Below are 144179 nucleotides of genomic sequence, written 5' to 3'. Positions count from 1 at the left end.
TCCCCCAGAGTTAAAATCAGCTGCGGTAAGCAGCAGCGCTTTCGAGGCCAGACGCGACCGGACACCGTGTGGTCAATATATTTCCTACCTGCACGCGCAAGGACGGCACCGAACGGTGCACGCGTGCATGCCAGTAGCCCCCGCGAGAGCCGACAACCCCCCACTCCGCGAATCCGCGATAACTACAAGCTAAGTACTTTAATCAGTGGCTACTACTTTGCATAACAGGTTTCTAGTGGTGAATGTGTGAGCGTCCTCATCCACTGTATAAAGCAGGACAGAGCACTGAGTGGTGAGCAGCGCATCCCCCCTATTCATAAGGATATAGCCTACTTTAACACCAAGGTTTCCAGTGGTGACTGCATGTGCATGTGTCGATGTGTGTGTGTCCTCATACATGGCTCCATTAGACTACTGTTTGAGATTCGTTCAAGGCAAACTTTGTTTCTCTACTGCTGTATTTTCGAAATGAATTAAATGAAACTAGAAAATAAAATCTGGCAGTTCAGTCAAATAAATATGATAACAGGTGTATTCCCAGTTTGTCACACAACAGAGTAATGTATTATTAACCAACAGACACAATTTGAATGATGAAATAAAATCTTAAGTAACAATGCAACTAGAAAACATCGTTATTGTTTTCCCACCATTAGATCTGCTGACATCAGTTCTTTCTAAATAGCCTCTAGAGGCGCGTGCATGTGACGTCAATAAATGACCGTCCGCCCTGAAAAGAAAATCCCAAAGCACCACTTGCGGTAAGTAACTACTTTACTGGACAGACTGACGGCATAGTCCTGACATATCACCACCAAACTGCCACATCACTAACTAACTAACTACTGACCCATATTGACCCATAAATCATATGGGTCCTGACCTGCTGTTTGGGAAACAGTGAACTGCAGGACTCGTACTGAGAGACACACTCATGGGTATGCCAAGGTATGGCAGCTGCCATACCTTGGCTACAGAGGAAAAACATAAAATGTACTTCTTAACTCATTTTGTGCCCGCGATTTTCGGTCGCAATGATGTCCAGAGTGCCTCACGCAGGCTCCATCCGCTTGCACTCTCTTATTTTGAAAGCCAGAAGTGCCACAGCGTGATCACTTCCGGTCTGACGTCATCGGGTCGTGCGCCGGAACCGATCATTGTTTACGTGGTGCCATGCTGGATTGCAATGGAGCGTTTATACATGTGTTATATAAGCGAGCATCTGCCTCCATCTTCGCTTCTAAAGTGTTGTTTTGAGATAATGGACATTAAAGATGAGATCGGCCGTCCACCTCAATGTTATGGGATGACTATTGTGTGCTCGTGGAGCCGTGATGATGACAAATCAGCGCGGATTTTCGTCTCCGGACATCCGGCCATTCTACTCGGTAATGTACTCAACGTTACAGTAATTTATTACTTTTTGCGCGACATCACGCATTTGGCACTGTAAGTACTCTAGTACTTATTGCGTGACATCACGCAAACGGCACTAGATGAGTTAAAATAAATGTATCATGCCTGTTGCTAAGGTAAGGCGTGCAAGACGCAGCCATGTTGCCATATACTGTAGCTTTTGCTGAACTGACACCACTGCACACAGCAACACAAAACACCATGCAAGACTGGAGCCTTGTTTTCACCTTGAATATCACACTTTAATTTAACCTCTTAATCTGCTCTGTAAGTGATACATATTCGTATGTGCATTTCATACATTCAACAATACCATACAATACTCAAACATGTTGTCCTTCTGAAGGATGGTGAATTAGCACATTCACCAGAGCCGGTTATACCCCGCCACTCCGACATGTCTCCATTCCAACACTAACCCTATCTCTAACCCTTACCCTAAACTTAACCTCTATGGAAGTGTCGCCACTCCGACAATAAGAAGTCAATGTCGGAGTGGCATGAACGTCGGAATGGAGAGCAGTCACCACCAGACTCTTAGGGGAATTCACCAGAGCCTTAAAGGAATAGTTCACCAACAAAATTATTTTTTTTCAAATGCATTTGTTTCTAATCTAATTAGTGTCTTGCCTAAACCTAACGAAAACATATGATTGTCTCTGACTATGGGGTGAGTAATCAATATAAATGTTTTCATTTTAGAGGTGAACTATTCCTTTAATTCAAATTGTCATTTTACCTTCATCGGCAGAGAAGACGTTGAAAGAAAAGCTGCTGTTTCTTCACATCCAAATGTGGAGTGTCTGAGTTGATCTGAGGGAGTTGTCTCTTCCTCAAACTCTACCAGAACAGCATCTGTGACCTCAATGTGGTCCAACATGAAACTACGAGTCAGGAGGAAATGTTGCAAACATTTGGTTGTTGAGACCTCATCTTTACGTGGTTCTGTTGTTGTCATACGTACTGTATATACACAGCAGTAGTAATGCATATTCCACATGTATAAAATTATACAATTGGTATGTGCATGTCAGTCAAAGCACCGTCCATTAATTGCAGTCTGGCCTGCAGTGGGTCTGCAATGTTCAAGGTTGTATTAATTGTAATTAATTGTATCTTGTGCACATGTATGTAAGAGCAGAGTGGCTTTTACTGCAGGCATCATAGAGTGATTAAAACCCAACATGTCATATGATTGAACATCATTAACTGCTACTGATTCTGACCCCCAGCCTGAGAATAATGTGTTGCTGAATGCCTCAATAAATAAGCAAAGAGTGTGAAGAGACATTAAAACACTGATTATTTCACATGCATAGTAGGCCTACATACAGTATGAGTCGATGATCATTTTCAGTACGTTCAAAATATGAAAAGAGATTCTACATGGGCAACAGGCGGCCGGGGGACCAATGTCACCCGCATTGGCAGCAGGTCCCCACCTTCACTTAATGCGACATGTGGGTCAATATATATATATATATATATATATATATATATATATATATATATATATATATATATAATTGATTTCAGCTGTTCCAATTCCAAACATGCAAGTTTACAAATGACCTGTTTTCATTTTCTAAATACTAATGACAGTGGGGGAAATCACGCTCTTTGAGCGTCATTTCGACAAAGGAGCGTCGGGAGGGTTAGCGACTCACCCTAAGGAGGTTAGGGTAAGGGTTAGAGTTGGGTGTCGAAAAGATGACATGTAGTAACAGCGAGTCCTCTGGGCACCAATCCGGACTGGCTGCGACTGGAACTCCCCTCTTATAATCATCCAATCAGGCTCCACACTCTCATATGCACTCTTACCACGCACGCACACGCAGTCCCACCAGTCACAGAGGAAGGAAACCTATCCGCGAGCATAACTCATAATCACCACCTTCAATATCATAACAATGATACACACAGTCACTGAGTCACATCTGCCAGAATCTTTCTCAGGAGTTGCTAAATCAGTAAATCAGTTTTGAGACCCGCCCCCATTGGGCCCTGGTAACTCAGTCCACCTCTGGTCTTCCCCTCTCCTCTCCATTCCTTGGTCTGACACAACATTCTGCACATTCACAGCATAATTGTTGCAGTCATTTATTGCTGTCCATCTGCCCTCCATGGCCTGTTTGACCTTCTATGCTGTGACCTGGACCCCTGTTCCCCTGAAACCTGTTGATAATCATTATAGTCCTGGTTCAAACTAACTAGTGCAGTGTTATGTTAGCATCCTTTAAAAGCTGTTGATAATCATTACAGTCCTGGTTCACTAACTAGTGCAGTGTTAAACATCATTGTTTTTTTCTGTCTCTTCTGAAAAAATAAAAAATAAAAGTCAAATCATGCTATAGAGAAGGAAAGAGGAAGTGTTATCATTTGAGCTGCGTGCAGCACTGAGCGCTAGAGGTGGGGGCGGGGCTGCTACATGTGGGCAAGAGTTTGTGTGTGTGTGTGGGTGTGGGTGTGGGTGTGTGTGCGTGCATGCGTGCGTGTGTGTGTGTGTGTCTGTGTTTGACTTTAGAAATGCAGATATTCTGTATACACTCATACTGTATGTTTGTTTGGTCTGTTGCGTAAGAAAACAATGTTGCACATTAAGATAATCATCTGGGGAATCCCAGTTTCTTTGAAAACCACTGCTCTACAGTTTAAACAGTGTTCAGACCCAGTAGAATCCCAAGATCCTTTAGAACCTCCCCCCCCCCCCCCCAGCAACAACAGTACAGCACCATGAGAACGTTGAGAATGAACAATCGATCACAGAAAATCCCGAACATCACAACACAGACAAAACAAGTCAAATGCTGCACAATGGAACTGGGGATCATAAAGCATAACAGAACACTCATCAGTGAGACATAACAGCGACACCGAGTGCCGCACTGTGAGCTTGTACGTAGATCTACAATTTTTGAGAATAAAAAATCTTATTTTGAGATGGGGTTCTGCAGCCAAATCCTCATGTAGCTGGGGTGGGGACCCTCCTTGGTGTCCCCTCAAGGACCCCCACTTTGAGAACCACTGACACAGAGAGAAAGAAGCAAGTGACGATTACATCTCGCCATTACCCAAGTTCATACTGAGGCTCCCGGCGTGTGGTCAGTGAACTGTACATTTAGAGCTAAAGGACAACATTTGTAGAGAAGTTGTTTTCCCTCAGACTGTGTTTTTTCTCTTACCTTTAATTATTTCATTTTAGTATTTTCACGTTCTGGGATAAAGACAGAATTGCTATTATCAGCTGCATCAGAGGCAACTCGTTTAAGCATTGAGATGTCAGCTGGCTTTCTGCAACTCAGAACCTGTGAAAGGCCTGGTTTCCATTTGCTGTTCAATGTTCATATCCTGTCTAGAGCCCGCCTACTGAATCTGCTAGTTTCCACACACACATACATTCACTCACACCGACCGTTTCCCTATCCACTCTAGACCAGAAGTGCAAACTGCAAAGTGAATCTACTCATCCCAGTGCAGGGCAGGCTAAACCATTTTGGCCTTTTGTAAGGGGTGAGAGGAGCCACAAAGAGCCTCCATTATATTTTATATTCATTTTTGATACAAAGTTCAGTCTCTTCACAGATTTTATTCATCTAATCTTAATTCAGTTATGACTATTTGAAGGAGAAAGATCCAACAAGAAACTTTTCAATCCAGGCTTTTTGAGTCCCGCCCCCATTGGGCTCTGGTAACTCAGTCCACACCTCTGGTCTCTCCCTCTCCTCTCCATTCCTTGGTCTGACACAACATTCTGCTCCTGTTGTTTTTATTCGTCCCACAACTCTCTCTAATTCCTGTTAACAGGGGGTTCATTTGGGGTTCCAGGACATGGCAGTTGTCACCCCCTGGCCCCTAGGGTTAACATTTAACCTTAAAATGTATATTTGTGTGCATTTCATACAAAATGAATGTTTGTTGTTGTTGTTGTTGTTGTATTATATCAGATTTTAATTTGACACTTTACAGTACATAGACACTTGGTTTCTTTCTGCAATCATATATTCATTAAACACTTTACAAATGTTCTCCCTATATTGAACATGTCATTACAGGTGTAAAAAATATATTGTTTTCTGAGCTTGTAGATCGGCTATTTTTGCTATTTTTACAGTGGGGCTGAAATTGTTTTGCCAGCCTCTGTGTTTTTATGAAACGGTGCCTCTTCCTGTTGAGATGTTTCTAAACTCGGTTAGGTTACAGTTTATGAAACATCATAAAGGGTACATTGGTTAAACTTCACAAATACAAGGTAAGTTGAATAGGAGATGGAGCGACGTGCAACCACAGTGCAGGAAACATATCTGGGCCACGGCTGCTAAGTAAAGGATGGCAGCAGCCAGGAAGTGAGATGCTTGCATTCTGCACATACAGTATGCACTCATGCAAGCTTTTCACCCAACAATCAAATTACACTTTGGTGAACTTCAGGTAACCAAGTACAGCACATGACGTAGACATTTGGTAAAGTCTAGAAAAAACAAGTGGCAACAGTCTTTCTGAGAAACATAAGAAAAACATATGGAAACTTATTGAGAAACACCGCCTGAACCATGCCACACCAGACAGTAGATGTCTCAGACAGCGGCCACAGAGATCGCAGGAGGTCGCTAGCCTGGGTGCCAGCCTGTTCGCTCCATTCCACGATTTGTTTTGTCTCTCCGCATCACAGTCTGGAAAGCCTTGTATCTCCAAGGAGAGGTGGGACATAGAAGCGGGATTCACACAGCCGTGGCTTCCGATTGGTCTTTGGTGATGTCTGTCAAACACACCAGTGTGTATTGGCTGGCTGATGACGCAGCTCAGATTCGTTGGAAAACACCACGTGGCTTTCCAGCCACCGTGGCTTCCGATTGGTCTGTGGTGCGGGGCGGGACAAATACACCAGTCTGTATTGGCTGGCTGATGACGTAGCTACCCTAACTTTACTCTGATTTGTTGAAACAACACCAATCAGCAACATCCTCGCTACTTCACAACGGACATTCAGAAAAGCAAGTCAACTGAATCCCTCCCAGACTGTGATGCGGAGAGACAAAACAAATCGTGGAATGGAGTGAACAGGCTGGCACCCAGGCTAGGAGATTACAGGAATAAAGCAAGGGTTAGACTGAACTGTCTAAGTGAGATTGCATTGTGTCTGATCACAACACTGTGTCAGTGTATTGATGGCTATTTCTGCTCTAATGCCCTTATTTTAGCATGTAAAGATAATCTTAATCTTATCTCCAGGCTTATTACTTGCACCAGCAGAGTGTGCAAGTACTGCGTTCAGTCTGTTTCTGGTCGACATTACAAAGGCAGGGCCTTTAGCCAATGAGGGAGCATGGTGTGTTCACGCACCTAGACACTGCAGTTTTCATTTGTCTTTCTACTCTCAGGTCTATGATGATGTGTCACTATAGGTCTATCATCTATTCATCTCACAGGGACTCTGGTCTATGATGTGTCACCATAGGTCTATCATCTATTAATCTCACAGGGACAGGGTCAGTTGAACTCAGGTCTATAATGATGGGTCTACTGTAGCTGCATGACATCTATGTGTTATTATTATACTTTAATAATAATTATAAAAAAAGAATATCCCACAATTTTGTAACCCATGTTTCACCCATTGCCAATTAATCATCTAATGTAATCCTGGGCGTTTGTGTTGCCTGTATAGGTGTTGAATGATTACATGGACCAAAATGCATTATTAGGGCCCGAGCACTGCACAGTAGTGCGAAGCCCTGTAACTCTGCTTCCATTCAAAGGTCAGGGGAGTGGAAAAATAGCTGATCTACAAGTTGTGGTGTGTTAATGCCCTTCTCCATCAATCTACAGTGTCACACAAAAACAAAAAAATTAAACAATCTACAAGCTCAAAGCTGTGCCTGTGGCACATTATAGTTATTTTTTAAACCTGCACTTGGACCCAGTTTGAGCTGGATGTACATGTAGACGCCACTATGTCTCAGTACCACTGTACACTGACCACTAAATGTGCTCATCCCCTAAAATGTGCTCATTTTAGTCAGTCACAGGCAGTGTTGTCTAGGCTCTGGCCAAAAAGATGTGGGAAAATAGTCAAAAGTAGACGATCTACAAGCTTCTTCTCCACTCCACGGCCCCTGGTGTATACATGTGACTTGACGGTCGTGATTAGGGAGTCTTACTGGTTTTATCTACAGTGATAACCTTACCCGGGGGCTCCCGGGAAGTGGTGTGTATAGAATTCGGACAGGAGGTCCCTGACCACAGAAAACAGTTTGTGCCTTAACCCTCACAGTGTACACTTTTATGTCACAGGCAAGACCATTAAGGCCCTCAAAAGATTCTTATGAGACGACCTGTCATACTCTGTCCAGAGAAATGTACTGATGCTCACCACTAAACACTAAAAATGTGAAGTGTGAGTTTTTATCAGTAATGTCACAGCCGTGTGGAATTCAAATACTCACAAAGGGCATTGCTTCTTCTCCGTCTGTTTATCTTTATAGCACTAATTCAGAAAATGAGGCTTCTTGGAAGTTTAAAAGCTTCCTTTTATTTGCTCAGCTCATAGCGGGATTACAAAATGTATATTTAACAATACAAATGCACATACAAAAAGAATGGAAATAAAATCTATCAAGATTTACCATTGCCTTAAATTAGGCTTGTTCTGAAAGAATTCCAAATTTAGATTTAAAAGGAGGAGGTTGATACTTTAGTACCCTGACCGAGGTTCTGTTAGATTTAGCCTTAGTTACAGGCCAGTAAATTTGATAGTTACAAAAATGTATAATATTTAACACCAAATAGAAATTCCCCAGACATGAGTTTGTGTACGTGTGTGCACATAGCTGTGCGTGCACAGTACAAAAATATCTGAACATGGCATCTTACTGATCAGAAATGGAAATAGACAGATGTCATGTACGCAGTGTGTGCAGCTCAAATACAGGAAAAGCATAACCACAAAGAAGCTTCAAAGGCTTGCAAACTTTCCATACACCTCAGCCATGGAGACAGCCATATCGCCATGGAGACTTGAGTTCAATAATATTTTTGTTTTTTTGTCGCATTCCAAAGCCAATAATTTGATTACAATGAATTCACCTCCATTAAATTCCGGATGGGGACCCAAACGCATTTGGGTCCCCATCCGGAATCAATGGGGGTAAATTTACTATAATATTTTTTTGTTTTTTTGTCTAATGAATGTGATGTGACAAATACAAAAAATATTATTGAACTCAAGTCTCCATGGCGTGAGTAATCAATAGAAAAAAAGTCATTTTGCGGGTGAACTACTCCTTTAAGACTGTGAGTTGTTAAATTACGTTCTTTTACATTTCACTATGTTCAACAACAGTATGACAAATATACAATATTGACTCATTTCAAAGTTGTTCTTTCATCAGCAGGCATGAAACCCATCACAACCCTGTCACACCAACAGGCCCCTGGACACGCGCGCACACACACACACACACACACACACACACACACACACACACACACACACACACACACACACACACACACACACACACACACACAGTAAACTAGGATCACATGATCACAGGTAAACCAAGAACCTCATTGGTCTAAATAGTGATGTGATGGTGGGGTGTGATTTGGGCTCTACTGTAGTGTTGGTCCTTGGCCACAGAGTGCAACTAAAAACATCTGAAGTTCTGAACTGAAATCCATGTGGCAGGCAATGTTCCCAGCACAGCCTGGGTGACTTTAATTTGCACTTAGGACAAGGTTACTCAACTTAAGATGGTTCAGGGGCCACACAGAAAACTACCAAAAGTCCAAGTGTTGCGAGCTAAAATAAATGACGGTCCTATTTTGGACGCTTAGAAAATGATTTTGTAACACACTATGAATGCATGAATGAATTAATGAATATTTTATTTATGTGTCTGGGCAATGTCTTGACATTCCAAGAAAAGATAACGCACATCCTCCGTTCTTCGGTGCCGAGGTAAAACTGCCAACGCAGTAATACTAGGAACAAAGAAAGTAGCTCGCACTCACTTTTTTGGTCGCTCCAAATTTGTATTGTCAAGCAGCAAAAAATAAACGTTTTGACCGGTTAAGGTCTTCTTCAGTATCAAATACTGAAGTATCAAATACTGAGTATACTCAGTATCAAATACTGAAGAAGACCTTAACGTTTATTTTTTGCTGCTTGACAATAAAAATTTGGAGCGACCAAAAAAGTGAGTGCGAGCTACTTTCTTTGTTCCTGGGCAATGTCTTGACCCATCCCATATGGGACTCTTCCGGTGGTGCGGCACGGCACGGCTGCAACATGGGAGTACAGCGTTTGTTCGTTTAAGTGTTGTTTGTGGTGGTTTTAAGATTGTAATGTTACGTCAAGTTTTATCAATGTGCACTGAAGTTTGTTGGGGTGCTGGCAAGCCACAATAATACAATGGGGAAGAAGACGGTTGGTGTGCTGATGCTGTTAATGCTAATGACTGCGAGCATCTGCACTGGCATACAACACAGCGCCAGCACCGTGCTTCCAGAGGGGAAGCAAGCAGGTCACTTCAGAAGAGAGAGAGAGGAGCACTCGTCAAACACAGTTCCATCAAATACTTGTCTTGGGTGCACGGCTCAGGGAACGAATGAACTTTTTAGAAAGGAGATGCCAGCACTCACTTTAGAATGAAATATTTATCTCTTTATTTCATGATGCCCCAGCAGCACAGCAGCAAACAACGGACGGGTCGAAACGTCCGTTGTTTGCTGCTGTGCTGCTGGAGCATCATGAAATAAAGAGACAAAGATTTCATTCTAAAGTGAGTGCTGGCATCTCCTTTCTAGGAAGCAAGCAGGTGCCGCAGGTCTACGGCAGAGAATGGCTGCTGTCCTTGCGGAGGAAGGCCACACCAGAACCGGGCCTGCTGGATCACATTCCGGAGGAGCTGCTGCAACAGCGGGGAGAGAGACAGCCACGCAAGTGAGGGAAGGGGGGAGGCATTCAACACCGTCTCCGACGGAGGTGCAACAAACCACCGCTACCATCGATAATCTTCAGTAATGCTTGCTCCCTACAGATCAAGAAGTTTACACAGAGTCCAGGCTCCCGGAGGAGTTCCCAGACTCGTTGGTACAGGTACCAGGATTCACAAGGAATGATAACTCTGGGAAAGGCAAAGGGAAAGCGGGAGGGATATGCATTTATATCAATGATGGGTTAGATTTTCATATGTGCGGTCTAGGCTACTGTACATCCCTGCCCAGTGGGAACGCGTCTAGGGCTGCATCACGCATAGCAGACTGTTTCCACCAGCAGTTAAAAAACAAGCCAGATGCACCGCTGTTTACACTTGAAGACTTCAACCACTGTAAACTGGAATACTCCCTCCCAGCTGCATTAACAACATTAACATTAATCATGCATGTGAAGCTAGAATCAGAACCCCTCTCAAAAACTCGGACCACAATATGAGTTGCTGCTGTCTGGTGGTACAGGTCATCAAAATGTAAGCGCAACAGATTTAAATGCTCCTTTGTTCCACTGTCAATCAAAGCACTCAATCAGGGCCAGATTAACCCTGTGTGATGCCCCAGGGTGACCAAGTTCAAGTGCCCCCCACGCTCCCACTTTACATGTAAAAATGACAGCGTAAATGGCTATAAACACTGTAGGTTTACATTATATCATCGAATAGAAACTCACCAAATATGACACCATAGCAGCATGGGTCTAATGTAATGCTCAAATGAAGGCAACTATGCAGGGACTATGCAAAACCATTACAGACAGTCAGATTATACCTAAAACAATTGTTGCAAGGTGAGGTGAGGCTATAAGCACATCAATATTGAATTTTCCTAAGCCAGGATTGAACCCAAGTACAATACATTAAATTAATGCAAACAGAATATGATTAGATTTTTTTATTTAGAAATCCACAAACAAAAGTGCAGGTACAAAAATAAACAGTATTCTCTCTCTCCTCCTCCCTCTCCCTCTCCCTCTCTCTCTCTCTCTCTCTCTCTCTCTCTCTCCCCCTCCCTCCCTCCCTCCCTCCCTCTCTCTCTCTCTCTCTCTGGCCTGCCATGCCCATGCCTGTTGAATTAACACTGTTGATTTTGTATCAAATAGGCCTATAGCTAAACAGCAAAACACTGCAACCAGCTCTACACATAACCAGATAAATGAATGGCATGCAAATATCCACAATCCACACCAACAGTGCAGTATATGCTACTATTACTGAAATAAACAGCTCCAGTCCTGTTCACCCTCTAAAATATATGTTTCTTTCAATATCCACAAACAAAAGTGCAATATTACTTAAATCAACACCCCCCTCCCCCCTTTCTGACAGCAACCTGCTGCCCAAAGTGTCCATGATGCTGTGGCTGGTGGTGTTGTTACAATATAATAAATGCTAATCAGCAAAACACAGCAACAAGGGTCAGGCAATATATTAAACTAAAAGGAATGCAAACAGAATGTTGCCAAATTACAAAGTGCAGTAGCCTACTATTCCTGAATTAAAATAACAATAAAATAAAAAACAAAACAGCTCTTCTCTCTTCTCTCTGTCAGTCTCTCAGTCTCTCTCCTTGGCGTGTCACGGTGACTGACAGTCAAGTTCAATGGCATGGTACGCTGTCCACATGCTGTCGGTGCTGAACCGGATAACACACACACACACACACACACACACACACACACACACACACACACACACACACACACACACACACACAACATACAACCAGTTAAAAGAGAGAACGACAGAACGTTCTACTTCTATGCAAAATGCCAGACTAACAAACACACACACACACACACACACACACACACACACACACACACACACACACACACACACACACACACACACACACACACACACGCACAATAGTATTTAAATTATAACACTTACCATTAGAAGAATGACTTCTTTCTTGACTTCTGGGCTGAAAAGTCATGAAGTAGTTCCTCAAAGTCAATCGTCCTGACTAGCTCGGACTCTATTGCCAACAGAGAGAGTGCAGACAGTCGCTGCTGGCCCATAGTAGCACGTAGTTCATTCTTCACTCTTTTAAGAGCAGAGAATGATCTCTCACCCTCGCAGTTGGTGACGGGCAGGGTTAAGAAGAGCCTCAGTCCAACAAACACACTTGGGAACGACGTCTTCAATCCTTGAGTTTTTACAAATATTTGTAGCAAATCCTCGGGTGAATGTGATTTCTCATCCCGCACGAAATCCTTGAATTGAATAACTTCATGGCCAAAGTTTTTGGCCAGATCATCTGGATAGGTGGAGGAGAGCGCAGCAGCACGTTTACACACGCTGTCAGCGTCAGTGTCAGAATCAAACAGAACACCAAATAGTGCATTTAGGTTCCTGTATGCATCAGTGCGTTTTGCAAGACAGGACAACAGCAGGTCAATGATCTCATTGTAGGTTTCCACCTGGAATCGTTTGCTTCCCTTTAGCACGATTTCATTCTCAGTGGATTCATCTGCAAATATTGTTCTTCTTTTCTCCCGCTGTGTCTCGTCTTGGTACAATTGATTCACTCCCTGTATATCACGAGCTAACTTTTCAAAGTGCGAAAATTGATCTCTAAGTGAGGCCACAAATGTATGCAGGGATTCCAGCAGTCGTATGTATAATTTGTTGTGTGATTTTATTTGTCATTTTTATTCTTAAATAATTAATCACCCATTTAAAGTCACTCTTTAAAGTTAAATGGGGATTTTTACTTGTATTTCTCACTAGTAGGCTATTTATTTTGTTATAAACAAAACAAACTATTAAGAAGAAATTAAATAAAAGTGCTAGTAAAGACAAAATCGTTTTTGAAAAATGGCATTGACATTGATATTTCAAAGACAAGATGATCCTTAATGGTCAAAACAATACCAGAAATGAATTATACATGTCAGAATTAGTTGGTTTAGACCTACAGCACCTGTTTTTACTCCTAACAATGGCCAAGTTGTGGCCATGGTCTTCGGAATTACAAAATGACCTTGACCATGACCTTTCAAGGTCCAAATCACCCAAAATGGTTAAAACAATATCAGAAATGAATCCCCCACACCCAAATTAGTCCAAATGGAGGTATTACATGTGCATATACACCCAGAAACAGAAAAGTTGGATTTTTATCATAGCCGATGGTGGCCATATTTGATGTGGCCATTGCGCCATTCGTGGCACTATGGCGGACGAGCACCTTGGTGATTTTTCATGTCTAGGGACCCACTGACTCAGTTCAGGTGAGAAACTCCCCTCACACCAAATTGCGAACAGGAGCATAGGCCAGATACTGGAGTAGTAGAACCCCAAGATCCTTTAGAACCCCCCCCCCCCCCAGCAACAGCAGTACAGCACCATGAGAACGTTGAGAATGAACAATCGATCCCAGAAAATCCCAGAACATCACAACAAAGACAAAACAAGTCAAATGCTGCACAATGGAACTGAGGATCATAAAGCATAACAGAACACTCAGTGAGACATAACAGTGACACCGAGTGCCGCACTGTGAGCTTGTAGATCTACAATTTTTGAGAATAAAAAATCTTATTTTGAGATGGGGGTCTGCAGCCAAATCCTCATGTAGCTGGGGAGTGGGGACCCTCCTTGGTGTCCCCTCAAGGACCCCCACTTTGAGAACCACTGACACAGAGAGAAAGAAGCAAGTGAAGTGACGATTACATCTCGCCGTTACCCAAGTTCATACTGAGGCTCCCGGTGTGTGGTCAGTGAACTGTACATTTAGAGCTAAAGGACAACATTTGTAGAGAAGTTGTTTTCCTTCAGACTTTTTTTTTTCCTCTTACCTTTAAAGTTATACTATGTAACTTTTTTTATAAAACAAATCTTAAAATTGTCCTAACTGTTAAATCGCTAAAGTTTTAGAACACCCACTCCGTTATTTTCAGCTTCTAAAGCCTTCTCTTTATATGTTTTCTATGATCCTTGCCGGGGTCCGGATTTCGCGGAAAAATGACGTCATTTGCATCATCCGTATACGTTGTGTATACGTTGGCCAATCACATTGCGGATCATACACACATGATACACTACCGGCCAATTACAGTGCATCTTGCGTCTCTTCAGGAAATAGCTTGCTTCAACAGCTTTGTTTACACTGGCCTATAAGTCTAGCATGTAACTCCCCAACCGCTGCTCGTAGAGGGACACGAGAGACCTCTATGGATGCGTCTCGGCGAGGCGAGGCGGACACGGTGGTCTGAAGGCCCGGTCCACGACGAAAAACGGCCGAAAAAAGCAGACGCGACCGTGGTTTGCTATACTGCTACAGACCACTAGTTGAGCAACTTACACAGTATAGCTTTAATTCTTTTATTTTAGTATTTTCCCGTTCTTGGATAAAGAAAGAATTGCTATTATCAGCTGCATCAGAGGCAAATCGTTTAAGCATTGAGATGTCAGCTGGCTTAAATTTCTGCAACTCAGAACCTGTGAAAGGCCTGGTTTCCATTTGCTGTTCAATGTTCATATCCTGTCTAGAGCCCGCCTACTGAATCTGCTAGTTTCCACACACACATACATGCACTCCCACCGACCGTTTCCCTATCCACTCTAGACCAGAAGTGCAAACTGCAAAGTGAATCTACTCATCCCAGTGCAGGGCAGGGCAGTTGTCACCCCCTAGGGTTTAACCTTAAAATGTATATTTTTATGAATGTTTGTTGTTGTTGTTGTATTATATCAGATTTTAATTTGACACTTTACAGTATAGACACTTGGTTTCTTTCTGCAACTATATATTCATTAAACACTTTACAACTGTTCTCCCTATATTGAACATGTCATTACAGGTGTAAAAAATATATTGTTTTCTGAGCTTGTAGATCGGCTATTTTTGCTATTTTTACAGTGGGGCTGAAATGGTCAGAGTTTTGCCAGCCTCTGTGTTTTTATGAAACGGTGCCTCTTCCTGTTGAGATGTTTCTTAACTCGGTTAGGTTACAGTTTATGAAACATCATAAAGGGTACATTGGTTAAACTTTCTGCATAAATGCTCGCTGTGGTTCACAAATACAAGGTAAGTTGAATAGGAGATGGAGCGACGTGCAACCACAGTGCAGGAAACATATCTGGGCCACGGCTGCTAAGTAAAGGATGGCAGGAAGTGAGATGCTTGCATTCTGCACATACAGTATGCACTCATGCAAGCCTTTCACCCAACAATCACAAGGCAGATGTTTATTACAATCAAATTACACTTTGGTGAACTTCATGTAACCAAGTACAGCAGATCACGTAGACATTTGGTAAACTGCAGATGTCTAGAAAAAACAAGTGGCAACAGTCTTTCTGAGAAACATAAGAAAAACATATGGAAACTTATTGAGAAACACCGCCTGAACCATGCCACACCAGACAGTAGATGTCTCAGACGGCGGCCACAGAGATCGCAGGAGGACACTAGCCTGGGTGCCAGCCTGTTCGCTCCATTCCGCGATTTGTTTTGTCTCTCCGTATCACAGTCTGGAAAGCCTCCTATCTCCAAGGGGAGGTGGGACATAGAAGCGGGATTCACACAGCCGTGGCTTCCGATTGGTCTTTGGTGATGTCTGTCAAACACACAAGTGTGTATTGGCTGGCTGATGACGCAGCTCAGATTCGTTGGAACAACACCACGTGGCTTTCCAGCCACCGCGGCTTCCGATTGGTCTGTGGTGCGGGGCGGGACAAATACACCAGTCTGTATTGGCTGGCTGATGACGTAGCTAGCCTAACCCTACTCTGATTTGTTGGAACAACACCCAATCAGCAACGTCCTCGCTACGTCACAACGGACGTTCAGAAATGCAAGTCAACTGAATCCCTCCCAGAATGTGATGCGGAGAGACAAAACAAATCACGGAATGGAGCAAACAGGCTGGCACCCAGGCTAGGAGGTCACAGGAATAAAGCAAGGGTTAGACTGAACTGTCTAAGTGAGATTGCATTGTGTCTGATCACAACACTGTGTCAGTGAATTGATGGCTATTTCTGCTCTAATGCCCATATTTTAGCATTTAAAGATAATCTTAATCTTATCTCCAGGCTTATACTTGCACCAGCAGAGTGCGCAAGTACTGCGTTCGGTCTGTTTCTGGCCGACACACAAAGGGCCTTTAGCCAATGAGGGAGCAGCGTTCTTGGTGACGTCACCACCAACAAGTGTGTTTACGCACCGAGACACAGTTTCCATATGTCTGTCTACTGTCTCAGGTCTATAATGATGTACATGGCTTTACTGTACTGTAGCTGCAGGACATCTATTCATCTCACAGGCACAGGTTCAGTTGAACTCAGGTTTAGAATCATGTTATTGTGTCGGTGAATGATCAGAGCATCACATACTTGTCTAATCAACTTTACCCAACATTTGCAAAGAGCAGAGCAGCAGCAACACCAACAGTACAGCAGCATGAGAACGTTGAGAATGAACAATCGATCCCAGAAAATCCCTGCACATCACAACACAGGCAAAACAAGTCAAATGTTGCACAATGGAACTGAGGATCATAAAGCATAACAGAACACTCGCCAGTGAGACATAACAGCGACACCGAGTGCCGCACTGTGAGCTTGTAGATCTACAATTTTTGAATCTTCGAACATTTGTAACTCAAATATTTGCTTCTGGGGGGGCCTGGAACAACATATTTTGAGATGGGGGTCCGCAGCCAAATCCTCATGTAGCTGGGGAGTGGGGACCCCCCCTGGTGTCCCCTCAAGGACCTCCACTTTGAGAACCACTGACACAGAGAGAAAGAAGCAAGTGACGATTACATCTCGCCGTTAGCCAGGTTCAAACTGAGGCGTGTGGTCAGTGAACTGTACATTTAGAGCAATAGGACAACATTTGTAGAGAAGTTGTTTTCCCTCAGACTGTTTTCTTTCTTTCTCTTACCTTTAATTGTATTTATTGTGGGCTCGCCTGAAAGGCGAGCACACTTTAGATATTGTCATTATTGTTGGCTCGCCTGTAAGGCGAGCACACTTTAGATATTGTCATTATTTATCTAGTAGGTCATGCAGTCATATCAGACAGTTCTCCTCAATACTTTGGCACCTATCTACTCCTACATACTTAGTGAGAAAATGAAAATAAAAACATCAATGTGTTCAGCTTACTGTGGCGACGTGTGCTATTATTTTTTACAGCAATCGGCCAAATGGTGGCGCTGTAGGAAGCCTTCGAAAGTGCAAACTTTGAACAGGTATACATGAAACCTGTATACACGTATGCGTCTCCTCATGCCGAACAACTTTTACGCTCTGACTTTTGACCTCTAACCTTTAGGTCTCCCACCATTGAATTATATGAAAAACAGTAAAAATCTATCTCCTCCTGGGATTTTTGCGTTACGCACACAAAACATTTTTCACATGAACTTTGGACCAATACGGTCAAACTGTCTGGTCGGATTTCTTTTAAAGTGAAATATTATTTTTTAATAATTCAATGGATATTGCGGCTTTATGCAAATTATTCTTCTGCCTCTAAATCATACATGCAAAGTTACACGTTCATGGCATTTGGCAAAGATGTAGAGGGTTAGTCAAAGTATCACTGAAACCAATTTTATTCCAATCGGCCAAAGGGGGGCGCTATACAAAGCGTTTGAAAATTCAAACTTCAAACGGGCTTAAGTCATGACTCGTTTCGTTTGAAGACATGCAACTTGCTTACACGCGTGCTTTGACTCAAGCGGAAGACATCTGTGTCTTTGTTAAGTATGCTCCGCCCTTAGATTTTCCGCCATTTTGAGTAGTTTGTAAAATGCTTAAACCCGCTTTTATTCTGGAATTTTCGCGTCACGTGCACAAAACATTTTTGACATGAACTTGTGACCAATATCTAAAGATCTGTCAGATCGAATTTTTTTTTTATTGAAACATGCTTTTTTAATAATTCAATGTATATTGCAGTTTTATACAAATTATTCTTCTGCCTCTAAATCATACATGCAAAGTAACATGTTCATGGCATTTGGCAAAGATGTAGAGTGTTAGTCCAAATATCACTAAAACCAATCTTACTCCAATTGGCAAAAGGGGGGCGCTATATCATTTTGAGCAGTTTGTGAAACGCTTAAACCCGTTAGGATTTTTTTTAGCAATTTGCATGAAACATTCTACACACAGTCTAAGGACCTTTATCTAATATGCCTATGAAGGCCACACACAAAAAAATAAAATAATAATAATAAATATAGCTGCAAGCAGCGATAAAGTGGCCAAAGCCAAAAACACCTCAAATCATGAACACAGCCTGAAATGTGCGTGAAATCTTGCAAGCACATTCCCAATAGGTCAAGGAACAGATAGGTCAACTTCTCACATTCGCCTGTTATAGCGCCACCAGCGGGTCAACTTTTGCATAACACATTTTTGGAACAAAATGGACCAATCTTTGACGTCAGTAACGTCAAAATGAGCACTGCCTGCGATCTTGACATTTTGTACTTTTATAGCCATTGTTTTCTGGCTTGAAGCGAGCCCACAATTGTTTCGAAGGAACAATATTTTCTAGTTTGAGTCTTTTCCCGTTCTTGAGTAAAGACAGAAGTGCTACAGCATCAGCTGTCACTGCACTCTATCATCAGCTGCATCAGAGGCAACTCGTTTAAGCATTGAGATGTCAGCTGGCTTCCTGCAACTTAGAGCCTTGAAAAGCCTGGTTTCCATTTGCTGTTCAGTGTTCATATCCTGTCTAGAGCCCGCCTACTGCATCTGCTAGTTTCCACACACACATACATGCACTCACACCGACCGTTTCCCTATCCACTCTAGACCAGAAGTGCAAACTGCAAAGTGAATCTAACTCATCCCAAGTGCAGAGCAGGCTAAACCATTTTTGCCTTTTGGAAAGGGTCAGAGGAGCCTCAAAGAACCTCCATTATATTATATATTTATTGTTGATACGAATTTCAGTCTCTTCATCGAATGTATGTAGGTTTAAGATTTTACCTTAAAATTCATTTTTTTATTAATGTTTGTTGTTCTTGTATTATTATATCAGATTTTAGATTGACACTTTAAAGTTATACTATGTAACTTATTTTATAAAACAAATCTTAAAATTGTCCTAACTGTTAAATCGTTTAGTTTTAGAACACCCACTCCGTTATTTTCAGCTTCTAAAGCCTTCTCTTTATATGTTTTCTATGAGCCATGAGGGGGGGGCGAATTTCGCGGCAAAATTACATCATCTGCATCATCTGTATACATTGTGTATACGTTGGCCAATCACATTGCGGATCATACACACATGATACACTACCGGCCAATCACAGCGTGTCTGCCGTCTCTTCAGCCTCCCTCAGCAACAAGTGTTTATGATGGTGAAGGATTCTTAACCTCTTACTCCCCAAATCCTGGTCAGAAAATTGCGTTCTACCCCTCTACGGATTCGTATCGGTCGCGGTGGTTTGCGGCCCCGCTCCGGTGGTCTGCGGCGACTCCGGGCGAAAAACGGCCGAAAAAAGCAATACCGCTACTGACCACTAGTTTAGCAACTTACACAGTATACACTGTTAAAAAATACAATTGGTTCAATTGATTATTCTTAAGCAACAGGTTGCAATTCGTTTTATGAGTTGACTCAATTTTGAAGTTCAAAACGTTGACAGAATGAAAAACTCTTCGTTGACGTATTCGTTGACAGAACGAAAAACTCTTCGCTGGCTTAAAGTTCCGCCAATTGCAATTTCAATTTTTACGTTGAATGAACGACATACTCTGTTGACTTATTATTCAGCCAATTGAAACAAATTAGTTATCGTCACTTGCAGGCCTAGAATTTCGTCATTTTAGGGGCAAGGCCACTTGGCCTTTAGTGTTGTCAAATTTTTGAGGGCACAAAGGCCAAGTGCCAGGGCAGGAAGGCCATCAATTATAACAATGATTTTAAGTCCACGCCAGTCATAATTAATTTAGCTTAAACATTAAGGAAGATTACATTTTTAATTAGGCTAATGTAATACCTTTCAATTAAATAAATATAAAAAAAGCTGTTTATTTCTGTTTTTCCATGTGCAGCGGTGTAAAGTAACTAAGTACATTTACTTAGGTATTGTACTTAATTTGTTATTGTAATTTTTAATATTTCCAATACTTTTACTTCTACTCCACTACATCTCGGATCCAAATATTGTACTTTTACTCTACTACAATTATTTGAAACCTTTAAGTTACCAGTAACTTTATATACATTATAATATTATGATATACATGAACCACTTTAGCCCTATTTAGGCTGTTTGGAAATAGCCAAGCTTGTAGAAAAAATAGCAGATCTATAAGCTCAAAATGCATCACATAGCGACGCTTTGTGAGCTTGTAGATCTGCTATTTTCAAACATATTACTTTTGGTACTTTAAGTATATTTTGATACCAATACTTTTGTACTTTTACTCAAGTATATTTTGAATTTGAGGACTTTTACTTGCAACGGGAGATTGAAGTATTGATACTTTTTTTTTTACTTAAGTAAAACATTTGAGTACTTTTTCAACCACAGGTCTTGTGCACGCACGCACACACGCACCGAGCTCCTCCCTCCCGTTCGCGGAATGATCCTTTCTCAACTTGGAATACAATGGAATAATGTACTTTATGACAGCTCTTGGGGAAAGGATAGCTTTTGGTTCACTTAGCGCTGCATTTGTTGTCCTGAGCTCAGCAGAGCTCCGTTTGAAGGCATTCGTTCGCACATCCGGATTTATTCAACAGGCTGCGTTAGATTTATCTCCCGTTTAGCCCGGTGATGCCCGGTTGTGTTGTATAAACACCGTGTCGCGGGACTCCGCGGCTGCTACTATGGGCTGCTACGAGCGTAAATCGAATCTACTACTGATCATGTGAGCAGCTCAACCAATCAGGCACTGCTGTCACCGTAATGACTGGAAAATCGCGCAGATGGAAAACGGTGAAATGAAGTTAACGGACTGCTGTGGGCGCCAGGGCACCACGGCCACTGTGGCCGTTTGGGCATGTCATTTTTCGAGGGGCACACGGCCAAAGAGAGGGGCAACGAAGGCCATGGCCGTCGTGGCCGCCGTGAATTTCCTGCCCTGGTCACTTGTGTCATATGTTCATTCAACTAGGACTGGTTATTTAGGCATTAAAACGATTTATTTTACATTAAGAAATAATTGAAACAATTTATATAAAATTAGGCCTACATTTATTTATATGAAATTATAATGAAACATTTGTTTTTACATGTGCCAAAACAATGATCAATATCTTCACAATAATTCAACTAACCATAAATTCAGTGCAAGTGTTTCTCAACTCTGTGGTTCTCAAACATTTTCATTTGAGGATCCCAAATTAATATTAAGCCATTACAAACTTACTTGTACAAAAATATAATCAACAAAGGCAGCAATAAATTGCACTGGAATCAACCTCAAAACAACATGAATTTGTAGAACAAATAATAAGTAGAGTAGACCTATGATTGAGACAGTTTGGTTCCATGGCCTTACCCCTTATGAAGAAACGACATTTTAAAACTTTAAAATGTCACACACACAGTGACTGTTGTGTGTGTGTGTGTGTGTGTGTGTGTGTGTGTGTCTGTGTGTGTGTGTGTGTGTGTGCGTGCGTGCGTGCGTGCGTGCGTGCGTGCGTGCGTGTGTGTGCGTGCGCGTGTGTGTGTGGTCGTGACAGAAAATAGCCGTGCTGCAAGCTCACAACGTGCTTTGAGCTTGTAAATCAGCTATTTTGTCTGCTGTCCCGTACGACGGACAAAGTATACTATTCACTCGCTCCGTTTTCAGAGCGTTTTTAGAAAGACCATGTGACATAGAGGTTGGCAACGCCAGACAACTTTGTTGGCCCTGTGGTCCAAACGGACTCACCAGCAGCTCCACAGTGACTCCTACAGGTCATCACGTGCAACTGCACTTCAGACTGCAGCAGCTTGAGGTGAGTGTTCTTCTGGTAATTTGTTTGTAGCCTACAAACTACAAACTACAAACTCTGTGGCAAGAAGACTTGGCCTCGTCCACAATCTTTAGATTCTGTAGGCTATTCATTATAATATTATGATTTTGATCATAAGACCCAATTAGTGAATGTCAGTATCCAGGTTTTCTTCCGAATATGAATGACAGTGATTTAGCCTATTATTGATTATGACTGGTTATGGAACATTGATTAGGAGTCCACTAGGAGGACAGTAGTTCTATTATTGATTATGACTCTATGGAACATTGATTAGGGGACCACTAGGAGGGCCGGAGTTCTCAAACATTGTATTTTCAAGGACCACCATAAGGACCACCATAACTCTGAGAGTTACAGCTCTTTATTGTGTCCACTAATTGTGTCCATGGAAAAAATATGATTTTACAAACAATGTCCAGCACAAGCCAGCATGGCTATGTCCCCTGTACTGGAGTATTTCCAATGTGCAATACTATTACTTCTACTCCACTACATCTAAGAACTATATTAAACTTGTGTTACTAGCCTACTGTAGTTGCTTTGTAGATTATGTGATTATTACAAAACATACATTAACAACTTAAGCCTTATACTTGAGCTACAATTTCTAAATATGTGTAATTTTCTTGTGAAATGAGACATTCTGGACATTCTGGGGCATGCATGCAAGTGGCTAAATATGTATTTTTTAGACAAAATAAGTCCATTCCCAAGATGCACCACAATCTTTCATGGGCAGATGTGACTTATGGGGGCTGGTGTAAATAGTAACAAAGGAATTGCTGGCTTATAGTGTCTAAAAAGACATATTTAGCCACTTGTACGCATGCCCCCACCCACTGAAATCAAAATACTAAAATCGCTAAAACAATAGAAAGCAGTAAATGAAAACATTTGAATCTTTTCTTTTCTCTAATTACAATCTAAGGTGTCCTTTAAGTATATTTTGATACCGATACTTTTTCACTTTCTCTCAAGTACATTTCACTTCACTAGACTGTGGTACTGATACTTTTACTTAAAGAATGTGAGTACTTCTTCCACCACTGGCTGCAACTTCAACTCGGGCTGCATGTGATGATGATGATGATAATGATGATGATGCATTAATGTCAAGTTTTACTTAAACTAGCCCTTACCCGTTCAAAGATATGAGCTCTGAAATTATGTGCAGTGTGTGGGTTATGGGGTGTGCATGTGCACACAGTATATGAGGGATGGAAAGTAACTTTAACTGGTGCTTACATGATAATATGTAGGAGCATCAATGTAAGAAATACCCGTTTCGTTTAATGGCTATGGAGATACTCTGTATCGATCTGTGTGATTTTTGGACAACATCTGTAACCCCCCCCCCCCCCCCCCACACACACACACACACACACACACACACACACACACACACACACACACACACACACACACACACACACACACACACAGCTGGTTAAACATGTTGCCTCATGCTAGATGCAGAATAGATAAGCCCCACACACACACAGCTGGTTAAACATGTTGCCTCATGCTAGATGCAGAATAGATAAGCCTTATGCTAGATGCAGAATAGATAGTAGATACACCATAAAAATGCTAATATACAGCATACGATTTGTGAAAGTGACAAACGGGCTTCACAGTTATGTTAGGTGTTCATATGCTAATGGTGATGCGATTTCAGATCAATTGCTCCAGCCACTGAGGAGAAACGCTGTTTCAGACACTCAGACAGACAGACAGACAGACAGACAGACAGACAGACAGACAGACAGACAGACACACTTTTGGAAAATTATATGTTTGATGTTCATCAGTGTCAATCAATGTCAGTGCCAATTTCGACTATATCCACAAGATGGCAGTAGTGCTTCATCACTATTTCATAATCTGTTCTTGTTGTGCCTGTATCAAGTGAGTGAAACTATAGGAGCAAATACCCCTTTATTCTAGCTGATATACAAGCGTGGCCCGAAGTGACTCGCTGCAAACTTGTATATCTGCTATTCACTGCCATGCATTTAATCCAACTTCCTGTGCGAGTTTTGCCACCCATGAGCATCACTGTGCTTCCCCCGGCTCCCAGCTCGTCCTTTCCTTTCAAAAGGTTCCTTGGACCAGCGCTGTCTGAACGGCTGAATACCCACCAGGCTTTGTTCAGACCAGGGGCGTCACAAGGGGGGGAAAGTGGGACTGAGTTACCAGGGCTCAAGGTGGAGGGGCCTTAATTATTTTATACTTTTGAAAAATAGCAGATATACAAACTCACAGTGCGGCACTGAGTGCCGCGTTGCGAGCTTGTCGATCTGCGAGCTTGTAGATTCCGTTCCAGGGGGTCCCTGGAACTGAATATTTTGAGATGGGGGTCCTTCACATGAAGTTCTGAGAACCACTGACATAGAAACATAGGTTTAATATATATATATATATATATAGAATCTTGTCAAAAATATTCAAAGACTTGCACAAATTTTTAAGATTTTTCAAAAATAGCAGATCTACAAGCTTGCAACAGGAGAAACTGTAGGCTATGTATACTGTATACACGAACATGTATGCTTGATGTTTATCTTTTATGCCTAGGCCAGACGAATCTGGATATTTCATACATCCCAGATTTTCAGATATCCACATAGAAAAATATCTAGGTCCACACGACAAAGATATCTAGGTCTAAAATAATCTGAGTCCCCAGACCTCCATTGGGGGCCAAGCACACACAGTAAAGTCTTAAGAGATATCCGTGTTCCATGCCTACACGGATGCAGTGAATCGGATGTGTTTCAATGTCTTCACTTATATATCTGGTTTCGAAAATATCCAGTTTCGCGGCCGAAATATCCAGCTTTGTGTGGCTGCAAGCCCCAACCACACAAAGAAATGTCTAGCTTCAGAAATATCCAGCTCTGTGTAGCCGGCACCTTAATGACCCTGTCATTTTCCACCCACTCAACCATTTGAGTGTGTAAACATATACAACAGATTAAAATGTATGTTATTTTAATTCTTTGACGTGTCTTTTGCTGTCAAAGGAACACAGGGGATTCAGAAGAAAGAGAAAAAGAGAAATACAATTTTATATCCGTGCAAAAAACAACAAAAAAGGGAATAAACAATATCCTGGTTGCCTTGAAATAAAGGAACTGAATTAACACATCACTTATTTGAAAGTGCAAGAGGACATCTGGAGGTTATCACAACAATAGCTACTGTACTACTAATGTATGAAGAACAGAGGAGGAAATATTACAAACATTCTGGTAAAACACACACCGGCAAAACAAACAACTTGGTCTAATACTCTATGCCAAGTTGAGTTTCACAATTCAATCATATTTACAAGTTGCATAATCGATTAAATCACAGTTAAGAAAAGCCGTAATAAAGTTAAGATATTTTTAAAAATAATAATAATCATCATAGATGTTAAATCAAACAGTCAAAAGTGTGTGTCTGTTCCCAATAACACACAAATATGCACAGCAGCCATGATGTGCATATTTGGGCCTTTCCCTTGCTTCCTTCAGGTGTTAACAAGGGGCATCATAAGGGGGGCGGGGGGGGGGGGGGGGGGGAGTGGGACTGAGTTAAGGGCCAAAGGTGGATGGGCCTTAATTATTTAGCTATTGAAAAATAGGAGATATACATACAGTGCCGGCTCCTTTAAATGGGCTAGTGGGGCTAAGCCCTCCCTACTTTATGGAAGAAAAAATATAAATTATTATTATTAAAATGTTTTAGAAGAGATAATTTTATATGCTGGTGGAACCTAAAGCAACAACAGCATCAAAAAGTTACAAAAAAACACCAAATATGTCCAAATGGGCTGAGTTCTTTTAGCCCAAGCCAGCTTCCATTGACTATCATTGAGGAATGATTGACAGCTTACATGCCACGCCTGCTTCATATTCTTACCATTGTGGGGCCCAAAGAACACGCCCAGGCCTGTGACATCACTGTATGGCTATCATTGAGCTGTGTGATTGACAGCTGGCATGGCACGCCTGCACTCTATACTTGCCATTAGGGCTAATTTGTTTTAGCCCGAGGGCAAACCCACTGCAGGCAAGCAACGTCACTGGGCATTTGACCAATACCTGTCTACGCTTTCATTGTTGTTCTGTGTGCTGGGGTGAAGAGAAACAATGGCGGATGCTCCAGGCGCAAGTATTCAAATGAATGAAGTGGATTATCTACTTTTTTTTTTTTTTTTTCCCCGATTTTTTTTGGGCTTTTTATGCCTTTATTTGATAGGATAGTAGACTGACAGGAAATGGGGAGAGAGATGGGGAATGACATGTGGCAAAGGTCGTCCGGATCGGGAATCGAACCGGCGACGCCAGCAGGCATCATAGCCTAGTATGTGGTATGCGCCTTGACCACTAGGCCAGCGGGCACCCCGCCATGGATTATCTACTTAAAAATATCTTTTCTCTCATGTCCACGGGAGAAAAAATAGAAGTAAAAAGACTGGGGCCACATCGCCCAAAGGACATAAAAATAACGCAAAAAGAGAAGCGTCAAAATTGTACATTTTGTGTGAGCTGGTTTAAAACAAAAAGACTGGTTGACAGCAAGTGTTTAAAAAAGCACTGTTTTGTTTTCCATGCTTGCTATTTGAGGGAGACGCGGCATGGACCGGTATTGTGGATTTGCATCACTTAACAGAAAAAGTTAGGAAACATGATAACTGCTCAAATTACATTGGAAACTGCCTCAAGTTGTCAATGTTGGGAAAAGTCAACATCGCAAGTCAACTTGATGAGGGGCACCGAATTGGAACACAGAGACACAATGAGCACGTGAAGAAAAACAGGCATGCATTATCACGTATCGTGGACGCTGTAGATTTTTGTGCGACACATGAGCTTGCTCTACAGGGATCAGATGAAACTGCGGATTCACTCCATAAAGGAGTTTTTCTGGACTCCTGTTTAGACAGCCAGTTAGCTGAACACCTGTCAAGCACAGATGTTGCAAAGTACACGTCTAAGACCAGCCAAAATGAGTTGCTTGATTGTATGCTAACAGTTTATGAACAAAAACTGGCTGATGATATTTTCCATGTACCATTTGTGGCCGTACAAGCTGACGAGACTACAGATGTGGCTTGTAAATGTCAGTGCGTTATTGTGCTCCACTTCATCAGTGAAGGCTCCGTTGTGGAGCGATTTTGGGTTTTTTCCCGTTAGTGGACAGAACTGCGGCGGGACTTGAACAACTCATAAAAGAGAAGCTTTAGCCATATAAATTGGAAAATAAACTGATCGCACAGACGTACGATGGGGCAGCTGTAATGAGCGGCGCAACATAAGGCTTACAGGCCAGGCTGAAAGAAACCTTCCCTCACGCGCACTTTGTGCACTGCTATGTGCACCAGTTAAACCTCATAATGCAGCAGGCTTGCTCAAGTTTCACTCCCGTCAGGGTATTCTTTGCGAACATAACTGCTTTTACAAAAAAAAAAAAAAATCCAAGTCCACCAAGAGAAAGGAGGTCCTGGATGAAGTGTGTGGAAGGAGGATCCCAGCAGCAGGGCAAACATGGTGGAATAAAAGCCGCCCAGTCCATACTGTGTTTGAAAATAAAGACACGTTGAAAAAGTGTTTTGATAAAATATGGAATGATCCGTCTTGGGACCAGTGTTGATTTCGTTGACTAAAACTATGACGAAAAAGTTTTGTCGACTGCGTTTTTTTCACAGACGAAAACGAAATAAAAACGAAATAAAAACTAAGCTGTGACGACTAAAACTAAGACTAAATATATTGACAATTTCGTCAACAAAATAAAAACTAGACTAAAACGTTAGGGGGGAAATAGTAGAGAAGAGAGTCAGTTTGGTTGCTCTCCACTGAAAATAGCCGATCTACAAGCTCACAACGAATCGCAGCACGACGCGTTGTGAGCTTGTAGATCTGCTATTTTCAGCACAGAACCAAGTGTAAAATCAGTCATTACGATGCCATCAAGGCCTGCCAAAATACATTTCAGTTTGACTAAATCCACTGTAGATTTAGTCGTCTAAAATCTTATGATATTTAGTCGACTAAAATTAGGCTAAAACTAAAACGTTTCAGGTGACTAAATTATGACAAAAACTAAATGAACCTTTTATTGAAAAGACTATGATTAAAACTAAATCAAAATTTGTTGTCAAAAACAACACTGCTTGGGACGATAATTCAATGCATTAAGGCAGCAAGCCCACAGATTGTCTGCAATGCTAGAGGATGCTGACTTTCTTTTATTTTTATCATTCTTCCACGATGCGCTCTATCATGTTGACATACTGTACAGCAGGGGTTCCCAAACTTTTTTGTCTCAGGGCACCCCATGAATATTGTTTTAATCCGAGGCACCCCTACATTATAATTTTCACTCCCAGCACCTTATATTTAGAGCATATTGTCGTTGTCGGGTGGAAACCTTGTATGTCCAAAACCGTTCGTTTTGTATTTGTCAATGCCTCGCGATGCGAGGCGTTGTGTGCCTGTAGATCGGCTGTTTTCACTAGTTTTGTGCGACAGTATGATGAAGCAGGGCTTTGCTTTACCAAAATACGTACACATTTGAAACTTGGAGATACAACTTTGAGAAAGCACAGCATTTAGTGGCGTTTGAATTAATTGACACAGGAAAGTTTGTGCAGTATAAAGCTGGTTGCACACTGCACTGCGTGTTTTCGTTGCGTTTTGGAAATCCGAAATCCTCGAAAGCATTTTTCAGGCCAAGGAGAGAGAGAGAAGAGAGAGAGAGCAAAGGACCCAGTGGCGACAGTTGCGAAAATCGGAAAAAAATCCACCCTGGTCCGAAAATATATACGAAACGGGCGGCAGTGTGTAAACGTGATTGACATAACATGAGGTTGTTTTTTTTTCTTCACGCGCTCCGAAATTCACTCCGATATTCGGCCCGAAAAACGCAGCAGTGTGCAAAGACCTTAACAAGCAGCATTAAACTGGCCACAGTGTCTTTTTTTATGTTTTATTTATTCATAAATTAAAGCCCTATTTTATACTGACAGCACATATGTCATATTGTGAGCTTGTAGATCTGTTATGGTTATGCAGATAGTTTTTTTAATGTTTGACAATCTTCTACAATGACATGCATGCTCAAAATAGGATACTGTAGTGTACTGTAGAGAACATGAGGTATAGAGCAGTGTTTCTCAGCCACTGTGTCTGGGGACCTTTGGTGTGCCCCTGAGAAGGGTCAAGTGTGCCCCTTGAAACTGCTTGAAAGCCAGTATTGTATCTATCATTTTAAAAAATGATTTAAACTAGTGAAAACAGACGATCTACAAGCCTCGTGAGACGTTGTGTACTTGAAGATCTGCTGTTTTCACTACTGTTGTGCGACAGCCTTGTATGATGAGGCAGGGCTTTACTTTGCGAAGACACGTACACATTTCAAACTTGGAGATACTGTACAAGGTTTCTTCCCGACAGTGACGACATTTACACCCCCGTATTATGTTGGTGTGCCCACGGATTCTTGGGACATGAAAAGTGTGCCCATGCAGAAAAAAGGTTGAGAAACACTGGTATAGACCACTGGTGGTCAACTACATGTGGTTAAAATTCGTTATGCTGCTTTCACGTACTGGGAGACTGGACTAGCCTGTTGACACTGAAGACTGGAACTGTGCATATCTCAACTCCAATGGAACATGGTATAAGTACATGTTGAAAGTTGTTATACATCCACCTGTGGGTTTTATAAATATTTAACCAATGAAAAGTATTAAAAGGATCCCTGGCCTATAGGCCTATAGGCCTTTATATGCCTTAATACATTATAATTGCCCTATATATAAACTAAATGTTAACATTTAAAACACCTTACCTACTGTAGGTATTGTGAAAATAAATAGCAGATCTACATGCTCACAACGCCTTGCAACGCGAGGCGTTGTGAGCATGTAGATCGGCTATTTTCACAATTGCTGCCTCTAATATTTGACAATTTGGCCAATGTTTAATTTATCATTTTAGAGGTATTAAAAAGTCCTTAAATTGTTACTTAGAAATGTGCAGATACCCTCTATAAACCTAAACGTTATGTTGGTTTGTTTACTGTTGAGTGAGAAAATACTGTAATGTTGCACATTAAGTTAATCATCTGGGGACCCCCCAAAATAATTTGGGGATCCCCCCTGGGGGTCCCGACCCACAGGTTGGAACCACTGGATTAGCGCGAATAGTTGTTGCATCCCTAGTGTACAGGAGGTACAGGCGGAGCTGTGGTCTTGCATGCTGGGGATTCTTCTCACAAGGTGTTTCATTATGACTGTATGCTACAAGAGCAAGACATGATGGCTTAATTGAAATCCTCACCCACAGACATTTCAATAGCGTTGGTAGGCTAGTATGTGTAGAAGTTCAATTTAATCAGAAGCCAGCTTCTTAGATGATAAATGTAAAAAAAAAATATGAATTCTTATCAGAAGCGTGTGTGTGCGTGTGTGCGTGTGTGTGTGTGTGTGTGTGTGTGTGTGTTTGTGTGTGTGTGTGTGTGTGTGTGTTTATATATATTTATTAGGGCTGGGATGCGATTACAAATTTTAATCTAATTAATAACAGGCTCTGTGATTAACTCATATGCTGCCAATCCCGAAAATCCCGGAAAAATCCTGTTCTACCACCCGCCATGCCCGTAGATCCCGGGAAAAAAAACACCTTGAGGCATTTGTGTCAGAATGTAGGCCAGATGTAGGCCAGATGTAGAACAGATGTAGATCAGATGTAGGCCCGATGTAGGCCAGATGTTGGCCACGAGCCCAGACAGATCCCGGAATTTTTTTTACACCTAGTGTGAAGTGAGGGGTGATATTTATATGAGTTAATTTCATCAAGTCTCACATTCTTCTGTCTGCATCAAATAAAGAAAACACTACCTTAAGAAGTTACAGGACCTATAGGCCGACACCTACTGGGTGCCCACAGACGTACGGACGGACGTACCGACGGACGTACGGACGGACGGACGGACGGACGGACGGACGGACGGACGGACGGACGGACGGACGGACGGACGGACGGACAGAGGGACAGAGAGGGAGGGAGGGAGGGAGGGAGTAGGGAGCTGTCTAACCTCTAGTTTGTTAAATAACTCAATGTACATAGTACATCTATTTTTTTGTTACAGGGTAGTTGTTAATATGTGGTACATGGTTATTTAATAGTATACACACAGACTGTTGGCTTTGCAGGGGACACAGGGTTACGTGAGGACTAGAATGACATCAAGTTCAGTTAAGGTGAACAGATAAAGGGTTGGAACGTTAGTGTGATTGATAGCATGCGTACAGTAGGTGTGGTGTGTTGTAATGTAAGTTATGTCAAGGAAACGATAGAAGAGAAAAAGCAGGGCCACAACAGACACATGATGATCAGATAATGACAGGGTTTAAAGGAACACAGTGTCACATGCATCCTGGTGTGTCAAGCAGTTTCATTCTACATTATTCTGCTTTCACCACAGGGTTCAGTGTTCTGTGAATTGCTCATATTTATTCATTTCCTTGTAACTTATTAAAGCAGCCTTGTTCTAAACATATTTCAGTTATGCGTACCGTTGTAACCATGGTAACCCAATGGACGTCTGCAGCATGTTTGGGTCATGTGACCTGACTCCTCAGTGCACGCACACGCACGCACGCACACGCACGCACGCACGCACAAACTGTCGATTCACATTGACAGGAAACAAATACTGCATTTTCCTTTTTTTATGATTCAGGATTTAATAAACATTGATTATTGACAAGGAGATGTTAATAATACTGTATATACATTACACCCTTATTGCTCTTGCCCCCACACAAGGCTACTTTGCCTGTTCATTAAATGTGTCTTTGTCTGGGGCCTTTTTGCCTAATACATAAGTACAATCTGTAGATGGATATCCATCCTAGAATAATAGTTACACGAGTTACAGGCTGTTTGCATTGGGAAGGCTTTGCAGGAAAAGGTTACTTGAGGTTAAGAGTGAGATCAAGTTGTGTAGGTTTGTGTTTGGCACGGTAGCATCAACGTGTCAATGATAAGGTCTCTGAACTGTGGTGTCATTCCATGCGTAGGTGTGTTGTACGGAATGTCATCAGAACAATAGCAAAGAAAACACCAGAGCCAAACAGATACCTGATGAGTGATCACATAATGAAGGACACGGCAGCATTTGAAGGAATGCAGTGGCACTACATGCTGTTGTGTCAGTTTCATTCTACAAGGAACAGTAATTAAATCCATCCATAAACATTCTTGTATGACAAGCAGAGGAATTAAAAGGGTGGAGCGGTTTGTCTCTATTTTAGTTGTCATTTCAAGGACGCAATAACGATAACTAAATAATAGTGTAGAAAGGAAACTAAATGTCCATTTGTCTCCCTTTCTACACTCTCAGAGTTACCAATCTTTTAGCTCGGGACCCCCTGGAAAGCCCTGAAGGACCCCTGGGTGTCCCCTGACCTCACATTGAGAACCACTGTTTTATTGGTCAGTGATGAGGTTTGAAGCTGAATGCTTGTTGTTGTTGGCTGTCAAAGAAACACATTGGTCATGGGTGCAAGTATGGAGATGTATACCTTGAACCCCACTTGAAAATCTTAGTGTGTGTTATTTATTCTTTAATAAATCATTGGGGCATATTGTTTATTATTACTACATTTAGGCTATTTAAGACAGGCACAGCTGAGGCAGCGCATTTCCTTCCCGGAATCAACCAGCTGCCTTAGGACCCAGAGGTGTAGCGCAGCACAGATCTAGGGTTTAGATCTAGGGTTTAGATCTAGGGTTTCATCTATGGGATTACCCACCCCATAGAGACTTGAATTCATGCATTTATTTATTTATTATTGTCTCCACCAGGCCGAAAGGCATGGGGAGGCTATGTTTTGCACCCTGTCCGTCCGTTTGTCTGTCAGTCCGTCCTTCCGTCTGTTACCAGTGTACAGTACAACATAGTATCTTTTTTTTTTTACTGAATGTGTTCCCATATTGCATGTTAACTTGTCTTGTTTGATACAATACTTACTTATAACAATGTGCTGCGTCCGCACAAAACACACCATCATCATGAACATGCATGGCCTTTTGCCATGCAGTCATTCCAGGCAAGGCTGCATTGGGCACGGCCCAATCCTGAGGTTATGGGTGCCTGAGACTGCCTCCGGGCCTTTCTCTCACACAAACGCATGCAATCACGCACCCACCACACACACACACACACACACACACACACACACACACACACACACACACACACACACACACACACACACACACACACACACACACACACACACACACACACACACACAGACACACACACACACACACTACAGAGAAACAAAGCCACCTGAGCTATAAGCCCAGCCCCCTTCCCTCTGATCCTTGCAGTCTTGATTAATTTGAATATGAAATGGATTCTGCATTTTAGTCAAGCTGTGTAAACCGTTTGCAATAAAATGTTAATGTCATCAAAAGCAACTGGAAATACCCAAGTAAAGTACAAGCAACTCAAAAGTGTACTTAAGTAGTACTTAAGTAAATGTACTTAGTCAGGGGCGGGCATTTGCTCTATGCAGAATACACAACTGCGTAGAGCCCCTAGGCAGAGGGGGACCCTGCTGGGCTCATTTTTCTGAGCATTTAGGAAAAAAAAGTAAGTCTCTAGCCCATTCCTGTCAAAAGTTATGATTTTTTAAAGAATTGACCAACTGCTCAGTGCTCACTGGAGTCAATAGATTTCACACAGAGACCAGCTGGCGACAATTGAGTTGATTGATTGGAATGTTAAGTGATCAGCTCTCTCGCTTGTCTCTCTATGAATGTCCTGTACATACGTGCAATATCCAAACTGTACTCAAAGATTACACATATTAGGCTTGAAAATTAATGATGTTAAGAAAATAAATTATTTTATCAAAATTCTGAAAAATAATAATTAACTCTTACACTGCTTTGGACGTTCCTGTTCGCCCCAATTCTCAAGAGACCTCCTCGCCAATACGGCGCTCGTTCGCGTTCGTTCGTTCGTTCGTTTACCTTGTTGAAGCTGATGAGGGGACGCGCCGCCGTGTACTGTAAACACATTTTCCGCGGTGATGGTGTAAAAAATCCATTATGCGTTAACATCAACGGAGACCAATTCACTTCCTTGTTGATTTCCTCTGGCTGTAAGGCTCTGTGGCCAGTGACTGGTCTGAATGTACGGCAACACATAACAGGCAAATTCACATTCATTCTCGCATGACGTCGCCCTCTGCTGCCTGGCAGACCAAAGTGCACTATTGCACAATCAATAAATAATTAAATAAATAAATAAATAAATAAATGTCTATCTACTATAACGTCGCAAAGGTAAGCCGCTTTTTGATGGCACCAGACCCAATAAATAAATAAATAATCTGGCAGTAGGAGAGTTAAAAAGAAATTGTAAAAATAAAAAAAAATAAAGTATTATTATTCACTGATATTTATTGTTATTAAAATAATTATTGTCCTGCATCAAATATGTCCTGTATAAAAATATACATATAGGCCTACTCTATATACCTTTGATTACCTTACTTACCTTACTGTACTCTTCTTAAATTAATCAAATAGATCCAAAACAATTGTGGTTAGGTATTTAAAACCAACCATAATGACAACAAATAGGCTTCCTCTGCCTCTGCTCTTCATTGTCTTGTCAAGTTCATTGTCTTGTCATTTTTCAGAATAGGTATTGAGTTGGAGGGTGGCATTTTTAATTCCTGCGCTTCGCGCGCGCGCATACTGTTTTTCGTGCATACCTATTTTTCACGCGTGCTCATGGGGGGGCCTCTTTTACTACCTTTGTGGGGAGCCCCCAGTTTATAAAAACCGCCCCTGTACTTAGTTACTTTACACCACTGCCAATAGGCCTGGAAAGGGAACCATGGAGGTCTGTGTTGGCCCTATGGTCCAAACGGACTCACCACCAGCTCCACAGTGACTCCTACAGGCCATCACATGCACCTGCACTACAGACTGCAGCAGCCTGAGGTGAGTGTTGTTCTAGCATGTAGTTTGTTTGTAGCTTTCAAACTACAAACTCTGTGGCAAGAAGACTTGACCTCGTCCACAATCTTCAGATTCTGTAGTCATTATAATATTGTTAATTTTATCATAAGACCCAATTAGTGAATGTCAGTCTCCAGGTTTTCTTCAGAATATGTATGACACTGATTTAGCCTATGGAACATTGATTAGGGGACCACTAGGAGGACAGTAGGGTAGCACTTTATAATGAAGTACCTCAATAAAGGCTAATTAACAGCTAATAAGGCACTTATTGACAATTAATTAACAGCTAATAAGGCACATTAACAATTAATTAACTCTTATTCAAACATTATTAAACCGTAATTAACGAGTTAATTATAATGAATTAACAACTAATTAAACACTTATAAGATACTTATTAACCTTAATATGTGCTTATACATCTTAATAAGGCAATAATAAGGGGGGTAGTGTATTTATGAGATACTTAATCGTTATGTGCTTATAAGTTCTTAATTAATAGTTATAAATGTATTATAATACTATTTAGATTTATAAATGGTTAATAAGACTTAATTAATAATTATTAGTCCCCTTATGGGAAACTTAATATCCGTTGAGTCCTAATTGTGCATTTAGAAACCCTTTACTATGCACTTATTATGAGATCAATTAACACTAACAAATCCTTAATAAAATATTTATTATAACAGTATAAACAACAACAAGTCATTAATTAAGCCTTTATTAACACTTTATTAGGCAATTTAAAGCCACCTATTCTAAAGTGGGAACACATCGGGTACACCTGCCACTCTGACATGTCTCCTTTCCGACATGTCAGAGTGGCGGGTGTACCCGATGTGTTCCCACTTTAGAATAGGTGGCTTTAAATTGCCTAATAAAGTGTTAATAAAGGCTTAATTAATTGTTTATACTGTTATAATAAAGATTTTATTAAGGATTTGTTAGTGTTAATTGATCTCATAATAAGTGCAGAGTAAAGGGTTTATAAATGCACTATTAGGACTTAATGTGCCTTATTAGCTGTTAATTCATTGTTAATAAGTGCCTTATTAGCTGTTAATTAGCCTTTATTGAGGTACTTCATTATAAAGTGCTACCGACAGGAGTTCTCAAACATTGTATTTTCAAGGACCACCATAACTCTGAGAGTTACAGTTCTTTATTGTGTCCACTAATTGTGTCCATGCATGGTGCCAGCATGGTGATGTCCCCTGTACTGGATTATTTCCAATGTGCAATACTATTACTTCTACTCCACTACATCTAAGAAATATATTTATCTTTTGTTACTAGCCTACTGTAGTCACTTTGTAGATTTTTTGATTATTATTACAAAATATAGGGCTACATTAACCACCTTAGCCTACATACAGTGTATACAAGATCTTTTTCAAAAGATTAGTATATTATATTGTGAAATGGGACATTCTGGATAATGAGTACTTTAAAGTGATCCCTGGCTAATACGACAAATATGCCTTAATACATTATAATTGTCCTCTATAACTACAATGTAAAATTAAAAACACCTCAATTATTTTAGTTCTTCTAGAAATAGCTAATCTTTCACTCAATAGGGGAAATGCCCGTCGCAAGTTGATGATGTCATAAATGTCAAGTGTGATCTATCCCTATGGAATTAATGGCATGCATGTGAAAATAAAAACAAACTTAATACTTCCTATGGTTAATATGAGCATCAAATCAATATTTCAAATGTGTTTGTCTTTTGTTTTTTTGCACATGCATGCCATAAAAATGACACATGACATTTATGACATCATCAACTTGCGACAGGCATTTCCCCTACTGAGTGAAAGATTAGCTATTTCTAGAAGAAATACAATATTTAAGTTGTTTTTAATTTTACATTGTAGTTATAGAGGACAATTATAATGTTTTAAGACACATTTGTCGTATTAGTCAGGGATCACTTTAACCCTTAAGTGCTGTTCGGGTCATTTTGACCCGTTTTACATTTTCATTTGAAAAAAAAAGGTAGAAGTTAAATATGTTTCCACCTGAAACTCACTGGCCTTAAAGATTCTTCTGAGATGAACATGTAAAAAAAATATTTTTGCACTACACCCATGCTACACCCCCCTCATATTTTTTGAACCTTAAGTGCTGTTCGGGTCATTTTGACCCGGAAGCACAGAAATACACAGTATTATGCCAAAACACAGACACACAGTCACCCCCACTTCTAACACCCCCCTTCCGAAGCCCCATTCCGAACCCTCCCCGCCTTCCTATAAGCATGAGCAATATTGCCCAGTATTAAATGAAGTAGTTTTTTTTATATGGATTTCAGCTAAATCAGTAAAAACGCCTAGCTCTTTCAGTGTTTAATGTGATATAGCAAAGCAGAAATGCAAACATTTACCAAATATATCATATGAATTGTTTGGTATTGAGTCAAAGTCAATGTATCATGATGATTTGTTAAGTTAAAATTTATATTAGTGTTGTTTTTTTTTAAACCAAATATCCACCGGGTCAAAATGACCCGAACAGAACGAAGGTGTAGTGAATCTGAACAGAACTTAAGGGTTAAGTATATTTTGCAGATAACTTTGCACTTTTAAATTGTGGTATTGATACTTTTACAAGAACTTGTAAAGAATGTGAGTAGGATAGGCCTATACTTCTAACACCACTGGCTGCAACTTCAACTCAGGCTGCATGTGATGATGATGATGATGATGATGATGATGATGATGATGATGATGATGATGATGATGATGATGATGACGATGATGATCATGGTGATGATGCATTAATGTCAAGTTTTACTTAAATGTATATCTTGTATAATGAATCAATGTCAGTGCCCTTTATTCTAGCTGATGTACAAGCTCGCAGCGTGGCACGAAGTGACTCGCTGCAAACTTGTATATCTGTTATTCACTGCCATGCATTTAATCCAACTTCCTGTGCGAGTTCTGCCACCCATGAGCATCACTGCGCTTCCCCCGGCTCCCAGCTCGTCCTTTCCTTTCAAAAGGTTCCTTGGACCAGCTGTCCGAACGGCTGAATACCCACCAGGCTTTGTTCAGACCAGGGGCGTCACAAGGGGGGGAAAAGTGGGACTGAGTTACCAGGGCCCATGGTGGAGGGGCCTTCATTATTTTCTACTTATAGTAGATATACAAGCTCACAGTGTGGCACCGAGTGCCGCGCTGCGAGCTTGTATTTTTGAAAAGTCGTGAAAATGTGTGCAAATCTTTGAATATATGCATTTTTTAAGCAAACGTTTGTAACTCAAATGTTGCTTCTGGGGGGGGGGGGGGGGGGGGTCCCTGGAACTATATATATATATATATATATACATACGACAAAGATATCTAGGTCTAAAACCAGTAACACTCCCTAATCGGGAGATAAGCGACCGTAGGTCACTGATCTCCACAAATAGGGCAAAAATGTGTTTTGCCAAAATCTTCCTTATCCATGTTGATGACATGAGTGTAGACATACTGTGTAGTGATTTTCGTGATTTTAGGGCAAAATCTGTAGGAGCAGTGTCCAAAAATGTGTTTTTAAAAATCGGCCTGGAGGTGGCGCTATATGGGAGAGATTCATGTTGATGGGATGAGTGTAGACATACTGTGTACCGATTTGCGTGATTTTAGGGGAAAAATTGTAGGAGCAGTGTCCAAAAATGTGTTTTGCAAGAATCAGCCTCATGGTGGCGCTAGAAGAGGGCCATGTGAGAAATGAGGGGTGGGGTCTCCGCGCCGGCAAGGCGGACGAATAGGTACCGGCCCCGGCTGTCCCGGTCGCTCCTAGCCGGAGTTACGGCATTTTATGTGAGCTGCAGTGTAGGGGGTCCTCCACTGGGGGCGCCACCACCTTTGCATCCGTTCTGGAGCACCAGGAGTGGGTGGTCCCCGGGAATTCCCCGTGAGCTGCCCCGTGGGGGTGGTCATTTGGTCAGTTTAGCACATTTGGTCATTTTTTACATCTGGGGGTCCCCCAGGGACCTGGGGGTCCCTGGAGCTCCGGGGGTCCTTGGAGGTTGTAGTTTGGCAGGTAAGGAAGGTGTGTGCAAAATTTGGCATGGATCGGGGCAACGGTTGCGGAGATATGAGCAGGGCAAGAGTGTGACGTGTGAGGTGTGACAGACAGACTGACTGACGGACTGACGGACGGACGGACTTACACAAATAACACAAATATGCACAGCAGCCATGATGTGCATATTTGGGCCTTTCCCTTGCTTCCTTCACAGGTGTTAACAAAGGGGCGTCACAAGGGGGGGAAAGTGGGACTGAGTTACTAGGGCCAAAGGTGGATGGGCCTTAATTATTTACTATTGAAAAATAGGAGATATACATACAGTGCCGGCTCCTTTAAATGGGCTAGTGGGGCTAAGCCCTCCCTACTTTATGGAGGAAAAAATATAAATTATTATTATTAAAATGTTTTAGAAGAGATCATTTTATATGCTGGTGGAACCTAAAGCAGCAACAGCATCAAAAGGTTACAAAAAAACACCAAATAATGTCCAAATGGGCTTAGTTCTTTTAGCCCAAGCCAGCTTCCATAGACTATCATTGAGGAATGATTGACAGCTTACATGCCATGCCTGCTTCATATTCTTACCATTGTGGGGCCCAAAGAACACGCCCAGGCCTGTGACATCACTGTATGGCTATCATTGAGCTGTGTGATTGACAGCTGGCATGGCACGCCTGCACTCTATACTTGCCATTAGGGCTAATTTGTTTTAGCCCGAGGGCAAACCCACTGCAGGCAAGCAACGTCACTGGGCATTTGACCAATACCTGTCTACCTTTCATTGTTGTTCTGTGTGCTGGGGTGAAGAGAAACAATGGCGGATGCTCCAGGCGCAAGTATTCAAATGAATGAAGTGGATTATCTACTTAAAAATATGTTTTCTCTCATGTCCACGAGAGAAAAAATAGAAGTAAAGAGACTGGGGCCACATCGCCCAAAGGACATAAAAATAACGCAAAAAGAAAAGCGTCAAAATCGTACATTTTGTGTGAGGTGGTTTGAAAAAAAAAAAAGACTGGTTGACAGCAAGTGTTTCAAAAAAAGCACTGTTTTGTTTTCCATGCTTGCTATTTGGGGGAGACACGGCATGGACCGAGATCGGTATTGTGGATTTGCATCACTTAAGAGAAAAAGTTAGGAAACATGATAACTGCTCGAATCACATTGGAAACTGCCTCAAGTAGTCAATGTTGGGGAAAGTCAACATCGCAAGTCAACTTGATGAGGGGCACCGAATTGGAACACAGAGACACAATGAGCAGGTGAAGAAAAACAGGCATGCATTATCACGTATTGTGGACGCTGTAGATTTTTGTGGGACACATGAGCTTGCTCTACGGGGATCAGATGAAACTGCGGATTCACTCCATAAAGGAGTTTTTTCTGGACTCCTGTTTAGACAGCCAGTTAGCTGAACACCTGTCAAGCACAAATGTTCTAAAGTACACGTCTAAGACCAGCCAAAATGAGTTGCTTGATTGTATGCTATCAGTTTATGAACAAAAACTGGCTGATTATATTTCCCATGCACCGTTTGTGGCCGTGCAAGCTGACGAGACTACAGATGTTGCTTGTAAATGCCAGTGCGTTATTGTGCTCCGCTTCATCAGTGAAGGCTCCGTTGCGGAACGATTTTTGGGGTTTTTCCCGTTAGTGGACAGAACTGCAGCGGGATTTGAACAACTCATAAAAGAGAAGCTTCAGCCATATAAATTGGAAAATAAACTGATCGCACAGACGTACGATGGGGCAGCTGTAATGAGCGGCGCAACATCAGGCTTACAGGCCAGGCTGAAAGAAAGCTCCCTCACGCACACTTTGTGCACTGCTATGTGCACCAGTTAAACCTCATAGTGCAGCAGGCTTGCTCAAGTTTCACTCCCGTCAGGGTATTCTTTGCAAACATAACTGCTTTTACATTTTTTTCCAAGTCCACCAAGAGAACGGAAGTCCTGGATGAAGTGTGTGGAAGGAGGATCCCAGCAGCAGGGCAAACATGGTGGAATTTTAAAAGCCGCACAGTCCATACCGTGTTTCAAAATAAAGACACGTTGAAAAAGTGTTTTGATACAATATGGAATGATCCGTCTTGGGACGATATTGCAATCCAGCAAGCCCACAGACTGTCTTTTCTTTTTATCATTCTTCCACGATGCACTCTATCATGTACATACTGTACAGCAGGGGTTCCCAAACTTTTTTGTCTCAGGGCACCCCATAAATATTGTTTTAATCCGAGGCACCCTTACATTATAATTTTCACTCCCAGCACCGTTCGTTTTGTAATTATCGTCTATAAAATGAACTAAACTAGTGAAAACAGCAGATCTACAAGCGTGCTTGTAGATCGGCTGTATTCACTAGTTTTGTGCGACAGTCTTGTATGATGAAGCAGGGCATTTTCCTTTACCAAAAGACGTAGGTTTCTGCCGACAGTGACGATATTTTAGTGATTATGTTGCGAGAAAATGTTGAGATAATAGCCATTTTGGTTAGAACTGACTGAGTTTAAAATTATACTAAATATTTATATAATAAGTGTCCAAATAAATTCCAAATATTATCAAATTATCTCGCGGCACCCCTGGACTGACGTCACGGCACCCCAGGGTTCCCCGTCACCCACTTTGAAAACCCCTGCTGTACAGCTGGCTTCAAAAGCGAACCACAGATCCCATCAAAACAAAAAAAGCCCAAGATAATTTTCACCTATCGAACGCACAGCCCGACGCACAGCCCGACGCACAGCCAGCACGGCCGCACAGGGGGCAGCCGGTGAATCGTGTTCCAATAGCCCAAAAAATGCTGTGACATTATGATCCAACAGGCAAATGTGGCGTTTAAATAAACACTTTGACACTGGAAAGTTTGAGCAGTATAAAGCTGGTTGCACACTGCACTGCGTTTTTTCGTTGCGTTTTGGAAATCCGAAATCCTCAAAAGCATTTATCAGGCCAAGGAGAGAGAGAGAGAGAGAGCAAAGGACCCAGTGGCGACATTTGCGAAAATCGGAAAAAAAACGTGATTGACATAACATGAGGTTGTTGTTTTTTTCTTCACACGCTCCGAAATTCACTCCGATATTCGGCCCGAAAAACACAGCAGTGTGCAAAGACCTTAACAAGCAGCATTAAACTGGCCACAGTGTCTTTGTCGCTTAAGGGAAGAAACATCTTTTATTTTATTTATTCATAAATTAAAGCCCTATTTTATACTGACAGCACACATGTCAAAACATATTGTGAGCTTGTAGATCTGCTATGGTTATGCAGATTATATATTTTTTTATGTTTGACAATCTTCTACAATGCCATGCATGCTCAAAATAGGATACCGTAGTGTACTGTAGTGTAGAGAACATGAGGTACAGTATAGAGCACTGGTGGTCAACTACATGTGGTTAAAATACGTTATGCTGTTTTCAGGTACTGGGAGACTGGACAGCCTGTTGACACTGAAGACTGGAACTGTGCATATCTCAACTCCAATGGAACATGGTATAAGTACATGTTGAAAGTGGTTATACATCCGCCTGTGGGGTTTATAAATATTTAACCAATGAAAAGTATTAAAAGGATCCCTGGCCTATAAGCCTTTATATGCCTTAATACATTATAATTGCCCTCTATATAAACTAAATGTTAACATTTAAAACACCTTTAAATGATTCATTTTAGAAACAGTTCATATTTTGCGATATTTTTGAGAGAGAGACAATGCCTGTCACAGTTGACTGTGTCATTTGTCCATATGTGGGCCAGCCCTATGTAATGCATTGAATGCATGTGTACTACTGTAGGTATTGTGAAAATAAATAGCAGATCTACATGCTCACAACACCTTGCAATGCGAGGCGTTGTGAGCATGTAGATCGGCTATTTTCACAATTTCTGCCTCTAATATTTGACAATTTGGCCAATGTTTAATTTATCATTTTAGAGGTATTAAAAAGTCCTTAAATTGTTACGTAGAAATGTGCAGATACCCTCTATAAACCTAAATGTTATGTTGGTTTGTTTACTGTTGAATGAGAAAACAATGTTGCACATTAAGTTAATCATCTGGGGAGCCCCCACAATAATTTGGGGACCCCCCTGGGGGTCCCGACCCACAGGTTGAGAACCACTGGATTAGCGCGAATAGTTGTTGCATCCCTAGAGTACAGGGGGTACAGCCAGGCGGAGCTGTGGTCTTGCATGCTGGGGATTCTTCTCACGAGGTGTTTCATTATGACAAGACATGGATGGCTCAATTGAAATCCTCACCCACAGACATTTCAATGGCATTGGTAGGCTGTGTAGAAGTTCAATTTGATCAGAAGCCAGCTTCTTAGATGATAAATGTAAAAAAAAATATGAATTCTTAACAGAAGTGTGTGTGTGTGTGTGTGTGTGTGTGTGTGTGTGTGTGTGTGTGTGTGTGTGTGTGTGTGTGTGTGTGTGTGTGTGTGTGTGTGTGTGTGTTATATATATATATATATATATATATATATATATATATATATATTTATTAGGGCTGGGATTTTTAATCTAATTAATAACAGGCTCTGTGATTAATTAATCGCATTTTAATCGCACATCGATATTTGACCTGAGAAAGCATTTTTTTCAAGTAAAACACATTTTGTTGTACGAGTGAAGCGCTCTGATCGGCTACTTCTCCATTTGCGTTTGTTGTCTCTTCTTGGTTGGTGCATCGCTATGATCGGTATGCCCGAAACTGAAGGTTCTGTGGTGCAAAAAGTAAGTGCGATTAAAATGTGTAAATGTTTTTAATCGCGTAAATTTTCTGTAATTAATGAATCGCAATTAATCAGTTAAAGTTCTAGCCTTAATATTGATATGTATACAGTGTAAATGTTAGCAAACAAGTTCCACCCCTAAATCTCAGGGGAGCATATTCAAGCGAAACTAATCTAATCTCTAAAGACTTAATTTTCTGGAAAACAAACTGTATTTGTAAACACAGAGAGAGGGAGTTTTTCTTTTTTTTTTTTTTTTTAATAAGGCAGGAGGTACAAGGCTCACGGACTGGTGAGACAGGCTGCATGCAGAGGTCAAAACCATGAAACCAGGCCAACAGAGGCAGAAATATCCAAATAGAGAGCAGGGCAGAAATCCAATGTTCAATTACAGGCAAGGGTCCAAACCAGGAAGGCAGTCCAATATGGGCAGAACAATCCAAATAGGGAACAGGTCCAAAATCCAATTTGGGCAAAAAACAAACCACAGGTCAACAGGCCTAAAACACTAGATGCACCACTGGGGTGTCATTTGGGTCGTCAGGGGATGGCAATTGCCACCCCCTAGTGTTCACATTCAACCTCAAATTCAGTTCATTTTATGCATATCGTCGTTGTCTGGTGGAAACCTTGTATCTCCAACACTGTAAGCCCGAATTAGTAACCAATACTCAAAAGTTTTGAGGGAATCATTTACCTCAAAAATTTTGAGTTAATAAACTCAAAAGTCAGACGTATTCAGAACGTAAACTTTTTAGTTACATGTACCATGTGTCAGTTATCAGAACTTTAAAAAATAGAGTTGCTCGTACTTATAAATTTCAGTTACATGTACCATGTGTCAGTTATCAGAACTTTAAAAAATAGAGTTGCTCGTACTTATAAATTTCAGTTACATGTACCATGTGTCAGTTATCAGAACTTTAAAAAATAGAGTTAATTGTACTTATATATTTCAGTTACATGTACCATGTGTCAGTTATCAGAACTTTAAAAAATAGAGTTACTTGTACTTATACATTTCACTTAACATGTACCATGGATCAGAACTTATAAATTAGTTACTTGTACTTCTATATATCAATTACCAGGAAATAATTGTATTAACCGTTTAATTAAATCACAACTAAAAAAGCAGAAATTCAAGTTCCATGAAATCAGTTTATTTAACATTTTGAACATTGACATACGATAAGTCAATTTTTAAACTTTAAATACAAATGACATCTTGTAGCCCCCAAAAACTTCAAAATCAATCATGAAAATAAACTGACAAAAGCAAATGAAGATACATTTTGCAATTACAATAGTATCAACCATTTCCAGTGCGTGGTAATACCCAAGGTATAGTGTATGAATTTAAAGTGCAAACAATTGTCCAAACACATGTAATGACCACACCATAAAAGCTATAAAAACATGCCTTCAGGCCAGTTTATGTTAACGTAGTGGTTAACTTTATAAAGACTATTTTACAAAAAGTGAAAAGTATCATGTCATTTTATTTAAACTGTTACATCCACGAGCAGATTGTAAACAACAAACAACTGTCTGCATAAAACTACTAGGCCTACTGATTGCTCCGAGTTTGACGCGTGTGCCGTCTGCCTGCCTGCCTGTCTATGTATGTGTATGTCTCTGCCTGTCTATGTGTGTGTGTATATATTTATATATGTGTGTGAGCACCACTTGGTTCACAGCGCAAGTATACTACAGACAGTACCATGTACTTTTTTAACACTGTTAAATACATCCATAATCTTGTCATGAACAGATTGCAAACGTCAAACAACTGAAATGTAATATTAAACGGTGCAACTAAAATTAATTCCAGGGTTCCCACACATCTTTACCAATTCATTTTTTCCAGAATATTTAACCCAATTTCCAGGACTATATAACAATAATTCAGCCAAATAACAGGTCACTTAATCCTATGCGCAATGCCCAAAGACAGGTAGAGTATGCCAGTGGTTCTCAAACTTTTCAGGCCGTGACCCTCAAAATCAATCATGTTTTAACTGGGGACCCCTCCACCCTGACGAGCAAGAGTTGAGGAATTCTGTATAACACGGTTTGTGAAAATACCTTTTTTTCCCAGGACCTTCCAGGACCCTTGATAAATTCCAAAACTTTTCCAGTAGTGTAAAAATATTTTTCTAATTTCAAAATATTTCCAGGAATTTCATGACCGTGGGAACCCTGTAATTCTCATTTAATTTGGTCATACAGTTTAATAACTGGACGGTTGATGAATACAGCCATAAACTAATTCTAAACTTCAAACTACAACTGAAATGTACACTTTTAAATGCAAGTGAAATCAGTAGTCACTGAATACAGGTTAAGTAAATACAAGAAAAACAGAGACAAGATCCTTGAAGATAGAAAAGAAAAACTAAACCCTGTGTACACATGGGTATTGAACAATGTCCAACACATTCACTCTCTCATCTTGTCCAACTTGTTTATAGTAGAGAACTGTGGATACACTGACCTCAAGGCCTGAAGGAAGGCCCTTGACGTAAAAAAAAAGAATACTATCTGGGAAGGGAGATCACATCTTCACCTTCAATGATGACTGACTTCCCTCGGGTTGTAGTGTATAGCCCGCCTGACTCCAACTGCCGCCGCCATCAGGAGCACAACTCCGCCAAAGAGCCCTGGATCGTTGTCAATTTCCTGAAGGAATGAAGGAAATGTACATCACATACTAATCACATAGTAATCGCATCACTCAGGAGTTCAATAACAGGTTTCTCCACCTTCCTAGTATTTAGTATTATGTTTGATCAGGAGAATGAACTCGGGACAGGATAAACAAGTGCAATTCAAAGTGATCATAAAATAAAAATAAAACAAAAAGACAAATTTGGAACTGTAATACTAGAGAATTGAAGCTGATCTTTGTGGCGTTCTCTTCTGAGCGGATAAAATTGGTATGAAGTTTCTATTTACCGAAGAGCTTAAGGAAATGGGCAACCCCAGTTACTGAACAAACTAAGCAGCAATATACAAATCAGCCAAAAGCATTTGTAACTGGTATACTGACCATGGTATTACTGTAGATGACTGACCAGCAAACTGGTCACAGTCTAACAAAAATGAACCATTAAGCACCCGCATTGGTATTGTGAAGAAAGCTTCCACAGAAAATAGCAGATCAACAAGCTCACAACACAACGCGCTGCGTCACTCCGAGCTTGTCGATCGGCAAATTTCAGCCAACACTTTCCCTAGAATAACAAAACACTAGTATGAAGGTTAATTTAGGTGTGATAATGAGGACTCACCGTGCACGTTTTGAACACTGTAGAGGCATCCTCTCGCAGGAACGCCATCCTCTCGCAGGAACACCGGAGGGGCATGGAGCACAGTTGTACGCTTCGTGTAGATATCATGCACATTCCTATGAAGATTAAAAAAGTGTAAATATTTAGACATTTAGTAATGAATAGATCAACAAGCTCACAACACAACGCCCTGCGTCACACTCTGAGCTTGTCGATCGGTACATTTCAGCCAACACTTTCCCCGGAATAACAGAACACAGAAGTATGAAGGTTAATTTAGGTGTGATAATGAGGACTCACCGTGCATGTTTTGAACACTGTAGAGGCATCCTCTCGCAGGAACACCGGAAGGGCATGGAGCACAGTTGTACGCTTCGTGTAGATATCATGCACATTCCTATGAAGATTAAAAAGTGCAAATATTTAGACATTTACTAATGAATTAGCTAAAATACAAGTCTTAGGGACAATACTAGTTTATTTGCCTCTTTTTTATCCCATGACTTTGTAACCCATTTTTCGCCAGGTGCCAATTTGCCTAAACGGTAATCCTGAACTCTGCGCTCCCTCTGCCAACCTGGGGAGAGACCCAAACTGAGCTCATGCTTCCTTCAGTGCATGAGTAGTGTGCAGCCCGCTTCTTATCACCTGACAGGGGGAACGTCCCCGGTTGGATGTAGTGCGTGGAATGAACACGTTATTCCAACCAGTTACAATCCCCTCCATCAGGCGCCCTGGCTGGCCAGGGGGAGGGATTATAGTGACCAGGATTACCTAGGAGACACGCCAGGACATGCAAACTCAGAAAGGCCCTTTCACCAACCCAACCTAGGGTGTGTGCCTGTGGGCACTGTGGATGCGGAATGAGAGAACTCACCCCCAGCTTCCCGATGGGAATTGAAACCCACCTTCTAGCTGTGAGGAGACGGGTCTTCTGACTGCGCCACCGTGCCCTTAATTTGGGTCATTACACTGGTTATATCATGCAGATACATAATATCTACCTGTTCATCATGTAGCTTGAACATTCCATTCAATGCATCTGCGACCGCTCCAGATCTGGATGCCTCTTCTCGAAATATTGCCATCAAGGGAGTGTGGCGATCCAACTTGGTGTAGAACTTGTTGGGCAGGTTCTGGTTTGTTACCCGCTGGAACTCAGCATAGACCTATAAAAAACAAAAGGACAGAACAAAAGGTTCAGATACTTGTAGGGGTGCAGGGAAAAGATTGATTTGAACTTGACTCTTGTACCGGCAGGGACCTGGAAACAAAAAACATGCTTCCATGCTTAGCAAGGGAGGTGGGCTGCCTCCACATCGCCAAGATATACTGTACATACAGACAGTGTAGAATTTCCCCCTTGGGATAATAAAGGTATCTATCTATCTTGTTACCTGCTGCGTTTGGGTCTTGGGCTTATTGAAGTTCTTTCTGTCTCTGGCTCATCTGGTCTGTTGCAGTTGGGTTGAGTCAGCTGGGTCTGGACCTACAGAGTAAAGACACAATATTAAAGCAATAGGAAACATACAAGTAGGACAGCAACTAACCACCATTTTACTTATTAACCGGTTTATGATTTCAAATCATCACTGTTGGTTGGATACACCCACCGTACTTTGCTGAACAAGCGTGATTTCATTTTAGCCCCAGCAGCATAAATGTCAGTTAATATAAGCCTACCATTACACTACCAAATGTACAATTTAGGTAGGGTAAGTGAAATCTTTGGTTTAAAACTTGTTTTGTTCAAAGGTTCAAGCTTGATATTCTGACAGTAATCATAGCTATATTGTGTTTGTTCAGTGATGTTAGTACCTTGGCTGGCTGGTGGATAAGGTGGAAGTTAAGGACTACTGTTACTGAATCCAAACCAGCTTTGTTTTCAGTGATGTTAGTACCTTGTTCTATGCTTGCCCTGGAGCTGCTGCTTTGAGCCTGTGCCACCTCCAACGCCTGCTTGGACTTCGGAGCCTGGAGGGAAGTCAAGTCAAAAGCCACTGTTAAATATACCACTATGGAAAGAAAACCCAATGTTGTCTTTCATTCTGATTGATTGATTATTTTAATTGAAGTTTGTAATGGGAAAAAGTACAGTTTCATTACAGCACAAATCACTGGTACAAGGTCAAATAAAAGGAGATCCTAGAAAGCTTTACGGCTTCTTTACACAGGACACTTTGTGCATCTCATATACAGTAACATTGAAAGACAGACAGATATAACAGAGTACTTTGCATAGGATAACTAAGGCTGGCTGGTGGATAAGGTGGAAGTTAAGGACTACTGTTACTGAATCCAATCCAGCGTTGTTTTCAGTGATGTTAGTACCTTGTCAAGTGGCTCTGTTCTATGCTTGCCCTGGAGCTGCTGCTTTGACTCTCCTGTTGCTACCTCCAACGCTGTTGCCTTCTCTGACTTCTGGTCCTGGAAAGAAGTGAAAGTACAATCAAAAGCCAGTCCACTGTTAAACAATATACCAGGGGTCTTCAACAGTGGGTCCAGGACCCCTAGGGGGTCCTCAGAGTTGCTACAGGGGGCCCTCCAAATCTTTGAGTGATAGAAACTATATATTTTTTTTTTTTATATTAACCACTTGAACCCTAGTGTCCTTATTCTGAGAACTGTAGCCAAAAATAGCAGATCTACAAGCTCACAGCGCAGCGTTGTGAGCTTGTAGATCTGCTATTTCTGGCAAAGAGGTTTGGTGTAGAGGGAAAAATAGAGCAGACCAAGTACAGAGTGAAAGGTCAAGTTTATTAAGTATTGACGGTTCAAGTGGTTAAATATCTGAAAACACAAATTGACATGAATCCAAAATACACTGATGATTGTGCTGTCAAACAATGAAACTATATGGAATCTATGAACAGGTTGTGGGGGTCCCTGCTTCTTCTCTCTCAACTAAGGGGTCCTTGGCCTGAAAACGTTGAAGACCCCTGCAATATACTACTTTGAATAATGGTGCTTTGCATAGGATAACTAAGGCTGGCTGGTGGAAGTTAAAGACTACTGTTACTGAATCCAATCCAGCGTTGTTTTCAGTGATGTTAGTACCTTGTCAAGTGGCTCTATTCTATGCTTGCCCTGGAGCTGCTGCTTTGACTCTCCTGTTGCTTGGAGTCTCCTCCTGTGCTGTTGCCTGCTCTGACTTATGGTCCTGGAAGGAAGTGAAGGTACAATCAAAAGCCAGTCCACTGTTAAACAATATACTACTTTGAATAATGGTCACCTAACACAAAATATTTTAGACAATGTGTTTGGATTTTTATTTTTATTTGTTTCAGTTCTTATTTTGTAACCCAGTAACCGTCATGTTTTATTTTATCTACTACGATACTATGGCATATTCCATGGTTCTCAAATGTTTTATTTTTAAGGACCCCTTAACTGAGTGTAATGGAACCAAATGGACCTGCAGAGTCTATTTGGTTCCATTTGGACACTCAATTCAAAGGAGCTTTATTGGCATGAGAAAACATACGTTTACATTGCCAAAGCACACTCAGCGACAACGAGTAACAGACCTGTAAGGGTTCATTTGGTTCCATTTGTAGACTCAAGAGTTACAGACCTGTAAGGGTCCATTTGGTTTCATTTGTACACGCAAGAGTTAGTGTTATGTTCATTCAAGGCTAGCTCTGTTTTTCTGGTAATATTGTCTGCTCCTTTCCCATGTCTGACAAAAAGAAAATGACAAAATATGTCCACCATAAGCCAACATGGTATTGACCCTTGGACACAACTAATATACAGTAATGAAATCAAACTGTAGGCCTACATAATTTTAAGCAAATAAAACATTCTGGCAGGGCTACTCACCAAAAAGAATAGATCTACAAGAAAACAACATATGGTCGGTACCATTGTGTATCACAATGAAGACTTGGAATTTAGGCGTGCCTTGGTGAAAATAACAAATACAGAAAATGGCAAGTTGTGTTGTGACACGATGTATGCTTGTGAATCTGTGCCAGGGAGCATAATAAATCTGTCTTCCTTCATTTAGAACAAATGATGAACGTTTCAACACAATGTAGCTACCATTTACAACCAGCAAAATCAAATACTGCTCTAAATACAGCCTAATAATGCTACAACAGTATGAATGTGTGTGTGAATGGGTGAATGTAATGCACAATCTATGTAAAGCGCTTTGGATTAAAAGCGCTATATAAATGCACCATTTACCATTTACACAAAGCAAACAATGCGCGCACACACACACGCACGCACACACACACGCGCACACACACACACACACACACACACACACAGAGTGGGCAGCGAGCATTTTAGGCAAACATGATGTTATTTTTTGGAGTGTGCTCTTAACCAAGACTCCAGTGTTATCAAAATTATTAAAACTACCACAAGTTCATGTTTAATGACTCGCTTCATATAGTTTAAGCAACTCACACGCACGAACGCACACACACACACTACACAGGGTTTCGCGGGCAAACTTCTCCGACACGGAAAAAACTAATTTAACATGAACAAATTATAAAAACAACTATTGAATTCATGTGTAAAGACACTTACCGTTAACGTGTTCTGCTTGAGGACTCGTGGTCATCGTGGAAGTTGTAGAATATGCAAAGAAAAACTTTTGAAAGTTCCGATGCGTCCGAGCCAGCGCAGAGCAGACGGCAGCCATTACAGAAAATGTTTCAAAGATTGTAAACTCCGCCCTTTGAGCAACTACGTCATGACGCAATGTGACGTCTATGTGACAAATCGTTCAGATGAATATAATATTAGCTTTAATATTACTGAAAGAGGACAAAAGTGCTCCACGCACGCAATATGTTTCAGTTAGTAGAACTCTTTAACACATTTCAAGTATTTAATACATAATCCAATCAGTGTTTTACTGCATCAGGGATTACAGTGAAGTTTCAAATTTGTACGTTCTTTCGCAAAGTAAAGCCCTGCCTCATCGTACCAGGCTGCGCACAAAAATAGTGAAAACAGCCGATCTACAAGCACACAACGCCTCGCGGTGCGAGGCGTTGTGTGCTTGTAGATCGGCTGTTTTCACTAGTTTAAATCATTTTTAAAATGGAAAAAAAATGAACAGTTTTTGGACATACAAGGTTTTCACCCGACGACGACGATATACTGTATGTTCCCAACTTCTGTATTGTTTTAGCAGATTCATCTGATTTCTTCGCAATCGATGCCCGTCCATCTACATGTAACCCGTGTTATAGGCCTAATTTACACAAGCCTTTTGTTGAAAGCAATTTCTCAACCACTTTCAATGTGGCCTCCCTCTTTTGGGAATGTCATTATAGGCGAACATCAGGGACGTGCAGAGAATGTTAGAGAGGCAGGGGCTGACATTTCTAAAATAAAAAAGACCTTCTCGCTCACAACACGTCGGCTATTTTCAGTGGTTGATACCATACTAAGCATATTCAAGTCAATACTGGAGATGTGGCATTACGGCATGGATTTCCACACAGAGAGTGCAATTTTTTGCTGCGTTCAAGTTGAGGAGAGTTTGGACAAGGCAATTATCTTGAATGCTGCCTTCAGGTATGGCATGGAAATGGAGCATTTGCATTTCTTTCACCTTAGTAAAAAACGGCATTCATGGTCTGGAGAGGGCACTTTTTACAGATATTTACAAGTGCAGGGGCTCAAGCCCCCTTTGATGTCTACTGTACAGTATGTGTGCAAGTGCCTGGTGAACATTTTCTCTTTTCTGGGGAGGAGAAACAGAGAGATAGAGAGATAGAGCATGACATTACCTTAATCTGCTTGCATCTCTAAGCTTTATTGTTCTACCAGCAACACCTTGCTATACCTGCTTATTGCTGCCTGGTGGTTATAGGCAGTTGCACAGGCCGGTGATGATGGACAAAGTGCTTTGATTGTTGTAAGGCCTCTTGAAAAGTAACTGTTGAGGAAAGGGAGTGTTTCTTGCTGGGTCAGTAAACTTCAGACTAGTATTTTATTACAACGTCAACATAATTTCCCAATGGAAGGTTCAACGAGCCAGCCAGTCAGCTAGCGTCACACAGCTCCAAAGAAGGAGTATGAAGACAGAAAGCTGAGGGACAGGGGTGTCGCACCAAATTCTGGGCCCTGGATACAAGGATTCACTGTGGGCCCCCCATGAATGTTCTTCATAGGGGGAACTGGGAGCACATTATTACGCATTATTTTGTGCTTAAACTATTGAGAAAATAGCAGATATACAAGCTCACAGCGCGGCACCAAGTGCCGCGCTACGAGCTTGTAGATCTGCTATTTTTAAAAAAAGTTCAAATCCTTCTGAGGTTTTCTGAAAAAACCTATGTTTCTATGTCAGTGGTGCTCAAAACTTTTCATCTGAAGGACCCCCCAAATCACATGTATTTGGCCCCCATCTCAAAATATTTAATACAGGGACCCCCAGAAGCTAAATTTGCTTCCCTTAAAACATACATATATTCAAAGATTTGCACACATTTTCATGACTTTTCAAGGAGCTTGTATATCTGCTATTTTTCAATAGATGCTAAAGTATAAAATAATAAATGCCCCTCCACCTTGGGCCCTCGTAACTCAGTCCCACTTTCCCCCCCTTGTGACGCCCCTGCTGACGGATGTGCCGTCTGATCCAAAATCAATAACGAATGACTTCCATTTCAAAACAAGATGAGGAGCCTGGATGTTGACGTGCAAGACGTGGACCTGATGTGGATGGTGTGGATCATGAGGCTGTGAACGTCCATCAGGGAGACTGAGGGGAATCTGATCCACTATCATAGAACGGCTCACAAAGCTAGTAGTGCATTCATATCAGATTGCTAATCAAGATTCAAGACACAAGGTGGGATCTAATAACAGTGTGGCGTCACTGTGAATCTCAGACGTCATGACATCATTTCCTTTTTTTTTTTTTTTTTTTTTTTTTTGCTCAATGTATTTTTATAGAATTTTCAATTTCAGGAAAATAAGGCAAGTCTTAAACAGACAATACAAGTCAAAAATTAACACAAAAATACAAGTCAGGTTTAGCACCGGATAAGACATCCAGCTACATATGAGTACCCTTACAGTGCAATATCTAAAATGTAAACATTAAGGCACTGTCAGCTGATCAACATACGAAAGAAAGGGCTGCCACACTCTGATATACTTATCAGTAGAACCCCTGAGTGTACCGGTATATCTAATTATTCTAGTTTAAGAAAATACATGACGTTGCAAATCCACCGACTAAAGGAAGGACGACAACTATTTTTCCAGTTCAATAGAATGAAACGCCTTGCCAGCAAGGCAGAGCAAGTTATGCTGTCCAATGACGTCATATTGAAGACATGTGTCTGGCCCGTACAGTGTGACAAAAAAGAAGAAGAAGAAAAGAAAAAAAGTAAAAACAAACAAACAAACAAACAAACAATCAAACAAATGTAACACATATTTGGGGATTTACTTCCTTGGCAGCATGCAAAAAAAAAGAAAAAAGAAAAACAACAGCTGAGAATAGCTGACCTACAAGCTACCTTTAAGCGACCTACAAGCTCTACAGTAATCCATCCCTTGATATAGCATCAATATTGAACTCATATACAGAGCCAACTCACTGAACTCAGGGTTTATTAAATTGTGTTTAGATTGGTCCACCGATGAAAGACCAGTCGAGGTCAACTGCAGGTGCAGGGAGGGTGCTGGGTGGACGTAGCAGATGTCTGACTAGATACCCTAAACCAGGGGACTTCAACGTTTTCAGGCCAAGGACCCCTTAGTTGAGAGAGAGAGATGAAGCAGGGACCCCCACAACCTTTTCATAGATTCCATAGTTTCATCGTTTGACAACACGAGAGTTACAGACCTGTAGGGGTCCATTTGGTTCCATTTGTACACTCAGAGTTACAGACCTGTAAGGGTCCATTTGGTTCCATTTGTACACTATCAGAGTTACAGACCTGTAAGCGTCCATTTGGTTCCATTTGTACACTCTCAGAGTTACAGACCTGTAAGGGTCTTTTATGTCTTTATTGATAGGACAGTAGACTGACAGGAAAAGAGAGATGGGAGTGACACGCAAGGTCATCAGGATGGGGATTCAAACCCACAACACACTGTCATTCATTAGAGCCTATGTGGTATTCACCTGGACCGCTAGGCCAACAGGCACCCCAGTCAAAAAAACAACTTTGACCCGGGACCCAAACTAGTGAAAATAGCCGATCTACAAGCTCATAACACTTGTATGTAGATCTGCCATTTTCACCACAAAAGTGAAAACAGACATTCTGCATAATAGGTACCTTTACTTTTGGTACTTTAAGTACATTTTGATGCCAATACCATTGTACTTTTACCCAAGTACATTTCTAATTCTGGACTTTTACTTGTAACAGACTAATCCTACTTTTATGTAAGTAAAACATTTGAGTACTTTTACCACCACTGATTGATGATGCCAATGCTTTTGTACTTTTACTCAAGTAAAACTTTGTATACAGTAATTTTACTTATAACCAGAGTTGGGTGTAACACGTTACAAAGTAACGCGTTACTGTAATAATACTACTTTTTTCGGTAACGAGTAGTGTAACGGCACTACTCCTCCGAAATAGATAATAACATTACAAATACTGCCTGGTCGCGTTACTCGCTACTCTCGTGCCTGCAGTTCCTGCTTCTGCCTTCAGCAGGAACCGATTGTAAACATCATCACTTGCCTTTTAGAACATTGGAACTGTCATTTCACTAAAATAACTAACCAGAGAAAAGGTAATCAAACACAAGTGATTTTCTTTGCCAATCAAGCAGCCACCTGACATTTGATAACCGTCGCACATAGATTAATACAAGGGGCTAAATACAGCAAACCCCCAAATAAGGAGATTTATAATATCAAGCAAAGAAATTAATTACCTTTTGCTATGATTCAAGAGTGAGAAAGAGAGAGATTGAGAGAAAGAGAGAGACAAAAGAGACAAAAGAGAAAAAAGAGTGCATATCACAAGGTGCACAAACCCGTTTGAATCACAGCCTAGATTAATATCCTACATGTGAAAAGATAAACCAAAACCCAAATAGTTAGTATTAAATATCCAATATCCAAGCAAGCCACAGGAATGAATTACCCTATACTGGAAATCCATGTATTGTAGGCTGAGAGAGAGAGAGGGAAAGAGCAACTCACCTAGCTCTGAGACTCTGATGCTGTCATGATGACGGACAATTAATAAATATATTCCTTATGCAAAAAACATCGCTGTTATGTTGCTTTTTTAAGCAAATGGGAAGTTTTCCGCAGCTAGAATCAGTTTGAAATTGTTTTATTGCTTCTGCTGCACACGGAGTGATCTCATTCTATTCCATCACTTTCGCCTGCTACAGTATGACCTGCTGCGCTCTGTGGGGGGAAAATCTCCGCCAGGTCATGTCCACCCCTGGACTGTAAAAATCATAGGAGCCAAATGGAATGAAATCTGCTTAAACTTACTGACAAACGGATACAGAACCATATATAGGCTATATAATGTCAGGTGGAAACCTTGTATGTCCGTAAATAAAAATGAATAAACTCATGAATGTATAATGGCAAAAATGGGAGTCCTAAATTACAACGAGGCACCAGGGGCACCGAAATAATTACATTATCATTTGTATTTATTGTTATTATTATAATTATACTCATTCAAATGACCACCAGTGAGCCCTGGGACTCACTTCATTGAACAACAACTGTATTGTATTAGATATTATTACAATATATAATAAATATTAATACATCTAATATATGTTGGCAATGCTCAGACTTTTTTATGGAGTAACGCAAAAGTAGTGTAACGAGTAGTGTAACTAGTTACTTTCTCCAGGGAGTAATGAAGTAGTGTAAGGCACTACTTTTTTCAAAGGTAATATGTAATATGTAGTGCACTACTTTTTTGAGTAACGGACCCCAACTCTGCTTATAACATGTAACAGTAACAGTATTTCTACTATGGTGGCCTTGTTTAACATTATTAAACTATAGAAGCCAAAGTAATTGAAAAATAATCATTATATTCACCCTGATTCATCAAACCTGATTGTGTGTGTGTGTGTGTGTGTGTGTGTGTGTGTGTGTGTGTGTGTGTGTGTGTGTGTGTGCGCGTGCGTGCGTATACATACGTGTGTAAGAAGTTGAACCAATACAAACAACACACACTCAGTGTAGTTCCATGTAAAAGATTTTAATGATCAACGTTTTGGACAAGTTGTCTTCATCAGGGTGTTGATGTACAAATATTTACACTGATTTTAACCTCATGAACCCTGGTCTCTGTTTAGGACAAGTTATCACACTGTTACTGTACATTCAGAAATAGTGAAAATAGCAGATCTACAAGCTCACAACATGAGCAATGGTTCTCAATCTATGTAATTTCAAGGAACCCCAATAACTCTGAGAGTGTACACATGGAACCAAATGGACCTGTAAGGGTCCATTTGTACACTCAGAGTTACAGACCTGTAAGGGTCCATTTGGTTCCATTTGTACACTCTCAGAGTTACAGACCTGTAAGGGTCCATTTGGTTCCATTTGTACACTAAGTCTCAGACCTGTAAGGGTCCATTTGGTTCCATTTGGACACTCAGAGTTCCAGACATTTAAAGGTCCATTTAGAACCTCCTCAAGGGATCCTGAGGGTCCCTGGACCACACTTTGAGAACCACTGGTGTAGAACAGTGGTCCATATATGGGCGTGTGTTTACAAACATTCAAAACTATTCATAAATAGTGAAAATATCAGACCTATAAGCTCACCAGGCGTAGAGCATTGGTCCATATGTTTAAAAAATGTAAAAAGAAATTTGAAATAATTTAAAAAATAGCAGATCTACAAGCTCACAACGTGTCACATCACACCGCGTTGTGAGCTTGTAGATCTGCTCAAATGGCCAAACCATAAAATGGTGCATAACTGGTTAATGATCAACAATAGTAGTTTTAATTAATAACATGATTATATATGATTCTGAAATACATTCTGCATAAAGAGTACTTTTACTTTTGCTACTTGAGTATATTTTGACACTAATACTTTTGAACAAGTAGAATTCAGAACGTGGTAACAGTTATTTCTACATTGTGTTATTTCTACTTTTACTCAAGTCCAAAATATATGAGCACTTCTACCAGCACTGCAGCACCTAACGCCCCCCCCCCCTCTCTCTGTGTCTCTCTCCCCCCCCCCCCCCCCCTCTGTCTGTCTGACCCCCCGTCTGTCTGTCTCACCCCCCTCCCCGTCCGTCCGTCCGCCCGTCCGTCCGTCCGTCCGTCCGCCCGTCCGTCCGTCCGTCCATCCGTCCGTCCGTCCGTCCGTCCGTCCGTCCCTCCCTCCCTCCCTCCCTCCCTCTCCCTCTCTCTCTCTCTCTACCACATCGTACACAGCTCTGCTGTACCATAACCAACATATATCCCTGCATACAGAGGTTGTGTGAAGGTGGTGTGAACTGTATGGAGGAGGGTCATGGTGTCAGTAACACTGTAAAATGACAGAGTCCCTGCACTGTGATCCAGGTACACCCCCACTCTGCCTCTGGAGGGACAACTTTCTGACACTGTAGTCTCAACTTTGTTGTGGGTGAACTTGTAGCTTCCATCATAGCAACCTAAACACCATGAGTTGTCATTGTGTCCAAACATTGACTCATAACCCTGTCTGTTGATGTCTTTATAACAGACTGCTATACGGACCAACTGTCCATTCCATTCCACTTCCCAGTAGGACTTCCCACCTTCACACAGACTCTCTTTACTCAACACCTGCTTGTGAAAGATGAATCTCTGTGGATGATCACGGTAACCTTGGTGTTGGTATGTTCTAGTCACCTTTTTGTTCCCCTTTGACATGGAGAGCTCATTGCTCGCTGTGTTCACATCCAGTGAGAGTGAACGGGAATCTGTGAGAAAACACATGACAAAAGATCACAACAAGTAAAACCTCATCAATATTATTATTGTTGTTTATAGAGTTAACAGTTTTATTGTCACCGTTGCAGGTGTGTGTGTGTGTGTGTGTGTGTGTGTGTGTGTGGGGGGGGGGGGGGGGGGGGGGGCATTACTACATTAACCCATTAAGACATGAGGCTGGAGGAGAGGAGAGGAGAGGAGAGGAGAGGAGAGGAGAGGAGAGGAGAGGAGAGGAGTGTGTGGTTGTGTGTGTGTGTGTGTGTGTGTGCGTGCGTGCGTGCGTGCGTGCGTGCGTGCGTGCGTGCGTGCGTGCGTGTGTGTGTGTGTGTGTGTGTGGTTGTGGTTGTGGACAGGTTTTTATTACTTTGTGAGGACCAAAATGTCCCCACAAGTATAGTATAATTGGAGAAATAGACATTGTGGGGACCAAATAGTAGGTCCCCACAACGGTTTGGGTTAGGGTTAGGGTTAGGGTTAGGATTAGGGTTAGAGGTTAGGGTAAATCATTCATGTTGAAATACTAAAATATCTCAAAACACAGATTGAACACGAAAAATAACTCAGGATTGTGTTGATCGTGTCCCAAACAACAATTAAAATAAGATCTGCTGCTCCAGAGGTGAACTGGCCCTTTAAGTTCGGGGTGGAGCATGAGTGTAGTGCACTTTTTTCTGCATCTTCATCACAGAAGAATCTTTAAGGCCAGTGAGTTTCAGGTGGAAAAAAATTAACTTCTACCTTTTTTTCTTTTTCAAATGAAAATGTAAAACGTGTCAAAATGACCTGAACCGAAAGGAGTAGTTCACCCCAATATGCTTGATTTCTCACGCCATGGAGACTTGAGTTGATATTCTTTTTGTATTTGTCGCATTCCTAAGAGTGTGCGTGCGTGCGTGTGTGAATGGGTGTGAGTGTGCATTCATAAGACAAGAAATGTATTGTAGTAAATGTATCCCATTGATTCCGGATGAAATATGGGTCTCCATCAGAGCATATGAGTGGAGCGGAGCACGAGCGGAGCGGGCCGTTTTTGACGTGAGCGTGAGTGAGCGACTTTTCAAATAGGTCTGAGCGGCTTTGGAGCGAGGATTTTCCTCCACTCCTTGGAGAATGCAGACACTGGACCTGCAGTCATTCAGCGTGCAGCCGCGAGGGCCAGTCAGATATGTATCCGCCCTGCAAAGCTCATTTATCGGCCACCTTTTGGAAAGTGAAATATCCCTATAGGCCATATTTTGATGCAGTACTTTACTCAATAAAATGTTGAATGTGGGCTTACTGATACTTACTAAAGTTTTAAACACAAACAGATGCACACGTGCGCGCGCGCGCGCACACACACAGCGAAAGTATCAAATAGGGCTTAAGTGATTAATGTTTGTTTTGTAATATTAAATCTGCAAGCTGATTAATAATTGTAGTGGAATAAAAAGTACAAAATGGGCCACGGAAGGCCGAATCACAACTCCAGAATGGATGTTTGAACTGTTACAACCTTTACCCGTTTACAGGGGCTCTTGGGAATGAAAACACATTACACTTATAGTGATTATCATCTTCATTCACAGAAGGATGTGAATGAGAGAATGCCACATGCTGATATTACTAACTGTTCATTTACATAGCTGGATGCGTGATACTTTGATATAATGAATGAAACAGAATTCACACTTACACTTCCTTGGACCTGGTTGCAGCCTGAACTCGCCACAATGGTCAACACTGGGGTGGATGAGATACAACGTAATGTCTACTTATTCCATTCAAATAATAGATACAATTACCAGAAAACAAATTCTACAGCATCACCATATGATTGTGACCGTCAGGTCACAGTTACTATGGAAATGTCCAGCTCTTACGTCTGTCTGTGAGTCACGCTAATTCATACATTGTCCACATGGGGCACAAAAGCATTGAAGGCAGATCAGCTCAGTTATTTAACCCAGTGGTTCTCAACGTGTGGGGGGGTCCCCAAATTATTTTGGGGGGGTCCCCAGATGATTATCTTAATGTGCAACATTGTTTTCTCTCTCAACAGTAAACAAACCAACATAAAGTTTTAAGTGTATAGAGCAGGACTCCAACAAGTCACTTTATCCATTCATCTCTCTCTCTGTCGTCTTCAGACGAGCTTCCATCGGAGTCTCCAATCGTTCCGGTTCTCCATACACCCGGCCAGCTCCGAAGAGCTTTCAGCTCCCGCATCCTTCTTCAGGACGTCCACATACGTTAACGCGGAACGTCCTCGCGATCGATGCCCGTGCGTTGGTTCCCACAGGACCAGCCTGCTGGCCGGGAGCTCCCGATGTCTATGGCAGTGGCCGGCCAGCTTCATCCTCCTAGCTGCTACCTTCTTGCTGAGCCTCGGCAGTTGCCTGTACAGGTCCATGTTGGTAATGTGGATGTTCTGGTTCACATTCAGAACAGCTCGTAGCATTCTGGTGTAGCACCCATCCAGGGACTTCTGCAGGGTGGGTGTCAGGGTCCAGCTTTCGCAGCCATACAGGAGGACAGACTCCACCGTGGCGTGGAATAGGCTCAGCTTTATGTGTCGGGGGAGATTCGAGCACCACACTCTTGACATACCGTTCAGGGCCCTCCACGCTAGTGCCTTCCTGACCTTAAGGTCCTGTTCTGTGGAGTTCATCCAGGAACCCAAGTATTTGAAGTCATTGACCTCTCGCAGAGCGTTGCCATCTGATGTTGTAATCGGCGGATGGTCCGTGTGGATGTTATAGGTGATTACCTCAGTCTTCTTTGCATTCAGTCTGAGGCCAACCTTAGCACATTCCACCTCCACTCTGTTCAGGGGTTCCTGCGCTTGCTCCACACGGTCAGACACCAGGCAGATGTCATCTGCGTAGTCTAGGTCTGCCAGAGCTACAGCAGGGTTTCTGCTAGACTTCCTTGGTGTAATTGTGAAGCCAAGCTCCTGCTCCCGCCCATTGATGGCTTTCCTGAGCGCGTAGTCCAGAGCTATGATTAAGAGGAAGGGGGCAAGAGTGTCTCCCTGTTGCACCCCTGCTAGGATTTCGAACTCCTCGCTGATGCCATCTGGGGTTACTACCTTGGCTCTTGTGCCCTTGTACATGGCCTCTATGCCCCGAAGTAGATTCGGGGGGACCCCGTAAGCCTTGAGGATTTTCAGCATTATGCCTCTGTCTATTGAATCAAATGCCATTTTGAAGTCAATGAAACACAGCACTGCTGTCAAGTTGTTCTTCTTCACCTCCTCAATGATTCTCCTTAAGGCCAGGATTTGGCCTTCGGTGGTCCTTCCCTTTCTGAAGCCATTTTGGTTGTCCCTCAGGTGTGGGTCAATGGCGTCCCTAATCCGGTCTAGTATCATGCGGTTGTACATCTTCGCTATGACACAGGTCAGGCTAAAGCCACGATAATTGTCCGGCTTAGACAGATCTCCAGATTTGGGAACCGGGATGATGTTAGCTAAGGACCATATATCAGGCTTGATGTTATCCATCAGAGCCTGGTTGCAGATCTCCAGTATGATGTTGTCGAGATCGCAGTTTTTAGGGACCTCTGGGGGGATACCATCCGGCCCAGCACGTTTTCCTTGCTTCAGGGTGGACTGCACAGTGGCAAACTCAGAAGCTGCAAAGGGGCCATCATCAATTTCAAGATTTGTGAGAACTGCAGGTATCTCTTCCTCAGCTCTGTCCACTGTTGGGTGGGTGTTCAGCTCTGTCCACTGTTGGGTGGGTGCCCAGGAGATCCCGGAAGTGGGTGAACCAGGTGGTCACTCTCTCTTCTGGGCTGCATCCTGCCAGCTGTCCCTCTCTCGCCCTCTTGCGCCCACTCATCTTGTTTATGACCTTCCATGACTCCTTGTATCTTTGTTCGCCATGTTCTGCCTCCACCCTCTTCACTTTCTCCAACATCTCCTCCCCTTTGATCCTGTCATAGGTGCTGAACAGCTGTTGTTTGGCACTGTTCAGCTCCTCCCGACTCTCTGTGGTCCCCTCTCGCTCATAGCTTATGCGTGCCTCTGCCACCTGCGCCCGCGCTCGGACAACTTCTGGGTCCTGGCTTCAGATTTACTTTTATAAATGAATGATATTTATGAACCATGGTGGAAACTGCGGCTCGCTCTGTCGTGTGTGACAGAGAGAGACAGTAACCCTAACCCTAACCCAAAATGTAATGCCTCAACTCTTAGTGCTCGTCGGGAGGGGGGGGGGGGGGGGGGGGGGCAGTTAAAATATGCTTATTTTGGGGGTCGCACCCTGAAAAGGTTGAGAACCACTGGTTTAACTGAACTCTGTCTGTGTGTGTGTGTGTGTGTGTGTGTGTGTGTGTGTGTGTGTGTGTGTGTGTGTGTGTGTGTGTGTGTGTGTGTGTGTGTGTGTGTTGGTGGATCGCTGCACAACCTGACAGTCACGTCTCGACCTTAGGCTGTGTTACTTGTTTCATTACTCTAAACCTACTAGAACACATTTACAGTGAGTGGCAGCAGTTCTGTCCATACCTCAGAGTCTCCAGTGGTAGAGCAGAGAGGAGCACCACTCCGTCTCCTGGATGGTTGTAGTCCAAGTCCAGTACTTTCAGATGGGAGTTTGATCTCAGAGCTGTGGCCAGATAAGAACAGCCTTCCTCTGAGACCATACAGCCGGACAACCTACACACACACATGTGCACACGCACATGCACAAGTTATTTCAATACAATGTTTCTGCTGGATTGGACATTTTTTTCATAACAAAATGCTATGTGAAACTAAGGGATGACACCATCAGTTTGTCCAATTTGTTTCAAGAATTAATGGGGAAAACCACCCATTTGTAACATTGAACTTTGTACAAGTACAACTAAGACTTACACTAGCCCATGAAGTGACGTATTATATCCCATTCATCCCCTTTGACTGTTTTACATACATTCTCATTCAATCACACTCACTCCATTTTAATTGGGTAAACACTGGGTAAACAGTTTAAATCCTGATCAAAGGCCTGCCCCCAAGAAAAGCTCCAATCAAAGTATTTAGTGAGATCCGCAGACACAGAATAGAATATTCATTTGGCAGCAGGTCAAATAGGTCAAATGAGTGAAGTGATGGAAATGAGTGGCTGGGATCCCTTTTACCTAGCGGTATGTGGCCACTTCAGCTGCTACAGTTAGCAGATTAAGTATGGTGTTAAAGGTCAAATGACATTCTGTTTTTACCAATCATAAAAGTCTTTGCCCTGGTCCTAAAAACATGTTTTAAAATGTTTAAACTTGAAAATCCACTCCATGGAGCCATGGTCTCTCTCTCTGTTTAGGTGTCATGAAAAACGATCTGTCACCTGAAATACTCTATAATCACCACCAGGGGAGCCTCTCTCTCCCACTCATTCTAACAAATATTAGTATAGCTTGAGTACAATTTTGAATATTTGTACTTTACTTGAGTATTTCCAATTTTCAATTCTTATACTTCTACTCCATTACATCTCAGAGGCAAATGCACTTTATCTCTCCACTACAATCATTTGGATTTTGATTATTAATACAAATCACTCACTTCAGCCCTTATAGGCCAGCAGTTCTCAAACTATGGTACCCAAAGTGGCCACTGGCCACACACACGCACACGCACGCACGCTCACACACACGACACACACACACACACACACACACACACACACACACACACACACACACACACACACACACACACACACACACACACACACACACACACACACACAGAGAGAGGTCCTCCCAGCTCCAACACAATGACAGAGAGATGCATCGCAGACGCGATGCATGTGTTTCGTTCGCTGCTTTGCTTTGGTACAAGACACACTGTGACACACACACACACACACACACACACACACACACACACACACACACACACACACACACTGACACACTGACACACAGAGGCTGAGCTGAGCCCTGACGAGGCACACACACACAGTATCGAGAGTCGCGAGTGTTTTTTTCTTCCCCGGGACTGAGGTTACAGGATCTCTGTGGTTACATCTGTACCCCCGTGGAGTTCAATTTAGACCGTACGCAGTAATGTTTCAATAGCTCTGCTTTGAAACATTAAAGCAGAGCTATAACTTCCGCGCTGCAGAAAAACTTCACGGTCCTTCTGTAGTTATTATAGTAACATATTTTGGCTAAATGCCTCCGTTTAGAGAACCACCTATTGCTTGTGTTATCATAGCGTTTTACTGTCTGCTCGCCGAGTCGCCATGCCCGTGTGTGTGGGGGGAGAGGACAGGGCAGCGTGGAGTTATAGTCGGCTGCTCCACGGAGCTCTGCCCCCGGAGAAGTGCGCTGTCCTCGGACTCGGTAATGAGGAGGGAGGCGCTGTCCACGGACCCAGCCAGGGCGGAAAATACATAGCGATACATAGCGATTTTCATTATTTCACAAAAGCATAAACTGAAAAAAATATTTTATATGCCCATATTTACAATTAAAGGATAATATAATGTAAGAGGTCACTTCCTCAAAACTTGGGCTGTGGAGAAATACAGACAGGGAGACTTGGAGGGGGGGGGGGGGGGGGGGGGTGAATCGACTGACGACGCATGAGTCCAGTAACGCATGAGTCCTGCGTGACTCATTATGCAGAAACCGGCACAAACACAGAGATAGCAGGAAAACCACTGCATGTCAAACGTTGCGTTTTTTTGGTGTAATTGAGGCCAGGAAACATTAAAAAAAGCAAAAAAAAAATATTTTTGGATGTCATGTCCACTTTAAGATCGTCATGGCAGCCATCGAATCATAACAGAATGAAATGCCTGGGCTAAAGCAGAACCTCATAGGGAGGATCTTATTATATGAGATAGAAAGAGGAAGCAGCTGCTCATACAGCATACATAACTATTGGAAGCAAAATTCAATGATTGTATTGAGTTGGTGGAGGTGCAGTTGTCATTTAGTCATAATTAAATTAATTTTCATCACTTTAGTTCTTAGTTTTAAAACTTTTACACATACTTATATGCACAGGCTCCAGAATTTAACTTGATCTTAACGGTTCAGGAATACTGACCTGAGGATCTCCAGTAAACAGTGTGGACTCCCCAGTCCAACAGAGAGTTGCTGGACTCCCAAATCGTGTAATTCATTGTTACTGAGGTCCAATTCCCTCAGGCTGGAGGAGTTGGAACTGATGACGGATGATAACGCCTCACAGCATCTCTCTGAAAGGTTACAGCCACTCAGCCTGAAGACATCATAAGTTATAAAATCATTAATACTGTATATCGTAAGTAATACGAAGATGACCTATTATGTTAAATGTATGCAGGTATCATTTCACCTACATAGCTCTATTTGAGGCTTTGGCCAGTGGCAGCAGTATCAGAAGAGCCTCCTCTGTATCAGAGTATTTCTTCAGGTCAAACACGTCCAGCTCCTTTTCTGACGACAGCAACACAAAGACCACAGCTGACCACTGAGCAGGAGAGAGCTTGGCTGTGGAGAGACTTCCTGAGTTCAGGTACTGTTGGATCTCTTTCTCTAGAGAATGATCATTCAGCTCATTCAAACAGTGGAACAGATTGATTGTTCTCTCTGCAGAGGGATTCTCCCTGATCTTCTCCTTGATGTATGCAACTATTTCCTGGTTGGTCTGTGATCTTTTTCCTGGATGTTTCAACAGTCTTTTTAAGAACGCCCGATTGGACTCCAAGGAGAGGCCCAACAGGAAACGGAGGAACAAGTCAAGGTGTCCATTTGGACTTTGCAGGGCGTTGTCTACAGCAGTCTGGTGTAAGTCATTCAAATTGGATTTATCTCTAAACAGACCATGGAACACAGGCCTCGGGACAGGGGTTGACAGTAGGTTGACACCAGTGTCTTTGTATTTCAGGAGGACATAAAGAGCAGCCAGAAACTCCTGAACACTCAGATGGACAAAGCAGAACACTGTGTCCTTGTACATCCCACGCTCCTCTTTAAAGATCTGTGTGAACACTCCTGAGTACACTGCTGCATCTCTGATATCAATGCCACACTCTTTCAGGTCGTCTTCGTAGAAGATCAGGTTGCCTTTCTGCAGCTGTTTAAAAGCCAGTTTTCCAAGAGACCGAATGGCCTTATCTGGATTTGAATGAAACTTCCCATGAGTTCTGTCATGATACTTGGCCTCCTTTTGTATGTAATGGAGCACAATGAAGTGGATGTACATCTCACACTGGGTCTTTGGCAGCACTACGTTCTCCCCTTTACACAACATGTCCTCCAGAACGTTAGCAGTGATCCAACAGAAGACTGGGATGTGGCACATGATCTTGAGGCTTCGTGATTTCTCGATGTGTGAGATGATTTTTCTGGCCTGGCTCTCATCACTGAATCTCTTCATGAAGTACTGCTCCTTCTGAGGGTCAGAGAACCCTCTCACCTCAATCACCCTGTCATAAAAAACAGAAGGGATGAGACCGGCTGCTGCAGGTCGTGTTGTTATCCAGATGCGAGCAAAGGGAAGCAGGTTTCCCCTGATGAGGTTAATTAGCAGGATGTCCACTGATGTTGGCTTTGTGACATCAGTCCACATCTCAGTTTTCTCAAAGCTTAAAGAAAACCTACATTCATCAAGGCCATCAAAGATGAACAAAACATTGTACTTGTTAAGGCTGCAGATTATTGCTTCTGTGGTTTGACCAAAGAATGGATGAAGAAGATCCATTAAGCTGTGATTCTTCTTCTTCTCCAAATTCAGCTTTCGGAAAGTGAATGGAAACATGAAATCAATATCTTGGTTGGTTTGGTTTTCTGCCCAGTCCAGAATGTACTTCTGAGTTAAGACTGTTTTCCCAATGCCGGCCACTCCCTTCATCATCACTATTCTGATCTCATCTTCTCCAGGTAAAGGTTTAAAGATGTCATTGAATTTGATTGGTGTTTCTGGTCTGGGTGGTTTCCTGGATGCCAGTTCAATCTGTTGGACCTCATGTTGTCTATCGACCTCTCCACTAAATCCCTTTGTGATGTAAACCTCTGTGAAAATCTGATTCAGACGTGTTCCTTCCCCTTCTTCCCCTAAGTGTTCCTTCCACTCAAACACACACCGAAGATTCTTCTTCAGATTACGCTTGAGTTGTTGTTGGGGTTCTAAAATACAAAAGGACAGACAACATTGATAATTGCATGTTTGGGTAAATGTCATCCTCAGAGGTCTTGGTAATTCTAAAGTTAAAAGAGTATCATGTGTCTGCTGCTGTAGCTGCTGAGCTACTTAATGTAAACAGTCTTCCATTTATGTTTACATAATTACTCTCAACTGTTGCCAACAATTCAACTGGCCCCTAACCCGTTGCGTTACATTTTAGGTAGTCTGATCAAACTCCACAGAGATGACATTAAGTCTAGGTGACATTTGTTTAATAGAATATATTAATTCAGATTCCTTCATAACTCACCAATGGCTTTACATTGCAGAGCAGCAGGTGGGACCTCTGCATGAATTTCAGTTGAGTCTTCTACTGGAAGATCAGGTTCTGAGAGGAGGATAATGAAATGAGCTCTGTGAGTGACATTCATGCAATGGAACTCCTGTCATTATTTAGGGAGTGACATTCATATCTTGCCAGCAGAACGACCACATTAGCCTGGTAACCAATGCATACCTCGCCCTGTGGAGCTGACACTGATGCTTAAGTTGAATGGGCCACAACAAGTGAACACATTACTACAGAATTAGTTGTTTTGAAGTATAGATTTGAGAACAAAAGACTCCAAACAACCTTAATTAACAACTTTTTGTGAGTTCATTTTGTGTCTCAGTTTTCTGTATTTATACAGAAAAAAGGGCTTGTATAGTAGATCAGATGTTTTCAAATAGCCTACGTTTGTAGGTTTAAAGTGTTTTAACTGATATTGATGCTATATTGCACCCCCCTAACCCTAACCCCCATGTGCTGGCCATTCTCCTATAAAATTAAATTGAAAACTATTCTGAAAATGAAAACAAAAACAGTCTCTCGACTTTGGCTGTCCGGCCTGGCGGAGACAATAACAATAGCAATGAATCTGATCTTACCAAGGCTCTTCAACAGGTCAGGTTGGTGTTGTTTAAGGGCATCATAAAATGCTTCTCTAACAGCTCTTCCACCTGGAGTTAGCACCTTGGTGTACATTGTCCTCATTTGGTCCATGCTTGTCTTCTCAGCTCGAATCCCAACATAGTGCTCAGGATGGACCATGGTTTCTAGACTGTCTACTATAGGCATGACTGCAGTGACCTTTTGAATCAACCGTGCCCTGTGCTGGATCACAAAATGTCCTGTTTGCAAGAGGAAAAAAAAGAGTGGTTGATCAGATAAATGTATCACAGAAAATTGTCATTATGTGATTAAAAAAATAAATCTCTCTGCATCTACATCCCCACAAGAATAGTAGTGGAACAACTGGTACGTGCATAGTTTGGGGATAAGATGAACAGTATGTACATCCTGGTCATAGGCAGCGGGCAATGAAGGCTAGGGACGGCTATGCCTTCCCAAATGCTATGCTGGGTATTTTACAAATTAGATAATATATATATATATATATATATATATATATATAGCAATATTATTCCATAATAACCTACACAAAGTCCGGTCTTAATAAATGTCTTCCTTTTTCATTTTAAAACAGAAACCTCGTTGTTGTTATTATTATGATAGATTTTGTAATAGGTTACGAGAGGAGTCCCCCAACATGTAGCCTAATCAAACGTTTGGCTCACCACCGCTATGCTCCTGGTAAAGAAAGGGTAGTATCAGAAAAAGCTCACCTTTTCCTGCATTCATCAAGCTGTCACCAGCAAGGTCAGGGGGAGGTATGGGTAGGCTTTGGCTTTGTCCTTTTACCAGTTTCGAGTCGCAGCCACCTGTAAGCGATTCGTCAGTAATGAGAGTGTCGTCCGATATAATGTTGATGTCGTGGTATTTGGTTTTCAGTTTCTGACTGCAGCCTGGCCTAACTTCCTAGCTCATGTGGTTTGTTTTTCGGCAAATTTATCATGTATAGGCTTTTTGGGGCAGATTTGGTGTTGGGTGTTTGCCTGGTTTTATAGTGTTTTACCATCTTTTACAAGTTTCCCAAGGTGGGTTTGGAGGTCATTGTTGAAGCATTTGGTGAGTTAAGACATATTCCTTTATTTTATTTTTTTTATTTTTGTTTTACGTTTTACGTTTATGTTTGAATTTATCCATGCTCTGAGCGTGCTTTAACCTTGGTGGTTCTCATGGGAGCCATGGCATTTAGAATAGAGTACACAGCTTCTTCAACCTGTGTACTCCTGAGTTCAGTGGACAAGTAAAAATTCACCAGTTTGTGATTAAAGGTTTTTATGTTTCTAGCTGAGACTGTTTTGTCACAGCCAGCCTTGGATTTTTGTTTTGTACGGGTACAATAAATCATATGGTGATCAATCAAACCGCATACAATAGCCCCACTCAAGGTGATTGGGGACTTGTCCTTTGTTACAATGAGATCTATGATGTTTTGAGAAAGTGTACCCTCATTCTAGTGGGCTGAGTAGGCTAATTAGCTGACTGAGCCCGTGCAGATCACAAAGCTATACTGAAGGATTTGAAGACGCAAGATTTTCTTCACCATCCAAATTTGCTAAGAACTCCTCAAGCAAATCATAGAATCACTTTGATCGGGAGTTCTGTATACACTATTAGTAGGCCACTAGGCCTACGTGTTTTTGAGTTTTCTAAAAAATACTTCCACCCATACAGTTTCAAGAGCTCTGTGATTCAGGTCAGAACGAGTGATTTGATTTGACATCCTTATGTACAGTTTAATACTGTACATGCAAACACTACCTCCACACCTATTTCTATCATTCCTGATGACTGAATAGTTTTCTATTTCAATTTAAGAGTCCATTGTTGAGTCATCAATCTTGGTCTCTGAGAAGGTCGAAAAGTGAATCTTACCGTGTTCTGCCGTGGGGCACTCTGGATCGCTGCTCTCGGCCGCGTTGTGTCCCTCGGTCGGACTCAATGGTTCCTTCCGCTGTGTCCCGATGTAGCTGGGTTTGATGGGGATTTGCGGATCACTGCGGACGCCTGCATTGGTCACGTGGAGTTCCCCTATTAGCTGTGAAGAAGCCGCAGGGGTCACTGGGCCCTCGTACTCAACTGCCCGCTGTCCCTCGGTCGGACCCGATGGTTCATTCCATCGCGTCCCAATGTAGCTGGGTTTGAAGGGGATTTGCGGGATTTGCGGACTACTGCGGACGCCTGCGTTGATCACCTTTAGTTCCCTGGTTAGCCGCGAAGGTGCCGCAGGGGCACCTGGAACATCGCTTTTAGCAATGTTGTGTCCCTCGGTTGGACACAACGGCTCCTTCCCTCGTGTCCCAATGTAGCTAGTATTGACGGGGATTTGCGGATCACTGCGGACGCCTGCATTGGTCACGTGGAGTTCCCCTATTAGCTGTGAAGAAGCCGGAGGGGTCACTGGACCCTCGTACTCAACTGCCCGCTGTCCCTCGGTCGGACCCGATGGTTCATTCCACCGCGCCCCAATGTAGCTGGGTTTGAAGGGGATTTGCGGGATTTGCGGACGACTGCGGACGCCTGCGTTGATCACTTGGAGTTCCCTGGTTAGCCGTGAAGGTGCCGCAGGGGTACCGGGAACATCGCTTTTAGCAATGTTGTGTCCCTCGGTTGGACACAACGGCTCCTTCCCTCGCGTCCCAATGTAGCTAGTATTGACAGGGATTTGCGGATCACTGCGGACGCCTGCATTGGTCACGTGGAGTTCCCCTGTTAGTTGTGAAGAAGCCACAGCGGTCCCTGGACCCTCGTACTCAACTGCCCACTGTCCCTCGGTCGGACCCGATGGTTCCATCCACCGCGCCCCAATGTAGCTGGGTTTGAAGGAGATTTGCGGGATTTGCGGACGACTGCGGACGCCTGTGTTGATCACTTGGAGTTCCCTGGTTAGCCTTGAAGGTGCCGCAGGGGTCCCTGGACCATCGCTTTTAGCAATGTTGTGTCCCTCGGTTGGACACAACGGCTCCTTCCCTCGCGTCCCAATGTAGCTAGTATTGACGGGGATTTGCGGACGACTGCGGACGGCTGCGTTGATCACTTGGAGTTCCCTGGTTAGCTGTGTAGGTGCCACAGAGGTCCCTGAACCCTGGTACTCAGCCGCGTTGTGTCCCTCGGTCGAAAAAAACGGCTCCTGCCCTCGTGTCCCGATGTAGCTGGGGATTTGAGGATGAGTCGTGATCTGAGGATCCATTGTTGTTGCCGTGGTAGCGTTAGCAACATTAGCTTGGGGTGGGATCAGCTGATCCCTGGCCAAACTGGCATCTGCTTGCCTGGTACTGTTTGGACCAGGGTTTTGGTTCACGTCTCCCGATCGTAGCAGGTAAAGGAAAATCAATGTCCTTCTATCAAACTTGCCAGTCAGGGGTTTATTCTTCCGATCCGGGTTTGATGTTAACGTGGAGTAGATAGTAGCTGTACCGAAACCAAGATGTTTGCGTTCGGTCCCGTCATGCAGGTAGAAGGCGTTGTGGGACTCCTTCTGTTCTCGAACATAATTCTCAGACTCTATTTGGTGGAGGTTCCGTGGTGAGTTAAGGTACGAATCCATGCACCACAGAACGCAGAGGAGAAAGTAAGCAAAAATCCTAGCCGATGGTGCTGATTTAGCCCAAGGAGAGCGAGCAGGTATGTTTAAGAAACACACGATAAGATGATGATTTCCTGTGTGCAGGCCCTTGCGTGAGCGTGTGTGTGTGTGTGTCATCTTGGTGGTGAATGATGGATGAGAGGGAGGGGGGGAGGGACCACTCATTGGCTGGACTGGAGGAACAGCAGGTAGAACAGAACCTGCACAATAGCATCATGTCACTGTTAAGTTAAACTAAACAATAACAACAACATTACATTTAATAGAAAGGCATGTCTATCATCTGAATACCGGACTGGAAGCCCAATCATAGGCTACTGTGGCCCAGGAATCACATCCAACCATATTACAGCTGATACAAGCCCACAAATCCTTTTTTTGTTTGTTTGTTTGTTTGTTTGTTTTGGGGCCCATGCACTGGCCCACTAGTATAGTCAGCCCACCGGGCATATGCCCGCTATGCCAGATGCCCAGTCCACCCCCGATCGGTTTAAAACTCTACATCAGAAAAATGACCAGGTGGTGTAGTTTGACAAGGTGTCCACTAGATGAACCATATCAAGACACACATACAGAAGTACAAAACAGATAGAGATTTGTTTTCTTTTTGTAAATATGGATTGTAGTTGAAGTACAGTAGGCTGGGTGAAATGGTGTGTTTGTTTACAGATTGAAGGAAACGTGTATCTGTCAAACAGAGAGCTCTGAGGCTTCATTTATGACTCACCGATGGAATGACCTTCAGTAACTTCTGTTGTTTTCTGGTGATTCTATCTGGAAGTCACTGAAAGCAAAGACAATAAATCTTTATACAGAGACCATACATACTTTTTATAAAAACAATCTCGATATGATCTCAATGAGTGTACACACACACACGCGCACGCACGCACGCACGCACGCACGCACGCACGCACGCACACACACACACACACACACACACACACACTATGGATGGATGGATGAACGGGTGGACGGGAGAAAAACAAATCACATTCATTTAAAAGGGATTAAACAATAAATGTGCTTAGGAAAATATGTGGGCTTCATAGAAAGTGTTACCAAACAAACTAATTGCTAATGACATGATTTCCACATGTCCTGTGAATTGTAAAATGTGGACACAAAAGGGAGGACGGAATTCATTTGCAAGTTGCAATTTCCCAGAATTGCATCTTTCAAGTTGTCTTAGGAATGCGTACAAAAAACAACAAAATATCCATGAATTCAAGTCTCCATGGAGTGAGTAATCGATAGGAAAAAAGTAATTTTGGGGGTGAACTACTCCTTTACTTTATGTAAACAAAATAATAATAAGGGTAATAATAATAATAATAATAATAATAATACATTTAAAACAAGGTAAATGGTGCATTTATATAGCACCTTTTATCCAAGGCGCATACAGAGATTTTGCATTATAATTCTCCCACCCATTCAAACACATTCATACACCGATGGTGAAGGAAACCATGCATGCAAGGCAACCAGCCTGCTCATCGGGAGCAATAGGGCTTCAGAGTCTTGCTCAAGGAGCTCGGGATCGAACTGGGAACCTTCCGGTTGCCAAACGGCCACTCTACCCTTGAGCCACTTCCGCCCTGTATCGCCCATGTGGAGATACAAGTTTTCTGCCCGACCACAGAAACCATGTGTAACACCTTGGAATCACTCTAATCTGGATTATAAATCAACCATGTGTAACACCAATGATATCCTTGGATTCACTCTAATCTGGATTATAAATCAAAGAGTCATTTTACCTTAATCTGCAGAGGAGATGGTGCTGAGCTGATCCACTGTCCTTCAATGATCCAGAGTTCAACTGTTGTCAGAAAGGTCCTCCAACTCAGCTAAATACTGAGAGAAACCCCCTGAGGTGAAAATGGTAACCGGTCAGTCTACATTAGCACACCTCACCAGCTGCTCTCTGTACCATCCCACTGAGCATTCTTCAGGTTATGCTAAAAAACAGTTATAAATGGTTTAAAAGTGATGTTTTTTAGACGGTTAAACTTAGATTAGACATTGTTTTAAGCGTCTATATATAGACCGCCCATTTATAGACCGTCTAGCCTTTGGCCCATTTTCAACTACAGCTTTAGCACATTTTCCATTATACAAAAGTACCCCTATCGGTAAGAAAACTATTTACCCTTTTAACTGTAGTGGCGTTTCCATAAACTTAAGCGCATTAGGGAAGCGAATTATCAGAAATACGCATTAAGACTAAGCGAATTTAGCCCGTTTCCATTAAACTGGTGAAATCATGCGATTCTTGGGAGATCCTGCCTGTAGGGTCCGTCTAACCAACGTGCTGTAAACACTTCCCGCGGGCTTGCACACAGTGCACAGAGCTGGGATGGGATCATGAGGCTGATTTTTTCAGACCGAGAGACGTGAGGGCACTGCTGTGACTCGCTGCACACGCATCCCGACCCAGAGCCGGTCGCGACGCACCCCGTGGAGAAAGTGCGGCCGGCGGGAGCACAGAGCAAGCGACCCCGGCCGGGGCGCCCCGATCGGGGCGTCCCCGAGCCGAGGCGGCCGGCCCGCCGCCCGGTTGAGTCCTCCGGGCAGACTGCATCCTGCAGCATCGCGGCGCGGAGACGTGGATGCGAGCTGCTATGAACTTAGATTGGGCACTTCAGGCACGCAACACCGTGTGATGAGGAAGGGTTCGCCACCGATGGCTTGACTCCGGGAGGTGAAAACGGGAGGAATTTACTCACGGTCCGTGTCACTCCGTGTGTAACAAACAACCGGTTTGTTTTGTGGGCTAACGCTATACCATGGACGTAAAGCGGCAAGGGAAATGGACCTAGAACGTCATAATCTATTCGCATTTATCGTCTGACCCGTTTCCATTCACTTTTTCTTTTCACACGCGCATTTCGTTTATTTGATAAAGGCTCAAAATCCTCCTCCTCCAAACGGATAACTTTTTTTGCGGATAATGAAAGTTTATTCGCATTTTGAAGTGTTTCCATAAAAACATTTTGCGAATAAGCCGTTAATGCGCAAAAAGTAGCTTTATGGAAACGCCACTTGTGATTATGATACAATATACATTTGTATTACAATTATCCTAAATCATAATACACTATAATGCATGGCTTATAACTGTGATTATAATACACTATAAGGTATTACTATGATAATTACAATACACTATAGAGCATCGCAGCGGAAGTGGTGCCACTTAATATTCCCCATTCATTTTCTCCATAGACTTTTACAAAAATATTTATAACAATTATGTTAGGCCTCGAACCAAGCCATCCAGGATGGCAGTGAATCATGACCATAAAACCTTTGTTTCTATGAAAAGAACATTTTGAAAATCGCTAAACAAAGGGTAGTTATTAAATGTAGTATATTAAATATTGTAATATTAAAATATGTTTTCACATAGGATCAAAGGTTGTATGGTTATGATTCACTGCCATCCTGGATGGCGTGGTTCGAGGCTTAACATAATTGTTATAAATATTTTTGCAAACGTCTATGGCGAAAATGAATGGGGAATATTAAGTGGCGATGCTCTATAATAAATTATAATAGTGGTTATAACACAATAGAATCTATTATCATTACAACTATATCCTGGTGGTCTAAATGAAAAGTCAGTGAGTGATCAGTCATTATGTGTTTGGCCCTGTTTGGCCTAGCTAAGACCTACTCTAGATTGGATACTTTTTAGTACTACGTTTAGTACCATTTTCACACCACTCTACCCAGGTCCTTGCACAAGTGGGCGGTGTGGTGTGGTGTTGGGCCAGTGGAAAAGGGGCTTTTGATATGACAAGTCTTTAGTCGTCTAAAATACACATAAATAACTTATAACCCGATTTTAGACGGTTGTCTAGTAGCTGATTATGCCAGAGTGTAGTAACTATGAACTGAAAATGGGTTTAAAAGTGCTTCAACTGGTCAGCCAAAAGACATATAAGTGATATTACACTGAATGTATATCTGTTCTTCTGGTAATTGTTCTTCCACAATATCATGAAGGCTAATCTGACCTTTGAGATACACAAATACTTACCGGTAAGTGTGTCCAAAAACATAGTTACTGCACTCTGGCTGTGTAGGGCAGTATGTAAGGCTCAGTGGGATTGTATGAAGCAACTCAGTGCGTATTCTACACCAGTATTGGTGTCAAGGATGTCAAGGACCCCCACATTATGCACAGGACTGGCTTAATGCAAGGGCTTTAGGTGCTGCAGCACAGGGCACCAAGCTTGGGGTACCAAGCTTGGGGGGGGGGGGGGGGCATCAAACTGTGGGGAGAGAGTGAAAAATGAAAGAACTATCGCTGCAAAAGCATTGACATTTTGAAGCAGAGGCTGCTGGAAGAAGCGCTATAAGTCCCGTGGTACCCACTGGAATGGGTCGTAGCAACGAGCACCTCCATGGGTTAATCCGGCACTGGATTTTTTTTTCTTTTTTTTCTGCAGTGCTCCCTCTAGGTGGGATTTTACAAACACTTGACACTTTCCCAATCCTGCCTCCGCCTGGCCAGCCGGGGCGCCTGATGGAGGGGAATGGAACTGGTTGGAATAACGTGTTCCTTACACACGCTACGTCCTACCGGGGAAACTCCCCCCTGTCAGGTGATAAGAAGCGGCCTGCACACTCCTCACTCCCCCCGGATGCCCCCCCCCCCCCCCCATGACCCATGGACCCCACTTTGAGAACCAATGCTCCTCTTTGCATGAAGAGTTTAATATTGATACAATATGAACACATTCAAGTACCTAAAAATGACAAAAAAGCAAGAGGAAGATAATTGTGATCAAGTATTGTGATATTGAGTCTGATTTCTCCACATGCTTAATCACTTTATTTATTCAAACTGTAAAGTTTGAATACATTTATAATAAGTCATATGGGCTATCTAGTTTACAGTTTGAATACATTTATAATAAGTCATATGGGCGATCTAGTTTACACTTTGAATAATACATTTATAACCAGTAAGACTCCCTAATCGGGAGATAAGCGACCGTAGGTGGCTTATCTCCACAAATAGGGCAAAAATGTGTTTTTCCAAAATCTTCCAGATCCATGTTGATGACATGAGTGTAGACATGCTGTGTAGTGATATTCGTGATTTTAGGGCAAAAACTGTAGGAGCAGTGTCCAAAAATGTGTTTTATAAATCGGCCTGAAGGTGGCGCTAGAATAGGGCCATGTGAGAAATGAGGGGTGGGGTCTCCGCGTTGCCTTGGCGGACGAATAGGTACCGGCCCCGGCTCTCCCGGACGCTCCTAGCCCGAGTTACGGCATTTTATGTGCGCTGCAGTGGCAGGGGGTCCTCCACTGGGGGCGCCACCACTTTTGCATCCGTTCTGGAGCACCAGGAGTCGGTGGTCCCCGGGAATTCCCCGTGAGCAGCCCCGTTGGGGTTGTCATTTGGTCATTTTTGCACATTTGGTCATTTTTTACATCTGGGGGTCCCCCAGGGACCTGGGGGTCCCTGGGGCTCTGGGGGTCCTTGGAGGTTGTAGTTTGGCAGGCAAGGAGTGTGTGTGTAAATTCTGGCATGGATCGGGTCAACGGGTGCGGAGATATAAGCAGGGAAAAAGTGTGACGTGTGACGTGTGACGGACTCACTGACTCACTCACAGACAGCCTGTGGAGGTTTTGGTAGTAAATGCGACCTACGGTCGCAATAAGTCATATGGTTTGTCCAGTTTACAGTTTGAATACATTTATAAGTCATATGGGCTGTCTAATTTACAGTTTGAATACATTTATAATAAGTCATATGGGCTGTCTAGTTTACAGTTTGAATACATTATAAGTCATATGGGTCCAGTTTACAGTTTTCACCGGGTTTTAGTGGAAATGATCTTCATAGCAATGAGTGACATTCCAGCCAGAGGTGTTCCAGGACATTCCATGATGTTTTCAAAGGTTGTGTAGAAAATGCCATCAATGATCAGCATGTTGATGAGGATTGTGTCTTTTCATACAAGCTGAACTGGTTCTGTTGTTGCACTTCCACCATTTGAAACATGCAGTCAAAGCAACTGTGGGGATGTCAGCATTTTGACACACACTTTGGTAAATGCACATGTACTCGTGTGTGTGAGAGAGTGTGTGTGTGTGTGTGTGTGTGTGTGTGTGTGTGTGTGTGTGTGTGTGTGTGTGTGTGTGTGTGTGTGTGTGTGTCCTTGATATGTACACATTTCCTCTTCACTTTCTTGATTAAACATTTCAAATACTGTACATGTGATCTGTTGGCTTTAACAACTTAAAGGCCCACTTCACCTCTGGGACAACCAGATCTTATTTTAATGCTGTTTGAGTTATTTTTTGTGTTCAATCTGTGTTTTTAGATATTTTAGTATTTCAGCATGAATGATGATGCATTTTGCATCTATGATGCATCATGCTGCATCATATGATGTAAAATGCATCATGCTGAAATACTACAATATCTCAGTTTGAGAGGGTCCCTGATAGATTGTGGGCTATTTAAGCTTAGTACGGCGACGGCAGATGACAACGGCAACCGGAAATTATCAGCGCTTGATAGATCAACCTGCCGCAGCAGCAGCCGTCTGTACTACGCCAGAAGGTCCCTTTCCACGTTGCGCCTACTACGCCTGCTGCGTTGACGCGTCGCCATGGGAACCAAAGCGTTCAGTGAAAGAGGTGGGACCCCGTCGCCGAAGGCTCTTTGATTAACAACAACGTAACCGCAACAACGTAGTCCCGCCTCACGTTGCCCTAGTAAAAACTGGTTCCTTAAATTCCCCAATATTGTGAGATGGGGTTCAGAGTCCAAATACATTTAATTCTGGGGGTCCTTGATGTGAAAAAGTTTGAGAAGCAAGCAGTGATATTACAGCCACATCAGTGTTTCATAAAACTGTTAGTGTTTCGAAGACATTTGTAGCATGGGCCTCAGGTCTTAATGGGTTAATATGAATCAGTCGAATTCATCCAGGGCATTGTTCCATCTCTTGTGCAGATGATTGACAGCATCATAAATAATCAACTGTAGATTTAGTCGACTGAAATCAACTGTAGATATTTAGAAATATATTTAGAACATTATAATATTATATAATATTTAGAACATTTAGTCAACTAAAACTCTGTTCACATTCTCAAGCTCTCACTGTCAAATTATGCTGATTGACGATAGGTGTGTGTGTGTGTGTGTGTGTGTGTGTGTGTGTGTGTGTGTGTGTGTGTGTGTGTGTGTGTGTGCGTGCGTGCGTGCGTGCGTGCGTGTGTGTGTGTGTGTGTGCGCGCGTGTGTGTGTGTGTGTGTGTGTGTGTGTGTGTGTGTCTCTCTCTCTCTCTCTCTCTCTCTCTCTCTCTCTCTCATTAATAGAAACATTTTACAATGGATTCTGTAATTAGTATCCACAAGTTTCCTATATCCCATGAGCCCTTGTGTGAAAGTGGGCATCACTGGACCTTAATGACATTTAGTCCTTGTCTTGTCCAACATGGTGGATGAGCCAAACCCAGACATTTTCCACATAGCAAGCTCTCCTTCTCAAATGATATGCTGTCAAATGATTTAACCTTATTCAGGTTTTCAGACATGTGAGTTATGTGGGTTTAATTCTCTTCAATGTTGCAAGAACTGCTCTTTGAAACAACACTTTAAGCAACCAGGTGGTAGCGAGGGGGGAGGGGGGGGGGGGGGGGGGGGGTGTACTCTCTGGCACGCGCCGATTTCTTTTAATTCTTAAATGTGTTAATTAGATTAATTTATTTATTCTATTATTGGGACCGTAGGTCGCAAGTTTACTATGAAAATCGGCACATCTTGTCGGCGTATCACAGGTGACATATATGTAAAAGTCCATATATGGGTATTCCCCAGAATCCCTTTCATGCCCATGAAGATCCCTGATGTCATCGATATACATCACTGGCTAGATGGCCAAGACATGGCCCATATCTGTGTGTCTGGTTCAGATAAGAAATCTCCATGTATGGGCATAAAAAGGGATTGTATGTGGTGATGTCATGGGAACCACCTGAACAGAATCCCTTTTATGCCCATATATGGAGATCCCTGATGTCATCAATATTAAGCCCATATCTAACAGGACATCATATGGGAATGCCCATATATGGAGGAAGACAGCCCATATCTGTGTGGCTGGTTCAGCAGGGAACTCCATGTATGGGCATAAAAGGGATGTCATCAGTACATGGATCTCCATATATGAGTACCAGGGGTCTCCATATGGGTAACTGGTCTGATATACATCACTGGCCAGATGGACAAGCATGTCGCCCTGAGGCGTATATAAGAGAAGTTGCTTAACAACAAACACATCAAACAAATCAAAACATATTTCGATTTTTGATTAAACAATTATTTTTTTTTACCTCAAAATAAAAGAGTTGTTGTGATGTTGGAAAATACAACTACATTATGCTATCATTATTCACATTTATTCTGCTATCAAAACCAGTTTAGCTACCTTAACCCAGTACATCAGCTATTTCAAAATGGTTGATCTACAAGCTCACAGTGCGTCACACTGTGAAACGTTGTGAGCTTGTAGATCAGCTATTTTTAGTTTGTTTTCCTACACAATAGTGTGTAGGCTACAGTATGTATGTTTTGCAGTTTGAAATTGGCAATTGTTTCCAAAACATATTGTCAAAAAAGTAAATTGTATGAATATCCTACCTGACCTGGCGGAGACCTGTGCTCCGAGGAGCACTTTTTCTAGTTTAGGCTCTATATTCTTTTGCCAGGTCATTCAAGATTCCTGTTGTTAAAATGTTACAAAATTATTTCCAATAATGTTCAAATTGTTTTCAAGACATTTTGAAAATAGCAGATCTACTCATCAAGCTCACAACGTGTCACATTGTGACATGTTGTGAGCTTATAATACCTCTCTTGTGTTTAATTTGTACTACTTCTGAATGACAGCTGAATTTCCCTCCTGGGATCACTGGAGGTTTATCTCTTCTCATGTCACCTTATTGTATCTTATCTTGAATTAAATGCCACATGTTCAATCAGGAAGGAGGAAACACATGTCTATAGAAGTAGTGTAAATAGCTGATTTAAAAGCTCACAACGCTTGGCACAGTGTTGTGAGCTTATTAGGTGGGTTATTTTCACTAGTTTGGGGTCCCGGTGTGGGCAAACGTCTATATAACTATTTTGGGTAAAGGGCATAAAAGTTTGGGTAGCAGGTTATGCCCACATCAGCAGCCAAGATGTAAGCTATTGCAGCAGGTAAATAGAAATAGGCTGCTGCTGACATGACATCTTGTAAAACCACAGATAAATGAGATCATGTCCCATACCGAATTAATCTCTGGAGACGTTTCAGTCATGAAGAACTGCAGCGCATTCAGACCAGAGCCAAGCAAAAACATAAATGAGTAAGCAAGCTATAAACCAAGCAGCTTTTTTTAATCAGTAACTGGGCGTGTCCAAGGTACCTGTCACTCAACTCTCCGCTGGTCAGCCTGCTCTGGCTGAGACAAAACAGGACGTTTTAACTGGAGCGCATTTGGAAATCTAATTTCTAAAATAGCAACTGCAGGTGAGAAATACGTCTATGTTTAGTTAACACATAACCTATATTTCTGGATAAAATAAATAAAGAATAGAACGTTGCTAAAGAACTGAACGTTCCGTCTACTCACTACTAGGGATGGAGCTCGTTAATTTGTATTGATAATGAGCACCTTATCGATCCTGTTTATTGAGCCGGGCTTTTATCGAGCCCACTATTGAGCGTTTTCTAATATTTTGTGGAAAGATATGAAACGACAAATTCTGACCATAAGTGATATCTTCTTTTATTGGCCAGTTGTTGTGTATTTTGTATTTGTATTTATTTATTAGCACACATAATTGAAATAAGAAAAACAATACATTTATATCACATAATTGTGCAGGAGAAGTTAAGAAGCCAAAGGCTTATGAAGAACTTCCCCTAATTATAAAAACAGACATAAGTATACATATTTAAAATAAAAGTTGTGCCTGTGAGTTTGTGGCTGACCACCATCTATGAAGATGATAATTGACAAAAGTAACAAATATCATTAAAACAATCATTCATTAGTGTGCAATAAGTGTTAAATGGCTTTATATTATGGATAGTACTGTAATAATTTCTTGATCGCCTCTTGTCTTGATTGTTTAAACATGACATCATGGGCCGCTATGCCCAATAACAAGCTTGATAAGCCCAAAGCTTATTGATACCGTGTACTCAATAAATCTGTTATTGGCGCTGAGTCGGCTCATGCGACCTTCGCACCGTTCGACATGGCGACTCACACGCTAACGCTCGCTCACTGGTGTCTCACGCGCCTCCGGGTCGACCCCATGCCGTGGGGTCGACCCATAGTGTGTGTGTGTGCGCGCGTGCGTGCGTGTGCGTGTGCGTGTGCGCATGTGCGTGCGTGTGCGTGCGCCACAAAGTTCATCCTAGTAGGGACAGCCAGTTCATTCTAATGAAGACAGACAAAGTGAAACATTGGGAGGTGGCTTTACCGCTCCAAAAACAGAGGGTCCCTCTGCATACCGTCTAAATGCTCCCAACATAATTAATAGAATGGTCAAAAAATAACAAAGTTCAGGCCTATTCTGAACAGTGTGTCAAAAGGCCTATTAAAGCTAGTGGTTTTCAACCTATTTCACATCAAGGTCCATTATTTATGCAGCATTTGATCCATGGAAACAACCGTTTGATGAGATGTAGCCTCTCAGACCCAAAACGTACAACATTTAGTTATCGTTGGATAATATTGTGTCCACAATTCCATGCTATTGATGTTGGTACCATAGGAGAGATAACAGGCAAAACATTTAAAAAAAATCTAACTTCTCTAACTGTGTGAACTGTAAATTAAGTATAATGCAGATTTTTAACAATAAGGGTCCATTTGGTCACCAACTGTCCATCATTTAGCTGGGGACCACCTGAAACGACTGGTGGTCCCCGGACCACTGGTTTAAACCCACAGCTGCTACAAAGGGAACAGTGGACAGAGCTCTCATCAGTTTGTGCATGGACACACCCGGGTACAACTAAAAGGTTTCACATCTAACCGGTTCCACTACTTGAGTTATTTTTCTCTTTGTGGATTCTGACCTCAGCAGCAGCTGGTATTTAGAGAGAGGATGCGTGAGCATTTTAGTTCTTATCTTGGACGACCCAAACCTGACATCATCTGTCCACATTCTCAAGCTGTCACTGTCATATTATATTCTGTCAAATGTTGATTGATGATAGGTGTTTCTGTGTGTGTGTGTGTGTGTGTGTGTGTGTGTGTGCGCGTGTGTGTGTGTGTGTGTGTGTGTGTGTGTGTGTGTGTGTGTGTGTGTGTGTGTGTGTGTGTGTGTGTGTGTGTGGGGGGGGGGGGGGGGGGGGGGGGGGGGGGGGGGGGGCACACACATAATGGGCAACAACAACCTGTTCTACTTGAATGTCTCTCTCTCTCTCTCTCTCTCTCTCTCTCTCTCTCTCTCTCTCTCTCTCTCTCTCTCTCTCTCTCTCTCTCTCTCTAATTGATAGAGGAGTTTTTATAATGGACATGCTAATAGTATTCTTAAATATTAGGACAATATAACTCATGGAAAGGCGTAATTTTGAAGAAGGCATCTGCGATGGCTGCCGGGTGATTAAAACAGCTACATCTCAGTCATTACTCTTTACTTTTGTCTCTAACCTTAGGTTTATGGCTCATAATAAGGAATGTGAGTGAATCAGTACAATTACCATCAGTTCATCTTCTATTAGCCCTATTCACGACCCGCCCACTCAGCATCCCCCGGGTGCTGAAGTCCCGTTTTGAAGGGGTAAATCCTACCACAGCCTATGGAGTTAGCACAGAAATCGCAAATTTAATGCAATTTCCGAATAGTAAAGTATAAAATACGGCTAGCATGATCAAGAACACAAGATACTAAACGGCACAAAGCACTATAATTTACTTTACTGTTAGAAATAACGATTTGTTGACTTTAAGTCCAGTATAGTTTCCCCTTCTAAATTGAAGTCAGCACCCGGGGAAAACTGAGAAACGGAAGTAGGTGGGCGGGCCGTGAATAAGGCTAATTACAATGCATTCATTTTGGACGTACCAAGGTCAAGATGATGAGGGAATATGGCAAAAAAACATATATTGTACACTTGGTGATCTTACACCATGTCATATATCAAAAACATGTCACCAAGTGTACAATCTTCATGAATCCTCTCCCAGCTACCTACCTAGCTATTCCAGGTTTACAGTGAAAATTAAAACCAAGATTAAAAGGATGGTTTAAAACTAAACCTGATTAATGAAAATTAGGTTTAAAATTTGGTGCAACTGGATTAAAAGATAAACCTTGATTTAAACCAGGTTAAGGCTTAATCCGTCTTGGTGCAAACCGCTCTTAGTCACTGTCTTGTCCAACATGGTGGACGACCCAAACCCAGACATTGTCCACATAGCAAGCTCTCCTTCTCAAATGATATGCTGTCAAATGGTGATTGACGACAGATTTTTCACCTATTTCAGGTTTTCAGACATGTGAGTTATGTGGGTTTTAATTCTATTCCATGTTGCAAGAACTGCTCTTTGAAACAACATCTTGGGCAGTTTGCACCAAGACGGATAAAGCTTTGTTTAGGTTTAATCATAGATTTGTTGATCTAGGATTTATTTTAAATCGAGGTTTGTTGCACCACTAAATTTTAAGCACTGCTTAACAAATCTGTGATTGAATGCTTAACCTCTGATTAAAACTTTAACCTGTGATTAATTCTTGGATTAAATTTATGTCCGCCATCTTGGATTTGCCATGTAAACAAACAGGAATAACCTACTCTCTTTAGCCTAATATCATATGGGTTACTTTTTTATTAACTTTTGAGAAAATGTGGGCAGGCCTATAAAAATAGCTCATGCAGCAAAATACGACGGTGACGCTCAAGCTCACAGCTTGCCAGATGTCCGCAAGCCTACTGGACACTGCCAGCTGGGGAAAAGAGGGAGACTTTTCTCACAGGAGGAGGACCCCCATTCATGTCAATGGCATGTTTGCATTTAAACCACCTCTACAGCAAGTTTAAAATTAATCCCTTACTGATGTTTAAATCAAAGTTTAAAGTAGTGGTGCAACAGGATTAGCATTAATCCAGGATGAATGAAAAGTAAAACCAAGATTAAAAGGATGGTTTAAAACTAAACCTGATTAATGAAAACTAGGTTTAAAATTTGGTGCAACTGGATTAAAATATGAACCTTGATTTAAACCAGGTTAAGGCTTAATCCGTCTTGGTGCAAACCGCCCTATTAGTCACTGTCTTGTCCAACATGTTGGACGACCCAAACCCAGACATTGTCCACATAGCAAGCTCTCCTTCTCAAATTATATGCTGTCAAATGGTGATTGACGACAGTTTTTCACCTTTTTCAGGTTTTCAGACATGTGAGTTATGTGGGTTTAATTCTCTTCCATGTTGCAAGAACTGCTCTTTGAAACAACACCTTAAACAACACTGTGACTGCTGCTACTTGTCCGCACACCGTCTAAATGCTCCCAAAACAATACATTCATAGAGCTGTATAAAACATAACAAGGTATAGGCCTCTTTGGCCTTCGTTCTCTGAACAATGTGTCAAAAGGCAAATATAGCCTATAAAGACAGTGGTTTTCAACCTATTTCACATCAAGGTCGCTTATTTATTCAGCATTTGAGCCTCGGCCACTGTTTGAAGAGATTTAGCCTATCAGACCCAAAACGTAGAATATTTAATTATCGTTGGATAATATTGTGTCCACAATTCCATGGTTTCATTTTACAATGTCAAGAGATGAAGAGCTATAAGGGACCATTTGGTTACCAACTCTCCATTTAGCTGGGGACCACCTGGAACCCCCTCAAGGACCACTGGTTGAAACCCACTGCTGCAAAGGGAACAGTGGACAGAGCTCATGTCAGTGTGTGAATGGACACATGGGAACCACTAAAACTAAACTAAAAGGTGACATCGTCCACATTCTCCAGCTGTCATTGTCACATTATATTATGTCAAATGTTGATTGATGAAGGGTGTGTGTGTGTGTGTGTGTGTGTGTGTGTGTGTGTGTGTGTGTGTGTGTATGTGTGTGTGTGTGTGTGTGTGTGTGTGCGTGCGTGCGTGCGTGCGTGCGTGTGTGTGTGTGTGTGGACACATAATGGGCAGCAATAATCTGTTCTACTAATTGATTATCTCTCTCTCTCTCCCTAACCCTGAGCAGAATTACAATTAAAATGTTGTGAACCACAGTTACAAGGGGGCTCACCCAGGCTTTTCTCTTTGAAATGCCTGGATCCCGAGGCTATAAGGCGGAAACAATGCTGAATGCATTCCGTTGTTGTGCCCTGTTCTTTAGGCAGAAACAGTAACAGGTACCTACGTGCCCCTGACCGGTTGCAGGACTGTAGCACAAAGCACAGCAGAGTGACATGCTAGTTTACACTCACTGACCTTACCTGTGGTGGTAACGCCACTTTACGCCACTTCAGCCCTGGATGTGTTTTGGCCATTCGAAAATAGCCGATTTACAAGTCAATGTTACTGATTGAAGATGAGGAGATGGCAATAAGTTTATGTGTATTCCAGAGTAAAGACAGAAGTTCTTTACTGTTTACTGTTTAAAGTCACTCAGTAACTTTAAACATAGATTGAAGGCCAGCCTGATGAATCAAGCCTCTTCATTTGTATCTCCCGGTCGCATGGGGGGCTGAGTTACTGCCTTTTTAGTCGGCTGCAGTGGCGGGGGTCCTTTTGCATCCGTTCTGGAGCACCAGGAGTGGGTGGCCCCTGGGAATTCCCTGTGAGCAGCCCCGTTGGGGTGATCATTTGGTCATTTTTTCACTTTTTGGCGGCGGCGCCAAGGTCCCTGGAGCTCCGGGGGTCCTGGAGGTTGTGGTTTGGCAGCCAAGGAGTGTGTGTGCAAAGTTTGGCATGGCTAGGGGCAACGGTGGCAGAGATATGAGTAGGGCAAAAGTGTGACGTGACGTGACAGACTGACTGACGGACTGACAGCCGATGGAGGTTTTGATAGTAACTGTCTGCGACCTGACGGTCGCAATCATACTGACTCCAGCAAGGCCTGACTAAAATACATTTCTGTCAAATGAATATCAACTGTAGATTTAGTCGACTGAAATAGTATGACATTTAGTTAACTAAAACTAGACTGAAACTAAAAGCTTTTAATCTCTGCCTTGTCAAACATGGTGGACGACCCAAACCTCAAAGAAGCATTAAGTCTTCACACTGGATCATTGCTCCAAAGCTTTAAAAATATATATTTTGATTCCTTTTTACACCAATGAAGAGCCGGTAGGCTGGAAACGTCACGTCCGATGGTGTAAAAAGGAACCAAAATAATGTTTTAAAGCTTTAAGATCCATTGTGAGCTGACTTTATTTGTCTTTGTGCATTCTGACCTCAGCAGCACCTGCCATAGTGACTTCTTTTCCTGGAGGACACAAACCTGACATTGTTCACATTCTGAAGATTTCACTGTCACATTATGCTGATTGACAATAGGTGTGTGTGTGTGTGTGTGTGTGTGTGTGTGTGTGTGTGTGTGTGTGTGTGTGTGTGTGTGTGTGTGTGTGTGTGTGTGTGTGTGTGTGTGTGTGTGTGAGAGAGAGAGAGAGAGAGAGAGAGAGAGAGACACATACAGTGAGCAACATAACCTGTTCTCCTACTTGTCTCTCTCTCTCTCTCTCTCTCTCTCTCTCTCTCTCTCTCATATACCCGCGTGACAGGTGGAACACAGCACTAGCGACATGCAACCTCGCCATAAAGACATTGTCCACATATCAAGCTCTCCTACTCAAATTATATGCTGTCAAATGATGATTGACGACAGGTTTTTTTCTTCACCCTTTTCAGGTTTTCAGACATGTGAGTTATGTGGGTTTAATTCTCTTCCATGATGCAAGGACTGCTCTTTGAATAACACCTCAGGTGGTGGAGGCAGCATTCCCACTACTCCACTGACTGTGCAGATACCAGTGTATTATTGCGACCGAAGGTCGCAGTATACCATGAGAAATGTCATAGCTTGTCCGTCCTTCCTTCCGTCCTTCCTTCCGTACAGGAAGTGATGTCGCGTGACATCACCTCATCAAAGATCAAACACTGGATATTCATACTGTCACTGTGACAGATAGAAAACAGATAACCAGCAGTAACACATTCACCCCAGGCTACTTGCTTTTTGAAACTTGCAGTCTAGTCAAGAGGGGTCTCTCTCCAGACCATGAATGCAGTTTTTTACTCTAGTGAAAGAAAAAGGGCCCTTGAAAATAGCAGATCTATATGCTCAAAAAGCCTCACATTTGCAAGGCATTGTGAGCATGTAGATCTGCCATTTTCACAATAGAACCGTGTTATACAAAATCTAATGCCACAACTGGGTTGATTGATTGATTGATTGATTGATTGATTGACAGTACAAGGTCAATTAAAAGGATATAAGCTCAAGTAAGCACATGGCTTATTTGCATTGAGAGATCCTTTTCTCTCATAAAACATCGAATGACAGACAAAAAAAAATACTCTTAGTGCTCGTCAGTCTAAATATGATTATTCTGGGGGTCGCGGCCTGAAAGGGTTGAGAACCAATGCATTGAATTGAACATGAGCATAATGTCACTCATTCAGGAATGATTCAAACCCTCTGAGTTGCAGTGCTACTGCCCCCTCTGGTGGACACTGTAGAACATTGCAGGTTGCTATTAAAGCTCCAGGTTGTTTGGGGAAAATTGGAGATTCTGAGGGCATTAAATCCACTAATACATCAATAATAATAACTAGAACTAGAACTGCACTTTGTTGAGGTGCCAACTTGTGCCTTGTGCACTCATGGCCATGTATGGCCTACGTGTGCGCCAGCAGAGCGTGCAATATCACTTCGGTGCACATACTGAGTAAAACTGACTTGATTTGAGTTGAGTTGACATTTTATTCACATCAAGTTAAAACTGGAACAGTTTAGGCCACATCACAATACATTAGTTCATTAGTCTCCTGTATAAGGAACCATTCCAGGCAGCTATGCCGACTAGAACTATGACTAAATAAATATATTGTCAATTTTATCAATTAAAAACTAGACTAAAATGTAAGGGAGGGACTAGTGGAGAAGAGATCCAGTAAAACTAAAAGACAAGTCATTTTATGATCGGTTGTGTCAGTGGGTGTTGCGCTCTGAAAATAGCCGATCTGCAAGCTCACAACGCGGCACAGATACGCTGTGAACTTGTAGATCTGCTATGCCTGATCTATATTAAGTATAAATCAGGCATTATGACGTTATCACATACCTCCAAAAATACCCTTTAGTCGACTAAATAAACTGTAGATTTAGCCTGCTAAAGTCTAATGATATTTAGTCAACTAAAACTAAAACATTCAGAATGACTAAAATATGTGCATGCTTTTTTTCAATCTACCTATCACTGTCAAAAGTCTCTTCACCAAAAATTTACGATCTGCTATTTTTGGTTCCCCCCAGAATAGGATGACAGGGTACACAAGTGTAAACGTCAAGGATAATGTTTTTTTTATTTTGTTTTACCCGCCCTGGTGTCAATTGTCTAAGCAATTTTTCTACAGTTGTTTTAGAAAATGATAATTTAGCTCTTGAATGTTTTTTAAAACACATTAAAGAGTTCCCTTACTCTACTACTACTGTGAAGACATATCTACTTTGATGCATTATCTAATGCTGTGTCACGTTGCTCTACTTTACATTGCACTCTAGCGCCACCATGAGGCCGATGTTTGCAAAACACATTTCTGTACACTACTCCTACAGATTTTGTCCAAAAATCCTACAAATCGGTAGACAGTATCTCTACAGTCATGTGATCATCATGGATACGTCACATCTTCCATATTCCATCCTGATTGGCTACAATTGGCTTCCAAATTTTGCAGGATTGCTCCGTTTTGAACAAAATGCCTCAATTCATGAACACAGCGTGCAATCTTGGTGAAATTGGGCGTGGACGTTCCCACTAGGTACAGGAAGAAATGCCACTTAAAATTTCTCAAATCAGCCTCATGGTGGCGCTATAACAGGGCAATTTGTGTGGCCTGGTGGAGACCTGTGCTCGGAAGAGCACTGCTTCTAGTTTAGTTTGTATTGGTTTTGTTTTGTTTGTTACTACAGTATGTCATATGCCTGTATCATTACTCTGTAAATAGACTAAGGTCTACTTTTGTTTTTTTGTCTTTGGAAAACACTAACTGCTGGTGTTTTTAATTGTGCTATATAGGCTAAATAACATTGACTTGACTTGGCTCTACTACTACTACTGTGAGGACATATTTTAAAGGAGTAGTTCACCCCCAAAATGAATTTGTTCTATTGATTACTCATGCCATGGAGACTTGAGTTCAATAACATTTTTTTTTGTATTTGTCACATTCCTAAGACCAAAAAAATGTATTATAGTGAATTTACCCCCATTTATTCCGGATGGGGACCCAAAGGCATTTGGGTCCCCATCCGGAATCAATGGGGTTACATTTATTGTAATACATTTTATTGAACTCAAGTCTCCATGGCACGAGTAATCAATAGAACAAAGTCATTTTGGGGGTGAACTACTCCTTTAATGCATTATCTAACTGTGTCATGTTGTGTGTTTGTTTGTAGGCAGAGAGCGCTGGTCAGTAATGGACGGATTCTTGGGCTGAAAATAGAAACAACAATTTATCCCTGGTTAGGGAGGCTCAGGAAAGACACCAAGTTAAAAGAGTTGACATTTTATTCACTTCAAGTTCAAACTGTAACAATTTAGGCCATGTCACAATACATTAGTTCATTATAGTCTCCTGTAAAAGGAACCATTCCAGGCAGCTATATGCTGACTAGAACTATGACTAAATAAATATATTGTCAATTTCATCAATTAAAAACTAGACTAAAATGTAAGGGAGGGACTAGTGGAGAAGAGATCCAGTAGAACTAAAAGACAAGTCATTTTATGATTGGTTGTACGCGTCAGGCGGTGTTGCGCTCTGAAAATAGCTGATCTTGCAAGCTCACAACGCGGCACAGACACGCCTGTGAGCTTGTATATCTGCTAGGCCTGATTTATATTAAGTATAAATCAGACTAAATAAACTGTAGATTTAGTCTGCTAAAGTCTAATGATATTTAGTCAACTAAAACTAAAACATTTAAGAATGACTAAAATATGACACAAAGTATGTCAAAATTAACACCGCTCACAATGTGTGGCTTTGTGACGTAGATCTTGGCTATTAGATAGCTTGTAGATCTGCTATTTTTACCCAAGAACATTTGAGGTGGGGAAAAGCAGGGAACCAATTACAGAACCCTGGGGAACTCCAGTCAATAAAGTATATGGGGTTCAAATGGTTCAGTACAACAATATTGATACTGTGACAATTACATGATCGAATATACAGTTTATCTCTGGCTATTGTGTAAAAAATCTAATATAGCCTACATCAAATATGAGTTTGTATCTACATAAGAGACACATGACACTGATATTTACATCATCATCATCATCATCATCATCATCATCATCATCATCATCATCATCAGTGTTGATGGATAGTATTCATGAATATGATACATATTTATAAATGTGTGGAGTGGAGGTTTATGCACTTCTATCTAATCTAAGATCTAAAGCTCCCTGTGGTGGTGACTCATTTTATACCGTATAGCAGGGGTCTTCAACGTTTTCAGGCCGGGGACCCCCAAACTGATGGGGAGATGGAGCAGGGACCCCCTACCACCTCGTAGGGTGGGGGGGTCAGGGCTACGACATATTTTTTATTTTTAACATGTACAAGTTACAGCGAGCAGGGTGGGCCGTACCACTACCATTTCTAAACATACTACTTATTAATAGAGATGGACCGATTGCAAAATTCTTGGCCGATTCCGATTTCCGGTTTTATTAAATTCTGATCTGCCGATACCGATTTTTCCGATACCGATTTTCTATCTAAGAAAGAACAATAATTATACAATACACCATATATTTTTTGGCTTGAGTACCCTTTCCATGATTTTTTTATCCAAGTACTCCCTTTCCCAGACAACATTATACTTATATAACTGCAATTAAAACCACAACTATGGTAGGCTATATGCATAACACCCCTGTTCAACAATATAACATCACAAATAAGAAATGGAGTGAGTTTCAAACAGTGCATCCTGAGCAGATTTATTTTCAACACTGACAATAAGATTCAGTCAGTTTTCATGTCAATAACTAGTAATCAACAACCAATCATCAACTGATCAACAAAATTCAAAAACACATCTCAGTTGGCTGGTATTCTACCATGTAATTTCTTCAGTATCCCATGCAGTACCTCTGGGTATCACCAGGGGTACTCGTAGTACCCCAGTTAAACACTGGAATAGTTGACTTTTAATGTCACAATCAACAATTTTTTAAGCAGCACTGAGTTAACTTAAGAAAATAAAACTTGAACTCAATCTAGTGCAATGTTTGTACTTGAAAAATGAAAGCTGGTGCTATTTAACTATTATTATTATCATTGTTATTAATATGCTGGTGAAATTGGCTTGGCAATCCTTTCTGTTTTTATACTGTCATTAGTATCAACAAGCAACCCCCCTGGTTGCTTGTTTCTCTCTCAAAAACAAAACCTGGCAACATTGGGTGTCAGACTCAGAGAAGTGTTTATCTTAGCACAGGACGCTAAACAAGCAGGCTACAGTGGACACTCATGCTGCTCATGATTACATGCATTTATGTAGCGCAATATTTGGGATATGTGTGGCTGGCTACCAACAGGGAGGAAACATCGGAAAATCACTGTTGATAGCACGTAAAATAGACGATTCGCACGGAAAATAAAATAGACGCTTCACGGACATTTTTAGCGCTTCTTCGGCAGCCTTTGCTATAGATTTCAGCACTTTTACTTTTTAGCATGGTGCCCTGTGCTTCAGCACATAAAGCGTGTGCATTAATCTGGCCGTTCTTTAGCATGATGTGAGTTTGTATGCCTTGTAGATCAGCTGTTTTCGACTAAACTCACGCAGCCAGCCACATAGCTGCTGTTCGTTGTGGGTGTGAGAGTCAGAGTGTGTGTGTGGAGGGAGGGAGGGACGGGGAGAAAGAGCGAGAGAGATAGACGGAACACTACAGCCCCGTTCAGCTCGCATCGTTGCTTTTGTTCAGATGTACTGTAATGAGATGGAGTTATTTATTTGAGCGAACGGGTAATATCAATGCAAAGAGCGAGTTTTGGATCATCCTGGCACACAGTGAAATAAGTCCAAATCTGCGACATGTTTTCTTCATGAGTCTGTTAGCGTTAGCTTCGCTGCTGCTTTGTTTTGGTCAGCGCGCGTTGAGCCACATGTTGCGTACTGCGAATGCGTGTCATTTTTGATCGGCGGAAAACCGGAAATTACGTTAGGACCGGCCGGTCACCGATTGAGGCCGATTTTATATAATACCGGCCGATTTTCGATACCGGCCGATACCGATGTCCATCTCTACTTATTAACTGAGAACAAATGTCAATAATATCAACAATCTGTCAATTGCATAGTAATCATGTATTCAAGCTATTCAAAATGGATAGAATCATGATTTTTTTTTTTTACCTAAATGTGAAAAATGAAAAGAAAAAAAAAAAAAAACATTTTTTAAAATCTTTTTATTTTTATTTTTTTATTTTTTTAGAAATAATTTCGCGGACCCCCTGCAGTACCTCCGCGGACCCCCTGGGGGTCGCGGACCCCCTGTTGAAGACCCCTGCCGTATAGAGTTTGACATTAATATGGATTTGACCACGGACCCCCATTTGAACATATTTGTGACAGGGACGACCCCTACACAAGATTTGTGTTGTTACAATTTTTGAAATATTATTTCAAACATATTGAAAATAAACAAATAAAACACAGATCTACAAGCTGACAACACGTCGCATCGCTCATGTTGTGAGCTTGTAGATCTGCATTTTTTTCTCCAAATAGCCAATTCATAGGGGTTAACGTATTTAAACTGTTTATGAGAGACTACTGGTTCTCAAAGCTGGGTCCAGGGGCCCCCGAGGGTCCTTGAGGGGGTTCCAGGGGGTCCTAAGCTAATATTAAGTATACATTAATGGCATCAAACTCAATGTTTAACCACTTTAACCATTTATTATTTTGCTATTTGAAAATAGCAGATCTACAATTTCACAATGTGCCGTAATGTGATGCGTCGTGAGCTTGTAGATCTGCTATTTTAGAACATGTTTTTTTATAAAAAATAAATGACACAAATCTTGTCTTATGGGTGTCTGGGGTCAAAGGTCAAACACATGGGGGTGTTGTCATGACAACGTGAGGAGCTGTAATGTGTGACTGTCACTGTGCTGCTGATTACATCATCATCATGATGTCACCGTGATGTCACCATGAGTCACTCATGGCCAAATATGGAGTCCATGACGTCAGACTCGGCTAGTCTTAAAAGTATCCTGGCAACAGTGGTAACCATGACAACCTGCACTCACTCAAACATGTTGAGTAATCATGGCGACCTGATGTCACCCTCACATAGAGACTCTGCTCTGCTCACACAGACACACTGAGGAACAGGAGGTGAAGGACCAGTCTAACCAGAACCCAGCATAGAGAGGTTCAGTGAATGTGTACTGGAAGGTGTACAGGTGTGTCAGTGAGTCAGAGGACACTGTGTAGAAGGACAGAGTCCCAGCAGGACAGTCCACATACACTGCTACTCTGTTGGAGTCCTCAGAGGGTTTAACAGGAAGGCGTGTCTGCTTACTATTGTGTATGACAATGTAACTGTGACCATAAAGACCATCACATTTCAGACTCCAGGACATACTATTGTATCCAAGCCTACAGTCATCACCCCATCCTTTCCTGCTGATTCCCCTGTAAGTCACTGCTATCTGAAATTGTCCACTCCACTCCACCTCCCAGTAACTACGTCCAGTCAGACCCTCTGTACACAGAACCTGACACTGTCGATCAAACCTGTCAGTATGTTCAGGATATTGAACATGTCCCAGTGTCACCTTCCTGTTGTATTCAGACAGGGAGAGGTTGCTGTGTGCTGTGTTTGTGTCCAGAGCGAGACGCTGGAAATCTGATTTGAAAAAACACACAGTAAGTAAACATTAAATACATCATTCAACAACTGACTCACAACACACACACACACACACACACACACACACACACACACACACACACACACACACACACACACACACACACACACACACACACACACACACACACACAGTGCACTCCCACACACACACACACAGTGCACTCCCACACGTACACACTCATGCATGTACACATGCACAAATGTACTAACGCACGTGGACGACGCACACACCCACACATTTTAAACGTATTGGCCTGAATATAGGACGACATTCTATTCTATAAAACACATCCTCAAAATATGGGGTTGTATTATAATCGGGGACTAGACATTTTCACCGGAGAGATCGATACGTAATGTATCTTTCAGGACCTTTCCCTGCTCCCTTTTACAATGAAAACGTTTTTCTTTATAACTAACTTAAAATATGTATAATATATAATATGTTGTCTTCAACATTCGTCCTATATTCGGGCCAATACTGGTATGTGATGTTTACACCTATGTTGTGATGGCCAAGGATTACAATGATATCATGTACAGCATCATAAACTGTCCAGGTCCAGGTGAATAATTAATGGTCAATTAATTGATGTGAGAAGGAAATCACAGTATTTTATGTCTGTTGCATATATATACAGTCTTTTGCATACATGTTGTGTAGAGGCCAATTTGACTAAGGACCTTTATCTAACATCCCTATGAAGTGCACACACAAAAATAATATTCCCACTAAGTCAAGGAACAGATGGCAACCCTCTCACATTGGCCTGTTATAGCACCACCAGCTGGTCAACTTTTGCATGACACATTTTTGGAACAAAATGCTTCAAATCATGCATGTAGGGTCCGATTGCCGTGAAAGGCCCAAGAACATGAGGCACCCTTTTCACATTGGCCTATTATAGCACCACCAGGAGGCCAAAAAAACCTACCTGACCTGCCGGAGACCTGTTCTCGGAGGAACACTGCTTCTAGTTTTGCTTTGATTTCTTTTCCCACTCTTGCTTTTCCTGCTTTTTTCCGCTGCTTTTTTCCTTTCCTACTTTTTCCTGGCTTTGCTACTTGCAGCTATATCTTTTGAGATCTACTACCTGTCACAAAGTGACAAGTTGTGAGCTTGTAGATCAGCAAACCCTAACCCTTATTAAAGCTCACCACACGTCATGATGCAACGTATTGTGAGTTTGTCTCTTTTTATATTTGTTATGATTGTTGCTCTTTCTAATATTGCTGATCTACAAGCTCACAACCTGTCACTTGTTGTGAGTTGGTAGATCAAATATGTTTTGTTTCAAATATAGCTGAACCACAATGTGTCAAAATTCACCCTTTGTCAAGTCCCGCCCGTTGTCCCGCCCCTCTTCGCACCCATTGGTTGCTGTGTCTTGGTGGGACAAAAGTCTTTTCTCTCCATCCACTACCATTGGAATTCAGTTGCTTCTTATTGTTATTTTGTGTGTTCAATTCTTATTTTAAACTTGGTTTCAGTAAAAAGGAGCCTCTCGGGTACAGTATAGTGACTGGGCATGTTTTTAAATGATGTTTTTGCAAATTCAACATAAAAAAGGCAGAACCAAGGCGGGACAAGGCAGAAAGAGCCTGCTGGTTGGTCAACCAGGGACCAATCAGAAGGCTGACAAAGGGTGAATTTGACATGTGAGCTTGTAGATCGGCTTCATTTTAAATATTGACGATCTACAAACACACAGCGTGAGGAGTTGCACAACTCAAGCTCAAGTCTGCACATATTTTGTACTTAAGTGTATATGTCTGATTCACCTTCACTCTGATTCATCCATCTTTATTTGACTGTCAAACTCACGTCTGCTCGGAACAGACTTAAAGGCCTCAAATATATGTTATTAGAATGCATTATTCTTCAAAAACTATTTCAATATTACTGCCAAACCTGAAATGAATGATCTGTGTGCCTCAACACACACACACACACACACACACACACACACACACACACACACACAAACACACACACACACACACACACACACACACACACACACACACACACACACACACACACACACACACACACACACACACACACACACGTACACACACACATATGTCAAACGATCTATTGGCTATTTACCACCAGGATATACATGCTATTAGGATATACACACTATTTACCACCAGGTTAGTGAATGAGGCCCATTGTTTCTGTCAAATGACATGACCTTAGTCTTGTTGTGTTAAAGGGCCACTTCACCTCTTGGACAACTAGATCTTATTTTATTGTTGTTTGGGACACAATCAACACAATCCTGAGTTATTTTTTGTATTCAATCTGTAACCCTAACCCAAAAAATAACTCAGGATTGTGTTGATTGTGTCCCAAACAACAATACAATAAGATCTGGTTGTACCAGAGGTGAAGTGGCCCTTTAAGGACCAGGCCAAGAGCAGAGAAACCTGCCTGAATTCCCTGGAAGCTCTACTGAAGAGCTTTCAGAACAGCATCTAGAGAGGAGCCAACCAAGTATACAACAGTGTATAAAATGTTAATGTATAATGTGTAATATTGACACAGACAGACAGATATACTCACATCTGGTAATGAGTTGAGGATTAAGCCAATCTTCTCCTCCATGTTTCACTCTGTAGGAAGTAGAACAACAATGCATCAATGTCTAACTCTAACACAACATTTCCACTAGCTGACACTACAGTGTTTCTCCTCTCATTATCTACTAACTAAAGTGTCTATTTACACTTTGCAAAACTGTACACTGTGCAAATCAAACCGTAATAGTGGCTACACAAATTGGCAAAGGCTGTACAGTAGAGGGTAGCACGGGTCTTCCAGGACCTGAGTCCCCAAACTGAGAACCGAGCCGGTTTGTGTCTAAAATATTGACGTGTGCCTCGGTACAGGGTAGGGTAGGGTCTAATTGCCACAGGTCTGTTTGGGGCATTCCAAAATGCATTTACCCGTAAGGATCCGAGAGGACCCGAGATTTAAAAAGTATACTGTGTAGGGCCTAGGCCTAACCCTTCAACGTTAAAATGTATATTGTTTTTAATGAGACATGCATTGTAAATTTTTAACGCTCGCAAATCCATATGATATTCTCGCATATTGAATGAGTCCCGCAGCGCAGCCAATCTGCCAAGGAGGAAGGTTTAGTGATGCGGGCTGTGGACACTGACTGGACAGTAACACTGGACTGTCACTGGACAGGTTTGTGTTTATTGTGGATGTCACGCTGATTGCTGAGCTGGGGACTGAGCTCAAAATCAAACTTTTCTGCATGACGCACGCACGCAACCCTCCGTTGATGGCTCGCCTCTCGGAGAGGCTGGCGAGGTGCGCTGCGCTCTGTCCAGTGTCTATAATAGTGAAAAATAAGCATAATATAGCATTGGACACAGTTCGGGTCCATTTTCCCCAGGTCCATTTTATGGTCAGATCCAATTTTACAAACACTTCAGTGAGGAAATACAGTGAGGAAAAACACATTTTGTTCAATCTGATAACTAAATACACACATATCTTTGTGTGACTTTGTGTCAGAGTGAATACACTGTTAAGGGACACACAAGGGAAACACTGCACAAACATGGACACAGCCCAAGTCAAGTCTACTCACTTGCAGTTCTCCAGGACTGGAACATTCACCATCATGTTGGAGCTCAGGTCCAGCTCTCTTAGGGAGGGATTAGAGCTTACAGCTGAGACCAGAAGTTCACAGCATCTCTCTGACAAGTAGCAGTGAACAAGTCTGAATGAAGAATGAAACACCAGATTGATTGATTGATTTGAATGAATGAATGAATGAATAAATAAATAGACAATCTGTTTAGAGCCATCTATATAAGGACCAGGCTGTGATGGACTGTCAGGGTATCTATCTATCTATCTATCTATCTATCTATCTATCTAGATAGATAGATAGATAGATAGATAGATAGATAGATAGATAGATACAAAAAATAAGAAAGAAATAAAGACTCTTGTCCCACTTATGGTGCCTTCACACCTGGATGCTTTAGTTTGATTAAAACAAACCAAACCCTGACCCCCCAAAATAATCATATTTGAACTGGGGACCCCCACCCTGACAAGCACTTGGAACAATGCCTCGCAGTGAGCTTGTAGGTCGGCTATTTTAACAATGTTTGCTTCTTTCTTTCGTAATATTTGACATTTTGACCAATTTGGTTTAAAAAAAGGTCTTGAGTCATTAAATTGAACATTTATAAATTAGCAGATATCCTGTACACTTATACTGTATGTTGGTTTGTTTACTGTTGAGTGAGAAAACAATGTTGCACATTAAGCTAATCATTTGGGGACCCCCCCCCCCCCCCCCCCCCCCCCAAAAAAAAAGAAAAATGGGCAGGTCTAAAATAGCCGATCTACAAGCTCACAAGCGTTGCATCCTCAACTGGTTGTGATCTTGTAGATCAGCTAGGTGGGCAATCCCGTTGTATGACGAAGTAACCTGTACATTTGCCTTAAAGGGATATTACACTTTGAAACACGTTTGGGGTCATTTTAACGTCTATTCAGGCAGGCATTTACAGACAACGTCACACTGATAAGAACCAGTATGGTCGGAGGCAAAAGAAACTAACCGAAGAATGTTTTAACAATGTTATGTCAAAACATGCCCATATATGGACATTACCAAATATGGGCATTCCCAGATATGTCCTTAATATTGATGACATTGGGACAGAGATCTCCATATATGGGCATAAAACATATGTTAATTAGTAAAGCCTAGCAGGGCCGTGGCGAGTTAGGGCCTGGGTTTGATGCCTGGGGATCTCCATATATGGGCATAAGGGGTACCCTAACAGGGCATCATCTGGGAATGCCCATACTGTATCTGGACATTTTATTTATTGTATCCTTTTTTAATATATATCCATATACATATATGGATTTACATACATATACGGACGGAAATAGCAGACCTCCAAGCTCACAACAGTCACATTCGTGATGGGGTTGTGAGCTTGTATGTCATCTGTTCTTGGCGTGGAATACAGTTGCGGGGTGAAGTATATATGTATGTTTCGCTGGGAGCGTCTCACCAGCCATCACAGAAGGTTTGAAACCAGCACTCCCCAAAACAACAGCTTTGGGGATTTGTTGGGAATTGATTACATGAAACAGGCACCTACAGTCTCAGTGTTGGTGAACAAGAAATCCGCATAGGCTTGGGTAACCATGATTTCAAGCTTATAAATACATTCTCACCACAGCATTCATATTATATTCACATAATACACTACATAATAAAACAGAAGTGATCAAAATAAACCAGTTAATGCATCTTACCGTAGAATCTCCAGCCTACAGTGCAGACTCTTCAGTCCTTCACAGACCAGCTCCAGTAGTCCTGAGTCCTGCACGTTGTTTTTACTGAGGTCCAATTCTCTCAAATGGGAAGGATTAGAGCTGAGAGCTGAAGCCACAACTTCAACCTCTGTCTGTTTGAGGTTACAGCCACCAAGTCTGTAAATTCAGATTAAATTAGAGATTATCAATATTTAGCGGAGTATAGTGTGGAATAGATAACATCCTTAACAGCACAGAATGACAACTTTAATTTCTAATGTTGTTGGTAGATTGACTATAGGATGTTTCTATTCACATGAATACTAACCGAGCCTTTCTGCAGTTCCTCACAGCTGGGATCAATCTCCTTCGCCCCTCCTCTGATGTGTTGTATTTGTCCAGGTCCAACTCTTCCAGAACATCCTCTGACATCAGCAGCATTGTGGCCAGAGCTGAACACTGAGACTCAGATAGTGGCTTTGATCTGTCCCCTGACTTCAGGTACTGTTGGATCTCCTGAAATACTGAGTGGTCGTTCATCTCCATCAAACAGTGGAAGATGTTGATCATTCTCTCAGGAGAGTAATATCCAGTGGTCATCTCCTTCAGGTTGTTGATGACTCTCTGGATGCTCTCTGGGCTGTTGTCTGTCTGAACCAGTAGACCTCCTAACAGACTCTGGTTGGACTCCAGTAAGAGGCCATGAAGGAAGCGGACAAAGAGGTCCAGGTGTCCGTTTTCACTCTGCTGGGATTTTCTCATTACTCTGTACAGGAAGTATACCAGAGTCATTTCTTCTTCTTCTTCTTCTTCTTCTTCTTCTTCTTCTTCTTCTCCCATCCACTGCCTCCGTAGCATCTTCTCCAATATGTTTTCTTTTCCCAGGAACATCTTCAGTACCTCCATGTTCTTCCTTGTGAAACAGTGGAACAGGTAGACTGCAGCCATAAACTCCTGGATGCTCAGATGAACAAAGCTGTAGACTGTTCTCTGGAAGCTCACACTCTCTCCTTTGAAGATCTCTGTGCATAGTCCTGAGTACAGCGAGGCGTCTTTCACATTAAGACCACACTCTTCCAGGTCTTCTTGGTAGAAAATTATTCTACCTTTCTCCAGATGTTCAAACGCCAGCCTGCCCAGCTTCAGAAGAAGCTCCCTGTCCTCCGTCTCCATGAGCTGCTGCTGATTCACATCATGATTCTCATCATACTTCTTCTTGTTTCTCTTTGTCTGAACGTTAACAAAGTAGCTGTACATCTCAGTCTGGGTCGTGGGTAGCTGTCCTGTCTCGTCTCTCCTCATGTCACGGAAAATGGTGGCAGCCAAGGAACAGAAGACTGGGATTCCACACATGATTTTGAAGCTCTTTGATGTCTTCATGTGTGAGATGATTCTGTTTGCCAGCTTCTCATCACTAATTCTCTTCCTGAAGAATTCCTCCTTTTTGGAATCAGTGAACCCTTTAACCTCCATCAACATGTCAACAAACTGAGAAGGGACAAGTTTGGCTGCTGCAGGGCGGGTTGTTATCCAGATGCGAGCACAGCGAAGCAGTTTCCCGTTCATGAGGTTTACGAGAAGCTCTTCCAGGGGGATGGGTTTGGAGAAGTCATCAGAACAGACATGGCTAGGCTTAGTGTCGAAGTGCAGCGGAATAACAGTTTCGTCTAAACCATCAAACACAAACAGAAGTTTGAAGAGGCTCTTGTTATAATTTGGGTTTCCAGACTTCTGCAGCTTGGTGAAGATGTCATTAAGAGCCTCTTCTGGGATGCATTTGGCTGCGTCGATGCATTTGTGAATTAGCTGTGACAAAGTATAGCTTTGCCCATGCAGTACATTTAGGTAGCGGAATTGGAACACAAATGTGAGGTGAGGATGTTGATGTTTTTCCTTTGCCCAGTCAGAGACAAGCTTGTGTACGAGAAAGGTTTTGCCGATTCCTGCATTACCAATGGTCATCACTGTTCTGATGCGTTTGGTTTTTCCTGATGGGTGTGTATAGATGTCACTGAGTTGGATCACCTGCCCTGCTTCGTTCATCACCATTTCACTCTCCTGCCATGCTTTCTTCCTCTCCATCTGTCGGACCTCATGCTCACAGCTGATCTCTGTGTCGTCCAGGTGTAGGATGCTTAGATATGTGTAGCAATCAAAGTCCTTCCTATCTGTCCGCTGGACTGACCCTTCAGGTAAACATGTGAATGGGTCCTCAACATTTGTTTGGAACTTGGTTTGGAAGAGTTTTATATCCTCTTCTGTTATCACCAGCAAATCTGTAATAATGAAACAGGTAACATTTGAATCTAAAGTTGAAATCTCAAATTATATTGCAGATTAAAAAGCATTTAGCAAATTCCATCTCAACATTAAATAACGTTTTGTCTGTTGATGTGTTTACTGTAAATCACTAGCCTACTTCATCAGTGCTGTGAGCTGATTGCGGATTCTCATTGAGACTTATGATGATGTTCAAACGTTCAAATATTATGATGTCCAAACGTGCTGACATACTGTCTCCTACAGTATGTGTCCATTTAGTGTGATTGCAGAAGAATAAACACCTGCTGCTGAGCTAAGCTCTGAGTGTCATGACAGGGTTTTTTGGTGTTCATTGCAGAAGGCCTCTCTACCTATTCAGCTATGGCAGCCCACTGTTAAAATGTTGTCAATCCTTGTTTTAATCTCCTAAAATGAACTAAAACGGGTTACCTTCCTTTCTTCTATTTGCAGCGCTTCCTGAAGTCTCTCCATTGTCACTGTCATCTGAGAGAGAGAGAGCGAGAGAGAGAGAGAGAGAGAGATTATTCTCAGATGATCTTGTTGAGAAGAAGGAAGGATAGGAGTCTGTGCTAGCTAGTTGAATATCCCTGCTGTAACATCTAGTTAAATGGTGTCCCTCTGTCCTCTAGCTAGTTGAATATCCCTGCTCAGGGGCGGAGCGTCCGGTTAAGCTGGGTAAGCGGCCGCATATAGGCCCGCGAACCACGGGGCCCGGCCGTCAGATGATCAGATCATATGGATCTTTAGTTTATTATAGGATTTGGACGCACTTTGCGTCCTCCGCCTCTAGGTGGGGCAGGCGGGCCCATTTAAAACTTTCATCATCATTAACAGCTGCACACTTACATCATCAATTAGCCTTACATTAAGACGCATTCTGCCGAGACTTTCGCATTGTGAATTGGGGCGACGGCAGAATGCGAAAGTCTCGGCAGAATGCGTCTTAATATAAGGCTAATCATCAAGCACTTATCAACACAAGACAGTTAGCCCTCAGCAATGCGTTGTTTACGCATGGCTTAATCATGAGCGGAAATGCATATAAACCGCCGAGCGGTGATTCTCAAAATTGAAAAGGGTTAAAAACTACTTGAGAAGCACATTGGGACAAAGGAGACTACTGGACTGACTGGCCATGCTGTCAATAGAAAGTGAACGAGGCAAAGAAACTGCAGGGCATACAAAAATACAAGTGGATGATTTTGCAGAGCAGAGCGTGGAGTCTCCTTCAAATAGTGGTGAGTAGGCCTATATAAGCATACCACTTTTTCTAGTCACATGTTCAAATACTGGATTCTGATTGGCTAAATTCCGGAGGTTATGGCAGAACAACCGCCGCAGTTGTGTGAGGACGAGATCAATGCGCCTCAGTGTACATCCGGGGACTTCAGGAGGTAGTCGGAACACCTTTCCCCCAACCAACATATGACGGTCGTAGCGGTCCTATGTTTACTAACGTGCGTACGACGTCGCCGATTTATTTGGATCCAATGCAATCCGCCAACTTTAAAGCCCCTTTTCTCTGAACCTATGCCTTTCTGGAAGCGAACAGCCTCTATTTACGGCCGGAACGGTCCTTCTAACTGACGTTAGCTTAGCTGTATGCTAGACATCTTTCTCTGCATGGAGTTGGCGTCATCTGGTGGTGAGTAGAAGATGTTGTTTGTGGAACTATTTGCTGTCGTCGCGGAAGTTTTATAGGCAATAATGATTGTAACTTAATATCCTTGCAAGTTACAACTATGTGTTTTCTTTCATGTATACGGAAAAAAGTGGTAGAAAAGCTATTTACCACTCGGGGTCGGACATTATGCTCTGATAATGTCCTGTGTGAGGGTGTTATCGGACTCGGCTTCGCCTCGTCCGATCACCCCCTCACACAGGACATTATCAGAGCATAATGTCCTCTCACTCGGGGTAAATTGCTTACTTTGAAGGCTGCTGTCCCTGTGCCAATGTTTCCTAAGCAGTTCACCAATCTAGCTATTTATATTTTATTTTAATACTGTGAGTGTTGCTCATTGGTGCTGTTGATGTTGTTTTGATTGATGTGGTTTCTAGTTGCTTTCTGCTATGGTGGGTGCAGGGTGCTGAAGGCTACTACTATTGTGTATAGGCTATGTGTCCATCTGTAACTGTTTTGGGTGGCTGTATTGTATAGCCTAATATATCGCCGACATCCCCCCGCCGCCGCCGCCGCGGGGGGGGGGGGGGGGGGGGGGGCGAGGCCCGGTCATTGTAGCTCGCATACGGGCCCGGTTTTCACTTGTTCCGCCACTGTCCCTGCTCTAACATCTAGTCTTCCTGGGGTCCACACAAAAATTCATACAGTAAAAACAGACAATAATAAAAATGTTGCTATCTAACATAGCCGAAATCTAGGCAACAGCAAAAACAATTAAATCGCTTTGCATATAAAAAACAGAGACAACAACAACCAATAATCACAAATAGTGTTTTCACACAATATCTAAATACAAAAAAGAAGGTACAAAAATAGAAAAAACCCAATTACATCTATGAAGGACTCATCAATTTATGTTTGAGTAACCTTTTAAAAGAAAATCTGCTTCTGGTATGTCTTCTTACATTTCTAGGGAGCATATTCCAAACTGAAAAAGCTCTATGAAGAACAGTTCTCAGCATACTATTCTGGTTGTGGTTTGGCACCGAACCAGATGACCTTAAGTGAGTTAAATGGTGTCCCTCTGTCCTCTAGCTAGTTGAATATCGCTGCTCCAACATCTTGAGTAACCATGGCGATGGAATGTTGCCTTTATTTGTTTTTAAATCCCTCAATGAGAACTCTGAGGTCAAGCTGACCACTCTCTACTGGCTTCAGCAGAACTTGACTGAATAGCAGAGGTTAGTGTTCATCTCCTTTCTTTTATCTTTATATGTTTGTACATGCGTATAAATAGAACTTCTATATGTAGCTGTTGAAATAACATCTGATCAACATCTAGTCTAAGCTTAGACGTCTAAAAAGCTTTCAAATCTAGACATTGATAAGACAGATTTTAGACAGACTATTACTTTTCTTTCCGATCCGTGTTACCATGGCGACGTAATTCGCAAAAAAACACGCCCATAAACTCCATTGACTTTGAATGGGGGACTCTGGCGCCACATTACTCTGGCATACTTTTGCCTAGCAACGTGGTATAAACTTTAAAACGGTCACATGACTTTGGACTTTTTCCGGTCAATAGGGACAAGCTGTGATTGATTAAGCCCCACCCACTCTGTATTCCTATTGGCTGGCCTTTAAACGGCCATAACTCCAGTTCACAGCATGGTACCGTCAAACGGCCAATAGGGACTTATTATTTAAGCCCCGCCCATTAAGCCCCGCCCTATCTTCCTATTGGCTGAGCATAAACAGCTATAACTCCCGTTTGCAGCATAGTATCGTCTTGAAACTCGCTGTGTGTACTTAGACAGCTAATAGGAATTAGCTGTAATTGCTGAAGCCCCGCCCCTCTCTTCCTATTGGCTGAGCTTTAAACAGCATAACTCCAGTTTGCAGCATTGTACTGTCTTGGAATTTGGTGGGTGTACTTACACACCCAATAGGAATGATCTGTAATTGCTTAACCCCTCTGTCTTCCTATTGGCTGGGCTTTAAACAACCATAACTCCAGTTCCCAACATGTTACTGGTCTCAAACTCGGTGGGTGGTCCCACAGACCTATGGCTAACCGCTAATGCTAACCGTTATTTCTAAAATGCTAATGCTAAAAATGCTAATGCTAAAATGCTAATGCTAACGCTAAAATGCTCATGTTAAAATGATTTAATGCTAATGCTAAAATACTAATGATACTATTAAAAATGCTAATGCACACACCTAGCGAGCTGCAAGCACACTTACAATTTTGTAGGAATTTTCTTTTCTAGTTTCAATGTATCATGCAGTCAAACAAAGTATTTTGCACCCTCCACCCGGCACAAAACATCCTTTCTTTTTTTTCTTTCTTTTGTACCTGGAAGCGCAAAAGAAGAATTCCATTCCTTGAGTTGTGGATACGTGTTGAGGATTTCCGTTTTTTTTAGAAGTTTAAGGAACTGATATGAAGTTCCCTCTCCTCCAATAAGCGTAATTGTGTCAATAAGTTTAATGCAAGCAGCTTCTGGCTGCAATGCAATCAGTTGTTTATAAACTCTTGTGTCAATAATTCCATCAGCCTGAGCGTGCTGTAGAATGTGGAGATCTGAGCTGAACCACTCGATAAGTTCCACCTTGTTGGCGACCAATATGTCCACAGACGAGCCCTATAGAAATGAATAGCAGGTATTATGTTTTGTTTCAATATGCAACAATTGTAACAATGACAACTTATTTTGAGTTGCTATTTGCCAGTGAACCAACCTGAGCATCCATGTGAGTGGAAGCCATGATCTTCTCTGGATGAGGCACAGCTGACAAGTAAAGAATCCAGAGCGACTTACAATAAGCAAGGTAAGACATCAAAACATCAACATCAATACTTCAAATGCATAGAAATATGAATCTAAGAAAAACATAGGTAAAACTGTAAAAATCTAAAACAAATGCTAAGGTAAATGCTAGGGTGGAGTCTGAAGAGGTGAGTCTTCAGACCACGGACCTTCACTAAAACACTCATAAAACATGCATGAATTAATTGCGACCGTATAGGTTTACTGTCAGAACCGGCACATCTTGTCCGTATGTATATATATATATATATATATATATATATATATATATATATATATATATATATATATATATATGTGTGTGTGTGTGTGTGTGTGTGTGTGTGTGTGTGTGTGTGTGTGTGTGTGTGTATGTGTGTGTGTGTGTGTGTGTGTGTGTGTGTGTGTGTGTGTGTGTGTGTGTGTAATGCCTGATACTGTGGCTCTTATAGGCCAGTCAATCTAAAGTTTGACCCAAAAGAAATTGCAATAGTAATGGTTCAAGATTTTTTATGATCCTTAGGGTCATCCAAATAACATATTAAAGGTTGTGAATTATATATTTAGTGGATCAAGGTGAATTCAGGGGGTTCAAGTTTGGGTCCCTTCACTTACTATACAGGAAAAAAAGACCCCCCAAAAATCTTCTTTAAGTAGCATGTGAGGGGTCTAACTAGGGATCTTTCATGATCCTGAATCCTTTGCAAGCATTTGATTTGCACTAAAAGCATTTGTCGGGTTAAAAACGGACACGACAAAACGGAGCTGACGCCAGAAAAGTGATGACTCATCACTAAACCATAGTTTTGTGGTGTCCGTTTTTAGCTCGAGGAATGTTTTTCGTGCAAAACAAATACTTGCAATGGATTCAGAATCATGAAAGACCCCTAGTTAGACCCCTCACATGCTACTTGGAGAAGATTTTTTGGGGGGTCTTTTTTTCCTGTATAGTAAGTGAAGGGACCCAAACTTGAACCCCCTGAATTCACCTTGATCCACTAAATATATCATTCACAACTTTTAATATGTTATTTGGATGACCCTAAGGATCATAAAAAAACCTTGAACCATTACTATTGCAATTTCTTTTGGGTCAGGCCCTTTTTTTAGCTTAGATTGACTGGCCTATTAGGCAGATACTTACTTGTATCTTCTTGGAAAGGTTATTAATGAAGATCAAAGTTATTTGCAGGTACAGTATGTTTACCTGTCAGTGGTCCTGGTCTGTGGACATGGAACTTTGATTGTTGCAAGTTGATAATCAAAGGGTTTCTATTGGCTGGTTAGCTGTGTGAGGAAGAGTTTATATTGGCTGGTTAGCTGGGTGAGGAAGAGTTTCTATTGGCTGGTTATCTGGGTGAGGAGACAGAGACACATTGTTAAACTGTACATTTTAAGAAATACGTATTTCTGCCCACATCAACAACAACTGATTAAACACTTTTGTCAAAATATAAAACATCTTGCAATGATATTGCATTAAATGTTATGATGTAACTCTGCTCCTGTGATAGTACAGATGTATCTATGCAAGCATGACATAGAATGTGAGATCAGTAACCCTGAAACAGAGCCTAACAATAATGATGTCATAATCAAACATGAATCTAGATGTTGATTAAAGCAGTAATAAATAAATGAAGCTGAAAACCAGTGTGGAGATGTTTACTATAGTCAGGGAAAATTAGCAGAATATCTGTCAAATCTGGGAATAAATTCCTTACCAAACAATTTCTTCACCAATGTGTTCGTAAAGGTGTCTAGTAACATATCTAACAAAGATTGAAATTCAACATCCCACGAAAAACATTCATTGGGCCAAAATCAGACGCAAAAAAAACGATGGTTTAGTGATGAGTCATCACTTTTCACAAGGTGTATGGGGTCCATTTTTGGCCCAAGGAATGTTTTTCGTGCAAAACAAATGCTTGCAATGGATTCAGAATAATTAAAAACACCTAGTTAGACCCCTCACATCCCACTTAAAGCATATTTTTGGGAGTGATTTTTTCCCTTATAGTACAGTGTATAGTAAGTGAATGAGACCCAGAATTACCCTAGCTGTCAAATATTTTGCTAGGAATGTTGAATTTCAATCTTTGTTAGATATGTTACTAGACACCTTTACGAACACATTGGTGAAGAAATTGTTTGGTAAGGAATTTATTCCCAGGGTTTTATTAAAATTCCCTGACTAATAGCCTACAGTGGTGATGAACACAAAAAAGGGAGAGAGAGAAGGGGAGAGACATGCAGTAAAGATTGTCGGGAACGATACTCGAACCCAGGCTACTTAGGAGCCTGCCCGGACCACTAGGCCATGGCCTGGGCCATCATTATTCAATGTTGATCATTGTTTGTCCCAGGGGCGTCAATTGGGTATGGTAGGGGTATGCAGCTGCCATACCCTGGGTCCAGGGGGGAAAATAAAAGTTACTTATATAAATCCATGAATGTTTCTTTGTCTATTTGTGCTGGTTATCATGTTGTTAAATTACAGTAAAATAACTACAAATGCAAAATTTAACAAAATGGTCACTTTAACAAGGTATTGTAATTATATTCTCCACATTTGTATTCTCCCCATCTTGACAAAATGGGTCAGCTGCACAGGTGCAATGCATTATTGTTAATTTTGGCACATTTACTAACATGCCAAGATTAGCTGCACTTTTAACAACCGTTCCAGGCTGCCATATCCAGCCCAAGAAACCGTAGAAACGAGGGAAAAAATAAAATGTACTTATTAAATTAAATGTATCATCCCTGTTGCTAAGGTATGGCAACATGACTGGTGTCTTGCACGGGCGCGAAGGCGCGCGTGCAAGACACCAGTCATGTTGCCATACCTTAACTTTTTCTGAACTGACGCCACTGGTTTGTCCACACCACTCACTAATGCTAACCAGTGTCATCATTAGAAGACAACAGCAGCTCACCTGGTAGAGAAAGGTACTACAGCTGGCCAGCTGTGGTTCAAATCCCACTCCAGGCTCCTTGCTGCAGGGCATCCTCTCTGTCTCTGCTCTCTGTCAAAATAAAGCAGAAAATGGTGATAGATTATATTTAGAATGACAACACACACAAAGCCTGTGTCCATGTATGGGAAGCAAAATAACACCCATAAAGTTTGTACCACTGCTAAAAGCTACTAGTAAGTCACCTCGAGGTTGCGCCAATTCTTTGCTATCTGTGATGTATATCGGACCAGTTACCCAATCTCAACAGTGCCTGTTGAGATTGGCAGAACATGCCCATATATGGGCATTACCAAATATGGTCATTCCCAGATATGCCCTTAATATTGTTGACATCGGGACAGGGATCTCATATATGGGCATAGAAGGGACAAGGACGTAATTCATTTGCAAGTGTGATCTGGGAATGCCCACATATGGGCATGTCAGAACATGCTCATATGGGCATTCCCAGATATGCCCTTAATATTGATGACACTGGGACAGGGATCCCCATATATGGGCATAAAACGGACAAGGATGTAATTAATTTGCAAGTGTGATCTGGGAATGCCCATATTCGGGCATTCTACCAATGCGGAAACAGCGCCTCCACGTGGTTCATGTAACTCGAAATGTCTCTATTTCCCCATAGACTCCGGTTCAGTGCTTTGTCACTATTCGCCAATAGATGTGTATTTAGAAGACCTGGCCCCATGAAGTGAACAGAGATGACGCAACTCTCCTAGAATGCCTCTGGTTCTCACAGATGCTTTGGGTCATATTATTAACCCTTAACCGTCATGAGACACACATACTGAATCATACTTCCGTTGTGTTGAAACTTTAAGAGGACATTATCCTGTTAGTCAGCCAGCCAGCCAGCCAGCCAGCCAGCCAGCCAGCCAGCCAGCCAGTCAGCCAGTCAACCAGCCAGCCAGTCAGCCAGTCAGCCAGCCAGCCAGCCAGCCAGCCAGCCAGCCAGCCAGTCGGGTTCTGGTATTATCCTGTTAGTCAGCCAGCCAGCCAGCCAGCCAGCCAGCCAGCCAGCCAGTCAGTCAGCCAGTCAGCCAGTCAACCAGCCAGCCAGCCAGTCAGTCGGGTTCTGGTTCATGATCTAATTCTAATGCCTTAAAGCAACATTGGCCAAACCTATTTTACAACCCCTGACATGCATTCACCTGCATCTATAGTAAGGTCACGCCAATTCATGGCCATCTGGCCAGTGATTGTATATCGGACCAGTTACCCATATGGAGATCCATGTACTGTATAGAGTACATCCCTTTCATGCCCATACATGGAGATCCCTGTCTGAACCAGCCGCACAGATATGGGCTGTCTTCCTCCATATATGGGCATTCCCATATGAAGTCTTGTTAGCTATGGGCTTAATATTGATGATATTATTATAATATTGATCGGGGATCTCCATATATGGGCATAAAAGGGATTCTGTTAGAGTGGTTCCCATGACATCACAACATACAATATATGTTATGCCCATACATGGAGATATATCTGAACCCCATATCTGAACCAGCCACACAGATATGGGCCATGTCTTGGCCATCTGGCCAGTATATATCGATGACTTCAGAGATCTTCATATATGGGCATAAAAGGGATTCTGGAGAATACCAATATATGGACTTTTACATAGGCGATATCACCTGTGTTGTCACAGTGATGTGTCAAGGGAACCAACCCATAGACTGTAAACATGTGTACACACACAGCTTCACGGCTGTCAGCTTCACGTATACACACGGACAAGCTGTGACATTTCTCATGGTAAACTGCGACTTCGGTCGCAATTAACTCAATCCCAACAATTAACAGATGGGTATATTGATTTACAGTACTAACTGTAACATTACACAGTAAGGATTAACACAAAGCAGTGTGTTCAAATTTACACTCTTAACTATTTTGTTTAAGCAGCCATTAACACAACAGGATGAACCATCAAAACAAACTGTGATTCACCCCCCCCCCCCCCCCCCCCCCCCTGAAGTCTGAACTCCCAAGGACGCAAGTCTGTACTCCCCAGTCTCTCTGTACAGGAAGCTCCAACTCTACCCTGACGTACGGCACATGGCCATCTGCCCAGAGCACCTGATTGGATGCCTGATCTGTCAGTCAACACCTCTTAAAGAGCACTACCTTCTGAAAGTGTTGAGTTAAAGTTGTGAAACAACTTAGGATGTTTCTGCTTATAACTATGTTACTGTACATGAGGAGCAGCAAGTATGTTTTCTTTCTTTCTTTCTTTCTTTCTTTCTTTCTTTCTTTCTTTCTTTCTTTCTTTCTTTCTTCATCATCGTTTGGAAGATGTTTTTTGAACAAGATTTAAAAGAAAAAGATTTCCATTTATTTTATCGCGAGAACGATGGCTTCCATTATAACATTGCAACTTTTCAGGAATAGAAAGCTTACAGTTTCTATTAGTTTGGATTCCTCATCGATGATGTCACTGATACAGATTTCTGAACTGCCCACAGCCCTCCTAAGAGACACAGACCAAGTAGAAAAGAAAATTGCCATTTTATCATGAACATTAGTGAGGAGCAATTAGGCCTATTAGGCCACCAGGTCTGGTGGTGGCGTCAGTTCAGCAAAAGCTAAGGTATGGCAACATGACTTGTGTCTCACACGCGCGCCCTCGGGCGCGTGCAAGACATGGCAAGTCATGCAAGTCATGTTGCCATACCTTAGCAACAGGCACGACGAAAAGTACATTTTATTATTTCCCCCCTGTAGCCAAGGTATGGCAGCTGCCATAGCTTGCCATACCCAATTGACGCCTCAGGAGAGTATTTTTTGCAGGACGTTCAGTCCGAGTGTATCAAAGGGTGCGTTCGGAAATGTGCACCGGGTGTGGTTAGGGTTAGGGTTAGGGTTAGGTTTAGGCATAATTTTACTGAGGTTAGGGTTAGGGTTAGGTTTAGGCATGGTTTTACTGAGGTTAGGGTTAGGATTAGGGTTAGGTTTAGGCACTCACTACACTGAGCACACACACACCCGGTGCGCATTTCCGAACGCACCCTTTGGTACACTCGGACTGAACAACCTGCAAAAAACACTCTCCCTTGACGCCTCTGAGGTCTGGTGGTGTTTACTTTAGACATTCTTCCCCCCTGATGCCATACCTGAACTCTTACAAGTGTTATTGGCGACTAAATGAATCACAAGCTTGACATCAAAACAAAACATTTAATCACCCAAGTCTTCTATAATCCCTACACGACACAATAATTATATAGAACATTAAAACCCATACATTTTATCTCTAATATTCCACAATCATAAAAATAATAGCGAGGCGGAAAACATCCCCAGCACTAGATTCTTGTATTTCAAATTGGTTAAATAAAATAGGGCTGGGACTTTTTTTTTTTTTTTTTTTTTATCACATCCCAGCCCTAAAATCAAATAAAACTATATCTCTGGCTTCCTTAATCAGGACAGACAGACACAATATTGTGGTCCTTATTGCAGAGGTCTTCTTCTTATCATTTTCATATTTTCCTCTACTGACCACCACATTAAGATAATACATCAACTGTCTCACCAGATGTTACCCATACAAACAGTCAACACCAGTAAGACTCCCTAAATCGGGAGATAAGCCACCGTCAGGTCGCATACACAAACTTTAGAAGGCAATGTTAGCCAATCAGGAGGGAATATGGGAAATGGGACAGATCCATGTTTGTTTTTTTAATCGGCCAGATGGTGGCGCTAGATGTAGAGCAGGGGTGGGCAGCATTAATTTCCAGAGGGCCATACGGACCTCGATAAAGTGAGTGAAGGGCCACACATTGTACAATTTAATTGATACTTGAAACACATAACACATAACAATTATGTTCAAACTGCATGCCAAACTAACTTTACAATGAGGTCCTTTCACAACAAGACAGCTGTATCACGCTGGTGTACTCTGGCCTACAATAAAACATATTATAGTTACATAATTTAATCTGCGTCAATTTCATATCAACTTTTAAATTAGCCTATAAATGTATACTGTATCTTATCTTATCTGATATGCACCTTGCACCTCTGCATAGGTCACTGATAAAAACACATTGCATTGTTATAAATATGGACTCAAGGTTGACTGTTTAACTGTTAAATAAATAAAAAACATTGACTACATACAGAGGTATGCATGCTCAAATGGTAAATATAAAATTGGAGTCAAGTTAAATCAATGTTTCAAAACTATTAACATAATTATAGCAAACTTTTAGAATGTAGTTTTTTACTCGCTTTTTTTGGGGGGGGGGGGGTAATTTAGTTTTTCTTTGAGGACTTCAAGGGCCTGATTGAGATGATCAAAGGGCCGGGTCCGGCCCCCGGGCCGCATGTTGCCCATGTGTGCTGTAGAGATACTGTGTACCGCTTTGGGTGATTTTAGGGCAAAATCTGTAGGAGCAGTGTCCAAAAATGAGTCTTGCAAGAATCGGCCTCATGGTGGCGCTAGAGGAGGGGCATGTGAGAAATGAGTGGGGGTGGTGGATTGGCAGTCAAGGAGTGTGTGTGCAAATTTTGGCATGGATCGGGGCAACGGTGGCAGAGATATGAGAAGGGTGACGTGTGACGTGTGACCGACAGACAGACAGACTGACAGCCGGTGGAGGTTTTGATATTAACTGCGACCTGAAGGTCGCAACCAGCGTGTGAGAAAACAATATAAGTCCATGCGCCTTCGTTGAGAGGGAGAGGAGCGTATACAAGGGGATGGAAAGGAGGCGGGGTGATAGTGGCCCACAGAGACAATCTGTGGGTCAGGGGCGTCAATTGGATATGGCAGGGGTATGCAGCTGCCATATCCTAGGTCCAGGGGGGAAAATAAAAGTTACTTTTAAATATAAATCCATGAATGTCTCTTTGTCTATCTGTTCTGGTTATTATGTTGTTAAATTACAGTAAAATAACTAGGCCTACCAAATTTAACAAAATGGTCACTTTAACAAGGTATTATAATTATTAGTCCTTACCCGTTCAAAGATATGAGCTCCGAAATGATGTGCAGTGTGTGGGTTATGGGATGTGCACTGTGCACACAGTATATGAGGGATGGAAAGTAACTTTAACTGGTGCTTGCATCATAATATGTAGGAGCATCAATGTAAGAAATACCCGTTTCGTTTAATGGCTACAGAGATACTGTGTACCGATCTGCATGATGCTAGATGCAGAATAGATATAGATACACCATAAAAATGCTAATATACAGCATATGATTTGTGAAAGTGACAAACGGGCTTCACAGTTATGTTAGGTGTGTTCATATGCTAATGGTGATGCGATTTCAGATCAATTGCTCCAGCCACTGAGGAGAAACGCTGTGACAGACAGACAGACACTCAGACAGACACTCACTCAGACAGACAGACAGACAGACAGACATTTGGAAAATTATATGTTTGATATTCTCCCCATCTTTCCCAGGTTCTGTAGGTCAGCTGCACAGGTGCAATTCATTATTGTTAATTGTGGCACATTTGCTAACATGCCAAGTTTATCTGCACTTGAACAACCGTTCCAGCCCGCCATATCCAGCCCAAGAAACCGTAGATACGGGGGGAAATAGAATGTACCTCTTAAAATAAATGTATCATGCCTGTTGCTAAGGTATGGCAACATGACGCGCGCCTTCGCGCGCATGCAAGACACCAGTCATGTTGCCATACCTTATCTTGTTTCCAGGGACGTGCTGGCTATTGGGAAAAGCGGGACAACTCCCGAACGGCCGGTTCATTCCTGGCTGGTCCAGGCCGGCCATTAGGAAAAATAAATAAATAAAATGTCGGCCTTCGTTCCATTTTGGAGGCTGGGCGGCCAACAAAGTAAATCGTCACTGTCGGGCAGACACAAAAGTAGTGAAAACAGCAGATCTACAAGCACACAACGCCTCGCGGTGCGAGGCGTTGTGTGCTTGTAGATCGGCTGTTTTCACTAGTTTAAATCATTTGTTAAATGATAAATGCAAAACAAACGGTTTTGGACGTACAAGGTTTCCACCTGACAACGACGAAATATAACTCATGTAATTGGCCCGCTGGCTTGTCACTTTGTCACAAATCTTTGAGTAGCAGCAGCTACAGAGGCGCAATGAGGTCCTCTGGAACTCTTTTTCCCGGGCTGAATCAGGGGCCCAGCACGTCCCTGCTTGTTTCTGAACTGACACCACTGCTGTGGGTCTTGGCATCCTTAATAGCTCAGAGTCACAGTCAACTTGTGTTTATCCGCACCCGCTTCGAACGTTATCAGAACATAGAATGTCCATTATCAGCCTTTATTAACTGCATAGAATGCGCCCATTATGGCCATATTGCCCATACTGAGGAACTCATTATGTTTTTATCAGACATAGTCTCTGTTGATTATGGTACGTCCCATGGAAAATGCCCATACTCTCGTTCAGGCACTATGTTTTAATCAGACATTCTGTCTGTTGATAATGTAACGTTCTATTACATCACATCGGCCGATATGTCAGTCACGTGACTGCTGTTTTTTTTTGTTTCGTTTTTTTCAACACTGCTCCCATAACCTTTATTCTCAGTGTTATATGCAATATTTTACGAAAGTTTCTGCATTATATTGTTCACTGATACAAGACTGACAGTCTTATTATAATTATCTTCAAAATAGCGTTGGTACTTTCTCCCTTTTTAGTCCTTACGTCAACATAAACATTCAGATTTCAAAGATACGGCGTTTGCTCAATAGCCAAGGATGTTACAATTATGGACGGCCCCTCACATGTACGCATAATGTTCCGTGTTGTTTAATAATAATCATTTTTGATCCGATCGGTGGCTTTTAACAACGCGACCCCATCGGCCGTTGGGGTGTATTGCACCTTATAACTCCTATCACTGATCTGATTAAAATGCTTTTTACTAAACAATACAGAATGCACTCGTGCCGAGGTTGGGCCGTATATAATTGTAACATCTGTAGCCCCGGGGAAATAACTCTATATTTGAAATCTGAACGTCTTTGTAGATGTACGGAGGGAGAACGTGCAAAGATTATTTTTTTGAAGATATCACGTTGGGAATGCGATTGATCCCAGGCTGAGACTGACTACTGTATCCGGTTATTTCCACGCGTTACGACGCGTTGGCACAGACAGAGTATTTCCGTATCCTGTCCAGGGCGGAAGTAATGTGTAACGCGAAATTATCACACTCAGACTGAACCACCCGGGACCAACCAGGAGGCTAAAACAGAGGCTCGTGGATTGTTGTTTAACTCGTTTCACAAGAGAAAAGAAGCTCGCTTTCGTGGATATCTTCATATAGCGACTCCATTCAGGTAAGAGACAATAGGCATCATCTAGAATGACTCAATGGGGGTGTATTGTTAAAATGTTAGGCTGTTCTACAGTAGGTCTGTAATGTTTTTTCTTTACCTTGCAACACATGCTAACTCTCATGCTAACTGAAAGCTATTAAAGCTAACAACAACAACAGCTCCCTCCCTCAGCCAGGGACCCCTTCTTAGCTGAGAGAGAGATGAAGCAGGGACCCCTTAGCTGAGAGAGCAGGGACCCCTTAGTTGAGAGAGAGATGAAGCAGGGACCCCTTAGCTGAGAGAGAGATGAAGCAGGGACCCCTTAGTTGAGAGAGAGATGAAGCAGGGACCCCTTAGCTGAGAGAGAGATGAAGCAGGGACCCCTTAGTTGAGAGAGAGATGAAGCAGGGACCCCTTAGTTGAGAGAGAGATGAAGCAGGGACCCCTTAGCTGAGAGAGAGATGAAGCAGGGACCCCTTAGCTGAGAGAGATGAAGCAGGGACCCCTTAGCTGAGAGAGAGATGAAGCAGGGACCCCTTAGCTGAGAGAGATGAAGCAGGGACCCCTTAGCTGAGAGAGAGATGAAGCAGGGACCCCTTAGCTGAGAGAGATGAAGCAGGGACCCCTTAGCTGAGAGAGATGAAGCAGGGACCCCTTAGCTGAGAGAGAGATGAAGCAGGGACCCCTTAGCTGAGAGAGATGAAGCAGGGACCCCTTAGCCGGGAGAGATGAAGCAGGGACCCCTTAGCTGAGAGAGAGATGAAGCAGGGACCCCTTAGCTGAGAGAGAGATGAAGCAGGGGACCCCTTAGCTGAGAGAGAGATGAAGCAGGGACCCCTTAGCTGAGAGAGAGATGAAGCAGGGACCCCTTAGCTGAGAGAGAGATGAAGCAGGGACCCCTTAGCTGAGAGAGATGAAGCAGGGACCCCTTAGCTGAGAGAGAGATGAAGCAGGGACCCCTTAGCTGAGAGAGAGATGAAGCAGGGACCCCTTAGCTGAGAGAGATGAAGCAGGGACCCCTTAGCTGAGAGAGAGATGAAGCAGGGACCCCTTAGCTGAGAGAGATGAAGCAGGGACCCCTTAGCTGAGAGAGATGAAGCAGGGACCCCTTAGCTGAGAGAGAGATGAAGCAGGGACCCCTTAGCTGAGAGAGATGAAGCAGGGACCCCTTAGCCGGGAGAGATGAAGCAGGGACCCCTTCGCTGAGAGAGATGAAGCAGGGACCCCCTTAGCTGAGAGAGAGATGAAGCAGGGACCCCTTAGCTGAGAGAGAGATGAAGCAGGGACCCCTTAGCTGAGAGAGATGAAGCAGGGACCCCTTAGCTGAGAGAGATGAAGCAGGGACCCCTTAGCTGAGAGAGAGATGAAGCAGGGGACCCCTTAGCTGAGAGAGAGATGAAGCAGGGACCCCTTAGCTGAGAGAGAGATGAAGCAGGGACCCCTTAGCTGAGAGAGAGATGAAGCAGGGACCCCTTAGCTGAGAGAGATGAAGCAGGGACCCCTTAGCTGAGAGAGAGATGAAGCAGGGACCCCTTAGCTGAGAGAGAGATGAAGCAGGGACCCCTTAGCTGAGAGAGATGAAGCAGGGACCCCTTAGCTGAGAGAGAGATGAAGCAGGGACCCCTTAGCTGAGAGAGATGAAGCAGGGACCCCTTAGCTGAGAGAGATGAAGCAGGGACCCCTTAGCTGAGAGAGAGATGAAGCAGGGACCCCTTAGCTGAGAGAGATGAAGCAGGGACCCCTTAGCCGGGAGAGATGAAGCAGGGACCCCTTCGCTGAGAGAGATGAAGCAGGGACCCCCTTAGCTGAGAGAGAGATGAAGCAGGGACCCCTTAGCTGAGAGAGAGATGAAGCAGGGACCCCTTAGCTGAGAGAGATGAAGCAGGGACCCCTTAGCTGAGAGAGATGAAGCAGGGACCCCTTAGCTGAGAGAGAGATGAAGCAGGGGACCCCTTAGCTGAGAGAGAGATGAAGCAGGGACCCCTTAGCTGAGAGAGAGATGAAGCAGGGACCCCTTAGCTGAGAGAGAGATGAAGCAGGGACCCCTTAGCTGAGACCCCCCCCCTAGGGGGTCCCCGGAGTTACTACTGGGGGTCCTCCAAATCTTTGAGTGATATAAACCTTTTTTCTACTCCTTTTTTATATTAACTACTTGAACCCTAGTGTCCATATTCTGAGAACTGTAGCCCAAAATAGCAGATCTACAAGCTCACAACGCCTCAATCAGCTGTTTTTGGCAAAGACCTTTGGTGTAGAGGGGAAAAAGAGCAGACCAAGTACAGAGTGAAAGGTCAAGTTTATTAAGTATTGACAGTTCAAGTGGTTAAATATCTGAAAACACAAATTGACATGAAAATACACTGATGATTGTGCTGTCAAACAATGAAACTATATGGAATCTAATCAATCTATGAACAGGTTGTGGGGGTCCCTGCTTCAATCTCTCTCAACTAATGGGTCCTTGGCCTGAAAACGTTGTTTAATCTGTCAATTATTTAAGCAATTAATCAGATTGTGGCATTTGTTTAGCTATTACCTTATACATTCTGATTAAAGAATAGCTACACATTTGTCAGGCTAAATTGTAACCGTGTTCTTTTCAAATAGGTAATTTAAAAATAAATATTCAAGGCATATTTTTAGCAGGGTTCCCACGGTCATGAAATTACTGGAAATATTTTGAAACAGTCCTGGAAGGTCCAGGAGAAATAGCTATGCATTCTTTGAATATTAGAGGCAGAAATTGTGAAAATAGCCGATCTTCATGCTCACAACGTTGCGAGGCGTTGTGAGCATGTAGATCTGCTATTTTCACAATAGAACAGTGTTATACAACATTTCTCAACTCTTTAGTGCTCGTCAGGGTGCCGGGTCCCCAGTAAAAACATGATTATTTCGGGGTCACGGCCTGAAAAGGTTGAGAACCACTGGCATACACTACCTGTCTTTGGGCATTGTGCATAGGAGTAAGCAACATGTTATTGAGCTGAATTATTGTTATATAGTCCTGTATATTGGGTTAAATATTCTGGAAAAGTTTTGGAAATTAATTGGAAAACATTTGTGGGAACCCTGAGTAATGTGTGTGTGTGTGTGTGTGTGTGTGTGTGTGTGTGTGTGTGTGTGTGTGTGTGTGTGTGTGTGTGTGTGTGTGTGTGTGTGTTTGTGTTTGTGTTTGTGTGTTTGTGTGTGTGTGTATTACTACCAGCGGGGCATCCTGGCCTACCAGTTCAAAGAAAGGCCCAAGAACATTCGCTTCATCGACGAGGAAGATGCAGGCTGCCACGGTGCCCCAGCCCCACAGACCAGCTACGTCACCATCATCCCAGCCAACCCCATAAGCACCAGGTAGGCCTGTCACAATTATTACCAGGGTTCCCACGGTCATGAAATTCCTGGAAATATTTTGAGATTAGAATCATATTTTTCCAGTACTGGAAAAGTTTTGGAATTGATCAAGGCTCCTGGAAGGCCCTGGAAAAAATAGCTATGCATTGTCTTTGGTTATTGATTTGGTTAATACCTCTGAAATGGCAAATTAAACATGGGCCAAATTGTCAAATATTAGAGCCAGAAATTGTGAAAATAGCCGATCTACATGCTCACAACGTCTCGCAGCGCAGTTTTGGAAATTAATTGATAAAAAGCTGTGGGAACCCTGTTTTAGTTCTTTAGCACGGTATTAATAGAAATTCCAGCGATTATGTGCCGATTTGATTACGATTACTAAACTAGTAAGACGCCTCAGGGCGACAATTCTTGGCCATCTGGCCAGTGATGTATATCGGACCAGTTACCCATATACTATATGGAGATCCATGTACTGTACGTCCCTTTTATGCCCATACATGGAGATCCCTGTCTGAACCAGCCGCACATAATATGGGCTGTCTTCCTCCACATATGGGCAATTCCATTATGCAGTTCTGTTAGATATGGGCTTAATCAGGAATCTCCATATATGGGCATAAAAGATTCTGGGGAATACCCATATATGGACTTTTACATAGGTGATGTCACCGGATGTATCAAGGGAACCAACCCATATGTAAAAATGTGTACACACACACGTCTACACGGAGATAAGCTGTGACATTTCTCATGGCAACCTTAAGTCGCAATTAGTTGGGGCACTCCAAATTTACACAAACTCTGTTTTTCTCCACAGATGAAGCCCAAACATGCCAGGAAGGTCAACGTTGCGGCTGACTCTGGATTGCCACAGTGACCTCCGAGAGAGCAGCATGGATCTGTCTACAGCAGGATCAGCATGTGCGACCACTGGAGCACTTTTGGACTGAACTCTTTACATTTGGATTTGGTGGACAGATTTGTGGAGTATTTATCTGCAACTGCCTGAGGACAATGAAACAAAATGGACTTCCAGGAGCTGCTCACCAGCTTCTACCGGAATGGAGAGCACCTCCCACGGTCACCAGCCCATTCGCCTATAACTTATTCGCCTTAACAGATTTCGCTCTTTCACCGTGCATGGAGGAGAGTCTTTTCACGGCCGTTGAAGAGCCATTTCGCCTAAATGTTCAAGGGTCCGTCTTTTTTATCCATTTTGCCTGGCTGCCACGCTGTGGGCAGACAGACAGACAGGTAGACAGACAGACAGACAGACAGACAGACAGACAGAATTTGGCACAGAGCAGAGGAGCGCGAACCAGACACCACTTCACCATAATAAAGCAGCAGTAGTAGGCTATCTTCCAAATCAAATTGTCAGGAGGACATCATGTCATGACTCATGACCTTGCGCAGCAGTGCACGTATCAATTAATTAATTATTTAGACACTGATTCCAAAGCTCTAATCTGTATGTCTGCTCAATTCTGCTGTAAACATAATGTTGGCCTTCGTTCCATTTTGGGGGCTGGGCGGCCAACAAAGTAAATCGTCACTGTCGGGCAGAAACCTTGTATCTCCAAGTTTCAAATGTGTACATTTTTTCGCAAAGCCCTGCTTCATCAAACAAGGCTGTCGCACAAAAGTAGTGAAAACAGCCGATCTACAAGCACACAACGCCTCTTTAATTACTTTATTAAATGATAAATACAAAACAAACGGTTTTCTACCCGACAACGACAAATTATAACTCAAGTAATTGGCCCACTGGCTTGTCACTTGTCATGATCTGAAATGGCAAATCTTTGAGTAGCAGCAGCGCTATGGAGAGAGATCTCTCTCTATAGCGCGCAATTAGGGCCTCCAACTATTTTTCCCGGGCTGAATCAGGGGCCCAGCACGTCCCTGGTTCTCAACCTGTGGGTCAGTACTCTGTTAACTGTTACTCTTGTTGCATCGAGGGCAGACGTTTTGAAAATGGTGCATTATCTTGTGGAAGAATACATGGAAAATATATATATAAGCTGTATCACAATACACAATCTTATCACGATTCTTTCTCATGTTGGTTTTTATGTTTATCTTTCAAGTTACTTAACAGTCAACCTCCTACAAGATAACAAAAAATAAAAGGGAAAAAGGATGAGGTTTGACAACTACTGATTTAGACGAAATTGCTAATTCTCTGTATTAACAATTCAACATGCATTGTATCACGATATATACTGTATATAATATATCTGAAGAGGCGTATCAACGATATGTATCACCAAATGCCAATTGTCTTTGTAAGCTTCAGGTGGTTGTTATGGTAACGCCTGCTGTCAATCAAATTGTTGCCTTCATCTGTCAATCACTGTTGGTTTTCGACCGTGTTATGCTGTGCTGGTGCTTTTGTTTTAAGATCTTTTGCATGTTACTGTTTTTGTATCAATAAATGATTTTTCATATCCAACTTAATATCTACTCTCTGGACTTACTAACCACACACTACATGCGTGTATGTTTTATGCTTGTTTATGCTTGTTTATGCTCGCAGTAGGGCTTATTGGTAAGCCGTGAGTCAGATGATAAACCTTTGTGCTGTATACAGTATGTCTGCTTTACAGTAACAATTAGTGTGCTATTACATAGTAATAATGCAGTGATACAACTAAGCAGTTAAAATTAGCCAAAAATAGCAGATCTACAAGCTCACAATGCCTCGCGCTGCGAGGCCGTGTGAGTTTGTAGATCGGCTATATTCGGCAAAGAGTTTTGTGTCGTGGAGAAAAAGAGCAGACCAAGTACAGAGTGAAAGGTCAAGTTTATTAAGTATTGACGGTTCAAGTGGTTACAGTAAATACTCTGATGATTTTGCTGTCAAATAATGGAATTATGGAATCACTGAAAAGGTTATAGGGGTCCCTGCTTCATTTCTCTCTCAACTAAAGGGTCCTTGGCCTGAACACATTGAAGACCTCTGCTGTAGAGCTCTGTAGACCCTGATATTAGATAGGTGATAGTGGAGGGTTTAGCACACAACACTGTAGAGCTCTGTAGACCCTGATGTTAGATAGGAGGGTGTGGAGTCTATGGTTATCATTCACTATAGGTTATCATTCACCATCGTCGGCAGGTTAATATTCACCAGTGTCAGCAGTTAATCATTCACCAGCGTCGGCAGGTTAGCATTCACCAGCCTCGGACTAATGGGACATCGGACTAATAACATTAAAAAACGCTGCACGCCCCATCTACTGTATCTGTTAATAGACTGAATGTCCTTTTGGACATTAGGATGTCCTAACCCTAACCCTAACCCTAACCCTGTCCGCCGTCTGTCTGCACTGATACTAAACAGTGTCACCACCCACCACCATGGTAATAGCCGCATACTGAAACAATGCACAAATTATATTTGTCATGACTGACATCACTGATACTAAACAGTGCCCAAAATGACTGACATCACGGAGTTGTCACAGACTGGCATGGGCACAGAACACCAAATATGGGCATAACAGAGAGCCAGATATAGATATACAATGGGTATTACACAACTTTATCTGAGCTTTATGAAGTTTATAATGAAGTTCATAGTGTATAATGACATCTTATCATAAATACATAAAACTTAATGAAGTTCTTTCTTTCTTTCTTTTTCCTTTATTAATTCAGGGGAGCCCATTGAGAGCAAGCTCTCTTTTTCAAGGACACCCTGATCACATCATAAAAAACCACACAAGCAATGTAAAATACAATAGACAATCAAACCACAGTATAACGTTACAGATGCAGGAAGTACATAACATATAATATAGTTCTTACACAAAACATGTGCATTCACTATGTAGTGTGCCCTCAAGGAGCACTTTAAATGTCCCTAGAGACCAATCGAACCAGTTTCAGAGATTCCTGAAGTTTATCCCACTTGTGTGGAGCATAATACTTGAAGGCCGTCTTTCCTTGCTCACTATTCATAGTTGGACAGGAATACCTAATGAATACCTGTGAGCGAGTTGCATGTCCAGTGACTATTGGTTCTACCAATGTGGATAAATACAAAGGAAGTTTACCACAGAAGGCCTAAAATAAATAAAATACAGTGTTGCTCTCTATGAACTGTGAGAGATGGCCAACCTACTTTTTCATATAATAAACAATGATGGGTAAGATAATCATCACCAGTTATAAACCGCAAGGCACGGTGGTAGACAGCATCAAGAGGCTTCAGTGTGGAGAGTGAGGCATGCATGTACACAGCACATCACCATAATCAAAGACCGACATTATAACAGATTGTTCAGCGAGAGAGAGAGAGAGAACAAAGAAAAGTCTGACGATTTGATAACCCTAACCCTACAGCCCATTAGTCCGAAACTAGTGAATGCTTACCTGGTGAATTCTAACCCTAAACTTAACCCTAACCAATGTAGGACTAATGAACCTTTGTAGTTATGGGTAGTCCCCTCAGATACAGGGGTCCCCATCCTAAATACTACAGGGTAGTATCAACATCTGTTGTTCATTGGCTAGTTGAAAATAGCATATCTTCTAAGGTTCTGGGTTCAACGTTAAACGTTTTCAGGCCAAGGAGGTCCCTATAACCTTTTCAGTGATTCCATAGTTCCATTGTTTGACAGCAAAATCATCAGAGTATTTACTGTAACCACTTGAACCGTCAATACTTAATAAACTTGACCTTTCACTCTGTACTTGGTCTGCTCTTTTTCTCCACGACACAAAACTCTTTGCCGAATATAGCCGATCTACAAACTCACACGGCCTCGCAGCGCGAGGCATTGTGAGCTTGTAGATCTGCTATTTTTGGCTAATTTTAACTGCTTAGTTGTATCACTGCATTATTACTATGTAATAGCACACTAATTGTTACTGTAAAGCAGACATACTGTATACAGCACAAAGGTTTATCATCTGACTCACGGCTTACCAATAAGCGAGCATAAACAAGCATAAACAAGCATAAAACATACACGCATGTAGTGTGTGGTTAGTAAGTCCAGAGAGTAGATATTAAGTTGGATATGAAAAATCATTTATTGATACAAAAACAGTAACATGCAAAAGATCTTAAAACAAAAGCACCAGCACAGCATAACACGGTCGAAAACCAACAGTGATTGACAGATGAAGGCAACAATTTGATTGACAGCAGGCGTTACCATAACAACCACCTGAAGCTTACAAAGACAATTGGCATTTGGTGATACATATCGTTGATACGCCTCTTCAGATATATTATATACAGTATATATCGTGATACAATGCATGTTGAATTGTTAATACAGAGAATTAGCAATTTCGTCTAAATCAGTAGTTGTCAAACCTCATCCTTTTTCCCTTTTATTTTTTGTTATCTTGTAGGAGGTTGACTGTTAAGTAACTTGAAAGATAAACATAAAAACCAACATGAGAAAGAATCGTGATAAGATTGTGTATTGTGATACAGCTTATATATATATTTTCCATGTATTCTTCCACAAGATAATGCACCATTTTCAAAACGTCTGCCCTCGATGCAACAAGAGTAACAGTTAACAGAGTACTGACCCACAGGTTGAGAACCAGGGACGTGCTGGGCCCCTGATTCAGCCCGGGAAAAATAGTTGGAGGCCCTAATTGCGCGCTATAGAGAGAGATCTCTCTCCATAGCGCTGCTGCTACTCAAAGATTTGCCATTTCAGATCATGACAAGTGACAAGCCAGTGGGCCAATTACTTGAGTTATAATTTGTCGTTGTCGGGTAGAAAACCGTTTGTTTTGTATTTATCATTTAATAAAGTAATTAAAGAGGCGTTGTGTGCTTGTAGATCGGCTGTTTTCACTACTTTTGTGCGACAGCCTTGTTTGATGAAGCAGGGCTTTGCGAAAAAATGTACACATTTGAAACTTGGAGATACAAGGTTTCTGCCCGACAGTGACGATTTACTTTGTTGGCCGCCCAGCCCCCAAAATGGAACGAAGGCCAACATTATGTTTACAGCAGAATTGAGCAGACATACAGATTAGAGCTTTGGAATCAGTGTCTAAATAATTAATTAATTGATACGTGCACTGCTGCGCAAGGTCATGAGTCATGACATGATGTCCTCCTGACAATTTGATTTGGAAGATAGCCTACTACTGCTGCTTTATTATGGTGAAGTGGTGTCTGGTTCGCGCTCCTCTGCTCTGTGCCAAATTCTGTCTGTCTGTCTGTCTGTCTGTCTGTCTGTCTGTCTACCTGTCTGTCTGTCTGCCCACAGCGTGGCAGCCAGGCAAAATGGATAAAAAAGACGGACCCTTGAACATTTAGGCGAAATGGCTCTTCAACGGCCGTGAAAAGACTCTCCTCCATGCACGGTGAAAGAGCGAAATCTGTTAAGGCGAATAAGTTATAGGCGAATGGGCTGGTGACCGTGGGAGGTGCTCTCCATTCCGGTAGAAGCTGGTGAGCAGCTCCTGGAAGTCCATTTTGTTTCATTGTCCTCAGGCAGTTGCAGATAAATACTCCACAAATCTGTCCACCAAATCCAAATGTAAAGAGTTCAGTCCAAAAGTGCTCCAGTGGTCGCACATGCTGATCCTGCTGTAGACAGATCCATGCTGCTCTCTCGGAGGTCACTGTGGCAATCCAGAGTCAGCCGCAACGTTGACCTTCCTGGCATGTTTGGGCTTCATCTGTGGAGAAAAACAGAGTTTGTGTAAATTTGGAGTGCCCCAACTAATTGCGACTTAAGGTTGCCATGAGAAATGTCACAGCTTATCTCCGTGTAGACGTGTGTGTGTACACATTTTTACATATGGGTTGGTTCCCTTGATACATCCGGTGACATCACCTATGTAAAAGTCCATATATGGGTATTCCCCAGAATCTTTTATGCCCATATATGGAGATTCCTGATTAAGCCCATATCTAACAGAACTGCATAATGGAATTGCCCATATGTGGAGGAAGACAGCCCATATTATGTGCGGCTGGTTCAGACAGGGATCTCCATGTATGGGCATAAAAGGGACGTACAGTACATGGATCTCCATATAGTATATGGGTAACTGGTCCGATATACATCACTGGCCAGATGGCCAAGAATTGTCGCCCTGAGGCGTCTTACTAGTTTAGTAATCGTAATCAAATCGGCACATAATCGCTGGAATTTCTATTAATACCGTGCTAAAGAACTAAAACAGGGTTCCCACAGCTTTTTATCAATTAATTTCCAAAACTGCGCTGCGAGACGTTGTGAGCATGTAGATCGGCTATTTTCACAATTTCTGGCTCTAATATTTGACAATTTGGCCCATGTTTAATTTGCCATTTCAGAGGTATTAACCAAATCAATAACCAAAGACAATGCATAGCTATTTTTTCCAGGGCCTTCCAGGAGCCTTGATCAATTCCAAAACTTTTCCAGTACTGGAAAAATATGATTCTAATCTCAAAATATTTCCAGGAATTTCATGACCGTGGGAACCCTGGTAATAATTGTGACAGGCCTACCTGGTGCTTATGGGGTTGGCTGGGATGATGGTGACGTAGCTGGTCTGTGGGGCTGGGGCACCGTGGCAGCCTGCATCTTCCTCGTCGATGAAGCGAATGTTCTTGGGCCTTTCTTTGAACTGGTAGGCCAGGATGCCCCGCTGGTAGTAATACACACACACACAAACACACAAACACAAACACAAACACACACACACACACACACACACACACACACACACACACACACACACACACACACACACACACACACACATTACTCAGGGTTCCCACAAATGTTTTCCAATTAATTTCCAAAACTTTTCCAGAATATTTAACCCAATATACAGGACTATATAACAATAATTCAGCTCAATAACATGTTGCTTACTCCTATGCACAATGCCCAAAGACAGGTAGTGTATGCCAGTGGTTCTCAACCTTTTCAGGCCGTGACCCCGAAATAATCATGTTTTTACTGGGGACCCGGCACCCTGACGAGCACTAAAGAGTTGAGAAATGTTGTATAACACTGTTCTATTGTGAAAATAGCAGATCTACATGCTCACAACGCCTCGCAACGTTGTGAGCATGAAGATCGGCTATTTTCACAATTTCTGCCTCTAATATTCAAAGAATGCATAGCTATTTCTCCTGGACCTTCCAGGACTGTTTCAAAATATTTCCAGTAATTTCATGACCGTGGGAACCCTGCTAAAAATATGCCTTGAATATTTATTTTTAAATTACCTATTTGAAAAGAACACGGTTACAATTTAGCCTGACAAATGTGTAGCTATTCTTTAATCAGAATGTATAAGGTAATAGCTAAACAAATGCCACAATCTGATTAATTGCTTAAATAATTGACAGATTAAACAACGTTTTCAGGCCAAGGACCCATTAGTTGAGAGAGATTGAAGCAGGGACCCCCACAACCTGTTCATAGATTGATTAGATTCCATATAGTTTCATTGTTTGACAGCACAATCATCAGTGTATTTTCATGTCAATTTGTGTTTTCAGATATTTAACCACTTGAACTGTCAATACTTAATAAACTTGACCTTTCACTCTGTACTTGGTCTGCTCTTTTTCCCCTCTACACCAAAGGTCTTTGCCAAAAACAGCTGATTGAGGCGTTGTGAGCTTGTAGATCTGCTATTTTGGGCTACAGTTCTCAGAATATGGACACTAGGGTTCAAGTAGTTAATATAAAAAAGGAGTAGAAAAAAGGTTTATATCACTCAAAGATTTGGAGGACCCCCAGTAGTAACTCCGGGGACCCCCTAGGGGGGGGGTCTCAGCTAAGGGGTCCCTGCTTCATCTCTCTCTCAGCTAAGGGGTCCCTGCTTCATCTCTCTCTCAGCTAAGGGGTCCCTGCTTCATCTCTCTCTCAGCTAAGGGGTCCCCTGCTTCATCTCTCTCTCAGCTAAGGGGTCCCTGCTTCATCTCTCTCAGCTAAGGGGTCCCTGCTTCATCTCTCTCAGCTAAGGGGTCCCTGCTTCATCTCTCTCTCAGCTAAGGGGTCCCTGCTTCATCTCTCTCTCAGCTAAGGGGGTCCCTGCTTCATCTCTCTCAGCGAAGGGGTCCCTGCTTCATCTCTCCCGGCTAAGGGGTCCCTGCTTCATCTCTCTCAGCTAAGGGGTCCCTGCTTCATCTCTCTCTCAGCTAAGGGGTCCCTGCTTCATCTCTCTCAGCTAAGGGGTCCCTGCTTCATCTCTCTCAGCTAAGGGGTCCCTGCTTCATCTCTCTCTCAGCTAAGGGGTCCCTGCTTCATCTCTCTCAGCTAAGGGGTCCCTGCTTCATCTCTCTCTCAGCTAAGGGGTCCCTGCTTCATCTCTCTCTCAGCTAAGGGGTCCCTGCTTCATCTCTCTCAGCTAAGGGGTCCCTGCTTCATCTCTCTCTCAGCTAAGGGGTCCCTGCTTCATCTCTCTCTCAGCTAAGGGGTCCCTGCTTCATCTCTCTCTCAGCTAAGGGGTCCCCTGCTTCATCTCTCTCTCAGCTAAGGGGTCCCTGCTTCATCTCTCTCAGCTAAGGGGTCCCTGCTTCATCTCTCTCAGCTAAGGGGTCCCTGCTTCATCTCTCTCTCAGCTAAGGGGTCCCTGCTTCATCTCTCTCTCAGCTAAGGGGGTCCCTGCTTCATCTCTCTCAGCGAAGGGGTCCCTGCTTCATCTCTCCCGGCTAAGGGGTCCCTGCTTCATCTCTCTCAGCTAAGGGGTCCCTGCTTCATCTCTCTCTCAGCTAAGGGGTCCCTGCTTCATCTCTCTCAGCTAAGGGGTCCCTGCTTCATCTCTCTCAGCTAAGGGGTCCCTGCTTCATCTCTCTCTCAGCTAAGGGGTCCCTGCTTCATCTCTCTCAGCTAAGGGGTCCCTGCTTCATCTCTCTCTCAGCTAAGGGGTCCCTGCTTCATCTCTCTCTCAGCTAAGGGGTCCCTGCTTCATCTCTCTCAGCTAAGGGGTCCCTGCTTCATCTCTCTCTCAGCTAAGGGGTCCCTGCTTCATCTCTCTCTCAGCTAAGGGGTCCCTGCTTCATCTCTCTCTCAGCTAAGGGGTCCCCTGCTTCATCTCTCTCTCAGCTAAGGGGTCCCTGCTTCATCTCTCTCTCAGCTAAGGGGTCCCTGCTTCATCTCTCCCGGCTAAGGGGTCCCTGCTTCATCTCTCTCAGCTAAGGGGTCCCTGCTTCATCTCTCTCTCAGCTAAGGGGTCCCTGCTTCATCTCTCTCAGCTAAGGGGTCCCTGCTTCATCTCTCTCAGCTAAGGGGTCCCTGCTTCATCTCTCTCTCAGCTAAGGGGTCCCTGCTTCATCTCTCTCAGCTAAGGGGTCCCTGCTTCATCTCTCTCTCAGCTAAGGGGTCCCTGCTTCATCTCTCTCAGCTAAGGGGTCCCTGCTTCATCTCTCTCTCAGCTAAGGGGTCCCTGCTTCATCTCTCTCTCAACTAAGGGGTCCCTGCTTCATCTCTCTCTCAACTAAGGGGTCCCTGCTTCATCTCTCTCTCAGCTAAGGGGTCCCTGCTTCATCTCTCTCTCAACTAAGGGGTCCCTGCTTCATCTCTCTCTCAGCTAAGGGGTCCCTGCTTCATCTCTCTCTCAACTAAGGGGTCCCTGCTCTCTCAGCTAAGGGGTCCCTGCTTCATCTCTCTCTCAGCTAAGAAGGGGTCCCTGGCTGAGGGAGGGAGCTGTTGTTGTTGTTAGCTTTAATAGCTTTCAGTTAGCATGAGAGTTAGCATGTGTTGCAAGGTAAAGAAAAAACATTACAGACCTACTGTAGAACAGCCTAACATTTTAACAATACACCCCCATTGAGTCATTCTAGATGATGCCTATTGTCTCTTACCTGAATGGAGTCGCTATATGAAGATATCCACGAAAGCGAGCTTCTTTTCTCTTGTGAAACGAGTTAAACAACAATCCACGAGCCTCTGTTTTAGCCTCCTGGTTGGTCCCGGGTGGTTCAGTCTGAGTGTGATAATTTCGCGTTACACATTACTTCCGCCCTGGACAGGATACGGAAATACTCTGTCTGTGCCAACGCGTCGTAACGCGTGGAAATAACCGGATACAGTAGTCAGTCTCAGCCTGGGATCAATCGCATTCCCAACGTGATATCTTCAAAAAAATAATCTTTGCACGTTCTCCCTCCGTACATCTACAAAGACGTTCAGATTTCAAATATAGAGTTATTTCCCCGGGGCTACAGATGTTACAATTATATACGGCCCAACCTCGGCACGAGTGCATTCTGTATTGTTTAGTAAAAAGCATTTTAATCAGATCAGTGATAGGAGTTATAAGGTGCAATACACCCCAACGGCCGATGGGGTCGCGTTGTTAAAAGCCACCGATCGGATCAAAAATGATTATTATTAAACAACACGGAACATTATGCGTACATGTGAGGGGCCGTCCATAATTGTAACATCCTTGGCTATTGAGCAAACGCCGTATCTTTGAAATCTGAATGTTTATGTTGACGTAAGGACTAAAAAGGGAGAAAGTACCAACGCTATTTTGAAGATAATTATAATAAGACTGTCAGTCTTGTATCAGTGAACAATATAATGCAGAAACTTTCGTAAAATATTGCATATAACACTGAGAATAAAGGTTATGGGAGCAGTGTTGAAAAAAACGAAACAAAAAAAAACAGCAGTCACGTGACTGACATATCGGCCGATGTGATGTAATAGAACGTTACATTATCAACAGACAGAATGTCTGATTAAAACATAGTGCCTGAACGAGAGTATGGGCATTTTCCATGGGACGTACCATAATCAACAGAGACTATGTCTGATAAAAACATAATGAGTTCCTCAGTATGGGCAATATGGCCATAATGGGCGCATTCTATGCAGTTAATAAAGGCTGATAATGGACATTCTATGTTCTGATAACGTTCGAAGCGGGTGTTATCCAAGACGGGGGGGGGGGGGGGGGGGGGGGGGGGGGGTGTTATCCCATCGGCCCTCTGGGATTAGCGTGTGTTTTTCTCCCAGGATGGCGAATTCCTTCCATCCCAAAGGCCATGGTCTCAGGGTCGTTATTCTTAATACTCCCCCGCTCTGCCAATATTACGGTTAGACAGGCCCCCCTTTCTCTCCCCCTCTGTGAGCTCTCTCTCTCTCAGTTGCCAGGGAACTTCACAATTCACTGGCTTTGGCCTGTTTTCAAAGTCCTCCGTTAAGTAAAACATGCGAGTACTTTTTTCCACCACTGCCTAACTGTCAGGCCGGCAGCAGGCTCTAGACGGGATGATTCATAATCCCAAAGAGCAAGACAGGCAGACTAGACAGGGAGTGGTATTATTATTAGCGACTTTAAGCAGCGCTATGGCAACGACAGATGACAATGGTGACCGGAAATGATCAGCGCTCGATAGATAAACCTGCTGCCGTTGCAGCCGTCTGTACAACGCCAGAAGGTCCCTTCCCACGCTGCGTCTACTACGTATGCGGCGTAGACACATCGCCATGGGAACCAAAGCGTTCAGTGAAAGGGGTGGGACCCCGTCGCCGATGGCTGTTTGTTCAGCATGTTCAGCAAACACACACACGCCCAACACTAATACACACAAGTAAATCCTTCACATTTTTACTATTGAAAGAATATATATATATATATATATATATATATATATATATATATATATATATATATATATATATATATATATATATATTTATAGGCCTATATGATATAAAGAAGACAAACATCAAGATAAAGCTTACCTGACATGAACAGAAGAACATTCATATGTTTAGGTCTCCTCAGAACAGAACAGAGCAGAAAGCAGCAGCAGCAGCATATCTCTTCCAGACTTCAGATTTACTGCAGGTAGGCCTACTTTCCCAAGCAGCGTTCGCCCGACCGTCAGAGCCCCGCCTCCATGATGTGATTTTAGATGAGCCCAGGCCCCTCCTTTTTTAATTGTTAAAAATAAATGTGATACTCACCAAAACAAAGATGGTTTTAAAAACATACCAGCCACCTCTCTGTCTCTCTGTCTGTCTCTGTCTGTCTCTGTCTCTCTCTCTCTCTCTCTCTCTCTCTCTCTCTCTCTCTCTCTCTCTCTCTCTCACCACTTTGATTCCGGCACCAGCGCACCACCCCCCACTCTCTGAGAGAGTGCATGTTACTATTTTACTGATGCAATGTATAATATATTTGGATAAACTCCAGTCCCACATACAGTGTACACATACAGTACACTCCATGTACTGCATCTAAGAGATTGGCCTATATACACTGTAATTGAATGCAATTAAAAGTGATAGTCACTTTTAAGTATAGTAATTAGTGGACGTGGTTATTATTAAACATGGATATTTTATTGCTTATGTTTTGATCAGACGCAATTCAATCTCACTTAGACAATTCATTCAAATGCTTGCTTTAGTCCTGTGACCTCCTGCAATCTCTGTGGCCGCTGTTTGAGACTTGTGGCATACAGGACATGTTTTTCTCCTGTCTGGTGCGGCATGGCTCAGGAAGTGTTTCTCAGAAAGTTTCCATATGTTTGTCTTGTGTTTCTCAGAAAGACTGTTGCCACTTGTTTTTCTAGACATTTGCAGTTTACCAAATGTCTATGTGATGTCCTGTACTTGGTTACATGTAACTTAAAGGAGCTATAGTCAACTTTTTCTTGAAAAACGGATGCTAAAATAAAAATAATGTTTCGAAAATATTTTATAAAAAAAAAATAAGCATAGTGTTTCAATTAAAGAATGACCACAAAAAGCGTAAAATAATGATAAAATAATCATTTTGGCCATTGTCAGACCGACACTTTGTTTACATTCTAGTCTATTCTTTGATAGTGTTAGACTAGGATGTAAACAAAGTGTCGGCCCGACAACGGCCAAAATGATTATTTTATCATTATTTTACGCTTTTTGTGGTCACTTTTGAATTGAAACACATGTATGAAGCTTATTTTTTTATAAAATATTTTCGAAACATTATTTTTATTTTAGCATCCGTTTTTCAAGAAAAAGTTGACTATAGCTCCTTTAAGTTCACCAAAGTGTAATTTGATTGTAGCCTATATGTGGCTGCCGCTACTTATTTCTTTGTTATTTGTTATTTTCTATTTTGTATTTTAATTATTTTCTTAGCAACCGGACATTATAGTTGACATCACTTCCGACCACGGCCATATATGGGAACCGGCATTCAGGCACTGTTTAGCTTCCAGTCTTGTCGTGTCCTCCTGGAGAGAGGAGGCATGAATTGTTTGGGTCAGAGCAGTATAATCAGAGAGTGGTGTCACCGCGGGGTCAGAAACAGCGCTGGTCACGTGGTTCATTGTCACTTTACACCTCATAGACTTCAATGCATTTTGTAAACTTCCGGTTGGCCGTTTGTCACTATACGCCAATAGATGTGTGAGTAGAAGACCTGGCCCCATGAAGTGAACGGGAGTGACGCAACTCTCCATTCTAGGGCTCTGGTTTGGGTGTCTGGTGGTGTAGCAGTTGACAAGGTTTGTGTTGCTTTAATGTCCCATTTATACTTTTTGGTTGTCAATATTTAAGTTGTTTGTTTCATTTCAGAGTTTCACTGATGCGTTTTGTATTTATATTCTTCCAGTTTGTCTATTTGTTTGGGACTTGGATTCCCCCCGGCCCCTTCCCTCATTCCTTTCAGTCCACATGCAGTCAGAGAGGTACTTTAATTTCAATGCATTCCCCTTTTTGATACGTTCATGGTTATTTTGGTGTTTGTACATATCCTTATTGATTGTTCTGTGTTCACCAGTTTGACGGTGTTGTGAAATAAACGTCTGTAAACTGAACATATTGCCTCATCATTCTGGAAGGAGTGACACCATCAGGGACGTGCTGGCCATTGGGAAAAGCGGGACAACTCCCGAACGGCCGGTTCATTCCTGGCCGGTCCAGGCCGGCCATTAGGTTAAAAATGAAAAATAAAATTTCGGCCTTCATTCCATTTTGGGGGCTGGTCGGCCAACAAAGTAAATCGTCACTGTCGGGCAGAAACCTTGTATCTCCAAGTTTCAAATTTGTAGATTTTTTCTCAAAGCAAAGCCCTGCTTAATCATACAAGGCCATCGCACAAAAGTAGTGAAAACATCAGATCTACAAGCACACAACACCTCGCACCGCAACGACGAAATATAACTCATGTAATTGCCCCACTGGCTTGTCACTTGTCATGATCTGAAATGGCAAATCTTTGAGTAGCAGCAGCAGCGCTATAGAGAGAGATCTCTCTCTATAGCGCGCAATGAGGGCCTCTGCAACTCTTTTTCCCGGGCTGAATCAGGGGCCCAGCACGTCCCTGGACACCATATACAGTATCTGCCTTATCATTGTTGGGTGAGATGCCTGATGCCTGCACGAGCATACGTTCAGAATGCAAGCATCTCACTTCCTGCCCTCATTTACTTAGGAGCCGTGGCCCAGATATGTTTCCTGCACTGTGGTTGCACGCCTCTCCATCTCCTATTCAACTTACCTTGTATTTGTGAACCACAGCGAGCGTTTACGCAGAAAGTTTAACCAATGTACCCTTTATGACAGGGGTGGGCAACTTTAATGATGAAGAGGGCCACTGTATTTCCACACTCGCTCCAGAGGGCCACAATGCATATTGCTATGGCGTACACTGTCATTCTACTATATTTCATACAAAAGAAGCAAAAATAGCAGATCTACAAGCTCAAAATGCGCCGCGCTGCGACGCGTTTTGAGCTCGTAGATCGGCTATTTTCGCTTCTTTTGAATTGGAATCCTGAATTATTTTTTGTTTATTGGAATCCTGAAATGTAACATTTGGATTTAATGTTAAATGCATTTAGTTATACTCATGTTAACTTTATGAACTTAAATACAAATATGTTGGACATAAAAAAAATAAAAAAATAAAAAACATTTTAATACTACCAGGCTACTAATATAGACTGAAGTAATTAAAGCGGGTCATGTTTGCACGTTTGGAATTGTAACAGCTGAAAGCAATAATATATCAGTATTCTGATATTAACCCGAGGGCCGCATTAAGTGAAGGTGGGGGCCGCATGTGGCCCCCGGGCCGCCAGTTGCCCATGTATGCTTTATGATGTTTCATAATTATGTAACCTCCTTTTAACCTTAACCCACGTGACCGCCACTGGGCTGGATTACTACTATGTACAGCAGGGTTCCCCAATAGGAAGCCCGCGGGCCATTTGCGGCCCGCGGGGGGCTACTGTCTGGCCCCCACCAACCCCAGTAATAATGGTGGTATAAGAGCAGCAACAACACTAGTATATTGTCGTTGTTGGGTGGAAATCTTGTATCTCCAAATGTGTACGTTCTTTCGCAAATCATACAAGGCCGTCGCACAAAAGTAGTGAAACCAGCAGATCTACAAGCACACAACGCCTTGCGGTGCGAGGCGTTGTGTGCTTGTAGATCGGCTGTTTTCACTAATTTAAATCATTTTTTAAAATGATAAATGCAAAACGAACGGTTTTTGGACATACAAGATTTTCACCTGACAACGACGATATCTGAACTGTCGCTGGAGTAGCGGGAACGCCACCTTCGCCCCCTGCAATGTTGTGGCCCTCGGCTTGGTAACCTAGACATAATTCGGCCTTTGGGGAAAACTAATTGGGGAACCCTGATGTACAGTATATAGGCTAATATTTTGTCTGAGTGTAATAAAGGAGAGCATATTGAACTCCAACACCTGTCTGTTGTTTTCAGTCTGTTCTCCGACGATGCATTGTCTCCTTTCCTGCTGCTAAGACGTATCACTCTGGGTTTTCATAATTTCTCTCATCCACATCACCATAGCAAACTCAAGGGACATAGCAGCGATTTTGCCACAGCTTACAAATACAAAAATGCCCATTAACATGAATCCAATACAACGATACACATTGGCAGTGGCCTACCGTCAAACCAGTCTATGAATATATTTATGAAAAAGTTTAATATTCGACACAATTTAATACAATATGTAGAGGTGGGGGCCCTGCTTCATCTCTCTCTAAGCTAAGGGGTCCCTGCTTCATCTCACTCTCAGCTAAGGGGTCCCTGCTTCATCTCACTCTCAGCTAAGGGGTCCCTGCTTCATCTCTCTCAGCTAAGGGGTCCCTGGTTCACCTCTCTCTCAGCCAAGGGGTCCCTGCTTCATCTCTCTCTCAGCTAAGGGGTCCCTGCTTCATCTCACTCTCAGCTAAGGGGTCCCTGCTTCATCTGTCTCAGCTAAGGGGTCCCTGATTCATCTCTCTCTCAGCTAAGGGGTCCCTGGTTCACCTCTCTCTCAGTCAAGGGGTCCCTGCTTCATCTCACTCTCAGCTAAGGGGTCCCTGCTTCATCTGTCTCAGCTAAGGGGTCCCTGCTTCATCTCTCTCTCAGCTAAGGGGTCCCTGCTTCATCTCTCTCTCAGCTAAGGATCCCTGCTTCATCTCACTCTCAGTTAAGGGGTCCCTGTTTCATCTGTCTCAGCTAAGGGGTCCTTGCTTCAACTCTCTCAGCTAAAGGATACCTGCTTCCTCTCTCTCTCAGCTAAGGGGTCCCTGCTTCATCTCTCTCTCAGCTAAGGGGTCCCTGCTTCATCTCACTCTCAGCTAAGGGGTCCCTGGCTGCTTCACCTCTCTCAGCCAAGGGGTCCCTGCTTCATCTCTCTCTCGGCTAAGGGGTCCATGCTTCATCTGTCTCAGCTAAGGGGTCCTTGCTTCAACTCTCTCAGCTAAAGGATACCTGCTTCCTCTCTCTCTCAGCTAAGGGGTCCCTGCTTCATCTCTCTCTCAGCTAAGGGGTCCCTGCTTCATCTCACTCTCAGCTAAGGGGTCCCTGGCTGCTTCACCTCTCTCAGCCAAGGGGTCCCTGCTTCATCTCTCTCTCGGCCAAGGGGTCCCTGCTTCATCTCTCTCTCGGCTAAGGGGTCCATGCTTCATCTCTCTCTCAGCTAAGGGGTCCTTGGGCTGAAAAACGTTGTCGGCATGGAGTGTTGAACTGGAGGAGTGGGAGGACGAAGGCTCTGCGTTCTCCCGGTGGGGGCTCCTCAAGCACCGGAAATAGCAGACCTCCAAGCTCACAGCGTGTTGTGAGCTTGGAGGTCTGCTATTTTAGATATTTCCTCTAGGCCCTTTTAGAAATGTCAGCCCCTGCCTCTCTAATCTTCTCTGCACGTCCCTGACACACACACACACACACACACACACACACACACACACACACACACACACACACACACACACACACACACACACACACACACACACACACACACACACACACACACACCCAACACTAATACACACATGATACTGTACAGGTAAATCTCTATCTTGTATGTTTCCACAGACACATTGCACAGTACATTGGGCCCCAAAATGTATAGAAAACAAGGCCTCCTACCATATAGTGCACACAGTTTTCATGTATCGAGAGTACTCGATGCAGACAGTGCAAGGATGTATACACCATAAGTAGTCTTGTTGTGTTCCATTTGATATCCTTCTCCTATCACTCATTCACTCACTCACGCACGCACGCACACACGCACACACACACGCACGCATGCATACGCACACACGCTCACACCAACCAATGTGTGAAGGCAAATTTACACCAGTAGATGGCAGACACAGTCAGCGGGTTGAAATAAAACCAAGGACAGGCAGTTCTGCAGAAAAATGAACAAACATTGATGAACATGATGAAAATGAAGTGAACATAGCTGTGGGCCATCAAATCCTTTGATGGCGGGTTTCAGTGCTGGTTAACTCTTCAAACAGAAGGTCATTTGGTTTTAATGGCATTTTGTGAGATTTCTATGACAGCTATCGGAAATGGACAAAGTTTAAAGATTTTTTTTTTTGGGTGTACAGACATGTTCATTATTAACCCAAAAAAGACCCCACATAATGTGTTTTTGCAATACATTTTCCCGACAGCAGAGATATTTTTATTATTACACTTAACACAAATGGGGCTTTTAAGCCGTGACATCATTTTGTAGGCAGAGGAGAACTCTGCCCCCAGAGCATTTTCTGTCCCTCGCCTATTTCAACAGATCCGAGACAAAAATAACGACTAAAGTATAATTCTAACACTTTCCTTTAAACAACAAAGAGAAGAAAAATGTGTAAATAGTAAAAATTGTAAAAAGATTCACGGAAACTGGGGGCAGAAATTCTCCTCTGCCTACAAAATGATGTCATACTTAACAGCCCCATACACACACCAAGTTACATCCATATTAGGGCAGTAATAGACAGTGACCCCTCCTCCGGGATGGGTTGTGCCCATGGTATTGATGTCACAGTACTGATGACTTAGATACCTAGGCCTCCAAGGACCTTGTTCCCATGTACAATGTCAGTCAATAATCAGAATGCATGTAGACAGGACAGATATGCCCAAATATGGAGATAAGATCCCCAAACACTTACTGACATCATATGGCCTCCAAGTATCTGACAGTCGGGTGCTGATGTACCTATTTCAATGCTAGGCAATATGCACAACAGCCATATTGTAAATAAATTGGGCCCCTTTATACTTCCTTCACAGGTGTTACCAATGATATTGATTAAGGCTCTGTTCCATTCTGCTCAAACAGAGTCGGGGTGCTGATAGTCTGCATGTTGGCTCACTGGAAACACTCTGCTACACCAGTACTGTAGGTCTCAAAGTGTCCTTGAGGGGGTTCCAAATGACCCCTTAGGGCAGTGGTTCTCAACCTGTGGGTCGGGACCCCCAGAGGGGTCCCCAAATTATGTTGGTGGGTCCCCAGATGATTAACTTAATGCTGCAACATTGTTATCTCATTCAACAGTAAACAAACCAACATAAGGTTTAAGTTTATAGAGGGTATCTGCACATTTCTAAAGTGACAATTTAAACATTGGTCAAATTATCAAATATTAGAGGAAGAAATTGTGAAAATAGCCGATCTACATGCTCAAAACGCCTCGCAATGTTATAGAAAATGTAATGCCTCAACTCAGGGTGGTGGTGGTGGTGGGGGGGGGGGGGGGGGGGGTCCCAGTTAAAATATTATTGAACCAATGGAAAGTAATAAAAAGTGCTTGGGACAAAATCTCCCAACTCCACACTTTCTGCCAAACCAGCTAACTCCACCCGATTGGCCCTCTCTTTTTTTCATAAATATGTGCTATTGAACACCCAACATCTGTGAGTTGGTTAAAATAATATTAAACCAATGAAAAGTAGTAAAAAGCCCATCGGTCAAAACCTCCTAACTCCACTTGAGCTCATTTCCCCGAAATTGAACATTTTGGAGTTAGGAGGTTTCAGCCCGACAGCAGAGATATTATATACATTTATTATTACACTTAACACAAATACACACACCAAGTTACATCTATATTAGGGCAGTAATAGACAGTGACCCCTCCTCCGGGATGGGTTGTGCCAAAGGTATTGATGTCACAGTACTGATGACTTAGATACCTAGGCCTCCAAGGACTTTGTGCCCATTTCACCTGTGCAAAGTCAGTCAGTAATGGGAATGCATGCAGACAGGACAGATATGCCCAAATACGGAGATAAGATCCCCAAACTCTCCCATGTTGGTGAGTCAGAGCTGCGCTTTGTTACTGACATCATATGGCCTCAGGGATTGACACTAAGGTTTGCCCACCTGCCCCTGGCAGGTAAATAAAACTTTCAGGAAGGTGAAGTTTGCTTTCAGGTTGCCCGACCGGACAAGTGCTCATTTGAGAGGGGACGCAACCATCTATAAATACAACACCAGATATCTGTGGCCCGAGCGCTCTGTCTTCTGGTCTGTGGAATGTAAAATAATAGCTCTGTTTACCTATAATGCGCTGTTTTTTACTGTTGCTACACTTAAAAATGTAAAATAACTAGTGTGAAAACATAGACATATTCAATCATAGCTATGTAGATATTTGAATTTGGAAGTATTGAGGTACAGTATGATTTTTTTTTTATCGCACAGACCCAGAAAGTAAAGAAATGTGTGTTAAATTGAGTGTTAATTAAAATCTTACCTATCATTTTATAATGGACGATTTAATTTTCAGGCAAGTGGGCATGACCTTTGGGCAAGTAGAACATGACCTGTACTTGCCCGACGGGCAAGTGCTTCTGAGACCTTAGTGTCAACCCCTGGGCCTCCAAGTTTCTGACAGTCGGGTACTGATGTACATTGTGCAGGTTCGCAAGAACGAACCAAGGTTCCAAGAAAGTTGAACCGGCACTGGTTCTGGAACCATGGTTCTTTTGGTGGAAAAGGCCCAAGTGTCCTTGAGGGGGTTCCAAGTGGCCCCTTAGCCTAGGGCAGTGGTTCTCAACCTTTTTAGGCTGCGACCCCCAAAATAATCGTATTTCAAATGGGGACCCCCCGCACCCTGCACAAGCACTTGGAATTCTATGAGTTGGCATTACATTGAGTTTGACTCATGAAAATAGCCGATCTACATGCTCACAACGCTTCGCAAAGCATGTAGATCTGCTATTTACCCATTTTTGGCCTCTAATATTTGACAATTTGACCAATGTTTGACCAGAGGTCTTAAAAGTCCTTAAATTGTCACTTAAGAAATGTGCAGATACCCTGTATACACTTAAACTTTGGTTTGTTTACTGTTGAGTGATAAAACAATGTTGCACATTAATTGAGAACCACTGCCCAATTAATTGAGAACCAATTGAGAATCACTGCCCTAAGGCAGTGGTTCTCAACCTGTGGGTCGGGACCCCCAAATTATTTTGGGAGTCCCCAGATGATTAACTTAATGTGCAACATTGTTTTCTCACTCAACAGTAAACAAACCAACATAAGGTTTACGTGTAGGCTATAGAGGGTATCTGCACAATTTAAACATTGGTCAAATTATCAAATATTCGAGGAAGAAATTGTGAGAATAGCCGATCTACATGCTCACAACGCCTTGCAATGTTATAGAAAATGTAATGCCTCAACTCTTAGTGCTGGTCAGGGTGGGGGGGTCCCCAGTTAAAATATTATTATGTTGGTGTTGCGGCCTGAAAAAGTTGAGAACCACTGCCTATGCGGTCTGTAACTCTGAGAGTGTACAAATGGAACCAAATGGACCCATACGAAGGGGCCCAATTTCTTTATGATATGGATGCTGGGCATAGAGCCCACTCTGAGAGCTCAGCTAGTTCAAGATCAGACAAGACGGGGTCTCGGCATGGCTTCTTTGTGGATCTTGGACTTACTTCATGTGGCCAGTCTATGATGTCAGTGATCTATGACCAGGGGTGCAGTGGAGAGGGACTTCTCAAATTCACATCCAGTGTGAAGTGTTTTATTAAACGTCCCGCAAAGCTTGGCTAATGTGGGATAGGGGAGGGACATACGTACAAACAAACAAAGCCAGATGTAG

At 42.4% G+C, this 144179-nt stretch overlaps 2 protein-coding genes and 3 long non-coding RNA genes across 5 annotated transcripts; 1 reads left to right on the top strand and 4 right to left on the bottom strand.

Annotated features, from left to right (window-relative positions):
- Window positions 1-45769: 45769 nt before the first annotated feature.
- LOC308280584 lies at window positions 45770-48879 on the bottom strand. Its single transcript, XR_013961756.1, has 4 exons — window positions 48479-48879; window positions 47775-47871; window positions 47475-47590; window positions 45770-46863 (listed from the first exon to the last, which is right to left on the bottom strand). It is a non-coding gene; the product is annotated as an uncharacterized lncRNA (long non-coding RNA).
- A 40-nt stretch (window positions 48880-48919) lies between these two features.
- On the bottom strand, window positions 48920-62482 carry LOC308280332 (uncharacterized protein; the record flags this gene model as incomplete). Its single annotated transcript, XM_080720594.1, has 5 exons — window positions 48920-48963; window positions 49376-49448; window positions 49806-49901; window positions 50532-50634; window positions 62334-62482. 5 exons carry the CDS (start codon window positions 62480-62482, stop codon window positions 48920-48922), a joined length of 465 nt encoding a protein of 154 aa, XP_080576720.1.
- A 577-nt stretch (window positions 62483-63059) lies between these two features.
- LOC308280331 (NLR family CARD domain-containing protein 3-like) lies at window positions 63060-104927 on the bottom strand (the record flags this gene model as incomplete). Its single annotated transcript, XM_080720593.1, has 6 exons — window positions 63060-63438; window positions 63878-64027; window positions 66413-66586; window positions 66687-67775; window positions 102985-103693; window positions 104921-104927. The coding sequence occupies 6 exons, from the start codon at window positions 104925-104927 to the stop codon at window positions 63060-63062; spliced, it is 2508 nt and encodes an 835-aa protein (XP_080576719.1).
- Window positions 104928-118413: 13486 nt separating this feature from the next.
- Window positions 118414-122996, top strand: LOC308280585. The gene is made up of 3 exons (XR_013961757.1): window positions 118414-118525; window positions 121713-121852; window positions 122673-122996. It is a non-coding gene; the product is annotated as an uncharacterized lncRNA (long non-coding RNA).
- Window positions 122997-128194: 5198 nt separating this feature from the next.
- LOC308280586 lies at window positions 128195-132765 on the bottom strand. The gene is made up of 3 exons (XR_013961758.1): window positions 132654-132765; window positions 129339-129478; window positions 128195-128518 (listed from the first exon to the last, which is right to left on the bottom strand). It is a non-coding gene; the product is annotated as an uncharacterized lncRNA (long non-coding RNA).
- Between the last annotated feature and the right edge of the window lie 11414 nt (window positions 132766-144179).

The sequence above is a fragment of the Nannobrachium achirus genome (genome assembly GCF_963921795.1).
Source record: "Nannobrachium achirus genome assembly, chromosome: 24".
Lineage (NCBI taxonomy): Eukaryota > Metazoa > Chordata > Actinopteri > Myctophiformes > Myctophidae > Nannobrachium > Nannobrachium achirus.
This window is presented reverse-complemented; position numbering and strand designations above follow the sequence as displayed.